The following is a 144179-nucleotide window of genomic DNA, read 5'->3' on the forward strand; positions in this document are numbered from 1 at the left end:
TAATTATTTTAATTTAATTAATTGGTATTTAAATTCAATTAATTCAATTTTGTATTCGTTCTCTTTGAATTTAACAATTTTTCATGCTGCATTAAGTAACACTTATTTTATAATTATTTCTGTATTTATTATATTTGTTTGCATTTTATAGGCTCCGAAACAATAGAACCGAACCGATTTGAAAAACTCTTTCACTGTTGAGAAGCTACATTATCTCCGGGTGACATAGGCTATATTTATTACTAGATTTTCTTGTAATTCAGCATTGATGAAGTCACGGCAACTACTAGTAAAATATATTATGAAAATTCTTGTGTATTCCAATTTGTTCCTTTGACCGCGTCCCGCAGGAATAAAATAAGTATTGAATCTTATTTGAATGCGTTGTGTATTCGAAGTATCAAAGGCGTCAAACAAAGCTTGTTTTTGCTACAAAACTAGTTTTTTTTTCTGATGTAATCATAAATTGTTGTGAAAAGTTTTTCATCCAGAAAAGTTGAGCTCTTAGTGTAAGTAAATGGCGGTTTTGTTAATACAGGTCCGTTTGTGATGGAGACAAGGAAATTAAAGTCTAAGAAGAAAAAATGGATGAAATGTTTAACGTAACTTTGGAAAGAGAGAAATTCTACGCGAGTCATAACTTTAAAGACCAGACTATGCAAAACGTTGAGGTAATCTTACTTCTTACTAATATTATAAATTAGAATGTTTAGATGTATGGATGGATCTTTGTTTGGAGGTGACGAGTGATCTCGGTGGAATTCGGCATAGATGTAGTACATAGTCTGGAAGAACACATAGGCTACTAATTAAGTTTTTTTTTAATCCGCGCGGACGAGTCTCGGGCAAAATCTTGTAAATTATATTTACCGTTACTTTCTAATTAGATTAAATTAAATTACTATTTGATAGGATTTAATAAAATTTTAACTTTGCATAAACTAATTTAATTTTTATATAATGTTATTGTTATTGTTGTTGTTATATAATATTATTGTTGTAATGATAATAATCCACGATATAAATGTTTTACTCGGAATTATTTTGTATCTGTCAATTGTTTGCATTCGATTGCTTTTTCTGTCATGTTAAATATTTGCCGACATTGTGAGGCTCCCTTTGCTTTTTACTTGTCAATTCCTCACTTAGTTTTCATCACGATAAGTTTTGATTATCACTGTAACGTAATTTGTCAAAAATATTCATATTATGTTCTTAAAACTACATTATATTTAGATTCATAAAGAAAATATTAAAGAAAATAAAAGTGTTTTCAATACTGTAGATTTCTAGTACTCGTATCCTCATTACTCGTAATATTTAATACTTTAGGTTGTGTACACATGGGAGATGGATTTCAATCGCAGCACGTTAGGGGCGTCCACAATACTCGTGCCCAAGCCTGTCGCGCCTACCCCGGCCTCCTCTGTCACGATGCCATTGTGGGCGCACAACTCATGGGTGTGTCTCTTCGCCGCTATGTTGGCTGTCGCTATCGGAGGAAATGCTATTGTTATCTGGATTGTTACAGGTAATGTTTGAATATCTTTGGTTTGTGAAGCTTGATTTTGAATTGAAAATTATCTTAAGTTGGTATATTTGTTGCTTTACTGGATTATTTTAATCATCATCTCCCTGACCTTTTCCCACTCATGTGAGGTCGGCACACAAGGTTATAAAACCTTAAAATTTTGGTTTAAGTTTTTACGGCCAGCCGCCTGCCTGTCACCAACCCTACTTGGGAGGAATATCTTTAACATTAAATATAATGTAAACTAAATAATTCAAAATTACTTCGAGAAATACAACAAAAATAGAAATTAGTAAAAAACATTATAAATAGGAAAACTTTAAGCTCTTGTCGCTAGTGGTTAGTGATCTGATCACCATATACTTCAGTGGTACTGTTATTCTTTACCATCTCTATATTCCTGATAATCACTTTGCATTGGTCTTTCAAAACTTTATTCACTGAGAGATATCAAACTTAACAAGTTAAAACGAATTTTAATGTCAAACAAAAATGAAAAGACATTGACTTTTTCAAAAAGTAGTAAAGTTAATCATTTCATTGCTGTCCTGATACTTTATAAATTTCCTAATTGCGTTTGTGCAACAGCTCATCGGAGAATGAGAACGGTCACGAACTACTTCCTGGTAAACCTGTCCTTTGCTGACTTGATGATGGCGTCGCTAAATTGTCTCTTCAATTTCATCTACATGTTACACAGGTAAGTTATTTTGTTTTAAAACGAAGACAATAAATATTTTAACGGCGTAATTAATCCCTTCTAAGGTGTAATGGGAATTTCAACTTGAAATTGATATTTCTTGTCGTTGAGTTATTTACAAGTTTAATTTAATTTAATACAGTTTTTATTACGATAAATCGTTTTATGATTAAAAACTTCAAAGAAATTTGCCATCGAACGTATAAATTAAAGAAAAAAAAAGTTATTTAAGAAGTCTGATCCGCTAATTGATCTAAGAACTTTCGTAGTTACAGGCTTGAGTTTTGAAACGTAAAGCGATCGAATTAACGAAATAAAGTCACCCATTGGTTCAGTATATAATGATTGTCGATCGTTAAATTTCTTGATAGACTTCATCCAAACTTTTAATGGCACGTAAATGTATTTTAATTGGTTAAAGGTTTTTACAGTATTTTAGTTTTGTTTTTTTTTTATATTATAAGGTGGCAAACGAGCAAGCGTCCACCTGAATTCGCCGAAATGGCGAAGCGACCACTGCCTATAGACGTCCGCAATTGCAGATGCGTTGCCTACCTTTTATCGACGGAGGAGTCGCATAGAAAGAAAATATTGCATCCTTCCTGTGCATCCCCTCCTCCATTAAATCCAGTTCCCCTTCCCATCCTTTCCTTATAAGAAAAGGGTGGGAAGGGAAAGAGTTTTCTTTCATACATATATATGTTGGAACAATATATGTATGGTCTCACTTGTACAACTTGTTTATCTAGCACTTCTAGTGGTCTAGAATTTTAATACGTAATTACGTTGGAAATGACACTTCGTTATTAATCTTTTTGTCATTTAGTTTATTACTAAAATTTTTATGTTTTTTATCTAAACAGATAATTTAAACAACAAAAGTTACTGTCACTTTCAATTAATGTCTTTTAAACTGTAGAATTTATTCGTCGAAACGGACCCTTCTTTGAATTAATCCATTTAGAACTTTCTCTTTTGGCTCCTTTTGTTTGGATTACTTTATAGGTATTATACTGAAAGCCATTGTAAGAGTGGGTTTCGACTAACGCCATATTTGTATCAACACACATTTTCATCACATATACCCTTTCTACAAAACCAAGACAGAATAGGTATTAACAAGTGTCACATAACGAAAATTTATCTGTAATAATTAACCAACAAGGATATCTGGCTAGGTGGGCATAAATCTAAATAAATTATAACAGCTCAACGACAAAAAACATCACAACATCCTTTTCGTACTATAATTGCTGTCAAGTTTTTTCTGCAAGAACTTACCGTAATAGCAGTGCGCCTCCATCGGCTGAGATATCCTTGTTTGAATATAATTATTTTGTTCAGTGACTGGGTGTTTGGAGTGCGGTATTGTCAGCTGAGTAACTTCATAGCCAATGTCACTGTCGCTGCCAGCGTATTTACATTGACGGGCATTTCTTTTGATAGGTAAGTCTATATTTTGCTTACAATAGCTTTAGCAACGTCTGAGGACGTGATGAGATATAAAATACATTTAATAATTATGTTAGCGTAATTGTGTAATATTAAAGTTTATAGTATAAAAAAACGTCTGAAATAAAATAATTTTATAAAGTTGTCCCCCTTGAAAGAAATAATTCATAGTTTAAAATCTATGCAGATATCAAGCTATCGTGAGGCCAATGCGACCCCGAATGTCAAAAACATGTTCCCTGGTCATGATCGCTGTGATATGGTTAAGCGGGATGCTTCTTGCAATACCCTGTTTATTATATTCAACAACCAAGGAATACCGGTAAGAAATTAACTAACCAAGATACCAAGAACTTAAGCCTACAACTCATTTGATCTATAAAAGAATTTTGAAAAAGTTATCGATAAAAAAATATGTCATGGTGACGTTATGGTATCAAGGTAACAAATAGATTGTTCTGGAAAAATCCATTGAAAACATCGAGAATATAAAAAGTCATCAAAAGTAAATCAGATTGTCGTTTATTTAGTAATGACGTCATTATGAGAGGAAAGCAACTCTTGCGGTCATTGATGGCTTTTAATGGACAATTACTAAATTACTAAACTAACCTAGGGTTCTAAATCATTTGGCGATGTAGGTTATAATTGTATCAAAATTTCGATCCGTAATGATTCGATATGACATAGGAACATGGGCGTCGCCAGCCGATCATCAAGATAATTCTAGGGGGGGTGGAGGGTTTAGCTGCTCCTCCCTACCCGAAATTTCAAGTACCCGAAAATATAGTAAGCTACTTTATTTCTTGTAGGTCGAAAGGAATTTTGAAAACCGCATGTTTACTGTCCTGGCCTGATGGATTACCTGATGTCTCTTATATGGATTTTATGTAAGTAATTTTATCACGTTTAAACATAAGCGTATAATCATGTCAAATTATATACGGACTTAAGGTTTACAGATACGAATAACAATAACTACAACGGTGGAATTCCTTATTCGTACTATGTATGTTTTACTAGTTCCTTCTTCGTTCTCTTTGACTAGAAAGAGACCAGAAGTGTCACGATTATGTAATTCTACGATCAGGGTATCATCTCATAAAACAAATGAGCGTTAATTCGACTCATAGTTACATCGCTACACCCTGTGGGAGTTTAGTTCGTAATTAATACAAATCGTAGCGTACGAATTTTGTTGTGATAAATTAAGCAGCGAATTTGGACATTGATTAATCGTCAAAGTCTATTTAATTACGTCGAAACACAAATATGTAAATAGGTTCTTACAAACAAAATCAACGATGTGTTTACTTTAGCGGCGTTACATTAAATTGAGTGAATCGAAAATGTTATGCAAAATGATAATAAATTGGTAATAAACGCCGCTATCATAATTCCCATATTTTATACGACGGACAACGATACTCAAATATTTATTATTTCAACAATTCTTTCTGTATCTAGGCGAATCATACCCGCGCGAGTCTCAGCTATTTTTATCCGACTTCAAAAAGAAGAAGGTTTCGACTGTATTTTTCCACCTATCTTTTTTATTACATTGAAAGTATTCTTAGTTTGCACACTACCTCTTAGGTAGCGTGCAAACTTCTCGTTTACTAAAGAGGTCGAATACATAAACCATTAACTTGCTGTCAGCAATAATCACGGTTATGTTTGTATAGATACCAAGTACTATTCTTCGTGGTGACATACGCGGTACCAATGCTGGGCATGACGTTCTTCTACTCGGCAATGGGCCGCGTGCTGTGGGGCTCGCGGTCCATTGGCGAACTCACACAACGACAGCTGGACTCAATACAGTCAAAACGGAAGGTACAAACTGTTTTTTACCGATAGTTTCTATTGCCGACACGCACTGCTTTTGTATAGAAGTTTCCAAAAAATGTAAATGTGTAAATAAAAACCTTAATATAGGAAACTAAAAAAAATAGTACTCTACTAAAGTTGCAGGCTTAACTTGTCGGGTCGAAGCTTTTATATAATTTTTCTCAGAGCTGCTTAGCTCTATAACAATTGTTTTTCTTCTTCTTGAAGTGCCACTCCGACTAGCGAAGGTACAATTGTTATTAATGTATAAAATTATAAAAAAACTTTCTTTTCCCAGGTTGTAAAAATGTTTATACTGGTGATCGTCATCTTCGGCATTTGCTGGCTGCCATACCACTCGTATTTCATCTACACTCACTTCGATCCTTCCATATTGTACATGAAGTACGTTCAGCACATGTACCTCGGCTTCTACTGGTTGGCGATGGCGAATGCGATGGTTAACCCCATCATCTATTACTGGATGAACGCTAAGTGAGTGTTTAGAAAGCTCGTTTTTTATTCGGTTCCTGAGTTTTGTAACAAAAGAACCGAAATCAGTTATCGTTCTCAAGTTTGTAAGCATAGTAAATGAATTAAATACGCTTCCCATAGAGGATCGAATATCGTTTGATGGTCAACATAAGAGCTACTATAATTAAACACGTATGCATGTTACTCCGACAAGTTTTCAATCTATTTGCATTATGACCGTTAAAGGACATTTTACAAAGAAAATAAACTTAGTGAACGTTTTGTCGAGATTTTTGCAGCCTATAACTAGGATGGTGGAGAGTTTGGGAGGAGAGGATTTGAAGGGGAATTATTTCCTTTCATTGCGTCCACTCTTCTGTCGAAATGTTGGCAATACATCTGCAATTGCGGATGTCTATAAGCGGTCGCCTCGCTATTTGAATGCCGCATGCTCGTTTGTCATCTTATAATATAAAAAAGAGATTATATATTTGAAAGATTGAGGTGTCACTAGATTCGTATTCCTCTGTAGACATCATAATATATACAATCAAGTATATGGTTTTTCATTATTATTGTGTAATTAGTTTTTTTTCCCCGCCAGGTTCAGATCATACTTCCGCACAGCAATTCTGTGCAGATGGCGTGACACATGCTTCCGACGCAAGCGGCCGCTGCCCGACTCCCCGCCGGACTGTATTTCGCAGTCGGGCAGTCGATCCCGATCAGGTTTTTACTCGTTAACGTAATTATTATTCAAAGTGATAAACGATATCATTCACATATTCATAAATATAATTAAGACAAAAATACAAAGGTTTATCTTACTAATGTTATAAATGTCAATGTTTGGATGGTCGAAAGTATGTTAATTACTGAATAACTTCAAAGCGACTGAACGAATCTAGATGAAATTTGGAAAAGTGATGGATTGCAGTCTGGAATAATGTTTCGACGAATTCAGATATTTTTTAATTCCACTCGGACGAAGTCACGGCCGACAGCTGTTTAATAAACTGCGTTTTAAAAAATTTTACGGCATTAGCGTAACTCAATTTAAGAAAATTGAAGATCGGGTCTTCTAAATTCCTATTTCAATGTGACTCCACATTAAGAGACGTTATCCTTGTACCCGAGGATCTTCTTGAATTACGGAACTACGACATAAGAGTAATAAATTGAGATTTGGTCCGTAAATCCAAAGCTATTCGAGTTTCCAAACAGACTTACTTAGGTTACAATTAATAATACAAAACGTACGACATTTATTTCGTTGGTTCGGGACTTTACGATCAAACTAACTATAAATATGGCATTGTATCTTGTAAAATTTGAGAGTAAAAACTAATTACTGTACGTGTAACTGTGATAGTTAACTCCTTTAACAACAATTGTTTGTGTCAAAGTGGATTGGAGATATTAAAATATGTTTTTGCTGTCTTTTGTTTTGTTCACTGTTTACACTCAAACCTGCTTGTACACATTATAACAAGTATAGTGTACATGTCTTTGTGAATTAATACAACTAAAACTGTCATTCCACCACACTACAAGTTTAAGCTTCAAGTAGCATCAACCTCTTCTCACGCTCAGTTTGTCAGAGTTAACAAAGACAAGCTAAGCGTCAACTGTACTAAGTCAACATGCAACTCCTGCTAACTTAATAATCCTTAAAGACTTGTCTAGGGTTAGTAAAGGAATTTGACGTAGTACTACGTGATTACGGTATACAAAAAAAGCGAATATACATTTTTTTTGGATTTCCCAAATGCTTTAAATTGATGCGCATCGCTTTAATGTCACTTGAGATTAAAGAGCTTGTTGCGCTAATTACTCATTTCACTATACCCTAACTTATCAAATTCATAATAGTTACACGTACACAATATTCACGTAGATACGATGTTCCTTTGACTTATTTTTAGTTACTTTATTAGATAAGTTATTAATTGTTGGATCAATTTTATAGATCACGTTTAACACTAGATCAAAATTTAACAACTCTACCTTGTAAGGGCGAGCATAAAATATTAATATTTTGAAGTTAGAACTGCACAATTAATTAACTTTTTTTTAATAACTAGAGGTCACCGGCAACTTTATCAACGCAGAATTAAGAAAAAACAAATGTGATCTATTAAATTGGCCCTGATGTAGGTGCACTTCTATAATGCCAATCATTTCATGTGATTGTTGGAAAATAATTATTGGCAAATAATTATTTCAGTTTAAGTACAACCGAAGTAATTCCCGTGAAGTTTTCGATTGTACAGGTATAGAGGAACACAACGATTCAAGAGGAAGTACAGCGGTCGTATGGCAGCGGTCGTGGTGTCGACCGCCGCTCGTCCAGCGCTCGCAGAGACCGAGTTCGCTTGCTAGTTGTCCCCCATGTCCCCGCTGCCCTCACCGGACATACTATGACGGTAAGACTACTATTTTTCTTCTTCTTCTTCTCAGCCACGTAACGCCCACTGCTGGGCATAGGCCTCCCCCAAAGATCGCCACGATGATCGGTCCTGTGCCACCCGCATCCATGATACTCCCGCAACCTTGACCAGATCATCGGTCCATCTTGCGGGAGGCCTGCCCACGCTGCGTCGACCTGTCCGTGGCCGCCATTCAAGTACTTTGCGGTAACATCGGCCGTCCGTACTACTATTAGAATACGAAATTCCAAATTAACTAATGCAGCTTGCTATACTAGACAGTAAGTTGGCTTGCTACAGCTGTAACTCGCCGCTGTCAAAACTACGAAATGTGCTGAAGGGAAATTGTGGTAGGGAAGAATTGAAACATAAAAGTTTGGGCCTTAACGAAATGTTAAATATGAAATTCTTGTCTGAATGTTCTTTGAGGTTTCCCATTTCGTTTTTATTTTTACAGGCATTTTACTTATGCTCTTTTGTTTACAGCCTACATTCACGGTCGGAAAGTGTAAATAGCATTACATGTTTTTAAACCCTAACGGATTATTCAATAATTCTTGTATATTATTAAGATTTTTAAAATTGATGCTCAGTTGTATATTATATACGTTAATATATGTAGTAAATAGGCTACACTAATTTAAAATTTATATATATTACATGACTATAAAATGATATATTAATATTTAATTTAACATGACATGTCATATTGTTAATAATATTTTATTGATGAAATTCAAATTAAGGTATAACATTTAAGTTCAATATTGAATAACGCATTAACCGTGGGTTTCTGAAACTAAAATCTTTGATTAAAACATATCATCCCTGTAAGTAAGTAATCTTTGACAAAACAGAGATAATGTGTTTTAAACGAGGATTTGGGGTTTGCAAAACCACGGTTAGTAAATTTGTATATACGTGTCAATTATTTCAATTAGTCTCTACATTGGATTTTCACTGCTACTTTTTTTGAAAAGTTTAGTCTGTGGAAATCGACGATTATCTTAAAAAAGATATCAAAAATAGATACATGTATTTCTAGTGCTCTAAGATATTTATAATTTAATTTATAATTGAATAATAAGCTTAATTTGCTCAAGGTCGATTTGCTTTTTACAATCGCGCTTACTATGACAAGATTGTTTTTTTTTTTAGTATTTTATAATTATAATTAAATATATAAAATTAAATACATTTTTATATTTTAATTAATGTGCATAATTATTAAATTGTTGTTAATTTTAATAATTACATTAATTAATATTATACGTAAAGCTAAATTTATAAAGTTTTGACTATCTTGTTTATAAAAATAATTATTTTGTGTAAAAAGTTTTTTGATTTTTCATTATATACAATTTAAAATAAAACTTTTAATGTAAATATATAAACTTAATTTTAATCAATTGTGAACACGTTTGATTCGTCGATTTATAACTACGAATATAATACAAGCTTTTGACCCTAATGTTTTCAACCCCTGCATGTCGTATTCAAATAAATCCGCATTATTCATAGGATATAATAAAAATTATTTTTATTTTAACAAATGATAAAATTTCATATACTATTTTTTACGCATTAATTGTTTTCTATAGAACAATTTTAATTTTAAAAATTTCGGAATGCTTGTTATATTGCTACCAGAGGTGGGGTAACCTAGAATTACCCTACCCATTTTATTTACTCTAGATATACCAGTTAATGGGGTAAATATAAAATTCATGTAAATATTATCGACGTTAATTTTAATGTAATATGTTAAGATTTAATGTTATTATTTTTGTAAAGTGTTGTATTTTTCGACCATTAAAATCCGAATTGGCAACAAATGTTGTTTTATTATTTAAAAAAGTTAAAACACTTACTCTTAAAAAGATTATTCTCAATTAAAAACATTATAGTGTTAATCAAGCCACTAAACAATAAGTAATAATAGATTCGTTTATATACAAAGCAAGATCCTAATATTGAAAACCAACAAATTATTATTGTTATTTTTATGTAATACTAGCTTTTACCCGCGACTCCGTCCGCGCGAAATAAAAAAAAATAATAGAAAACGGGGTAAAAATTATCCTATGTCCTATTCCTGGTTCTAAGCTATCTGCCCACCAATTTTCAGTCAAATCGATTCAGCCGTTCTTGAGTTATAATTGGTGTAACTAACACGACTTTCTTTTATATATATATAGGTAGATATAGATTTTATGAAAATGTAATGAAATTAAAATATATGAAACTATTGTGAAATACTTTGAATTAATTATTTTAGTTAATTCTCTGATTTTAATTAGTTTATAGGTATAAATGTTACATTAATAGATAGATATTTGGTTCAAATGATTTGTTGAATAATATTATCAGACAAAATATCAAATTTTCTATATAACCCTTTACTTTTATTTCCTTATTAGCTGACGTCCGCGACTCTGACCGCGCAGAATATGAAAAAAATAATAAAAATTTAATAAACAGCCTTTGTGTTCTTTCAGACTATGTTCTACATCTGTGGCGAATTTCATTAAGATCTGTTGAGCCGTTCTGGAGATACCTTCTAACAAACATCTATCCATCCATTCATTTATCCATATAGACTTTCGCATTTATAATACTAGTAATATTTTATATTATGTTCCCTTTTATCTATTGAACACATGTTGACTTTCTACTTTTTTATATTTATTACAAAACTTTCCTCATAGGAAATTTCCTTTGAAACTTGGACTATACTTTGCCACGTGTTCCGTTTTCAAAGACCATCGTGTTCAATGAAAATTTTCATCTGGAAGACATTTGTTGACAGGAAAAGCATGATATTGTTTCTTTATTTCATTCAATAAGATTGATATGACAAGAGTTTATTTCTGCAGTTTATGAATGTATTACGAACTAGGTGTCGCCCGTGACTCTGTCCGCGAGGATTTAAAACTTAATTCAGATTATGCTCTACATCTATGCTAAATTTCATCGAGATCCGTTAAGCCGTTTTAGAGATACCTTCAAACATCCATCCATCCATCCATCTAAACATTTGCATTTTATTCTTTTTACTTTAAATTTATTTTGGACCTTTTTATTTTCCCCCAGCAGACTTCGTGTGATGCGTGATATTTATAAGGTTGTTGAATTTAAAATCGTCTTCTAATAAAATAACTTTGACCTTGGGTCTACTGGACTGTTTTGAAATAAAAATGATATATAACTAAAACCAGAATTACCACCATAAACCACTTTTAATATTTTTATAATTTATATAGCATCTTGTAGTTAAACGTAGTAAGTACTAGGAGAGCACAGATTAAAAGCTTAAATCCCAACTTGACGTATCATATTCTAACTACCCATAATAAAACTACAAGGAAAGCAGAATTTACTAAGGTACTAAGGATAATTAGAAATCTAATCCCTCTTTGTCATCTAAATAGGTTGCTTGAGTTGCGAAGTACCAGGAAAGCATCAAAGACGTGGATATAACGTAGAAATTTCACTATATCGTGCAATACCGCATTGAGTTAATATTCTAAAAGTATACGTGGTTGCCCTTTGTAGCGAAGTAAATACCGTTGCCTACAAACCACAATATTGCTTGGACAAGATACATTTGCCCACAGCTATTTAGTTACACACCTAAATGCCGCCTACGTCAGTATACGCAGTTGAAGCTACAGTTTGACGTAAAGGGATCAACCTTATGTTAATGTTACTTCAACGAATCACTATCAAACTCCTATTTATATAAACACAAAGGCACACATTTGGGATAAATTAGCAATCTTACTAATATTATAAATGTTTAGATGGATGAATGGATGGATGTTTGTTTAAAGGTAAATAGCTTAACGGATCTTCATAAAATTTGGCACAGATGTAGAGCATAGTCTGGAAGAACACATAGGCTACTTATTACTTTTTTTAACTTTTTGTGATTTTGTGTAATAAATCTCGTGCTCTTTGTGTATGTAAAACCTTAGTACTTTTATATATGTAACAAACATTTGTTGGGAAAATATACATTTTTATGTTGTACTATTATGTATTATGTTTTGTGGTGTATTTAAAATATTAATTATTTAACATTAAACCGACAGTTGAAAGCTTTTACTTAATTAACGTCGACTGTTTTATTTTATATCAAAAGGATTATAACATCGTTTGTGATTCATATCATCGTAAGTCGTATTCATTTACAATTATTTGTAAGGTGAAATTAGTCCTCTTTGTTTTGTAAAATTGTCTGCGATGAAACTAAATTAATTTGACAGTATTCAAGCATGGATTGGTACTGTAGAATATATATTTAATTAATTTGAATATTAATTTATAAACACTACGCTACACTAAACACTCAGCGTATTATGTTTTTCTATTTAAGCAAACTAATAGTAAAATCAAAAGAGCATTTAGACAGAGCTTTGAGTTTTGAGTGTAGACAGACATCACAAACTTAAATCAAAGTAAACTGGACTTTAACAGTATTATATACCTATAATTATAGATTATTATTGAATTGTCTATTTATAATTCTTTAAATTACAACAAACGCTTGTATCATATTTATGTTGATATAATTTGTCACTACACTTATAAATAAAATAAACCGTTTTCCTTTTTAAAGTGTAATTGAATAAGCTGCCTGTGCACGACGAGCTTATACTTTTCATCGACACCCTTTTCGTTTTATGTTAAGTATTTTTCACGTCAATTTTGTTTTCGAACCCGCACTAAAGGTTTCTTCACTTGACTTCGTTTTGATATATTACATGTACTCTTTAACCCATCAACTTTTATGTATTATTTTTAAAAGTATGTTTCTAAGTTACGAGTATATGGAGTAGTTATCTTAAATAACGTAGAGTTGTTAAAAATCTATATTAGTTGATGTATTAAGAAGAAAATCTACTTTCTTTCTACAGGCGTTCAAGGCATCATAAGATTTACTTTTATATCTTTTACCGAGGGTTTCTGAGATCAAAATTTGTCTTTACACGCTATTAATTAAAAATGTATTAATTATAAGTTTTCTTTAGATAGTGTGAATTTTTTGTTAAAGAAATTGTAAAAATTAAAAGTTATTTGACATCTTTCCAATTTTAGTGTTACCTTAAGGGCCTTACTAAAATCACAAACACGAAAGGATCAAAGGATCTTAGCCTAGAAACACTTTAAATTATAACAACCAATTAATTGTTCGGAACTAATGACTTTGATGCTTTATTATCAATTTTCTCAAGTCTTATAAATTAAAAGTTATTAAGTTATAAGGTATTTTCGATCCCACAGTCAGTACAGTATCTACAGTATTTTAAATAGTTTTGTGGGACGTAGTTGTATTTCCAAGGTTAACACTGTATTATAAATAAATAAATAAACAAATAAATGTGGTCTTGATGGTGGGCAGAAATAAAAGATTTCTCTTCTTTTACTAATTTATTCACACGTTTTAAAATTAACATTAAACACTTGCCGTTCACGTCTTCGTCTTACTCAACTCACACTCCCGCGCACTCTCGCTCCCTTTCGCTCCCATATATCCATCTCGTTCTAATCAATCAATTGTTCATGCATCTCAATCTTATCGATCTATCATTCTTTACGTTCGGAAACCACAGACCTACATAAATAATAAAATAGTGAACTGGCCCTTGAATATTCACATTCCATTGCTATACTGATTTCCTTACTAACTTTTAAATGTCACGTATCTGAAAAGAAAACATTGAAATACCAAATATTACATAAACATTCAAAAGTATAAAGTAGAATAATCTTTATAACTAAGAAGTAAAATTTTATATGATTCAAACTTACTGTTATTTATATTGCTATAAACAGAATGTCCGAACCGCTTAGGCTTTGTAAAATAGCGCAAAAAGATTGGAAGCGATGGAGCTATTTCAAATGCCCTTTCATGTCGAGCGTTTTTATTTTACACCGACTTATTTAACCTGACAGCTTAGATAAAAATATTCGTACTTTTATTTATTTATAACTAGCTATCGCCCGCGAATACGTCCGCGCGGAATTATAAAAAAAAACTTAATAAGTAGCCTATGTGTTCCTTCAGACTATGTTCTACATCTGTGACAAATTTCATCAAGATCCATTGAGCCGATCTGGAGATACCTACAACAAACAAACATCCATCCATCCATCTAAACATTCCTATTTATAATATTAGTAAGATTTTAGAAATCGTCTATCAGTCTTAAAATTTAATTTTTTGGTCTTAGTATCATTTTTAAGTTTTAAGTCATTAAGAAAATGTATTAACAAAAAAAAATTACCATACCAAAATAAATCCCCTTTGAACAATCTACCACAATAACATAGATTGATTATTTACAGCGATCTATCAATATTTCTATACCATTTGTCACTGACATATTTGTTATTTTAAATCAATTAATTTTATTCCGAAATTGATGAGATTGGATTGAAAATGTAACATATTTTTTACACAATAAAAATTATGACGGTATTGTTTTTCCGCGAATCGATAATTGTGTGTAATAAATCTAGTTTATTGTTGTAAGTATTTTTTTATAAAGTGTACAAGCTGTTGTAATTTCCAATAATAGACGATAGCCGCATGTGAAGTGAAAAACGTATATTTTTCAAAAGAAAACATGAATGAAGCAAGTGCTTAAAGACATTTTGTGGCCAGCCACAAGATACAGCCATAAGATAAAGTTATTTTAGGTATAAGGGTTATGAAAATATTTCTATAATCCTCATTAATATTCGTCAGGCATGAAATTAGAAGAGACGGTGCTGTATGGAATATTTTTGTGAAAAGCTCGGCAAAGTACACAACTTAAAAGCCATTGAGTTACGTTCTCGTTAAGAACATATGACCGATTTCTAATAGCTAAAAAAATATGTTTTATTATTCTATTTTATTATGTAAACATCAGAGCATTAATAAATCTCATTTATTTGTATTATATATAATCAAATTAAGTATATAATAACTATATTAAAGATAATAATGTTAGTTAATTTTATATGTATTAGATTGTAGCTTGTTAGTGCCTGAGGAAATTATTAAACATCTCAACAAAGGAAAGTTACAAGATTAAGTAACTCTCCTCTGTCTAATAATTTTATTAATCTAACTCCATATTTTATGACTATACATATAGGTGCCTACCAGAAAATATGGCATCAGAAAATAATTTTTTTTATATGATTTACAGTGGGATTAGAACGAAGATGCGTTGTCGGCTTTTATCATTTCTTGAAGGACTCTAATTTTTAGAGATTTGAAAATACTACAATAGTAAAATACTTTTTATTTCTAACATTAAAAAGTTGAGGTTTAATAAAAATTACTCTACATAAAATGTTAAATATGCTAATACAAGCAAACGAAAATATTAATTTTTCCTCAATAACATTTTATCATTATTTGGTTACATTCCAACTTCCTTTTTTTTCCAAATTTTTCCTTGTTAAATTATTATTAGTCTAAAAGTCGAAGATTTTTTCTTTTACATGTACGGATCGTATTATAAAGGATGTTAGAGGATATTCCTATATATTTTTTGTGTAAAACGACGATGTTATTTGGACATTAGTAATTGGTTAACCTTTTATTCTACTTTTAAAAGGTAATGGAATGAAAGTTCTATGTTACCCGCTTCAAGTTATAATACATTTGACTTTAATTACAATGAACCGTTAATGGAATTTGTCTTAATTTATTATCAACAAATTATTCCCCCAATCAGAAGGAAACTTATTTAATTTATTAACTTTTTCTGGAAGAAAAAACACGATTTCCCAATTTTTTGCGATGGTGGTGCAATGTGCATTATATTTTATACAATTAAAATGAACTGAGAATTTATTCATTCGTCGTTAGTTTTTGAGACCTTTATAAAACATATCGTCATCCCTGTCATTATCTTTGACAAAACAGAGATAACAATATGTTTTAAACGGAGAAGTTGATGTCAGAAACCCATTGTAAATATTTGAAAAATTAATTAACATCTGTCATTAGATTTGGTGATGACATGATGACAGTTTTAATTATTATTTTTTTATCTAAACATTTCGCAAAGTTAATTAAATAGCACACAAAAGAGAGCGAGAACGGTAGGTAACGGCAGTAAAAAGTCAATATTTCGCAGAACTTTAGCTCGAAGTAGCAAATGGATCTTTGAGTTAATAGGAGGTTATTGTTATATTGACTTGTGGTTGCCTGCGAATTTGTCGGCGCAGAATTAAAATAAAAAGTATACTGTAATATTTCAATCATTCTTCGCACGAAACATATTTTTTTTCCGATATTAGATACACACACGCCAATTAATTATTAATTAAGTTAAGTAATTAATTAAGGAACATACAGTTAGTACTAAGCTTTAATTTCATCATCAGCTCACTATACGTCTCCACTGAGGGGCTCGGGGCCTACCCCTTTTCTTTACTATAGAGATACAAATTTTAGAGTGGTCAGTATAACATAATGAGTTTTCACGAAACTATGTTATAATCTCAGTCTAAATAAGCTTCCTATTGTTTTATAGAAAGCTTATTCCGTGTGGCTGCAGCATGCAGGCGGAGATTACAAACCATTATGTTAAATTATTCTTGTGTATGCAGTAATTTTGACTACGTGTACGTCCGACGGGGCTTTGCATTTTCACCAGTAGAAACGTGATTCAGTAATTTTTTATACTGCTGTTTTATTTTATACATATATTTAGTTATCTTTTAAATATTAGATTAACTTTCAAGAGACGTTTCAAGATAAGTGTAAAATATTTTTAAGCATTACTAAATTTTATTTCTATAAAAAAAAGCAATAAAACACAAAATTCGTGTTCTGTATAAATTATCAAATTCTTACTAACCACTAATAGCTTACAATAAGTAAGCCAGCAGTATTATGCGGCTATGTAGACGTGTTTTATTTCATTTAGTGCCCACCTGTTTATTGGTTTCGTAGCGGGGCTCTTCCAATTTTATTGCACAATATCTTATAACCAGTTTATACCTTTACGAATTGTTTTCAGTAATTAAAAGGCTTTTATACCACTAAAACTTTAGACGACTGGTAATTTAAGAAGGTATTATTATATTGAATTAATAAATAACGTTCATATTAAAATTTAAGGAAAAAACTTATCATCGGTCCGGGGTAGTCTCCATTCTGTACTTACTTACCATCTGATCGGAGAGTTTTTTTTTATAGTTTTATCGTCAGATTGTAAATTGATTGAGTAAATACGAAGATATGTACTTTAAGTTAATTCCACGGTTAGAAATATATGAAATTCTAAATTATAAGATGTAGTGAAAATGAACACTTTAAAATGTTGGCTGTGATTTTTAGTTCTTATCTGAAAGTAACGTTGCAAAGAGGTTTATGTGAGGAATATTAAAACTAGAATATCAACTAAAATGTGTGTAGACGTCCTTATGTTAAAGTGGAGTGGATTTTAAAATTTCCAGTTCTTATTATTTACAAAGATGTTCATATCCAGCGCAATCTTCAACACTTGAAATTGGTAGCTTTTGGTAGCAATCTACAATGTTTGTATAACATCTACCATGTTTGATAAACGTTTCTTAGAATTCAATGTTAAATATTAAATTTCATAAGTACTTTATATTTTATGATTACTTAAAGATGTTATCCATCGAATATCAAAATATACGGCCCAAAGATAAAACAAATGTGAAGAGTCAAAAGTTACCAATTGGCTACTTCTTAAAATCAAACGTAACGAAAACAAACGGCATGAATTCACAATCATTTTACAGTACATTCCAAACTTTATCACTGCATGTATTAAACATTTAATCCTTCATTTGACCTTTCATGGAAATTTGTATGTGTTTTTAAATTATACCGTGTTTTTATCAACAGAGCTTTATGAATATTGAAGTATCAGTTAAAACGGGATTTGTCCATCATACATTTTATTCGAAATATGTATATATATACATCAATATGCAAAACCCTTAGCTAATATTTCCGAACATTTTTTCAGGGTTGTAGATACATACAGACATACATTTACAAACGCGCGTGTTTTTACTTATTTAATAAATTAAATGATTTTATGACGTAGTAAATAATTATATACTTAAATACTTTTATACGAGTACTAAAGTTCTTCGATAAATTGAATTTCTTTGAAAATGTGAAATATTTAGTGCTGTGTTATTTCTAAATTATAAAATTGTATTGAAGCAAAAACACATCAATGATTAAGAATAATAATTATTAATAATAATAAATTAATTAATGTTTATTAATAGGACCATTGCTATTGAAATTAAAGTTCAAGTGTAATAGTAGAGATAGAAAAAGGAAAAATCAAGAATAATGAAGTATGGAAATTCTTTCAAATAATTAGCTATTGCATTTATGTATGTAATTGATTTAATTAATTTTAAATATAATAAATATAAAATATAATTAATTTCATTAACATGTAATGAAATTTAAATATGTGAAACTATTCTAAAATACTTTGAATTAATTATTTTAGTTAATTCTCTGATTTTAATTAGTTTATAAATGTTACATTAATAGATAGATATTTGGTTCAAATGAATTTGAATAATATTATCAGACGAAATATCAAATTTTCCACCCGAAATATTATTTTATGATTCATTATTAATTAAAGCAAAGTAAATATTTTAAGACTTGATATATGGCCTGTCTAGACGTTAACAGATAGCTATGGTACTCCACTACATGATACCTCCAATAATAAAGAATTAAGAGCAATTTAAACCTTAGAAATAAACTTGTGTTTAATATGCCTTTTTGTTAAAATGTTTAAACTTTTTTGAGACATTATTAGTGCTTACTAGGAATACTACCATATAAGCACTCGCCCTGAAGAGGGACCAACGACGGGTTCGACACTAGTTGGTGTCGTCACGGGTGTTTAGATCTACAAGTGTTTCATGCATAATTATTTTATGCGCTTTTATGTTGCTCACTTGTCCCCTTCTCTAAGAAAAAAAAAATGTTCCCTGTTTTTTCTTTTTTTATACATTTATAGTTGATGTCTGAGAGGGAGTAGTACTTTTATTAATCTCCTAGCTAATTAAATTCTTGTCTGTCGCGTTCTCGGAATCCATTAAGTAAACGAGTTTGAATAGGAGGATCCTTTAAAATTATTTATCTTTTAAATCTTTGAAGGATCATGTTTTTAAAAAAGCTTTTTTCTGACTGACCTTTCTGAGAATTTTTTTTGTAGTAATTTTTTAAATAATAAATTTTTTACTGTCTTAATACATATTTGAGGCAGTTTCGCATATTATGTAAATTAAATAGTATATTTATATGGTTTTTCTCTTAGTTGCACGAATAAAATTGTATTTCGTAGGTTGCTACTGGGTCATCGGAAGCGGTAATTGTTCAATTTCCATTGCTAATGCTCATTTAAGGCTACGAATATATTGAGAATTGGAAAGGGAACGATTTTTGTACACCTATTCATGTTTAGTTTTCTTCATTTTTAATACGATCTTTCGCTACTTCATTTGCTTATATAATTAACATTGAGTAAGCTAAAATACTTCTTAAACTGATCAGGTAAAAACGTGACACCATTTTTTAATACGTTTTCATTCCGTCTTTGACAACATAGAGACAGCAATATGGATTAATAGAAGCACCATAAGAGTGAAATCCTGTGGTAGTTTGTACTGTCAGGGAATCTGGCGGTATTCTACCACAAAACTAACAGTCGTTTTGACGTTTCGTAAACATTAAGACGACAACGCGGAAACTTGGAAATTCTTCTAAAGGTGGAACACCGCGAAGGGCCCTGCCTGTACATGCACAATACTCGCAGAATCAACTTGATACAAATTTAAACAGAAACGAACCGTGAATATTAAATACAGATACAATAGATGAAATTCATGTTATGAATTTCGATCGCGGTATGAGACATGACAGAATTCGATGTCAAAAATCCTATCTAAATTGAAGATTTGTACCGTATCAACTTTCCCTACCTAAAACATAAAGCCTGTATTCAGCATTGTAATTTCGAATATTTTTATTTACCTACGTTTTGTGGATAAATAAAAAGAGAATAAAATAAAGAAATTACAATTACAGATAGATACGTGTTGTAGAAATCGTTACTTATACACTTTTCTGTACACTATTCTACAAGACCAAAAGTAAAAAATTTAAACATAAATTGATTCAGTAACTCTGTACCTGATATATACATAGAATATGTGTAGTTCTTGAATCAATTATAATTTTGTTTAATTATTCACTGTCTGAATAAATTACGATTTAATTTCAATATTTAATTTTAATTTCAATATTTAAAACAAATTTCGTGTAAACCACATCTTTCTAAAACAAAAAATTACTAATCCTTTTTTTACTTTAAAACATTACAAGTTTTCGTTTCGTCCAGTACGTGTAACTTTTGTGATATTTTCGTTTTATTAAATATTTTTCAACATCGACAGTCCCAAGAGGACAATCTACAGTTGCTGAAAACTTTTCCTATTAACTTGCGGAATTGAACCGACACCTCACTCATCAGCGATTCACGTAACGTGTTTTGTTAATTTCTCATTTAAAATTTGTAAAATTATAAGAGATATTTTTAGCATATTTTTCCATAGCAACAAGGTAGGTTTTAACACTGGCTTTATTGTTTAGGCCCATTTTATCAAAACTGGCTGCCGCTCGACTCTCTTCACGAGGAGTTAAAAAAAAAATTAATAGCCTGTGTGAATGTCTAGATATGTTCAACATGTATGCCAAATTTCATCGAGATCCGTTGAGCCGTTGTGGAGATACCTTTTTAATATCAAAAGGTGGCAAACGAGCCAACGGCCACCTGAATTGACCGAAATAGCGAGGCGACCGTTGCCCATAGACATCCGCAAATGCAGACGCGTTGCCTACCTTTAACCAACGGAGAAGGAGACGCACAGAAAGAGAATATTTCCACATCTTTTACGTCCCCTATTCCGCCAAATCCACTTCCCCTTCCCATCCTTTCCTAATAAGAAAATGGTGGGAAGGGAATGAGGACTAAAATTAGGCCTCCGGGACCACATTCATCAGACGAAACGCGGAATTGCTTCCACTTGACGCCAGTCTTCTGTGTGGTCGTGGTATTGCACCGGTCGACCCGGCCCATTCGTACACCCAACAAATATAATTGTTGCGGGATCTACAACTGTTAAATCAAACATCCATCCATCTAAACTTTCGTATTTATAATATTATAGTAACATTTTTTCTTCAGTATCCAGACCATTTTTTATTACTAACAAAATTGCTGTAACTTATATTGCCAGTAAAGTAGGACTATTACAATTTTAATGCTAGATTCCTAGTGACATTGTTACTACCTGAAGTTAATGAGTAAGTGTATAAAAGCTTTCAAACGCACCACGTCTGTGACGTCATCTGGTTAGGCTATTCGATCCTCTGCTCCGTTAAATTGTATCGACATTTATAGATCGTAAACTTTAAGAGCGGTAAATACTCTTATTCTATTAATAATCTGGTGTTATTTTATTAACTATCTTACTATTATTATAAATGCGAATGTTTAGATGGATGGATGGTTGTTTGTTTGTAGGTATCTCCAGAAGGGCTCAACGGATCTTGATGAAATTTGGCACGGTTGTAGAACATAGTCTAGAAGAATACATAGGCTACTTATTAAGGCTTTTTTTAATGCCACGCGGACAAAATCGCGGGCGACAACTAGCATTAAATAATTAAGATATCCCATCTTGTTTCTTAATGCTTTAAATTATTTTGTAATCAATATGCGTATTTATGTAATACAGCAAGCACATAACTAATTTAAGCTTGAATAGTATTAAAAACTATCCTGACTAATCCTAGCCATTATATTAACCGTCTCCAAAGAAACTTTCTAGTCTAAATTTAAATCAACTTTACGTGACAAAGTAAAAACAAACATCAAGTATTTTATCTCCAATCTAATCGTGTAACGTAGGTCACTAAAATTACCTCAAACTACGGCCTTAAACCGCTTTGAAACCCTTACTAAAAATAACTTGATATTTTATAACATCAACGATATTTTTATCGCATACAAATTGTTTCAGCCGGTTAATAGATTCAATATTCTCGACCGGTTTACTTCAAACTTTATTTCACAATTTTATAGCAAAAAACTTCGAACGCTCAATTTTCCAAAAGTGTTAAAAGTTAACGGAGATAAAAATAACTAGAACAAGTGAAAGCTATTATTTTTTGAGGCACTTCATAGAACTAACTATGTAGAGTGTCTTAATTTTTACAAAAGCGTATTAGTTTATAATACGCCTTCGCCGTAGGAACGTCGGATAAATGTCCATATGTAAATCGAAAAACATATTGGTACATTGCGGAATCCGAATCTAGGATCTGCTGATTACAAGTCAAGTGCATAACCTCTGAGCCACCGATGCTCATCTTATTAATATTATATCGTACAAAAAAAAAAACATCCTTTTTACAATATTATGAACTAAATTATCACAATGTTTTATAAACATTTCGATTGAAATTAAATTATTTATTTAATTTTATTTACAGAGAACTTTTCCGCTCGAAGTAATAGACTTTAACGATGTCTCAATGTTTCCTTAATAATTAATTAGAGACCGCGCCCACGGCACTCTGCTAGTTGAAAACTGAATCGGTAACAATGTTAATATTAAACAACTGGAAATGTTTTCTTATCCCTAAATTACAAGAATATAGTACCTTAATTATCTTTTCAATATCTGTTTTGCCAACCAATAATTTGTCTATTGAATTATAGGGAGTGAAGTTTTTTTATGTTAATGTAAAAATAAACCACCCCGATTTCAGAAGATTTATATACATATATTTTTTTTAATTAAAAGGGATATGAAACCGACAGTTACATTTGAAAATGTAAATTATTTCTCACCTTTGTTCCAATTAGTTACATAAAATATGCAGAAGACATAATGTAAATTATAAACTCGAATTAAATAAAAACGTGATGTCAAAAAAATAGGGAAAGAAACAAAGAGTTATCTGCAATAAAAAGGGTCCCCTGTAAATGTTAATATAATAAAAGGAAAACGTGATCATAATAAATATATTAAGAGAGTTTTGTTTTCTACTGCTAATAAAAAGTACAACAACGCATCTCAACAAATGAATAGACTTTGTGATTAATATAAAAGACTAGCTTTTACCCGCGACTCTGTCCGCGCGGAATAAAAAATAGAAAACGGGGTAAAAATTATCCTATGTCCGTTTCCTAGTTCTAAGCTACCTCCCCATCAATTTTCAGTCAAATCGATTCAGCCGTTCTTGAGTTATAAATAGTGTAACTAACACGACTTTCTTTTATATATATAGATAACGTAAGGACCTAAGTAAATGTCACAGCTGTATGGCATTACCAAACTATTATGTATCAAACAATCACCAAGTTGTGTCGTCATTTGTTTATTTCATTCAATTATTGAGAAACATTGAAGCAACGGTCTATTGAAGACACATTGTGTGATGTTTACTTCAGTTACGTAATGTACAACATACTAAACATATATTAATAATTTCCCGCATGTTATCATAGGAAAATTAATTGAACCGTTAGCATGATTTAAATCTGGCAGCACGCCAACTGGCGAAACCTTCACGTCGCTCTACTTATCCGAGTTAAAGATATATTTACTCATATACATTTTATATTATTGTATGTTAATATGAAACATATTGAGTGAGATATTATTAAAATAACAAAAAGAGTAAGCTACAAAATAAAGAAAGTAATAAAATGAACATAGAATTTAATCAAAAAGGGTTTTTGCAAATATTTCATGTACCTTCGATACTAAGATTATTAATTCGTAACTTTCCTCTTTTGAAAAAATGGCTGCTTAATTGAGGTTTTTATAAGTTCTTGTTTGTATTGCTTTCCTCCATAGAAATTTAATAGAATCCAATCCAATAATTATGTTTTAAATCTTGACACAGGTACATGAAAGTGGACATTTAAGTGCTTACTATTTCTGTCTTTTATAAAATTGTTGTCATAATTTTTGCGATGCATTAACATAGACATCGAACGCCCATTCCGTAAGTAACACAAAACTTCTGGCCACACTTAGACAATAGGAAACGGACTAGGCTAAGAGCCACCGTTGTACTGAATACTTCTGCCATTTTTCGCAGGGAAGGTAAAGATTACAATTACAAGTGTACAAATCATGCTGATACTGACGTCTTTTAAAAAAAAATAGATACATAAAACCAGCATACAGGCAAGAATTTGGAACTTATTGTTTTTATTTAATAAAGGGATATGCGAGAACTTGTCAGGTCCTGTCAATCAAACGTCAAAGCTTCCGCACAATTTACGATTATGAATATTTTACGATGGCGAAAATTTTCGCCTTCCGTCGTAAACAAGCTGGAATACATTGTACCGCTTCTTTTATAAGCTAAGCCTTCTAGATGTTCAGGAGTGGTATTTTCTGTTTACCAACCTCATGCGTACTAAAATATTTTAACAAAGTCTGTATAGAGGTTATTATTTAACTTTTCTATGTGATAGTATTAATGTAAAACTTATAACTCTTATTGTACCATTGTATGTTAGTTACATATTGCGGCAGGTCATAAAGCGAATAGTTCCAAACTCGCCAATTTTAAATTAAAAATGTTTTCAACAAACCGCTCACTAAGCTCAGAGTTTTGCAAATTTTACGTTTTTGTTTTTAATTCCCGGTAAAATAGACGTAACAAAACAAATAGTAGTGAATAAATAAACATATAACGATGTCTACATTTAAAAGATCTCTGTGTAATTCGCATTGAGTTCCACAGAGATCCTGGATAGCATTTAACCTAAACACAAAATAGATTAAAAATACCTTCTAGTTTTAGATTGTAATAGTTCACTTTATATACGAACACAAGCAAAACTATGTATTTTGCAATCATTTTGATATTGAAATCAATTTACACCAGTAATAAATAAGTACTTCAAATGAAATGAGAAAACTTCAAAAAAATGGAAAGATTTCTTAAACAAAATAACTTATCCGAAAAAGAAATGGTTTAGTTAATCATGTGAGTTTTTAGTCTGACATTTGTTTAAAAGAGAAAAATGTTGCAACTCTTTTTTGACGTAGAGAGTTTTGTATAGTTCGTTACTAACAATAGCTCAGCAAATAACAAAGTACGCATTTCCTTTCTATTACATTGCAAATGTTAACTTTTGTATTTTGTACCATTCTTATGTACATTTTGGAACATATTTTATTTTCCTTTTATATCTATACACCCTTGCATAAAAACAAGTAGTTAACTGTCTTGTCCTCTTTGAAAAAATAGAGACGACATTATGTTTAATATATAGGTTTTGTGAGAGTTTTCATGAACAACACAAACTTACCAATAGCTTACTTGTGTCCATTTTCTGTCTTAGCAAAGGAATTATTCATATGTATCTATATGTATCTAATATCTATATCTATAATATCTAGTACTATTTCAGTCTAATTTAATCCTAAACTTTAACCGTTAACATTTTGATATAGAAGCTAGGAGTTGTTAATTAAATGTAACTCAATTTGGCATAAGTTCAAAACCGTGCCGTAGAGATGACAAACCGCATGTTATGAATTCATAAAACCTTCTGGATTTTATTTATCAAGTACATGTGTTATAAATCAAAATCTAACTAATTATATCTTTAAATCTATTCTTGTAAGAATAACGTGTGTGTAGTGAAAAAAGTAGCAATCACTATTTATATAATCGCATAGTGTAATATGTTATTGGTTGAATCACCTGTAAAATTTTAATAGCAATATTTACCTTAATATTTTTGCCATTGTTTTTACAAGGAAGTTAAACGACTGTGGACCTAAAGACCTTGTAATATTTTATTAAATGAATATCAACACTCCGAGCCTCTCAATCTAATCCATAGATCTTATATAGCTCGATACAAGACACAGATTATAAGAACAATATATATTGTAATAAAAAAAGAGTACCCAAGATTTGATAGGACTATTGCAGAGAAGATTTATGTTATTGACTGATTTATTTTCCTTGTTAACTGATTTATTAATGAATTAGTTAATCTAATTTCAAAATAAAGACAGTTTATTATTTACTGTATAAAATATATTGTAAAAAAATTTTACAATCACCTAAATCCGTCTTTAACAATTTGCGGCAATTGACGATATAAAATAAAATATCTAAAATTATGTGTAACCGTGTCCTATTTTTGATTAACATTAAAGCAAGGCGACAAATAAGTTACATGAATAACATCTAACATTGTTTCCCCATTCCCGTTTCCCTGTAATTGTACTAGGTGAGTAATTGGCCACGATATTTGAGTACTTCTGTAGTGGGTTAGGTAGTTCGAAAACAAGTTAGTTTAAACACATTGTACAAACAGGTCTCCTAATACTATAAAGGTAGTTTTTCAATTGATTTGAACGAAGTTCGTAACAATATAAAAGTCTGTTGCTTGCTGACTAAACTAAGTTATTATTTTATATTGTACAAAACCAAATTCTTATAAGAAAATTTTGTTCTTACTTTCCCCGTTAATTCCTGAGCTTAATAAAGGAATATAAGTCTGAATAAAAACTAAAAGAGGCCATGCCAACCTTATCCGTTACCAATACCAGCGCTAACAAAGTTCATTAAATCAAAACAAAACTCCTTTAAAACCTTATTGTGTATAAAAATATTGTTATGAGGGTTTCGAGAAAATTCAATATACCTAAACTATATTTTCATTAGAATATTTCAATGATTTTTCATAGTCACAATGGAATGGAAACACGCATAAGTATTTACTTGACACGAAAAAAATTACTACTCTCGATTGGACATCCAGTCCAAAAAGGAACTTATCGGTTTCATTTTTAGCCGACTTCAAAAAGAAGGAGGTTTATAATCTCCTTCTTCATTTATTCGACTGTATTTTTTTGTATGTTACCGCGTAGTTCAACCCCAGGTGCTCCGATATTGATAAATAAAAGTAATCGAAAATTTTGATTGCAGATGGGTCCCATTTTTTATTAATTTTTAAAATAACTAGAAGACTATTAGATTTTGAGTTTAACTGTAAAATGCTTTGCGAAAATTAAGGACTTTTTGATTTCATCGCTTACGTAGGCTAAACTATAGGATAGGTCCTTATGTAGGCATAAAAATGATGTATAGAAGAATTGTAGCTCTTTGAATGTGCTAAATAATAGTCCGTTTCTTACTTTAGAGGGTTTTCATGACATTATTTTCATACTTTTTAGTGCATTTTGTCTGAGATTGTTATTTATGAAGTCGGATTTTTTATAAAGATTTTCCAAATCAATATTACATAATAGGTAAGAGAAAAACATTTTACTAGACAGAACTTTTGTCTGACAAAGCTCGTGGAGAGAGCTCAACCGTTAAAATGCCATGTGTTTTTTGTGACGTAAACAAAATGTATGCAGCTATTCTCTAATTGTAACTTTAGTGAAAAAGGTTTGCGAACGCAATGTTTGTGTCAAAAGATAGAGCACAGTTTTCCTGACTTTGCACATTGTATTTTGTTTATTAATTCTCAAGAAAGTAATGAGATTCAAAGTAAATAGCTACAAGGGATGACGGGAGAAAGTATGGATAGATTGTGTGAAAAAGCATATGCGTAAGAAGGGAGTAAATTCAGGTAGATGGATGATGGAGATGTATGGAGAAGAAGTATACCAATTTCCATTTAATTGATTCCACGCAAGGAAAAGAGGTAGATTGATGGTGATTTATTTTATGATTCTTCGAGATACCAGTAATTGTGACGTTTCCGTTAATTTAAAATTTTAAAAGACAGCTGAATCAATAGATCTTATAAGAATTACCCATCATTTATCTCATCGGATATTGGTGACTAAAGGGAAAACATTTCATAAAAAAGTCACAAGTTCCAACAAGTTTTAACATCAAGCCCAAATACATAAACCACCTCATATCCATCAGGGTAAGGTCGAACGAGATTCTGATTCATTTGAACGTTCATTATCGAGTAGAGCTTTCTTTTGTAACTGAAATGCACCTTTAGTACCCTTCAATAAGATATACATTTGATAAGTTAATATAATTAACATTTTGAATTACGAAAATCGATTCAAAAGTTCAACCAACAAGGTTTAAAATAGCAAATCAAATATTGTTGTAATGTAAGTGGGGGTTAAGGAGGCTTCGGCGCGAGCGCAGCCAGTGTGACGCGGGCGGGCGGTGTGATTGGTCGTCTTCGGCTGTTTCGAAGCGGTTTTAACGGTTTAAAACTCGAACCGAAATAGAACTGCTTTTAACGAGTGAAAGTGCCAAGAGTATGAAATGCACGTGCAAAGTGATTAAGTAAACAAACGCTTTACATGGATCTTTTATGCTGTGGTATTCTGTGAACAGTGAAAACAAAAAGATCAATAGACACCACGGTAGGTCAAACGGTGATTCCGCATTTATAGTTATCAAGTTGTATACCCGCCTGCATTGTATTAAGTAAACAAGAATTTTTCACTTGTAATGAGCACTAATTGGTTGTATTGAGGCTGATAATAGAAAAAAACATGAATAAATTAATTCTTATATTTGAACAAAGAATTTGTTTGAAAAAGAACAGGCGACAATCTGACGCTATTTTGTAAATTAGTTTTTGATTCATGCTAATAATTGATTAAGGAAAATCATTCCTACGTCTGAGTCGGTATGAAACTATTCATTAATCAAATTTCAATGGAACCATTTAACAATTTAAATGGAAGAAACAACAATAATGCGGAAATATTGTGAAACAAAAGGTCACGGGTTTGCATTCGGATTATAATTTTCGATTTATATACTTATAAATTAAATGAAAATATTAATAAAATAAAAACCAACAATCATTTTGCTTTCCAAAATAATGATGATATATGATAATAAAAATTAGACAATTTGAATTAAATTTTAAAGAGATAATAAAAATCTATACGAATTGATCAGAATTAAAAATCAAAAAACAATTCTATCTTCTCTCGTGCCTGCGGCAAATCTGTCGTCGGGCGAAGGTAAAAATCATTATGTCCTCACCATACCTTTATCAAATGTCATATATAGTAAGCAAGGCTTAACAAAGTAATTGTTTTCGGTTTTGAATCCGAATGACAAAATTAAATGTCATAAACATTTTATTAAAGTTATTTAGTTAGCATGTAAGTGACAACATATTTTTCTCGTTTTTAAACCATTTATATTCAGTTATTATTTTAAATTAATTATACTAAAATGATTTTATGTTCCAAATTTAAAATGAACCGTGTTAAGCACAGCAACAAACTTTTTTTTAGTATTAGTATTTCTTGTACTATTCCAAGTTCTAGGATGTTCTAGGATATGATTTAAGACAACGTGACGTAGATTGATAATTGATACAGGATGTTTAACTTTCAAACAACTTTTTGGTTGTAACATTCAAACTTACGTAATTTATAGTTTGAAAGTGTTAGTACATTTCCGTCACGGATATTGAAGGTCAAGTTTTTTAACCAGTTCATAAAGGTACTTAGTAGGACATTTAACATTATACTAGGTTCCAAAAGTAGACGTAACGCTGAATTTTTGCATATAAACAACAGATATTGCACTATTTAAAATATTTTCAAGCAGGCAAAATTATTTAAGCCTAATTAAAGGTTAATCGGTAATAAAATTTAATGTCCGTTCAGAAACTGAGCTTCAGTAGTTTTATTTTCATTATTTACTCTTAATTATGTTTGTTATTTGCACTGTTAATTATTAATTAATTAACGTACGACGCGACGCTGTTAAATGGACACTTCGTTCCGTCAAAGGCCAAATGATTCCATTCACTACTGAGAAGTATTAATCGATACCGGATTCATGTTTTACTATGTTTAATGCCTATGTAAATAGACAATTTGTTTGTTTAATATTATTGAGAAATTATTGAAACTGGAACTTGTATTTATGTACCTATTTATGTATATATATGTATATGTAAATACACTGGAATATGTATTTTGAAAGCACATTCAGCTTTTCCATAATATATCTGTATATTTCGACTTTATGTAAAAAAAGTCATTATTTTGTATTATAGCTTGAGACGGCTTTCATCTCGCTGAGTACTTAAATCACCTCAATTTATACGTGCTCATTTTTCCTCGTGCGATGAATAGAAGTATTTACTTTCGTCGTTTCGCACAATTATGGTGTTGACTGACTTTATTATAATTGGATGTTAAAATGTTGTGTTTTTATATTTTACACTAAAATTATATAGATAAAGTAATGAACTAATCATTGGTTGCTGAATCCAAAATCTCTGTACAAAACTGTCAACCCTCTCAATGTCTGACAAAACAGAAATAGAAATATGTTTTATACAAATATTTTGATTTCAGAAACCTTGAATTTATCCCTTTGAATTCTAAGTATGGATTTTAATTAGTTAAGGGACCCTTATTAAAGTTATTTTATAGTAACTCCTACTTGAGTATTGTGAATTTATTTTAACATAAAAAAGAGATAATTATCCCGTTATCAATTTTTGTGGTCAATGACTTTCCATTGTTCGTGACTACCGAGAGTAAAAAAATCATCGAGACACTCGAATGATGAGGCTGCAAATCTTATAGCTTTTGTCATTGTTATAAATATGAAATTAACGTAAGAAATGAAACAAAACTGAATCGAAAATGAAATCCTATGTATATTGAAATTCTTTTGAAGAAAAAAAAAATACTAATCGATCAAAATTATGTTTTAACATCAAGAAGACAATAACACTCTAGTAACTCCTTACCCATAACTTCCTTGCTTGCTTGCTTGCTTGCTTGTAACAAGTAAGTATCTGTAATTTGTGTGCCAGAAACGTTTTTTACCAAGAGGATGGCATATAACGTTTCTAGTACACATTAGATAATATGAATGAGGTATATTACACATATGAAAGAGGGCAGATCCTCTTTCTGTGCGATCGCTACTCAGTCCATTAAATATAGGCAAGGCATCTGCAAATACGGATGTCTATGGGCAAAAGTCATTTCTCTATTTTGATGAATTTTAGTAGCCAGTTGCTCTTTTGTCACCTTTGCTATAAAAAAAGAACAAGACAATCACTTGCCTTATCGAAAAATTATTGTCAGTTCTATACATTTTCGAAGTTCATTATGGAATCTTTTCGGAGCGAAGGCACTTTGTTTACTTCTTGCCATAAACAACTACGAACCATCGCTTAACATGTGTTGTTAAAACCCCGTTAATTCTAATGATAAATACGAGTCATTGCCTTCAGAGGAAAGCAATACGTTGTGGCTAATTACAGTTTACTTGCTTGAACTTCTTTCGAATTACTTAACGACATTTGAATGGCTTCCTATTTACTCTATGACTGACGAGATATGTAAAATTAATTATAACTGACTAGCTTTCATCCGCAACTCCGTCCGCGCGGCATTTAAAAAAATTAATTTGTAGCTTATGTGTTCTTCCAGACTATGTTCTACATCTATTCATCAGCCGTTCTGGAGATACCTTGTAACAAATATCTATCCATCCATCTAAATATTTGTAATTTTATTACCATCAATAAATCTTTTTATAATTACATTAATAAAAATTACTGTTCAAAAAACAAGTAGCGTAGTACAGAAATGACATTAACGTGGAGTATTACAATTGAAAATTAAGTTTTGGAAAGTTTAACATAGAGAACAAAATTCTATCAGTTTGTTTTTAGACATAACTGTAATAAATGTCACAAGTACCAATACTGTTTGTTATAAAATCTCTCTGTTTACTGAATTTCAAATAAGATACATGTTGAAATATAACATGTTCTGGTTTAAGTTTAGTATTCCTAAGTAAACATACTAAGGTGCTTTATTTACCTTAACTTCCGACTGGTTCCGCATTAGTCGGAAACTTAAGAGCACTTCTGTTACACTAAAGCCCTTGTAATTAATGTAAATATGAATAAACCAATCCTATCAAGAAATTCAATAAGCTACAATTTAGTTTGAATCGCTGTATAAACAATTAATCTAAAGGGTATTTACTATTAACCGGAATAAGTTTGTGTGTCCGGTAGAAAACCAGTTGTAGTATACAGGGCGGAAGTAAAGGCATTTTTAACGTAAATATTTTTGGTTGTAATGCCATTTTGCGCCTCAATTTCCGATCCGGAAAACACGGTTACCATGTCTTCATTAATTTCTATAATCAAGGAAATGGTTCACATTCTAGGTTAATGTAATATAAGTTTTAATTTTATTTAATACAAGTGACAACAAATAATTATGCATTTAGTGTTTTTAACGTAAAAACTCGGACAAAAAATATACATGTACCTTTGTGCATGAAAAAACAGGTGTGAATTATTTCACATCAAATCAAAAAGTCGTCTTCTAACAAGCGTTCTTGAAATTTCTCTTGTAAAGACAAAATAAGTATGTGTACAGTCGCACACACAATGCATCGTCATTCCTAAAGACTAGTTATTTCGTTCATCAGTGATGCTATCAAACCCTTAAATAGCTGACAGGAAATACAATCGCAATGTCAAGTTAAGTTGTAACAAAATACAGCAGTTTCTCCAAACCTAAACAAATTTTGATATACAATATTACTTGTGAAGTTTAAACTTCGATGCCGTACATACGCAGTGTACTGTACACTAGAGTTTGGAATAGCAAGGTTTCCCTGATCGTCCATCTCGCGGCCACCCACCTGTTTACGCGGTTAGCCAAATGGAGGCACTTATGCGTGAACGGGGCACGACAGCTTGATAGATGACCCTTTGAAATTGTTAAATCCATTTTCCACTACGCGAGGAGGCGTGCGCGATCGTCATTTGAAAGAGACTCACGTGCCCTATTTTGAAATGCACAGGACAAAATGACATACGCATATTGCCAGCGGCAAACAGCTTCCCGCGTGGTGGAAAAAGAGCATGCGGTGTCTAACAACTTTTGGCTAAACGCGTCAAGTTTTAAATAATTTACAAATTGATATATCTTAAACATTTTTACCACACTTTTAACATTCATATCAACGACTTGTCTTACTTTTTCTAGTTATTCCATTGAAGTTTATTTCACGTCGAACGGGTTTATTGACGGTGAAAGTGAGTTCAAGTGAATTTAAGACGACATCAGAGCAGTTGAAATATTTAGGTGAACTTTTTACTTTACTACAGGTTATTTTACTATATTTTACGACGATTTGTTCTGAAGAGAGTGTTTATTCAGTTTAGGGATCCATGCTTCTTGATGTGACGATAACACTTACTAGAAATTCGGCTCTTATCCTAAACTAACAGAATTTTTTCACAATTTTTGTCAGAAAAGGGCCGCAAAAAAAGTTCATTTATTGTGAAATGATGGATTTAATTTATAAACATCTCTTTTTATAAATTGTTTCTGTTCATTGTTTTTACAAATTGTCAAATTCTACATTAAAAAATGTCATGTCATGAGTTTGACTTGAGTTTTTAAGGTATGCGAAGGGTTACGATTTCTACTTGTAGGTTCCGAATTAACTTCCTTATGAAAAATGTATTCTGAATACAAAAAATAACATGATTCTTCAATTTATTTTTAATTTTAAAGGTTGTCGACACAAAAATAACCGCGAATATTAAGACGTGACGTGACGTACTTAAATGTCAAAGTTTTACGTGACTGGCCTTGTGCAGGCACGAGTGACAATACCGCTATGGTTCCGTAGCCAACTTGAAATATATAATTTTACTATAATTACAAAATAAATTTACTTGTAAACATCGTTACTTAATGCCGGTTTCCACTACCAAAATACGTATACTTAAACATGATATTCTCTTTGTTTTATGAAATATATTATTGTATGTACCATTTCCACTAGCGAACCGAACATCTATATAGAAATAACTGGAAACATGCATCACATCGTGGTTCCTTACGTAAATAATATCAAACCGATTGCTGATTTCAACAATTTGAATTCTACACCATTTTTGTGTGTGCATGTGTGTATATGTATTAAACTCACATAAAGAAAAAAATGTGTTTTTTTTCCATATTCCAAAAGCTTTAACGGAACCAAAGTATGGAACCAACTTACCTTTATTATAACTTTTTTATTACGCTTTACTCTTTTATTTTTCACGTGTTTAACAAAAAGTCATTTTGATTTAGGCGTAGTATTTCTACTGAAAAAAAAAAACATGGAAATCTCATCTGCAATTTAAAATAATCCTACACAAATAAAATTCGTAGTTTGAGGAAATTTCCAGACCGTTTATTGTGTTCAATTTCATTGCATTTAACATATTTAACCAAACACTCAAAGTTGAATTAACTTAGTAACTTCAAGATTCTTCCTTCAATTTTGAACGTAAACAAAGTTTTAATTGCATTGTTCCGAGTACTCTATGCAATGCTTCCATTACAGTTAAGTACATTTCAACGTTTTTTTTTTTAAATAGTTAATAATAATAAGTTTTGTTATTGTAACTAACCAACAAGAGTTAGGCAGGAACTTTATGTTCTTAAATTTTCAACCAACAGTATTGAATGTTCTATTTGTTTATGATTATTTGTATTTAGTAGTAGGAGATGAGAATAGATATAGGAAAATTATTTTGACAATAATTCTAAAATTTATTTATCCCCTTACCTAAATAGTTTAGCAACTCACTGTTAGATTATAATTAAATAGTTGTCGCCCGCGAGCCAGTCCTTATTAGTCCTAATCCTTATTAGTAGCCTACTTGTTCTTCCAGATAATTCTCTATAACTATGCCAAATTTCATCAAAATCTGTTGAGCCGTTCTGGAGATACCTCCAAACATCAATGTATCCATCTATCCAAGCATTCGCATTTATAATATTTGTAAGATTTAAAATTATCCACAGCATGACGTACACGCCTACACTAAAATACGTAATAAATCATAAATTATACATAATAAATATAAGCAAATGACCACAAGGTCATTACACCCTTGAACCTCATGGATGCACCTACGCTTCTACGTTCCAATGACTGATTCATACTTCTTCACCACTCTAACATATGTCAACAGATGAGATGGATATAGCTTAGAATAGAGTTAAAACGCTCTTACACTAACGTTTAATGCATCAAAGAATTAACTAGATTTAAAATATTTTATACATATAGGATTTATATAAGTTGCCTTTAAGTGACTTGACTTGAAGTAAAAATCACACTAATAAACAAGGCTTATTGTTAGGTGTAGGTCATCCTTATATCCACAAGAAATGTAATCAAAATTACTAAACTCTTACAAATCCTGTGCCAACTTTTGCTTGCAAGATGTCATATCTTATAACTAAAGTAGCATGTACTTTTTATCTTAATTTAGGCAAATTTGGAGTTTGTTTCGGCGAATTATAAACAGATAATTATGTTTTACTTTCCTTGTAATTTAAAAAAAAAGAAAAACTACTTTAGAGCGTATCTGATTGGTATTGGATAAACTGTTAGAAACATTTTTTTTATTTTTTATTTAGCCTTTTTATTCCAATATTTGGACCCCTTTCTGAGTATAGGCCTCCTCCAACCTTTTCCACCTGTCCCTATCTCTTCCCTGTTTGATCCAATCTCTTCCCACCTCTTGTACTATATCGTCTTCCCAACGTTGTTTTGGTTTGCCGACTTTTCTTGCACCTGATGGACCTTTCCATTTGGTGGTTTCAACTGTCCACCTTCTGTCTTTGCATCTTGTTAGAAACATTAGTCACAATCAAAACACTGATCCACAGTAACACCAAACACAAGAGCCAACACGTTGAGTCACTTGACTTTACACTGTCGTAATATGTATAAAAAATATTTTAGTACCTTTGTTCATATCAAAAGGAATGAAGGTACAGTTGGATTTATTTAATTTATTAATCTATGCAAAAATTAATCTATGGTAATTTTTTCTTCTTCTTTATTGAAGTGTGTGAACTGACATATGCCTCCATGCTGAATTATACATAAAAGGATAATATCTATATATATAAAAGAAAGTGGTGTTAGTTACACTATTTATAACTCAAGAACGGCTGAATCGATTTGACTGAAAATTGGTGGGCAGGTAGCTTAGAACCAGGAAACGGACATAGGATAATTTTTACCCCGTTTTCTATTTTTTTATTCCGCACGGACGGAGTCGCGGGTAAAAGCTAGTATTTAAATAATTTAAAATCTTCAACTGTTTTAATTTTATACCATAACTTCCTTTAGGGACAACAATTTTATTTTATTTATATCAGGAAAATAAATTAGATGATAGTATAGAAAATATGATAGAGTTTATAACCTTAAAAACTTATTTGTAACTATTAGGTCCTTACATATGAAATTGGCGTTTTTCGTACTGGCCACTTTAATCACGAATTTCTCCTCTTTGGTAAGGAATTCCAAATTAAAATTTGTACAGCTATAGACTCATGTATTTGTGGTTCGATGACCGTCATTCATTTGTTTTTTTTCTTCTGTTTTTTTCTGTTTGCGTCACTCATTTTACAAAATGGAAAACTTAAAATATCGCATTATTTACGAGTACGAGTTCCGCCGTGGCCTAGTGCTGCGGAAACGACTCGAAGGGTGAATGATGTGTATGGCGGTCGTGTTGCAAAAGAAAACACAGTTCGTTTTTGGTTCCAACGTTTTCGTTCTGGAAATTTCGATCTGCAGAACAAGCCCCGTGGACGGCCTGAGACTCAAGTTGATAATGAAGAGTTGAAGGCTATTGTGGAAGCGGAACCATCGCAAACCACGTCCGAGTTAGCTGCAGGCTGCGATGTTAGTGATAAAACTGTTTTAATTCACTTGAAGCAAATTGGGAAGATTAAAAAGCTTGAAAGGTGGGTACCTCACGAATTGACTGAAGCAAACCGGCAAACGCGCGTCGACTGTTGCGTTACATTACTAAACCGGCACAATAATGAAGGTATTTTAAACCGAATCATTACCTGTGATGAAAAATGGGTTCTTTACGATAATCGGAAGCGCTCAGCGCAATGGTTGGATCCTGGCCAGCCAGCCAAATCCTGCCCCAAGCGAAAATTAACCCCAAAAAAGTTACTTGTAAGCGTTTGGTGGACTAGTGCCGGTATTGTTCATTACAGTTTTCTCAAATCTGGCCAGACTATTACGGCTGATGTCTATTGTCAGCAATTGCAAACTATGATGGAAAAGCTAGCGGCTAAACAACCTAGGCTGGTCAATCGCTCCACGCCACTGCTGCTTCACGACAACGCTAGACCACACACTGCGCAACAGACGGCTACTAAATTAGAAGAGCTTCAATTGGAAAGTCTAAGACATCCTCCGTACTCCCCGGACCTTTCTCCAACAGATTACCATTTTTTTCGAAATTTGGATAACTTCTTGCAAGGGAAAAAATTCAACTCCAATGGGGTAGTCCAAATCGCCTTCAAAGATTTTATTGATTCCCGTCCGACTGGTTTTTATAGTAAAGGGATCAATGAACTACCTATGAGATGGCAAAAGTGCATAGAAAATAATGGTTCATACTTTGATTAATTAAATATATTATATTAAAAAATATTCGACTTTTTGTTCCTCCCATACAAAACGCCAATTTCATATGTAAGGACCTATTATCTAACCAAGCATTGATAAAATCTTCTTTCGTTCTAATACTTTATTTAGCAACTTTACTCAATTGATAGAGCTTCCATATTTTCCGATACAATGCTGGCTTTGAAGCTTAGTAGTTTGCGACACTGTTTGCTTATAGAATATTAAACATTGCCTTTGTCAGTATGAATGTCGAGTCAAATAATGTCCGTGCAAAAATTGACGGCAATCCAAAGCAAATCCTTATAGGTATGGCGCAATCGATCTAGAAAGGTCCGTATTCTTCATTCTGTAGGATGATATTTTATTAGACGACTTCAAAAAGAGGTTATCAATTCGACTGTATTTTTTTATCGTCTGTTAACAGTATTAAGTTAGTATATATATTTTAAATATTTTTATAGTCTATACTCGTAGATAAAATTATTAAATTTTTATTAAGACAGTTAACTTTGGGATAGAATAATTTTAATAAGTAGTAAAAAGTGAGTCATGTAACATGAATTCTCAGTAACGTGATTTCATGGAACTTGACCTTTTAATAACTATCGACTTACGAGTATTGAGACGTGTAAGTTTAAGGTTATATTTTTTTATGATTTCTTATTTCAGTAGCCGGTGGACAGAAATGACTAATTTCCATTTATTTAGTATTTTTCACATCTTAAGTCTTTAACTAATGAAGTAGACATAATCCATTTATATCTTAATTCCAATACCCATATGTCGTAATTATGAGCAATATTATTATAAAAAAGCTAACCTTTCTTAAGCGTAGTATTGAATATTTTAAGAACAGTTAAATACATTCGTAAATACACAATCTTGTTTTCTCTTTCCTTAAAACATAACGAGTCACGAATTCGTGACCGCGTCACTAGATAAAAGTACAGAAGAATCCAATATCACGCTGAGTTTCACTTGCTAAGACACAAGCGTAAATTCTTTCCTAGAAAAAATCTGGTTGTTAACTTCGAAAGTATTTTAAACTAGCTTTTACCCGCGACTCCGTCCGCGCGGAATAAGAAATAGAAAACGGGGTGAAATTTATCCTATGTCCGTTTCCTGGTTCTAAGCTACCTGCCCACCAATTTTCAGTCAAATCGATTCAGCCGTTCTTGAGTTATAAACAGTGTAACTAACACGACTTTCTTTTATATATATAGACTAGCTGTCGCCCGCGACTCCGTCCGCGCGGAATAAAAAATAGAAAACGGGGTAAAAGTTATCCTATGTCCGTTTCCTGATTCTAAGCTACCTGCCCACCAATTTTCAGTCAAATCGATTCAGCCGTTCTTGAGTTATAAATAGTGTAACTAACACGACTTTCTTTTATATATATAGATTAGATCGCGTCGATAAAAATTATTGCTCTTCTACAGCGTGTCCGCCGGAAGAGTTTATACTTTGGATTTCGGTTTCGCCGAGTGGGAAGGCGGTGGAGCGGGGAGAGGGGTATCGTTCGACGCGGCATTGTTGCGGGTTGTTTAGTAGCCATGAGTCAGTGGACAGTAGCGCATCGCGCCTTTGCGGTCGAGGCGTATTTCGCAAACAATAATTCCGTCAATGTGGCTAGACGTAAGTTTTGTTCTCACTTCGATATCCGACGATTAAACGATGGCCCATCGAACCAATTGATTTGGGCGTGGGTAAAGAAGTTTCGAAAAACTGGATCAGTGCAAAATAAGCCTCGAGCTGGACCTTCAACGTCTGTTACTAGTCCTGAAAACGCAGAACTTGTAAGAAGGGAAATTTTGCAGAACCCGCGTAAGTCTATTCGGAAGATTGCAGCATCAACGGGTGTGAAAAAGACTTCAGTTCATAAAATTATTCGTAAACAATTAAAATTCCATCCATACAAGCTTCAAGTTACCCAGCAGTTGAAAGAAGATGATTTCATTAAAAGGAAGAATTATGCTGAAGTCATTCTGGAACGATTTTCCACTCCTACTCGATTATGTAACATCTTTTTTAGCGATGAGGCGCACTTTCATATTGGTGGGTACGTAAATAAGCAGAATATGCGATATTGGAGCGCATACAATCCTAAAGAGATCCATGAAAGGCCCCTTCACTGCCCAAAGACTACAGTTTGGTGCGCCATTTCTGGTAATGGGATTATTGGGCCTTATTTTTTCGGTAGAGGTGAAACTGTCAACGCTGAACGTTACTGCGCGATGTTGGACAACTTTTTTATACCGGAGCTGCATCAACATGTCAGTTACAATAATAGGACTCATTTTCAGCAGGATGGGGCTACCGCACACACCGCTAGGGTCACAATGACTAAGGTGAAAGAGCTTTTTCCCGGAAAATTAATTAGTCGATTTGGTGACATACCCTGGCCCCCTAGATCTCCCGATCTCAGTCCTTGCGACTTTTTTTTGTGGGGATATTTAAAATCTCGCGTATACAGTGATTCGCCATCAACAATACAGGCCCTACAAGCCAATATCGAACGCGAGATTGCGGCTATCAGTCCAGAACTTTGCAAGCGAGTTTTCACCAACATGAAGGAAAGATTGCAAGAGTGTGCGCAGCGAGAAGGACGTCATTTAAGTGGAGTTATCTTTAAAAAAATAAAATCCGCGTTATTCTTCTGTAATATGATCAATAAATAACTTTGATAGTTCTCATGGTTTATTTTATTTTCATTCTTTAAGTATAAAATCTGCCGGCGGACACCCTGTATATTATATTGACTTACTTTACCATTTATGTACTGTTTACATTAAACTGATCTACATCTGGTAATCATTATTAATCTTGTAAACTGACTTTCACAATAATTTCGATTTATAATATGTTCATCGATAGCTCTTGTTTTTTTGGATCGAAGTTCCTTATCGCGCGTTGTGAAAGGGGGCTAGACGGAAAAAAATTCTTACGAAGAGTTGTCACGACACTTTTTGCTATAGTATGTTAACGACGAATGAGCGCTACTTCACCATGGCAACGACGTGACAATATATAACGAAAATTCATAGAAATAAAATGTACTTCTTATGAAGACTTAAGTTTTTTATTCATAGAATAAACATTGGTTCCTTCACTAATTAATAGAAAGGAACTTCGTTCCATTCGGGTGTCCCTTGACACCTCTCAAGTTTTTTTAAATTGCTTCGGTTGTAAATTATTGGACATTATGACTGAACTAGCTGTTACCCGCGACTCCGTCCGCGCGGAATTCAAAAATACATAATAGTAGCCTATGTGTTCTTCCAGACTATGTTTAACATTTGTGCCAAATTTCATCAAGATCCGTTGAGCCGTTCCGAAGATACTTTCAAATAAACATCCATACATCTAAACATTCGCATTTATAATATTAGTTAGATTATAAATGTTTGTAATTATAACCTAATCATATCTATTTTAGGATAGCCTCAAGCCCCACGGTGGGATAATTGAATGTAGGTTTGCGATAAACTTTGTTTGAACTCGTCTAGTCCCTTTGGGTTATTTTATTTATAATACAAAGCAAGACGTCTTCAGATTCTCCTTTATTATGTTTGAAATATAATTTGATATTTTTGTTATTTGAACAACGCATTTCAAAAAGAGAATCTACCTTTTACTTTCTTTGAAGTATTGTCACGTTCTTATCTATAGAAATGTATTTGAAAAAATGAATTTATGAATGATTTTATTGTTTAAGATTTTTTACAAGTATTAGATATTCAAAAAGCATTGCTACCGTTGCTAACCGCTAGATTTTAATCGCTCAACATTTAAAATCTAGCCGTTGAACATTTATTTTTTCATAAAAACGCAAAAAAATTAACAATTCAACCTATAAAATATTTCTTATAACTATGTTATAAATAATTAAGAAATGAATTTGTTTTTCGTTTTATATACGCACATATCTAAGAAGAAATTCAAAAATATAAGAAGTCAACTATCCCGCACTTGGCCAGTATGGTTGGCTACGGCCTAGTTACCCCTAACTTATCGTAGGCTCAAGCTCCTTAATGAAATTGAAACTTATAGGAAAATAGTATACAAAGTGCTTTTTCCCACAAGAGCACCTTATCATTTGATTATACCAATTTTAATTTGCAATATATTACGCTACATATTATCTTTCTTACGCTCTGTTTCTATCTGTTTCTTTGAACTAAACTTAAACTACTTTCAGGAGTGCGACCTCTTAGTTACCACAGAGAACGTCCTCATGCATTGTTCATGCACATTTATAACCGGCCGTCAGGACGTTGCTCATTCGATGTCAATCCGATCATGATAATGCTTCAGCTATCCCGCAATCCGTTACCAATATAGCTTATAAAATAACTCTACTATTTATAAGCAACGGTATTTTAGTCTCGTTTTCAACTAAACGTAATTGAACTAATACGATATTCACTTGCTTATTTCTAATTTATTTACGTAATTTATCTTAATGGAATAAAATTTATATTTACTAGTTTGGCGTTGTAATAAAGAGAGTCCCTGCTCAGAACATCCCTAACCAATAACCATGTTGTGTGATTCTGTGATGTTTTAATAAAATCTCCATCAAAATTTGATAACTTGGTTAAGAAGCATCTTTATGTTTATTACAGTTTAAATGATCAACATTACTTCAAAGCCGTAGATTTACACGCAAAAAACTTCGAACGAAACTCACTTATTATTTTAATCGCACGTTAAAAGCGACGTTGTAATACTTTCTCTTATTAACGGATTTAAACATATAAATGTGTGCCGTCGTTACTATTGATAATTTTAATACGTGTTAAAGCAATAGAATCTCTTTAAAACGCCGACATCGATTTATTACTGATTCAAAGTAAGACATAAAGGCAATTTAGTTAATAAAAATCTCATGGCTTGCTTTAAAAACGATGCTTGGTACTTTAAATAACGTGTTTTATTTTTTCAAGGTTTATTTTTTCACCTCTGATGTAGATGTTAGAAGTTCTTGGTTAGGCTCTTGATCGTTACTACGAGTAGTTATTCTTTAACTAGAAAGTGGTAATTTTAATATTTGTTCACTAACAGTTTCAGTAACAGTGGTTAAGCTCCGGCAAAAGATACTACTTGAAGATATGTTTTTTTTAAATAAGGTGGTAAATAAGCAATCAGCCACTTAAATTTTCAAAAGTTGCGAAGCGACCGCTTCCCATAGACATCCGCAACTGCAGACGCGTTACCTAACTTTAATCGAAGGAAGAGGGAACGCACAGAAAGTGAATATTTCCCTTTTCTATGAGTCTACTCCTCCATCCAACCCATTTATATTATCACCCTTTTCTTATAGGGAAAGGACGGTGGGAAGGGAAAGAGAACTAAAATTAAGCCTCCGGCACGCACAATTGTCAGGGGAAAGGCGGAATCACTCCCACTTCATGCTTGTCTTCTATCTGATCGTAGTATTTCACGGGTAGAGACGGTTCATTGGTGCAATAGATGTTTTTGTTGCTGGCATCTACCACTGTTTAAACTACAGGAAAATACATAGCCTGGAAAATAAATTCATATTCCTATTTAGGTTAGTCCCTAGACTTGGACTTGTGGCTTATTACAAAATCATTCGGGTCTTACAAACATCCTTGATATCTTAATATATATAAATCTGGTGTCACAATGTTTATCCTCAATGGACTCCTAAACCACTTAACCGATTATAATAAAATTCGCACACCATGTGCAGTTCGATCCAACTTGTGAGATAGGATAGTTTAAATCCCAAATTATAGTCGCAATTTTAATTTATTGCTAATTATTTGTTTGTTATTATTTGACAGTCACAATTATCTGTTAACTCCAAATGATTCTAACAGATGTCGATACCTTTCGATTGGGTTGAGTAAATAATCAATAGATGGCGCTGCTATGGTAAATCTACGAACGTGGCATATAAGCTTATTAACTGCGCGCGGACGGAGTCGCGGGCGACAGCTAGTTTATTATATTTTGTTTGTCATCTATTGTTTGTCATTGTGTACAAAACAGATCCCTATAAACATTAGACATCTGGCCATTGTTTAGGGCTTCCTTACTTTTTGTTGTGTCATTTCTTACATGCCTCCATATTCTTAGGTCAACGACTTGCGTAACGACCACGTCATGACATCGGCACGCGTCGCCTTTCCTTAATCAATTCACTAATATCTCATTTATATTCTTAACTAATGTCTCGTTTCTATTCGACAGTCATTTGATTTTTACATAAATATTTTATTGACTGCTCTTTGATATAGTAGTTAGATGGCTTCAACTCGTTTAACTTAAATTCTAAATGCTTGAAGAACTATAAGATTTAAAAAAGTTGCTAACTTTTTAGGACCTCAAAAAGATTTCGTTTAGAATAACACAAAGCGATTTATTGCTTTTTCCAAATGTTCGTCTGGAAAGTGGAAGATAAAGATTTAGACTTTAAAAATGTACTTTTTTTTCCTAACCTTTTCGATAAACGTGTTACCGACGTCCCTTGGGAAATGTATTCTTTGTTTCGAATTTGTCATAGCCATTTTGTTCATGATTTGATACGGTTACAGAAATGCTGTAGCAAAATCATTCTTTTTTTTCTATCTATTGCTTTATTTCTTGTTTGTTTTTATGTTGTAAATTTTAATTTTTTGTTAATATTGTAGCTTATAAAGTGTGCTTATAGAGTGAATGATTCTTAGAATAAGCTATACCATCTGTTTATAACTTTAATATTCAAATTCTGTAGAAATTTTTCTCTCGATAATGAGAAAGCCAATATAGTATGTTTGACGGTTCAATAGCTTTTATTATTAAAATATAATCCAATCAATGTTAATAATAAATTTTCACTCCTTCGCTTATAGTAATTTTATTCTAGAAAATTCCATTTTAGTATTGTTATAGCATGACTCATGTTCTCTAAAGCACTATCGTAAATAGTAAAAATGATTTTTAACAGTTAATAAATTTATGTTGTATACACGTTCGCATTTCAACCAATTAGTATGCGGCAATTTGAGTGCCGTGTCACGATTGTCACCAAACAATCTTAGAGTACCTGTGTTTTCCCCAATACGAGAACAACCTGCTAATTCGGTTGATGAAACATCGAATGTGTAATGCAATTTATACCTTAATAGTACAGCATAAAGTTGTTAATCAATTAATAGTTTAACTTTAGTGGTGGGAACTTGTAACAGAGTTGCGCGCGCGCTGTCAGTCGCTGTCACAAGCTCTAGATTGTCGGTGGTTCTGTCGCCATTTTGATTCAAAATTACGAATTGTCTGTTGTACAACGAATTTCAACTGTGAAAAATCATAGACCAGTGAAATCGTAAACTGTGAAGTGTTACAAAAACATTGTGAAATCTTTTCTTAACTCTTTGGATACGCTCTGAACTTATTGTTCTGTAATGAGTGAATTGAATGAGCGAAATTTATGGATTAAGTGAAAGTAAGTATTGGATTTAGTTATGTTTACTACTGAACTCAGCGGTTAGTTAGGTCTACTACATTTTTTAAATAACCGAAGTTCGAATCATAATTGAAATTTGTATTTAAAAAACAAATAAAATCTTGTTATGATTTTAAATCTACGCAATTTACCACAATAGTGAATGGCTGTTAAATTTATTGAAAGACAGGATTACACAGATTAAAAGCAAAAATAATTGAATTAAATCTCTAAATTCATCAAAGTTCAAAGACAGGATCATATACGATCGGTCAAGTGTAACTATCGATAAACTTTCTACAGTGTTTTATTGCTTAATGAATGAATGTTTGACGTGAATTAAATGTCTGCGTATACCGCTTTCTGCATATACTTTCTCTAACGCACGTTGTGTAATAGTCGGCGCCGGCGTTTCTGACGCAGCCGGTATTATCATATTAACCGACAACCTCATTACTACACTCATTACCAGACAGACAATATTATTACCCCTTTGTTTATAATTATCCTATTTTTAGCTACAGTACCTTAAAAAATATTTCACCTTATGAATCTCGAATTTAAACTTTCTGTTTCTCCCTTTTCGATAATCTTGTATTTTAATGGAATGGTAGACTTTAACAGCATAAATTCCTAATTGAAGAACGATAACAAACGACCAAGTATGAAATTAAGGTAAAATATATATGATTCTGTTCCACTTCATGCGATCCTGATTACCGGTACCTAAGAATTGCAACAAAATGCCAAAATATTATAAATACTTTTGACCTTTATTACTGTGATTAGATGTCGCCCGCGACTTAGCCTGCGCGAAATTAAAAGATAAAGTAACAAGTTGCCTATGTTTTTTATGTTTTCTTCCAGACTATGATCTACATCTATGCCAAATTTCATCAAGATCCGATGAACCGTTCTAGAGATACCTTCGAACAAACATCCATCCATCCAAACATTCGCATTTGTAATATTAGTAAGATTGTTACGATATAACATTTTCTCTATGATGTTATACATTTATATAGAAACTGTTTAGTTTATTATAGTCACGTTTATATTTGTTCTTCATGTCTAAAGTACAATCTCATCGGTTCCCTATGTCGTGTTGTAATAGGCGTACGCTAAGGAATGCAGTGTCATAGATGCGGGTCCCACATGCGTTATGCACACCGCTTCTGGCTAAAGTTCGTATTTGTGACAATGATTTAACTATTGCATTCCAAACCGCTATTTACTACTGATATTGTTTAAAAATATTTAAATAAAAAAAGTGAGTAAGACTGACTAAAAGAAAAATCTTAAATTGCAATGTTATTGTAAAAAATTCCAAGTTCAAGATAAAAAATCCAGTACTAAACACGGGCAAAAGTCAGTTTTATATAAAATTATAATAAAATATATCTAACGTAAAAGCTTAATGCGAAAATAAAAGTTGTTTTTAACTTGATTACCTGTTTCTTAATTCTCTAAAGTCCGGTGTAAAAGGCAAAGACGGAATTTCCCTGCAGCCGCTTACATAATGTTACGCCGTTCACAAAATTGTGCAATACTTATGAGAACTGTGTTGTTTATGAACCTTTTATTTTATTAATTTTTTTATATTATAAATGTGTCGAATATTGGATTTGTGTATACTTTAATTATTCAAATATAGTTAAAATATAAAACCCAATAACATATTTTAACTGCTTATGTAATGTATTCGTGCCTATATTTAAAGGAAAGAAATTGTGTAATGTTGCAGAAATTATAGAAAAAATCAATTAAATTGAGATCAAAATAACCGGTTTAAGAGTATTCCTTCAAAAGTCTTACTTAAGTACTTCTATACTTCCATTCAACTATCTCAAAAAACACAGTTTTTTTCATCACACTTGAACACACCAGTAATTTAATATCAAAGTAAGAAATAGAAATCGTATACAAGCAAACTAATTGTTTTTTTTCACATCGGTGTCTTTTGAAGAATGACTTTAGAAAATGGAATGTTGAAAATATACAAACAAGTAATTAAATCTCTTCTACACCGTAATGAAGAGGCGGCGTGCAAGTGGTTACTAGAACGTGAACGAAGAAATACCGATAGCACGTCGAGAGATACATATATACCTACCGGTTTATATGTGTGCCCATTTCAGTACAAATTAACGTTTAATTAATAAACCGAGTTAAATTCTAAAGATTGTGAATTCAGTCTGCTAGAATAATTGATTCTTATATGCTTACGAAATTACTGTTCAGCTAATCTATAGGTTTTTCTTTTTTGTTATCTTTAATACCTTTAAAAGTGAACAGAACAGAAGAACAGTGCATTTAAATTTATTATTTCGTAACAGCGACGCAAAAAAAATTCGGAAAAAAGGACCGCATTTTTATAACTATTATAATTAAATGCATAATTGGTTGATGTAATAAATTGTCGATATGAAAAATAATAATAAAATAGGAAACATGAGAAACATCACTAGCATAAAAGATTAAGCAAGAAACGCTCATTACATTTTTTGTCGTGATCACGCACAGACGTCAATGTAAATAAAAGGAGTTTATCAGATGTGTAACTATAGATGATATAATTACAAAGCATTCAATATTGTGTTATAACACAAGCGAACACAGTTATTACGTTGTAAAAATGTTTCTTTATGTTCAACAACGAAGCTCAGCGTAAAATAGAATTAATTTTTACCATCAAGATTTCATTTGTTTGAGTACACAAAGGAATTACTGAACTGAATATAGCATTTTCAATGCACAAAGTTCAATCTTCTAAGCCCAGGGAATCCACTAATTGGACTAGTCTACAATATTCTTACTAATGTTACAAATGAGAAAGTTTATATGGATGGACAGATGGATGGATGTTTGTTAGAAGGTATTAACGGATCTTGATAAAATTTGGACAGGTGTAGAACATAGTCTGGAAGAACACATTGGCTACTTATTAATTTTTTTTATTAATTATGCGCACGGAGTCGCGGGTGATAGCTATACGTTTTATATAAAAGTTCCGCAAACATATTCTAAAAGACCTATTTTAATTATTTTGATACCTCCTAACAATATGAATTTTCCGTCCTTTTAAACATATACGCAAAGAAATCTTATGTATAACCTTTTTACTATAAAATTATCATGTTAAAATTTCACTATACAGAATATTTTAGTCTATGGTCCGTCACGGCGGAGAAAGGCGCAAAGCGTAGACATTACGCGGTCTACCGAGACGTGGTCAAGTGGACCGCGCTTACTTAAGTTGTATTCACACCGAGATCTTTTTCACAATTACAACAGAGACAGAGGCCACTAGTTTTTTCAACTGCAATTGGCCTCTACTGTGAAGGAAGATGTTTGTAGAGTTAATTTAAATGTAATGCTTGACTGGAAAAGAGTAATTATTTTCCCGGCTATGCATAGAACATAACAAGGTGTACACCCATGTAGGCATGTCTCTTTGTAATTACCTTTATGGCTTGATCGCTTTTAAAAGGACTGGTCAGTAAGTTGGAACTGTCGGTTTTTAAATTAATTACTAGTCAATTTATGGATGAATGGTTTTTTATTTCTTCTTTGTCTATGTGAAATGTAAACCATTTATTAGATTTTACTTTTAGGGAACTTTTGAAACATTACTTTTCTTCGAAGAGTTAAAATTGATAGTAAAACTCAACGGTTATCTTAATTAGAAGTAAATGTTTACGTAACAATTTAATTCCCTTTCTTAATTTAATAACAGTAGCTTTTAATCTAAAAACAGAAGCGTTAATGAGGAAATTGGTTAATTATTCTAAAGCAGCGGTTAACGGCTCGAATGAAAAGTTTTGTTAACTATTGAAAATAACCGGGATGATGTATACTTAACATATTGTTCTTATTGTTTATTTAATACGCGTTCATATATTCAAGTAATATAATACTTCCTATTAATATGTTAATAATAGAGACAATGATCTTTTTTATATTATATAGCTGTTATATATATACTAGATGTTGCCTGCAACTACGTCCGCACGGACTTAAAAAAACTTCATAAGCTTATGTTATCTTCTAGACTATGTTCTACATTTGCGTCAATTTAATCACTATCCATTGAGCCGCTCCGGAGATACCTTCTAACAAACTTCCATCCATCCATACAAATTCGCATATAGTATTAGTAAGATTGTAAATTATTTAATTATTATGTACCGATACCAAAAAAATGTTGGAAAAGTTAGGAAAAAAATAAAATGTAATAGTTATAAATTGTGTTCTTTGTATTTAAAATGTATATTACTTTATTTGTCCGCCATCTTGCGTTTGTACATACATGGTGATAATTTTTGATTCAAGCTAAAATGTACTCTGTACATTTCTATTATTTATATAACGTCACATTAAGTGTTACTTAAGAAAACAAATAAGTGATATTTATTACATGGTCTTTTTTATGTTATTAAAATTCACTTAGTTTATACTTGAGTTAAATACATAATGTTACTTAACTGATGTTATTTATTATATCAGACAGTGATTTGTGCACGCAATAAACTTTCCATTAAACTTTTTGCGCGGTACAGTTTTATGCGCGTAAGTAATAAATTGTTTTTACATGAAACCATTCAAGTTAACTGTGCAATAATCAAGTTTCCCTCAACTTATTCAGAACTTTGTCGGTTGCAACGTTAATGAACTACCTTACCCAGGGCCGTTTAATATTATACTTACTAACACAAACTCTCTTAATGATTACTTAAATAATCGATCAGTGTTTGTTTCGTATACTACTACTTAGTGACCAATTAACCTCTCTGAGTATGAAGGAACAACATCCAACAATATTAAAACTAACTGCAACAGAGTCTATTAATGGTTAAACAATCACTAAGTGCAGATTTCTCGTACAAAGGGACAAGTATGTTGCAATTTTATATTTATTTATAGCTTTTCTTTTATGTTGTTTACTGTGCTCATATTTTAGGGTTCATTGAAAATCGGCGCTGCGGTACCCGCCGCAGCACATGTCGAATGAACACCTTTTCATTTGAATAAATGTATTTCCTTTCTTTTAATTTTAACAACTTTATGGGGCATTTAGTGAATTTAAGTACTAATGGATTAAACCTTTTACGCTATTATGAAATTGCCAAAAGACTGATGAATGTAAGCAAAACAGATTTTCGAATCAATCGTTCATAATACTTATGAGGTTACAATTTTTTTTTTTGTTTCTATATTGCCTCATAAATTTCTTTCTATCGATTAATATCCAATTAATAATCATAGTTATTGAAATAATATTAAATTAAAAAATTAAAGTAAAGATATTCCGTGAGTATGTCAAGAATTTATTTTTCGAAATACTTTTATTGGCATTAACTTTTTTCACTAAAATACCTGTTCTTTTTATAGTAATGCCTTATACTTGTTCAAAATTCCGAAATGCTTTAAAAGAATTCTTCTACGCAATTTAAAAAAAACTTGCAATACCCAAAATACCCAGTGAAAATGAGGTGAATTTAAACGTAAACTTCGACATACATCGACAACTAGCTCGTACAAATTCTTTACAGACATTCTTCGAACGGAAATGCTGAGTATTATCTCGCGAATTAACGTCCGATGTAACGCAGAAGTTAACGTTAGCGTTAGAGCGTGGACGGTTTGCGGTAAACCTCTAACTTTCACGGACCGTCGCCGTCTTGAAGTATATGCTATTGAACCATCCATACCGAGGTCGTTATAAACTGGGACTTGGGAGAAAGTGGAAGCAATAATCTGATGATTTATATTGTAACTACAATTCTAAAACTATAATTCAACTATGATTCGTACTAACTTAAAACCTAGTGTTTGTAAACAAAGTCATTATTTTACTTCTTACTAATATTATAAACTAGCTTTTACCCGCGACTCCGTCCGCGCGAAATAAAAAATAGAAAACGGGCTAAAAATTATCCTATGTCCGTTTCCTGGTTCTAAGCTACCTGCCCACCAATTTTCAGTCAAATCGATTAAGCCATTCTTGAGTTATAAATAGTGTAACTAACACGACTTTCTTTTATATAGAAGATGCGAATGTTTAGTTGAATGGAGGAATGGAACGGCGCAAAGTATCTTGATGCAGTTCTGCATAGATTTAGAACATAGTCTGGAAGAACACTTAGGCTACTTATTAGTTTTTTTTTAATTCTGCGCGGTCGGAGTCGCGGGCTACAGATAGTCTACACTATTTTAGACTTTTATTAAAATTTGTGAAATAAAGTAAATTGAATTTATACAATCGGGGTAGTATTTTGTTATAAAGATAAAAATAGTTTGCATTAAAATTTTTGTTTTAAATACTTTAATTTTTTTACCATTTTCTTTTATTTTGGATTGAGATGATGCATAGTTGCTATGTAATTAGAAAGAATCTTTGGCTACTCTGTTCGTGTTACTTGTTTGTGTTTTATGTTACATGTTATACAGCCATAAAAGTTTTTTTCTGAAAATAACAAGTTTAAAGTTTGAGATATAATATCATGTTTCAAATAAAAAAAAAATATTATGGCCACTTACTGATATAACCATAACATAAAACATTTTTATTAATAATTAGACACGCTCGTTAACTTTTTTGTGTGTCCGTTCATTGTTCTACATAATCGAAAACCGTTCTAGATATTTTATTACGATCTAAGACATTCGTAGTTTTGTGGTCTAGTTTGAATTTTTGCCGATATAACCTTTGTGTTGTAAATAGTCTGACTAGACGAAGACATAGGTTACTTATTAAGTCTTTTTTTTTTAATTTCCGCGCGGAATGAGTCGCGGGCGACAGCTACTCGTACTACTCGTTTAAAAAGATATCAACGCGTTGTTGTAATAATTTAGTTATACAAGAACATTGTACTTTGTCAAAATTGTATTAAAACTTACTTGGAAAAAGTAAATTTTGAAGCTTAAATATTTTATTTTTCGATTTCTAGGATTATTTATTTACTATTCCGAAAAAAAAAAAAAAACACGACGCCACAAGTCTAGTCGCGAATCGTCTAGTAATCAATACAACCTACATTGTGGAATTTAATGAATGTAGAAAACTAGGTTTTAACTCGACACGAACAATTCTTTGCTTAAATGTTCTCGTTCCACGTTGTCCCACGAAATATATTGCCTGTTATATATTTACTTTATAAAAAAGTGTATTCGATACGTTAAAGAAAGAACACAATCGAATTGTTCGAATTTTATTAACCTTTTATGGAAATTGACATTCTTGATAAAAGATAGAATATTCTTGTTTGTTCAATTTGTTGAGAAACTTATCTAATTAATATATTTTTTTTGTTACAGATTTCAACAAATTTCCCGCCCAAAAGTGATAGTGTTGTGAATCTAGTGTATATTAAACGAATGCGAAAAAGATATAGCTGATAGTGTATCGCCACCTTTACAAATGAAGCGACGCAGAGAGGACGACGTCTCAACTCTGAGAGTAACACAGTGTGACACAGTGCAGTAAGCCACGCACAATGTTGCCGGTTATCGTGGTACTGTTCTTAGGATACGTCAGCTATGGTGAGTAAAAGATAATCTATGTGTAAGTCTTGAATAATTTTCCACTGCGAAAATATCTGCATTAAAACACGTTTAATAATAAAAATCTACACCTTGAATAAGTTTTGCTTCTCATTCTCTCACTGTGTGTCCAAACCTCATTTACGAAGTTCGCTAACTCTCTTCGGGACAAAAATTTTGTTATAAAGGTTATTTTACACTTACTTCATAAAATATGATTACAAAAGTTACGGTTGTGATTAAAACTTATATCTTAAAAATATGACGTAATAGGAAGCAAACGAGAACCAGATTTCTCGTTCAGAAGTTGTTTGTTGTTTGACAGCTAGTTGACCTTAGTGGTTCGATGATCGTCAAATTTATTTCTAAAAAAAACTTAGTTTCGTCGAAGCTTTTTTTGCTTGTTTGTTTGTAAGTTCTTGATAACCTTTATTTAATTTACTTTTAAAATACTTGTAAATACTCAAACTGCATTCATAATGACTACTTTATCTTAGCAGTTTATATTAGAATATATTGTAACAACAGTAAAAAGGTTTCATATTTTATATATATTTTTTAACTCTACTAGAAATCAGCTTCAACATAGAAAATATAGTTCTACTAATTGACGCCAGCGACTCGTAACGTAGCCTATTCTTCCAGACTATGTTTTACATTAAGGCCAAATTTCAGCGTGATCAGTTAATCCGGTCTGAAGACAGAACATCCATCCATCCATCCGTCTAAACATTCGCATGTAGAAATAATACACTTAAAATAAGCTTAATTCGAACTTGGTTCTATACATTGCAAGAACAAAGCGCGACAAGAAGGGCAATTACGATTCCTTCGTATACTTGCATATTCAAGTACACTTGTCAGCTGCTTTGCGTTCCGTAGAAACGCAAGAAAATGAGAATTTCCTTTCATTTCACGCGTTTCTTGACTTCAATAGCAACGAACCTTGATTTTGTACACAAGTTTCGAAGTCAATGTTTTCATGGTACAACTATTCTTAATACAACTTGTAATTAAATGAAAACTCTTAGTTTTTTCCTAATAATATTTTCAATTTCTTGTGATACATGTCGCTCCTTGCGGAAAAGTTGAAACACTAAAGTACATTTCATTACTTTAGGTTAAAAATTTAATTTTACTTACAGAAAGAAGCAAAGATCTTTTAATCTTACAGCCACAAGCATAGTTTCAATCATTATTGACTAACTCCAAAAAATGTTGTTCAAGTTATAGGTTTTATTTCACACTACAAATTAGATTCAATACAAAAAAATTGTACATATTACGAGAAACTTGATGTTCATTGCTTGTTTATTAAAAACATCGCTTGAATAATCGCTAAGTAGAAAGTATTCTGGTGTTCAAGTATAATAAACAAAGACAACAATAGCCGGAATAAAAGAAAAGATATCTCTTCTATTGTTTTATTACTTTATCTATTCAGAGGACCTAGCACGAAGAATTTCGTGAAAGTAACATCATTGACGAAATTACATTTGTAAAGTACAGCGACAATCTCATACTTTGATATAATTATTCGATGACATTACGAAAATGCATATCGCAAATATTCGTGATAGACTCTCAGTTTGTTCATTTAATAAAGCACCTGAATGAAAACTTGTGATTTATAGCATTAAAGATATTGTGGATAAAACAGAAATTTTTGTACTGGTTTTTAACAGTCGACATTATACTTTGTGCCATTGGTATAAGGTTGATATTTTATATTATGTTATATACAAAAGAATTTCTTTTCGAAGAGTTTTTGAATGAATTACTTATTAGTGAGTTGCTAACATTTATGAATAGGTGCCGTTGTTTTCAATAACGATGTTGATATCTTGAACCTTACTTATATTATAAGGTTATGCGATTGTTTAGATGTATGAATGTTTGTTTGAAGGTATCTCTGGAACAGCTCAGCGGATTTTCATGAAATTTGGCACAGATAAAGAACATAGTATGGAAGAACACACAATAAGTTTTCTCAATGCCGCGCGGACAGAGTCGCGGGCGACAGCTAGTATTATCTATTTGTTAAGTTCATTTATGTTCCATTGAATAGATAATAGTTACGTAGTTAGGCTGAATGCATAAGCTGTTTATTATCATTAACTAGCTTTTACCCGCAACTCCGTCCGCGCGGAATAAAAAATAGAAACCGGGGTAAAAATTATCCTATGTCTGTTTCCTGGTTCTAAGCTACCTGCCCACCAATTTTCAGTCAAATCGATTCAGCAGTTCTTGAGTTATAAATAGTGTAACTAACACGACTTTCTTTTATAGATGTAGATTCACAAACAAAAGCTGCTTAGAATTTGTACTTCAATTGATTGCAAGTAAAATGCCTATGTATTTAAACCTTGTATCTATTCTATTTGTTTGCAATCTTTTTCCGCAAATATCTTCTCTCAGACACCGACGTCATTACATAGAGAATTATTTTCGAAGCTCTAACAGACGTTCTACATACCAAGTTAAACTAAAATGTATATGTAAAATGCATTTGATATAATAACTATTTAATACAGTTTTATAGTTTATTAGTTCGCTTTTAAATAATTTAAATTACAGTACAAATCATATTTTGAAGATAGTGTGAGGGATTACTAAAAATATTTACTTTTTCAAAAATTATTCTAATTTATCTAAATTTAACCATAAGTAGTTTTTCGTTTAATTTAGTGGAATATTGAATTAGAAACAGAAACTATGGTTTACAAAATTTTATTTTCTCTGGTAATTCATTATTTCAAAACTTGTTTTAAAAAATTTTGAGGATTTTCATTAAAATCTAATTTGGAAGTTAAAATAAATTTAGAAAATGTAAATAAAATATATAAATATTAATCAGGTTTTTTAATGTAACAAATTCTTGAAACTAGCTTGATAGCATTTAAGGAAGTGCCATGGGACCTGTGACTGATTTCTAATCCGACCTAGCAACTTAGATACCTCAAGACTCAACCTCTCTCATTTGTGTTAGAAATTCTTCACAGCATTAGACGTTCTTAGAAAGTACTAGGACATAAGAACTGAGCAGCGAGTCTAGGCCGGCGTTGCCCTGTGTGGCACGTATCCAGAAACTTGTATGTGTGTAATCCACGTTTTTGTGATCCCTACGCCTGGTTCACTCTAACCTATCGATATACGTAGTATTGAAACGAGACAGCTGCTCATATCTATGAGCTAGTATTGACGCATGTTTATAGACTGACTGCTTGTGAAAAACTAGGTATTCTATGCCCCTGTCCGGCATGTGTTGACGTGTGTGTAACAAGGGAGACCTACGTATATATAAAATTCGATACAGACGGACATGAAGTACTAAGGTAACAACAATGCAAGGAAGCGTTCTAAACAAAAGTCACTGAATAGAAATAATCACTTATGTTCACTTAAACACTAGTTTATTTCCCTTTGTAATGAATAGTACAATATTAAAATATTATTTTATTTTATAAATAACTATCTGTCGCCCGCGACTCCGTCCGCGCGGAATGAAAAAAAAATGTAATAATTAGCTTGTGTTCTTCCAGACTATGTTCAACATCTGTGCCAAATTGGATCAAGATCCGTTTAGCCGTTCCGGAGATACCATCAAACAAACATTCATTCATTCAACCATTAATAAATCCATCCATCCATCTAAACATTCGCGTTTATAATATTAGGAAAAAGGGATAGAATTTATCCTCGGGCCATTTTAATGATTTTTTGCTTTTTTCAAATTAAATTTTTTGCTTCTGCAATATTAACCCCCAATGATAGATAGTGCTCTTTCCCAAAATATACATCTTCGCGTTCTTTCGACTCGACGTCAGCTCGTGTTTGTGAAACGAAGAGCTCAGTACCTATCCAAATTAAGGATGACTAGGATATAGTCAACACAGTACATGGCGGGAATAGAACCTGGATCGATTTCGATTCGGTCTAGTCGAGCGCTTAACAATTACGCCATCGGCGTTCTTACCACATCTTTGCTTAAAACTTTTTGGAACGAAATTCCTTATCGCGCGTTGTGAAAGGGGGCTAGACGGAAAAAATTCTTACGAAAAGTTGTCACGAAACTTTTTGCTATAATAAGTATGTTAACGACGAATGAGCGCTACTTCACCATGGCAACGACGTGACAATATATAACGAAAATTCATAGAAATAAAATGTACTTCTTGTTAAGACTTAAGTTTTTTATTCATAGAATAAACATTGGTTCCTCCACTAATTAATCGAAAGGAACTTCGTTCCATCCGGGTGTCCTTTGACACCTCTCAAGTTTTTTTTAATCAACATCTGCAATCGCAGATTCATTGCCTACCTGATACAATATCGCCTTTATGTACTTTACATAAAGCCATATGTTATTTACATAGTTCTAGTAAGAGACGTTGCTTATTAGAAACGCTAGGGTATGTGATCGGATTGTAATTTATAAATAAATGCAAAACTTTGAGAAATATCTTTATTAATAAAGTTTAACAATACTTGATATTTGAAATGAAACGATACAGTAAATATAAAGCTTACAATAGTTAAATAGGATTGTTTATTGGAGTAACCTCAACTTTGTATACAATCTTTGAATTCGAATGGGAAAACTTTACGAGTAAACAAAACTTAGTTATAAAGTTTAGAACTACTTTAAAATATAAATATGAACTAGTTATACAATTTTTTTTATAAAACAACAAATTATATCACGACATAAGTTGACGTGGAAAAGACTTAAGAAATTGAGGGAAAAATCTAAGTTGTGTGTGTGGATGAATGGAGAGAAGATCTTTACATTTTACTACTATTTTGGTAGACGCCAGAAACAATATCTGTTGCACGAATGGGCCGGTTCTTTTGGTGCAATACCATAAGCACATAAGACAGACGTCAAGTGGAAGAAATTCCTTAGGTATACAGTCTAATGAATGTGCGTGCCGGAGGCCCAATTTTAGTCTCCTTTCCCTTCCCACCTTCTTGAAGCGGGTTTGAAGGAGAAAGGGAGACATAGGAAGAGGATATATTTTTCTATGCATCTTCTCCTTCGTCGATTAAAGGTAGGCACTACGTATCTGAAATTACTATAGGCAACGGTCGCACTGCTATTTCGGAGCAAAGCCTTGCTTATATTTAGTTTAAAATCTTGATAAATAGCGGTATAAAATATACGAGTACACACCTGATACTAATTTTATAGCGCCTTTACAATTTATTAACGTTTTATATAAAAAGCGAAGCTGACCGAAGTAGTATTTTTGCATCTCGTAACTTTATCGATAATTTTATTGAGAATTATTTAAATTTTCTTTAGAATTGAAGAATATAAAAAATATTAAAAAAAAACTAAAAATTTTACACAACGAGATATCCATTATAAATTCCATTCCAGATGATCCAGTACAGATTAATATTAATTTTTATTTGTTTTAACTTTAGTTTTTTAATGTTAATTATTTATAGCTGTATTCAGAATATTCAAGTCAGAATAACAAATCTGAGCTAAGCAGTCGTTTAAGTAATCATTAAACAAGTAGTGTTTGTTATATTTCCAATTTAGTATTTGATTTTGTTTTTTTATTAAATATCTTGATTTTTAATGTTTCCATCAATAAGTTTCCTTGCATTTATAATACCACATCAAATATCCAAATTAATGTTTTAATTAGTTTTGCATTTCTTTAGAAGTGATAAGAAACTTTGAACCCGGACCTTAGAGCTGTGAGTTGTTCATTATTCGAGACATGCAGGTGACGCGAGACTGTTCCCAAATCACCTCGTTGTCAATCGCAACACGCGCAAAATGTTGCACGTAACTATTGAGAAAGAAATGGATATTTACTAATTCGCTTTAGAATTCAGATTATTGAAAATTTATAATTAAAACTCTTATTTCCATCCAAAATAATATTTTGGAAAAAATACATATAACTCTTTTCAAATATATTTGCGATTTAAGGTCATTGGCGCGCTGCGTAGTGTAAGTTAAGAGCCGTCAAGGCAGTTATCTGAAAACATTTACGACAGATTTAAACTTAGTGACATGGATAAGGTGACAATTATATGCAGAATGATACGATCATGATCTTTACGCACTAATGAAATAAAATTAACCCATACTGATCACACTATGGATAAGTACAATAAGTGTACAAATAAAATAAATAACAAAAATCGAAGTAAGAATATGTAAACAAGTTAAAATTAAATAAAACTTAACGATAAATTTAACAGCGTTAACTAAAGCGATGACGACTTAGTTTTACATTTTCAATTTGATTCTTAAACGTCCACTTAAGTACTAGTTTAGAGACTAGTAAACTGTGCGTAAACTGATCTCTTGGGATTTCTGTCGCCCTAGTACTCTTGAAGGTACACACGTCGCACGTTTCGATGTGACTCCAGTCTTCATATATCAAGGTCAGTCACATACAGTCCGCTCACATGCAGCTGTTTTTCCCATCTCTGTCACACATGCTACCTTACCATACGTGTGACAAGGTTGTCTATATTTACCTACGTACTTACTTTATGATGACTAGAGTATGTGAACTTTCGCGGACACAGTACTGGGAACTTGTGATAAGTAATAAAACACGGTTTCTTTACGATGGTCCACTGCAATGGGGCTATTCGTTTATTGCTAATACAAATTTATGGGCGCTGCAGTGCTTTCCTGGAACGATAATTTCTTCTGTTGTCTATTATATTTGTGTTATTCTGTATCATAAAAGGTTATGTTTTCCTGTGACATTGCAACCATAGACATTAGTAGTATCCAGATGATAACAGACAGCAATTCTTTTTTGCAGTAACCGTCTATATAAAATTAGAACATATACGGCATGATTATGTTGAAATACAAACAATTTGTAAGTCGTTAGTATCCGGATAGGGTTACGTCCTAAGCTAATAGCCTAATAATAATAATGAAATAATATTCGTGGTCGTCCTGAGATAATAATGTTCGTGGGGTTGATAATTGTTATTTAAATAGAAAAGGTCATAGAGAAGTTCGCATTTTTGTATTTTATATTCTACGTAAAATGATAACCGTGTCAAATTTGTAAGAAAAAACAACAAAACAGAGACCGATTCACACGCCGGTAACGGTCGATGTAATTACTGCGAAGTCGATAGTCGCGCTTAAATACTCTATCGTGTTTCATTTTAATCAATTGGGAAAGTAATTGTTACAAATTGGTACAAAAAAGCTCTCACGTAACCAAAAGCTTAACAACGTAAATACAGACTATTTTATTGATAAACTGTTTTGGTACATTCTGTTAGTTGTTATCTCGTAATAACAAAAAGGTAACCACAGATCATAGTTGCACTTACTCACTTAAAACGTGACTAAAATTAAATTCGAAAATTAACTAGAGCAGAGTTTATTCAACCAAGAAAAAAATACTCTAACACATAACTGTAGAGTTTATTTTTCACTGCATCTGTAACGCTTATTTAATTGTTGTTAAATATTAGCAAGCATTATGATGAAGAGATACGAAGTGTTCTTTTGGATTTCCTCGTAGTTTCATGAGTTTGGTTGTGTTTGAATCCCCCTACCTTCTTCTAAAGATTGTTTCGTTATTCATTTGTTCAGCAAAATAGTACTACCTACTAGGAGCACATAACATAGGAGATATAATTTTACCAAATTTTATTCATAAAATATTTGAATGGTTTCTTACAGCCGGTATGGAATAAATGCACATAAATAAAGTCTATTCAATAATATTGTTTTCTGGGGGCAATGCCTCGTTTTGGATGTTTTGGTATAACATTATATCTCTCATAATATTACCATAATGATACATACTCCTTTGCTCTGACGAAGATATTAAAATGTAATAGTTTGCTTTAATAAGTAATGCTTTTGTTAGTTTTACTTTGAAATTAATTCCGAGGTTTTTTTTAAACTTGCTCTAAATCCAAATGTTTCAAACCTTTGATACTGACCATAAATTTAATTAAGTTCAATTAATTATACGTTTTTTTCTTAATGTCATTGAAACTGATTTCGAATAACTTAACCGAATTGTTGTAATTTTTAATAACCATTTAAATACTTTATTATTCAGTATGAATAATTTGTATCATCGAAGGGCTCTGTGGGCTGTTATTAACATGTAGATGGAGGTCGTCTAGTTTGGAACACGTTTGGAACACGTCACCTTGTTTCTGTTCCAAGGTCGTTTGGATGTTATTCCAAGATGTCGGTTTTACTTTTGACTTGTTATCCGATAAAGCCCCAGCAGACTTATTTGTTAACCAAAGAATCCTTTGTCTATATTTATTTAACATTTGGTTTTCGCATCTATATACTAAGCTAGTCGTAGTTTACAAGTAATAGAGTTTAACACTTTAATTAGAAAAATTTCAACACTGTTTGAACAAGATCCACTTTTAATTGAGGAAGTTATTGTAAAAAAGTTATTATTAAATGATTAATCGTTTATTTAATTTTTATCTCTAGTCAATTCATAATATCCCACAGTCCCACAAAACAGTAATGACCGAACGTAAAATGTGCTTTACATTTACGGTCTATTACTTGCACGAATTCATCGTGATGTAATTCCATAAAGTCAACTTGAATGACATTAAATTGCTTTGCTTAACGCTTATGTTCTCCTAGTGATCAAAATTATGAGATAAGTAATAATAATGTTGTTGTTCTTTGGTTAATTCAATTAAAACAACGTAAACGGAAAAAGATTAGGAGTTCCAAAGTTAAACATTTAAATCTTCATTTAGCACTTTTACTCGTAATGTAGCCCTTTTCATGTGTTCCTATTAACCTAACCTAATCTAGCGTGTGTGCGTCAAACTTCTTCGTTTGTATCCCATATTATTTATGTTCTCCTGGTACGTCAAAACTAAATTTAATGAATACTTTTTAAATTAAAACTTATTTTATTTAATTTGAATCTTCGAAAATCTTTCTTATTTAAATTAAATCCTATATTAAAAATAAAAAAATCTTTACATTGATTTAATTTTATTCTTTAAAAAAATACTCAATAAACTGTAAACGCGTTTTATCGCATTCTGTGAACATATTTTAATTTTACTCTTGTATAAATTTTTCTTCGGCAATCTTTTTATTTTATTCTCTATTTCATTAGATGCAGCGACAGCCAAATTAAGAATAGTTGAACACCAGCATATAACACTGGCTAGGAACGTTGGTTAAATAAACATATTGCAATTTTCATTTCCATTTGTCTGTATACTTTGTAGGTATATTATGTAAAGATAATGTAGTCGAAGAACGTCAATGCGCACTTCGATGTTAAAATACGTCGTATACATACGGGATTCCTAACGGACCCTCGCGGATGTTAGAAATGTTTTTGAGTTTTACCACGTTCACCGCGAACCATTGTCACGTAAATTTTATTAGGAACGTAAATGTTCAAAGACCATTAGCTTATGTAGATTTCTATCGTAGATTTACTATTCTATTATTTTTAATATGCTTACTTATCTTTCTTTTATACTTACTGTTTTCTTTTAAGATATTAAAATTTCAAATGGGTATTAACTAAATTTAGAATAAAAATAGCCTGATAAAATACGGTGGCAGATATTCGTACAATGTTAATATCGTTGTTGATTCTTCACAAGGTACGCCTTTATAAAACGATATCAATTTATGTCTTTAACATTTCAAATTTATTTACTTTCAACACTCAACTTTTATACAATGAACGGCAATACTTATGTTCTTTCTTTGAAGAATGATGGGTATCTTTTAAAAATAAAACACGTAATATTTTTTTCAAGTTCGCCGATTAAATAATAGAAATATGTATTTACTTACTTTGTTAAACAAGGTTGCACTAGCAGTGTTACTTTTTTTGTGACTGAGTAGTCACTGTTTGCCTTGGAGAGGCTTTACAGTTTCACCGGGCTTGAGGTGGCCGGGCGCAGATGGCACTTAGCCTAAACCTCATTTAAGAGTAACTAGGCTCGAGGCTCCTTCAGGAGCCTCGAGCCTAGTTACTCTTAAGTCGGGCTGTTAGTTCATTATTATTACAGGATCGGGAGGTCACCGAGCTCTTAGATCGCTTCGGTGGACGCTCCATGGAGTAACTGGGCTCAAAATTTTTGATAAAAAAAAAGAAAATATTGTCTGTTAAAAACGTTAATTTTACTGATAACTCCTCTCACCACTAGCGACTTAAATAGTATTTATAAATTAGTCTCCATTTCTTTATTAGAAATCATTGTTTTTTTTTTTTTAAATAAGAAATAATACGAACAAATAATACCTAAATCACATTGAAGCGTTGAAGATCTTAATATCGTAAAGGCGGGCGTCATATGACATGGCAAAATTACGTAGTCGTCGTAATCCAAGGTTGCCGAGTGAAAGTGCGGCCCGGGCCACTTTCACCACGGATCAACGCTGCTTCGTACCAAACGTAAATAAATTGTCTATTAGAACTTCGTTTTACATATGCTGTGTACGAGGTTTTTTATACGTCACTACAATGTTGGTTGTCGCATTAAGCAAAATGGGATGATAACTCCAAAAGATGGTATATGTTCCAAAAGGAAAAATGCTTCAGTAGATTTTACTTACTACATAAGTTTTTGTATGTGTGTTTGGATAGTTGAAATAAACAGTAAGAAAACATAATTATCAATTTACACCTTCAGCTACATTTTTAACCTATTAAATCTATCTAAAATGATTACATATCTTATGAAAATATATTTTAAACTAGCTGTAGCCCTCGATTCCGTCCGCGCGGATTAAAAAAAATAGTAGCCCATATTCTTCTCGACTGTGCTCTACATCTATGCAAAATTTCATCGAGATCCGTTGAGGTGTTTTGGAGATACCTTCTAACAAACATCCATCCATCTAAACATTCGTATTTATAATAATAGTCACATGGTAAGTTTTAGATAGGTGGCTATTTGTTTATCTAAAACGGTTAAAATTATTGTCTTAATTAAAATTCAACCCAAATTTAGTTAAGACAATAATTGTAGATAGGATAGAATGTCTGATATCTGGGGATAGATTTGATTTTATTTATAACTGATTCGGGAAAATAATGAGTAGGTGTATTATATAAAGAAAGAAATCTAGGAAAAATGTTCCACCTTGTAAACACCTGTTGATCATTTTTATATGACGTAACCGACTTTATATAAGTAAATATATTACCGACAATGAAAACATGCCTAGAATAATTCCATTGATTTCAGACACACTTGGGACCATGATGATACAATTCTGCCTAGATAGTTCTAGTTCTACTTTAGAAAAGTTAATTAGAAAAGTTTAATATGGAAAACTTATGTGAGCAATTTAAGTTACAGGCGTCTTACTTCAGTGATTTGGTGTCAGAAAGTATCAATTCATTAACTTGCATTTTGCATTCTACGTCGAAGTGAAAAACTATTCGTTTAATCTTGATTTCAATTTCTTGCAATTCCTTTAAATGTATTTACTTCTATCTTATTTCCTCTTGGTAATGGATTTCCGTCAAAGTTAAGTCTAAATATAGTTCCGACTTCTTTTTAAAAGTATTTCATTTTTGTACCTTTAAATCTTTCTTAATTTGCGATAGAATTTTTTGAAAAGTTTGTCTATCTTTTGGAAGTAATGACGTAACTTTTTCCTTTACGATGTAATTTATAGTCACACTCAACATTTCCAAAAGGTCACATCTGAACAACATTAATTAAAGATTTTAATTAGATTAAGATGATAAAGGTTAAGATTATGTAATCGAAATTCTATAATCTGATAAAATTAAAAATTCCCTATTATTTTTTAATTAAGATAATTTGATGCTATTTCATTTTTCGCTAATGGCTCTTGCGTTAACAATTATACGTCACTTGATCAATCTTTTCAAATTTCGCCTCTAGTTGAAAAATATCACGGTGCGGAAAATTCCCACCGGACAGTAACGGAGACGGCCGTAAAATAAATTTCATTGTAACCAAGGAAGCGTTTGCACGGAACATTAAATTTTTAATGATCCTTTGCCCTTGCAAAAATCTTGAACTTTGTTTCTCATTTACGGGACCATGTTTTATCATAAATACTATTTTGGGTTAATGTATCTTAAATTCTAATAGCGACAGCGAAAAATAAATCTAAATGTAAAAAAAGAAACTTGAGTCAAAATTATTATAATGTCAATATGAAATAACAGAGTTATTTTTGTTGGTTTTCGTTGAATTCTTACTTACACACTTTTATGGGCTCAGCAATGGTTCGTCAGGAGTCTCATAATTAAAGTTTCTTCTCATTTTTAGGCTATTGTCTAGTAGTCCCTGTCTACAAAAATTGCCCTGAGTCTAGGATCTCAGAACATAAGTTTAACTTGAGATTCGGTATTTCCAGGATCGTCGCTACAACTGCCGGGGATCATGCACGTGGATCGCAACTGGTTCGTGACGTCACGCGACCCGGTTGGCACTGTGGTGACGCGCGTGCAGCCGGAGAGTGCGGGTGGCGCGCGGGTGCGCTATGGTCTAGAGACCAGCGGGCCTCCTGCGCCCTTTACAATTGACTCTGAGACAGGCATCGTCACTGTCAACGATACTCTCATTGATAAGGTCTGTGCTATCCCGATTTAAATTAGTAGTTAAAAAAGTCAATCTTCAACAGTTGATGTTTTCTTATCTTTTTAGGAAAATCAATCCTATTCATTATGGGTAACAGCTGATGATGGATCTATTCCCCAAAGACTAGAAGTTCTCGCGATGGTAACCGACAGATCAGGTCAGAGACCGAAGCTACCTCGCCCACCATTCGACCTACCGAACTACCCAAACATACCCGACCTATCGAGTCTGCATCAGCTAACTAAGTTCACTAGAACAACTCAAAGAACAACCAAAGCAACGAGTGAATCAAATGAAGAGATAACAGTACCTGAAACGACACCTTTTACTACCAAAAAACCTGATGATAAAATAGAAAAAACTACAGACAAAGTAGAAAAACTAGGACAAGAAGAAAATAAAAACAACACTAAAATACAAGAGACGCCTATCGGAAGTGATGTATCACTAACAATTATACCACTTATTGCGATTGGTGGTTTGGTTGTCATTGTGGCTGCCGTCATTATATTCGTCTGCAAAAAGAACGGTTCTAAAGGATCTAAGAGTAAAAAGGACGACATGGTGAGTAACAGTAAATTTCAAGTCTTAAATTCTATGAATAATGATGGTATTTGCATGAATAATGATACATTGTTTGTACTAGTTATAACAAATTTAAGTTATTGCAAATAAATTTGATAGGATCGTTTATTATATTGCAAACGTCTGGCATAACGAAGAGTTACCGCATGGATTGAATATGTTACTAGATCATCGTAACTTTAACATCTCTTTATAGAAGTTAACGAATTTATAACTGAAGAAAACATATTACTTAATTACTTACACAAAAATGAAAATAGACATTTTTTAACCGACTTCAAAAAGAAGGAGGTTATCAATTCGACTGTATTTTTTTATGTGTGTTACCGCGAAAGTTCGCCCCTAGTGGTCCGATTTTGATAAAAATTATTTTAATCGAAAGGAAGTGCTTGGAAGAAGGGTCCCATTTTTTTGATTTTTTTTAAAACAACTAGAAGACTAGTAGATTTTGAATTTAGTTTCAAAATTTGTTGCGAAAATTAGGGACATTTTTGCTTTCAGCGCTTAAAAAACCTATTCATTATTATAAAATCATTATCTTTATAACAATAATCAAGAAAATATCCTTAAAATCTTTCTATTTCATTATCATTTTAAACACAAACGATATCAAATTTGTATATTCACCAACCATCAATTGAAATGTGTCCTCGCTCGCCGTTCTCTCATTAAGATATCACAATCATTTAAATCCATATTAGTTTAAAGAAAGCCATGTTATCCACAGAGCAAAGACTCGAGTGGCATCGTGCTACAAGACGCGTCAATCAACATGTGGGATCGACCGCGCGCTTACTCTAACAGATACGAGTCCTGGGATAACGGCCATTTACAGGTCAGTTTATTGACCTTCATTTCCTTTTGCTTCTATCTACAAATGTACCACAATATTACAGCCAAATTCAATACACAACTAGTCTAATCCAGTAATATTGGTCCAATAAATAAGGCAAATAGCGAGTACACAATTCATTACAAACTAATCGTGTAGGTGAATTTTAGTAACATTTACTAAAAAAATTTAAAAATAAAAAAAAATCTTCTTACTAGTATTATAAATGCGAAAGTTTGGATAGATGGATGTGTGTTACTGTGTATCTCCAAAACGGCTTATGGATAGATGTAGAACATAATCTGGAAAAACACGTAGGCTACTTATTAAGTTTTTTTAATTCCCCGCGCACGAAGTAGCGCGCCAAAGCTAGCCTAGTAATAAATATAGCCTATGTCACCCGGGAATAATAGCTTTCTAGTGAAAGATTTTTTCAAATCGGTTCAGTAGTTTCGGAGCCTATTAAACAAACAAGAAAACTATGAAATATTTCCTTTTTATTAAGTAAAGATAAAAATATTCGTATCATAGAAGTTAAACAAATTAACCAAATTGTTTTAGTTAGATGTTTATTCGGAATAATTATTACCATTATATGGTATTCTTCTCTTAACATCGTGACAAAAATTATTTAGGTTTACAAAGCATAAAAAACATTAAATATCCTTGCGCAAATTGTCTCAAATTACAACCCTCGGCTATTTATGTTTCTTGGTAGTCACAATTTTGGCGGATACATGACATAAATTTTTATAGTTCAAAATTATAGCCCTTTGTATGGTGATCTTTAATGGAATTTTTGCTCGACCGTTTCATACATACATAATGTAAAATGTTAAACGAACTTTCACTATTAATATTAGTGTGTATAATAATAATAATAATCTCTTTTAAATGCTATGAAGCATATAAAGACCATAAAGAAAGACAAAATACTATTTACTACTCTATTAATAAAGTACAAGTACAGTTTTTTTTTTTATTTTTTTTTTATTAAAAAATAAATAAAAATAAAGTACAAATAAAATAATGTACAAATACACATTATGCCTTCCTAACTTTTTTCTTTTGAATATGTATTTTTTTATAATCTACCTTTTTGTAGCTCTCTGAGGAAACGACGATTAGCAAAGAAGATCCGCCCGACGAATGGGAGTTTCCGAGACATCGACTAAAAATATTTAATATATTAGGAGAAGGTGCTTTCGGACAAGTCTGGCGAGCACAAGCAATCGATATTGATGGTGAGACAGATATTTTTGTACTTGTAACTAAACAATAGATAAAATACTTAATAACTAAATGTTGTATGCCGACATTAAGTTATCTTTTTGCGTTAATTTTGTATCAGAAATCCATACTAAGGATCTCTCCTTACCATGGTGGATCACCACCTTACCAATTATTAAAGGTTAAGTAAATTTAAATAAGAAATAAAAAAATAGATTTATTATACCAAATACTTAAATATTAACTGTATTGAAAAGAAGAGTTCATTGGCACTATGTGGCGTATTTTTAAAGCAGACGTCTTTTGTTTCCATGAAAAATAGGCAATAGTTTTTCAAGCACCGACTCTAGATTTTAAAATTGTTTGATCAATTTTTTATTTTGTTTGAAAACAATACAAACGATTGTTTTATTCGCACTGACGGCTTCGGTATTTGTTCAATTTATATTGTAGACAGCGACCATTAATTTTATAATATTTTCCTTTTTCTATTTTCATACGAGTAGTTAATCACAAATATAATTAAGCTTTTATTTCTCTAACTAACTGTAGTCCGCGACGCCGTCCACGCGAAATTAAAAAAAACTTAATAAGCCCATGTGTACTCCCAGACTATGTTCTACATCTGTGTTGAATTTCATCAAGATCCGTTCAGCAGTTACGGATATACCTTCAAACAAACCTCCATCCATACATCCTTCTAAACTTTCGCATTTATAATATTAGTAAGATAGCAACGCTTCGTAGCAACGCTACGTAGCAACGTCTTTGTCTAATCTAATGCCAATGTCTTCGTTTGTCTTTTGTCTCGTTTCGTTGCTTTTCTTTAAGCAATCATTGTAGATTTAAATTATAACTTTCAGGACAAAAAGGAGAACAAACCGTAGCCGTGAAAACACTCAAAGAAAACGCTTCAGAAAAGGAGAAAAGTGATTTGCTGCAAGAGCTTATTGTGATGAAGAATTTAGGCACACATCCTAACGTGGTGCGGCTGATTGGGTGCTGCACTGAGAAGGTAAAAATTAATTATAACTTTAAAAAATCAAGTAGACCAAAATCGTGAACTTAGTCTACACAATGAACATCATGTTTCAAGACAGTCTGGCTTTTTGCCATAACACATTGTCTCCTAGTGTGTGAAGCAATTTATTACCGACTGCTGCTGAATTTATTGCTGCTCTCCTACCCAATAAATGTAACAAAACATTTAGTAGTTGCAGTTTCCAAATAATTTTAGTACAATAGCAAATAAATTTCTGCAGTGAGAAAAGAAAGGTAAATAGATGCAAATAAAAATGAGAAAGGGTTCTTTACGAGTACATCGTTCTTGGGTGTTTTCAAACACTAATGCGAAAGTTTTTGTTATAATTTATTCCTAACTGATTCAAATATATTCTAGGAGCCAACGCTGGTAATAATGGAGTACGTAAGCCTGGGCAAGCTGCAGCAGTTCCTTCGAGAGTCGCGCGCCGGCCGACACTACGGCAACACGCACGCCGGCAGTCTCTTTCTCACTTCACGCGATCTCACGCATTTCGCGTTCCAGGTCGCACGCGGCATGGACTTCCTCAGCTGCAAAGGGGTAAGTTACCAGACCTCATTGCACCTTATCAAATTATGAGAGTGATTCACTTCGCGTATGACAATGACTTCACGGCACCTCACGAACTTCAATTGACTTTGTGCGAATTGGGATATGGGTTTTTATGCATTACCTAGAAAACATGTCTCTATTTGTAACATGTTCAAGGTACAGTTGCTCTTTATATCGCCTTTATTTAGTACTTCCAATTGATACTTCTTTCTTCTGAATCCGGATTTCTTAAAATAAAGATGTTACTTAATTTCAAAAGACTAAGCTAAAAGGTACTTTTATTTCTATATATTGTAAACACCTTTGAATAGAACTCGGATGGTAACTTTACAGTCAACTTTTATGAACGGTAAACATAGAAAAGTTATCTCACGCTAATATCGTAATATCCAAACTTTATAGCCTATTTCGAAACCTTGATTTAATCAAGGTGACCCCTTTATAGCACATGTAGTTGAAAATAGAATCGTGACCAAAATTACTTGCTAATTATAGAAGTAGTACCAGATTCTTTTTTTTTAATTAGGTAGTATTGCCTTCGTTTAAAATTTTTGATGGACAAGATTATGATTTTGTAATTGTAAACTAAACAGTAGACCCTTAATCTTCAGTATTTGTATCTTGTTAAGTTTTAATTTGACGATACGAATGTTTCGAAAAGAGATTATCTTTCTAACCCTTTAGTCATCCATTTCACTGATTTATCTTACACACATATGTCTTTGTTCCAGATAATCCACCGAGACTTGGCGGCACGGAATGTCCTTATCACTGAGGAGAGGACGTGCAAGGTCGCTGACTTTGGTCTAGCGCGGGACGTCGCCGGTACCCATGTGTATGAGAGGAAGAGCGACGGCCGGTTGCCTATCAGGTAGTGTGAGCCAAATTTAATCTCCAGATAGCTTTCGTTTATTCATTTTTAGACAAGAAAAAAATGTAATATTTATGCTCGTAAAAATTTGGTAATCACAAAAATACATTCTTAGAAATGTAGGTTTCTTCAAAATCACATTATTAATGTCACGTAGTTTTTTGTTGGGTATTATTATAATAGGCGATAAAGTGATATAATTTGTGAACAGATGGATGGCGCCGGAGTCCCTATACGATGATATATTCAGCGTGAAATCAGATATCTGGAGTTTCGGGGTGCTGCTCTGGGAGATAGTGACGCTCGGCTCCACGCCTTACCCCGGCCTATCAGCGGGCGACGTCATGCGAAAGGTGAGATATACTAATAAGGTATATTTTCTTAGTTTTGTCAATTATAATTCCGTGGTTGTTGTATTACTTTGTCTATAAAATTGTTCGGCTTAAAGAATTTCTTTTTGCTTTAAATCTTAATATATTTGCTATCACAATTTATAATTTCGTAGATTATCGAACATAAAATACAAAATATTAGAAAAATCAAAACCACCGATTTATACGGAGAGGACAGTTACAAATTAGCTTTTTATCTCTTCTTGAGAAGAAACATTAAACCAGTCCACTTTATGTTAACTGGCAAGTGACAACTAATAACTAAAACAATTTACGAAGACTTCATGAATGTAGGATTTAATATTTTCCATAAATAATAGGTCCTTGTATATTATTCTATTTATAGGTCCGTGACGGACATCGTCTGGAGAAACCTGAGCATTGTCGTCGTGAGCTCTACAATATAATGTACTACTGCTGGGAAGCAGAGCCCACCTCGAGACCTGACTTCAAAGAAGTAGTTGCCATGTTGGAACGATTGCTTTGTACTGAAATGGACTATATCGAACTGGAAAGGTTCCCGGACCATTCGTATTATAATGTACAGAATTTAGAAGGCGAGAAAGTGTGATGTGCAATTTAATTATGGCTAGAATTAAAATCATAGTTGGTATTTATTTAATGAATCGTAAAGTGCTTTTATAATGTTACAGAACTGTTTATCTAATTGTTTCAAATTAATCTCTTATTTAAATTAGGTTCGAGATTTTTCGATGGGTGAATGTGCTGATAAAATTCAAATAAAGATTTTAACTTAAGTAAATTGTGAAAAATTAAAGACATCGAAAAATTAAAGCTAATGAGATTATGATAATGATTTTAATTATTTATTTTCGTTTGCGAAAACTTTTGTAATTCGGGCATTAAATTGTATTCGTTAATTATTAATATGAACTACGTGAGATCTATTTTTGATACTCTAATATTTAATAAAATCATGTTAATACAATTATGTGCTGATTTTTCATCGAACGAGCAGAGAAGTAATTACAAGTTTAATTAAACGAATCCATTTTTGGTGATGAGATTATGCAACAACATTTTAAAAACTAGAATAAGGAAATTTTGTTTATATATAGCGACTAGTCCTTAGTAATACTTATATAATAAAATTAATACGATCTGTACAGAAAATTAATGTGTAATTTTTAGTAATAAGGATGTCCAATCCAATAAAATGTTTTGTTCCGACAACAACGTCTTTTATTTCTTAGCAGCATCAATTTAATCTTAATTGCATAAGCTTATCGTAATGTGAATGAATCATTACAAAGTGTCGAAATATATACCACGTCACTTTGTGAATAAATTCGTTTGATATGTAATTTTGCTGACTACACAAGCATCATCATCAGCTCACTATACGTCCCCACTGAGGGGTTCGGAGCTTACCCTACGTTAGGGGTGACTAGGACTAGGCCATAGTCAACCACGCTGGCCAAGTGCGGGTTGGTTGATTTCACACATAATATCTTTGAATTGTTGTTTTTTTAATCTTCCAAATACGTACATATGTAAGTCGAAAACCACATTGGTACATTGGTTTCGAACCTAGGATCTGCAGATTTCAAGTCACGGCTTAACTCCTCAGCCACCGATGCTTTTCTACACAAATAGTCTGGGCAAATTACGAACAGGCCATGATCAGAATCGATCGGTGACATGTGTATCATATTAAAATGTAATTAAAACAGTCCTTTAAAAGTAGGGTAGGTAACATTATACAACAGTAATAAAATTACTGTAATGTAGAGGTAATAATGAATTTCATTACATACGAAATCTTGTTTAATTCATTCATTTTAATTATTAAATATGTATTAAATATTCGTTTTAGACAGATGTGATACATCTTAAGCAATCTAATTACATTTCTAGACTTTTAATATTACTCCTACTACTAACTAGTACACCTAATTATTTTTTTTTAATTGAAAATATGGATACGACAGACAAAAGTCGATACTAAAATCAATTCGTCTTTTAAAGACTTTATCATTACCTCTAAGGTCTCAATAATGTTAATTACAAATAATATGAGGTTACCTAAGAGTGTTATTAACGCCTGATTACCTCATTAGATTTACATTATATCTTAGAACAAAGGAACTATGTACTTATCATCATGGGTGAAGGTGCAAATTACGAATCCCGTCTTGCAATTAGTCAGACATTGTCATATATCAAACTTAATGAGCATCATTGTAAAGTATACACAAATTGTACGGTTTAATTCAATTCTAAGGAATGTATATGTAATAGATAATAATAACAATTGAAAGTTATGTTATAAATCGTGGATAAGAAATGTTAAATTGAAAGACTCTGAAGACTCCTTGTAGTAGAAAGTAGATTGATGTTTTCATTCATTCATTGACATTCATTCTCTCTATGGGATCAATCACTCTGAATGAACTTCGCGAACCCTTAATAAGTTACAAATAAAAAAATATTTTCCGAAAAAAGCACTAGAATGATTTCAGTGACACATTTATTCTAAAATAGTTCGTAGGAATTTTTTTTAATAACACTTATGTTAATAGTCATACATTCCATGTCTATTGAATACAGTTGTATTTATTCCTTTCTTACAAAACTGAATACCAGGAAAATATTGAATGGTATTGTAGTTAAAGAAGTTAATACGACAAATTTTAATCACGCGCACAAGATCACGTATGATTTAGAATAACCTTTATTCATTTTTGAAGCAAAAAATTGATTATAAAAAAAAATTATATAGCGAATTGATTTTAACTTCATGAATTTTGTTATTTTATTATTATTGTTTAGAAATTTATTTCAAAAAGTAATGTCTGTATTATTCATAGAAATTCTGTTTATTTATTTTGTTATTTTAAATGGAGTAATTAATCAAGAAACCATTGGCCATCAATATAAAAGTAAAGTATATATTTGTATTATTAAGAATGTTTCTAATATTAATAAATTTAATTTTGCAAGTCTAGAATATGTATAAATATGGATTTAAGAGGTATATTAAACAATAAGCCGTAGGCAATCTCCATTTCATTCGCGTAAACGTATAGGTTTAAGAAAAGCAATATCTCCAAGGACTGAGCATAAATAAATCAAGCCAGGTATCTTTCGTAATAGCAGTAAAATTTTAATGTTACCAAGAATTCCTTGGTTTTATCGTTCTTTTACACAACGCGTAAAAAATAATAACTTAAATTTAATAAACCGTCTTATTGTAAAATAGAAAATAACGGATTTTACGATAGTGGTGTGACGTCATGACTATCCATTCGTGAAATTGCACCGACATGAGAGTCGGTTCATTTCACGCGGCAACATTTCCTCGCGTATGTTATATAAGACTAGCTGTCGCCCGCGACTCCGTCCGCAGGAATTTAAAAAAAAAACTTAACAAGTAACCTATGTGTTCTTCCAAACTATGTTTTACATCTGTGTCAAATTTCATCAAGATCCTTTCAGCCGTTCCGGAGATACATTCAAACAAACATACATCCATCCATTCATCTAAACATTTGCATTTATAATATTAGTAAGATTGTTATTGATAAGTCTCAAGACGGTTGTCTGTGAACAACTGTATAAATTATATTGTTATCTGTTTGTTAATACCGGTAATTATGCCGATTATTAATATTATGACAGTTTGTCTAATAATTCTAAAATAATAAAAAAGTAGGGTTAAATTTTCGGAGTATTAAAATATGTAATTAAAAAATATTAATTTCGAAGGTTACTCTCAAGATAACATCACTTCTCATCGCAACACACTTTTTGAAGACGCAGATGATTTGCAACCTCAACTCGACAATGAAGTCAGAGAGAGGCTCCTGCACACCGGTGTAAGTAACAATATCTCCAATAGTATGAATAATAAATCCCCTGTTAAAAGTTGTTACCAGACTGGAAAATACTGGTAAAATCAAAATAAGTATTTCTGTACTCGAAAATTTCTTGAGACTTTAGTATTTTTTGAATTTCTTATTAATTATGACTGTTTATTTTCAGAAATTAAATAACAAGCCCGGAGTAGCGTTCCGCCAATGGTTGTCAAGGCGACCTTTTATAACACCAATAATGTATCCTTAAATAGTTTAAAATAATATACATATTTAATCCATAATTTAAATTATTTTATTACGTATTCTTTACCGAGTACTGATTGCGTTTTATTTTGTAAAAAGTGTTGAATTATAAAAAAATAATAAGGTATATTATAACGATAAAATTTATAAATACTTATAAAAGATATACGAAAGGTTTTCCTTTCATGTAACACAGTTTCAAAGTGTAATTTGAATAAGTAAGTCGTATCTTGAACATGAGGTCCTAATGGAACCAGAGTAGTCTGGATAGAAGTAAGAAAACATCAAAATATGATCTTGTACATATTTAATGAAATAAGAATATTTTCCTATCATTAAGCGGCTGTGTTAAACGTACGGCGAAGCTCTGCGTATCTCCGTAGGGGCTCTTCAATTTCTGTGCGGCGGTTATTGCTTCCTGTAATGTAGAAAAAATTATCAACAGCAGAACAAATTTCTTAATCATCTATACTGCCTGAATGTTCATGTCTTTAAACCTAGCAAAGACAGCAACGCGCAATCGGAAAATAGAAATCGATTATCTACGCTACAGGTATCCCAAAAATCAACGTCAAAAAAATAATTACGCCAGATATGCGATCAAGTTATTGTAAAAAGTAAACTAACTAAAATTGTTTTAGTAAACAGGGAAATTGGATACAATTTTTACTAAACAACATTAACAAGATCAATTCACCAGATCTCCTCGTACTTTTATACATATAGCTTAAGATACGTTTAGTTGCTTACCCTCTGAACTGGTAAACTTCTTGCTCGTACCAACCAAAGTACTGACTCGGTGCACGGTGGCGAGGTCAATGACCCCTGGTAACTCGCATAGTCTTTGAAACGCGGCACAAAATAGCTCAACGGATGAACGGTGGCAGAAACATTGAAAGTGCTTTGTCTTCTTAGGACTCTTAATACTTCCCGTAGGCCTTTTTGAGTGTGATCTCCAAACTAGATAAATGTAGTTTACTATACTCTATCTTACAGCTTGAAAATTTCAAACTAAATTGTAACTGATTTTAAACAAGAAGGAAAAATTTGACGGAGTAATATATTTAAACAAAATGTTATCAATTAAACTTAAAAATTGCAACTTATTCCATTAGAGGATAAAACCAGAGAGTCAAGAAGATATTTCAAAAGTTATGTTTTTAACTGATAAGTCCATTAAAATGAAATATAATATTAACGATAATCTATTAAGAGGAAGTTAAAATATAAAATTCTCTTAATTGAAACGTCAATTTGGTAAAAGTTGTGACAACGACAAGCTTCAAGACTCCTCGAAAGTGATTAAAAGTTTAATTAGTAACCTAATGATCGTAACAGCTTGTTTTCTTTATTTGTAGGAAGTTTGTTAAATACACCTGCCACCACTAATTTTTTGAGTTTTTCACAAAGGAGTTAGTCAAAAAGTATTGCTTTCACCTTGTATATATTTACGATACCAAGAAACGCCTGAGGATCGCTTGGTGCTGCATCCAAAGCTTCCTTCATAGACCCGTATTCTGCTGATATATGCAATGCTTGACTCTCCATAGGGAACTGTAGACCTCCTATCGTGTGCTCTGAAGGCCACATAAAGCTCAACGAATGGAAAATATACCGTCGACTGTGTGCAGCGCCGCCGTACACGAGCGGCATACGGTTACGATCCCAGTGACCGAAGAGGACAACTGAAAACGTTACATATTGGTCATTTAAAATTCCAAGAAAATAAATTTACAAATTTATAATCGTCATAGAAATTTTCAATCTCCGTGTATTGATAATTTATTGTTACTTTGTAAAATCTTATGTAGTAACAATAAACTTTATTGTTCCGATCTATTAAATTTAGTTAAGCTAACAATACCATGAAGTTTACACATCAAATTAATTTAAGCACGCACTCTTCGTTGCTAAAACTAGGCCACCATCTGTTGTTTCTTTATAAAATTATTTAACACCAATGTCAAAAATGGACTTTTTAGTTTGTGTTTTCTACTGAATAAAGTAAAACATGTCGGCAATCAGTTGTTCCTTTGTGTGACAAGTCGTTGTCACAATGCAGTTGAAATGCTTACGTAATCAAAGCTTTGTATCCTAACATTGCAGTTGCATCTGAGTTAGAAATGTAGAGGAATGAAAATTGTTGATTTGAGCTAAATATTTTAGTATCTTCAGCTGATTTATGGTAGTTTTTTGTCTTCCAATAACTAAGGGGACTGGTATCTCAGGATTAACATTTGTAAAGTCATTTTTTCCTTACCTCTTTTTCCATCATTCTTAACAGTTATTTTTTTCGGGTAAAGGTTATAATTGGTAAACAGGAGACGTCGACCGCCTTTAGCTTTGACGAAACCTTGCAGTGGCAGGTCAACCGGCGATTGAGACCGGCCTCCACATTCAGGGAATGTCTTACCCCAATCATTTTGATCTGTTGAAACGTGCATGAAAGAAAACTTGCGTTATGGATCTCAATTACAATCCTTGTGTAAAGACTTACTCAGATGACTATTTGATGTTGTTATATATAAATAATTCTGTGCTTTAGAAGTTGTGAAATGTGAATTTTAAAAAATCAACGTCTTTAAAGACTTACTTTTGTAATCCCATTCAAAGGAGACGTCAACTGAAACAAATATTGTGTAAGAAAAAGTTTCGCATTAAAGAATATAAATTAGGTACATACTTACACAGGGAGACAAATTTAATTAATAATGAAACTTTTAGTACGCAAATTATAAGACACCTATTGTTTTATTTTTACTATAGATAAATGCAACTGTCATTTAGTCACTTTAAAGTTTTACTATGTTAAGTCATCAATTGAAATAAAACAATCAAAATTCATATAAGTCACAGATAAATAATTCAGCAATTAAAATTTCAGCCAACTGTAAAAACACGAAAATATTATTATGTTACTTACCAGGTTCCGCCTTTGTATTATTCTTACATGTTGATTTATTATGATGAATCTATTAACAAGAGGATATTTCTAATTTAAACATCCGAAGAAAAATTTGCAATATAATCTTTTTTTCTAAACATTATTGTCGCCAATCTCTCTTCTCTATCTCTCGTATCACCCAACGTATTTGAATTCACTCCCATCTTACGCATATCCTCTTTCACATAATCCATCCATACTTTTTTTGGTCTTCTTCTACCATTGTAGCCAACCACATTCAATATTATTACGTTCTTATTTATATGATTATTATGCAACACAAAATCGATTTCATTAAATAAGTACGTTGTTTTACAAAACTTACAGCGCTCCTCGGTCGTCGCGTCGTCACTAAATATGTGATATCTGGGAACGGTGTGGGCAAATGGAACACCCAGATTGTCTTAGGCTGTAAATTAACATGAAAAATAAAACTATCTAAAATACTTCTAACAGCAGCAGTTACCGCAGCAATGTTTGACAATTATTGGTGAAATACAACGTCCGGAAAAGATAGGCGTGAAGTAAAAAAGATTGTGCGTTCCATCCGATAAGTTTTGAAGGCCTTATTTTAGTCCTAATCCCTCTTAGAACCTTTTCCATTAAAGGAGCTCTAAAGAAAAATATCCTTTTCGAAATGTTTTTTCCTGCTTATCGTTTGTCTATTAAAAATCCCAGGTCCATAATCCGTTTCGCCCATTTTAAATCTGTGAGCAAGCAACTGTGGAAACCCATGACTACTTATTGTGTGGATATAAAACCTAACATCTTATTATCTTTATAAATTATACTGGCTACGTTTTTAATTTAAATAAGACTCACTTTCCCTACTTTTAATTTATCTCTTGCTTCATTATCGAGCTGCTTCTGCAGATCGTCTGCATCGTCGTATAACGTATTGGGTCGTGAAGTTGTCTGATCTTTTGCATCTTCTTGTATATATTTCACTAGATAAGTATCTGTATGTAAATAATAATCACGTGTCAGAAACAAATTTCTTAAAAAGAATAAAAGAATTTGCGTTAAAGACCGACGATAACTTTAGAACTAGGAGCCAACCCTAATTTAGGAGTGACTAGGCAATGGTCAACCACGCTGGGTTAGTGCGGGTTGGTTGACTTCACACATATCTTTGAATTTCTTCTCAGATATGTGCAGATTGCATAACGATGTTTTCCTTCACCGTTAGAACGTAATATAAATGTATATATGTAAATCGAAAATCACCTCCTCGAAAGTCACCCTAGACCTGCAGATTACAAGTCAAGCGCTGAACACCTGAGCCATCGACGCCTTATTCAGCTATTACTTGTATATAATATACAAGTATATATATTTTTACTTAATATACATAGCATAATAATATGTCCAAAAAACATATCAAACAAAGAAACAAAGCTAAAGAACAAAGTTATCATAACGCATGTAACTTTCAACGAACCTTTTATTTTGTCTGCATATGTTTCACTTGCTTGAATTAACAATAATATCCACATAACCTTGCATAACACAACCTCATTAAACACCATAACATAGCAATATCACGTTGAACAGTAAAGTAACGCATAAAACATATACATTCCATAAAATTAATAAATTCAAAATGCTTCAAGTTGTTTGAGTATAAACGAAAACTCCTTAAATAATAATCCACAACAATTATTTTATAACCTATTATTTGATTTGACGCAATGTCAGTATTATTTTTTTCTTTTTTTTGTATTTAATAACACAGTTTGTTTTGAGGTTGCCATTTTTCTGTAAAGGTTTTATTTCATTTCAATGTGTACTTGTCAAACAAGGAGATCTGGCCCGATGAGAAAGGCGCTGTAATCGCGGTTAGTTAACTAGCTGTCGCTGGGGGCTCCGTCCGCGCGGATTTAAAAAAAAAGTATTATGTAGCCTGTGTGTTCTTCCAGACTATGTTCTACATCCATCCATCTAAACATTCGCATTTATAATATTAGTAAAATTATTAAAAAAAATATTTTAAGATCTCGAATACAAGGAAATATGTTGACGCATTTTAAATAGTTTTCGAAGTACACGCATAGTAAGTACAACATAGAAAATAATTTGGTATTAGATCGATAACGAAACGTTTTCGTCAAATATTATCTTAAGTTGTTGATAAATCTAAATTGTTTAGATAATTTGCTCGTTTGCAAGAACATAAATTTGAACAAATGTAGTGGTTATTTTATTTTATTATCTTTTTTTATACTAAAATCCTATTTTAGGGGCGACTGCACCAGTCGCTGTTGTACCATTGGAAAAACGGTCATGCAGAAATTTGATCTCAGTATTGGCAAAAGGGACTTATGAAAAGCAACTCAACCTACCGAGATTATATATACAAAGGTATACGTAAAGGTGTGTCAGAACTGGGCCATGACATCTGTAAACTTACGAATGAGTTCAGGAAGTAAACGCTTATTTGTTTTCAGCAAATAATCCATTGCTTCTGTTTTTTGAATATCTTATGTCATCAAAATGATTGATCCATTGAAAAGCGTTGAATATTCAGATAAGAAAGGTTTTCACGGTGCTTGATAGTATGAACTAGGTAACAGTGTTGTGTATGGTTGGCCAAGTCCGTGAACTCCGGCAGAACTGCGCCGTATCTTGAACTTCGAGTACCTAAGTACTGTCAGGGTGTTTCGCGGTGTTCAACAGAAAAATGCTTTGGTTTTCGAACCAAAGTAACCAAATAGGTAGTAGTGAGTGTGGCAAACGATGACAGAATAGTAGCAATTACCACTGACAGACCTTTTTTTCGTATAGACATATTTAAAAAGCTCCTGTTGGTTAGTTCCGCGTCGTTGTTTCTAAGCGTACAAAACGTTCAAATAACTGTCATTTTCAAGTGGATCGCCAGATTCCCCGAATGTTGAATAGTCTGCAGTGCGTTGCTGCTCGTGGTTATTTGTAGTCCGCAGAAAGATACACCGTAGAAACCTGCCTTAACAGTAGTTAGGCGCATGTGGACGCTTATCTAATCAACAGTACACAAGCTAGCGTCAGCTTATCATAGTGTGACACAATAATCCCGTAGGATAAAAATGATAGATCAATTCTACTAGACTAATTCCTATTATGCAACAAAAAATGGACATTTATATTTAATATTTTTAATTTGACTTGACGTAAAACAAAGTTTATTCGTAAATAAGCTCTTTATCCTTTTATAAAGACTTAAGTCTTCCAATAAATGAGATGACCTTAACTTTAACGAGTACAATAAATGTTAAAAAAAATAACAGAGAATATAATAATTTCAAAACAATTTTTTAGAGATTACATTTCGTGATAGAAAAAAAAAATTATTAGCATTGCATGTGTTTAATTTTTTGCTTAAATTTGTATTTTTTTTAACTATTCGCGTAATGAAGCATTTACATATACATTATAGAGAATTAGTTACAAAAGAATGTAATGCGTAATCAATTTTCCTAAGCCAATCGTAATTTTTATGATAAAACGACAATATATCTAATCTTGTTGATTATACTTTAGACTTCGAAACAAATGTTTTCTTATAGAATTCCAAATTGTAACGTATCTTGTGTTACGTAAAGTGAAAAAAAAAATACAAAAAAATGGTCAATAAAATTATCAAGTTGTATTTACCAACTATAAATGTGACGTCATCAAAAACAGTATCAGAGGGTAAGTTATCTCAAAATACTGAATTTAGTAATAATGATCAATAACCTAGATATATTCTAGACGTTGTACGCACGTACTATATTGTATTAAATTTTACAGATTGTTTATTGTTTATTAATTAAGGATAAATGCTGTTAAATTACATGTAAAATAGTGTTTAAAAATTAACTATTTCTATTTTCTAGCATCTGTCATAATTTAATTGGTAAAACAAGAATAATTTTCTTTTTTTTGCACTTCTATTGATGACTTGGTGTCGGAAATAAAGTGGCTTTTCTTTTAAACTTCATTGACATACTATTTTAAAATTAATTTGGTGAAAGTAATTTTAATTAAAGCAAAATAACTGAATAATAAGGAATAAGGCGAATCGAATTTAATTTTTCACATATTATTACTAACGATTAACGATTTCTTCACAAGGTTGAAGACGTAATAATATTTTGAATTTATTTGCAAATCTTAATAACGTATAAACTATAAGTTTATTCAATTAATTTTATTAAACTTTCTTGGGACGTTTTTATTAAACTAAATGTAAACGTCTGGTAATAAGTGCCGACACGTGATAAACTATTTTTAGTTTAAATGAATAATTTTTTTTCGATGATTACAATCTTATTAGTTTATAAAATAAATTGTCCTTACACAAAAAATAGTAAAACGGAGATGAATTAATGTCAGCCAAAAATGTTTGAACTGAAATATAGATAGATTAAAGGTTTCAGCACTGCTGGAAAAAAAAGAAATATTGTTAGTAGCGAGAACCGTAAATTTCTTTTATCTTGAGTCCCAGTTAATCGTCAGTCAATTTGTAAAATGTTTCAAGGCAAAAGATTACTTTTAAAAAATTGTCCTAGATTTTTTTAGTTGATTAAAATAAAAAATTCGATGTTAATTTTACGTTACGTTACGTTACAAGTACAGCGCCAACTGGTAGTTATTACTTGCCAATTTGATAAAAGGTGTATAATTACGATACTAGTATAGAAATGTTTAGAAATAAATAATTTCTAAACCTATATCCAAAGTTACTATTCAAAAAATGTATAGACAATTGCTAGGGTAACAATAAAAATTAGATCGCATAGTTTTTTCATACAGCTGTTAACAACACGTGTTGAATATTGTCAATATTTATTTTAATATTTTATGGTAACATTTTTGTATTCTGCTTACATTGAAGAATGAGCATTTTGAAATTTAATGTTTTTCTTCCATACTCATAGTCGTTATAATTCGAACTTACAGAATATAACGAAATTCGGAACAGAGATAGATTACAACCTGGAATAGCACATAGACTACTACATAATTATTTTTTTTATTAATTCCAAGCGGTTGGTGTTGCCAGATACATTTATTTTATTATCAAAACTGTACATTAAATAAATTCAACCGTTCACCTTCAAATTTTCAACTTAACCAAATTCAAACAATTAATACAGTCACTGTTCATCATTAAATTTCACCATTAGTAACAAGATAACATCGTTTTTCGGTTACATAAATTAGTTAATGATTTTTATGATACATCTTTATCTTATCAAGGTTTTGTGAGGTCTTCTGAATAATGAACGGGTATTTCCCAGAACTCATACATAGATACAAATAAACTGAGTACTTTAATATTTTTTATATTATAATATTTGAAAATATTATTTTAATTTGCAGCTGAACAGATATCTAAATTGCGAGCATCGCAGTCCCCAATAGCAATTTCTGTGCAACGATGCCCGACTTGGTCTTCGTTAGATCCTTTGCAGTTTCGAGGATACTGGGACAACTCCGCCAATGGCACTTTACTTAATACAGGACAGACAGGTTGAGTATTATTGGAATAAATACCTATTTTTAATTTTTACTTGACATCTACAATATTATTGTTGAAGTTGTTAAGCTACGATAGGTATTTGCAAGGCTCTATTGTCATTACTCTTTAAAATGACATAGGAGTCAATATAGAACTGACGTAAATATCTTTCGGGCATTTAAATTTAAAATTAATTTTCATTTTATAGCATATTTCACATTTGAGTCGTCAGCGCGGCCACGGTTGAGCGGCGGGCCACTCATAGGGGAGTACATCTTTGAGCAGATGCACTTCCATTGGTCGGTGGACGACTTCACCGGCTGCGAGCACGTACTGGATGGACATGGGTTAGTGTGTGAAAACTTACTCCTTGTGGCACACTGAACTCTGACTGATGCACTGAATCTGCGCAATGCACCCCCCATCCCGTTTACACTCAGCTACACTTAAAAGTGTGCACTGCGCAGCGACTCGTGTGATGACCCGAGTCACCAAGATATTTGAAAACCTCAATACATTACAATGAAAGTTATTCAATATGAACATACTATTACGTAATTATTTAATTCAAATAACAATATTTAATTTCTTAAAAACAAAGCTAAATTTTGCCTCGTACACTATAAAAGATTGTTTGTTGTTAAGTGATAAGGAATAATTAAATTATATTTTTTTGATATATACGATGATAGCGTGATTTAATTTTTTGATAGGAAATAAAATACGCACAACATCAGATATACGAATCGTATTCTAGACAATTAAGCTACGATTTTCGTATGAGGTACTTAATTAAAGTGCGACAACACTTAAATGAGATAACGAAAACTATAGATATCAAGAAGAAGAAAAATAGTTAACGAAATGCTTTTAACTACGACATTCGTATTTAAAATCAGAAAGACACAAACTGTTGCAGAACTGCTAAAGAAGTTAAGGGTAGGAGTAATTATTGTAGCAAACAAAAAATTAAAATCTCAATTTTTAATTATTACTAATTGTAATTATTGTATGTCTCATTCTTAGATATGCAGCTGAGTGTCACTTAGTGCATTACAACACTAAATACCAATCCTTGGAAGCGGCAGTAGCACATCCCGACGGGCTGGCAGTCGTAGGTTTCCTATTGGAAGTGGTCGACGCTCCCAATCCCAGTTTTGATGAATTCGTCGAGGGCTTAGAGAAGATCAAGAAACGCGACCAAACGTGCGAAGTCTCTTCAGGTATAGAACAATTAATAAAAAAGCAACTCAATTATCGTGATCTTTAACATATATGTTGACAGATTAGTCTACTCATTGTCTATTTGTTTATTTTATTACTGGTTTTGTGACTTTATTACGTGTCGAACAGAATCACTTGCTTGGATGGACCGAGAGGATCTGAGCAACGGCAACTATGTGACGTACAAAGGATCACTTACAACGCCTCCGTACACCGAATGTGTTACCTGGATTATATACGAGAAGCCAGTACATATTGGTAGCGAACAGGTCTGTGTAATTTCAAGTATTCTTTCATAAATATTAAATAAATGCTTTAGTATAATCCCAAAGATGGAATGAAAAGTGAAATAGTGATTATTACTTTCTCTATCCAAATCGGATGATATAACTTTGTTAGCATCCTCGCACATTAGTCAGATCGGTTCACTATGAATACAGAGTAAACACTTCCTTGCGTGCTAATGCAATCTGAAGATTTTAACAAACTTCTTGTTTTAGTAACAACAATAACGCATGCGAGGAAGCCGTTATGGTCATGTTATTGTGCATGCGTAATAGTAGGTGGTAATATTATAGAAAGATTAGCAGTAGCCCGCGACTCCGTCCGAGCGAATTTAAAAAAAAAAACTTAATAAGTAGTCTATATGTTCTTCCAGACTATGTTCTAAATCTGTAGCAAATTTCCATCCATCCATATAAACATTCGCATTTTTAATATTAGTAAGATGAGTTCCCATTATTGACATCTTTCCAATAAAATAGTAGCTATTCTTTGTAACAAAATAAAATAAAGGCAAATAATCCAAACTGAATTGAATTAGATTCTATGAACATCGGCACTTCATGAATTATCTATTTACCCTTATGAGCCTTGTTTTACAGCTGGGCCTACTACGGCAATTGGAGGGTCCGGACAGCATCCCAATAGAAAGAAATGTCCGGCCCACGCAGAGGCATCCTCCCGGACATTCCGTCATCTATGTGAAACAAGTGAAAGCTAAACTATAAAATTAATAGTGAATTTTATTGACAAGACTACATAAAGTGATTCAATTCAAATAACTATAAAACTATACAACTAGTGATTAGTATTGCAGTGTTTTATTTAACAGTGTATATATTTTGATAAGAGTGCTTGCTATTTAAATAATTAAAATGTTTAAAATAAGTTCTATTCTATATTTTTTTCACATCTTAATTGACTTAATGTTCTATGTCTCCGTAGTGAGGCAGATCCACAGTGCATCGCCAGCTCGTTCTATCTTGGGCTCTGCGTTTGGTCCCGAGCCATGTCAGCCCGACTGTATTCATGTCGGCTGCCACTGAGCGCCGCCAAGTTTGTTTAGGACGACCACGTCTTTTTGTTCCTAGCGGGATCCACTCCAGGGCCTCCCTGGGAATATGACTGGGATCCCGACGAAGCGTGTGTCCAATTCGTAACCACGTCTAAATTACTTATGTATATTTATGCTAACAAAGAAATCACTAAAAGAGTAATGGTCAAACCATTAAAACGTAGAAAGTGTTTCAATTACATTTTAATTTTAGCTTAAATTATGTCAACTCTTTTATCCTATGTAGATTGTAGACATTAGACAGTGATCCACCACCTGAATTCACCGAAATAGCGAAGCGATCGCTGCTCATAGACATCCGTAATTGCAGTTACGTTTCCTGCCTCTAACGACGGAGGAGGGAATGGACAGATAGAGAATACTTCCACTTACTATGCATCCTCTCCTCCATCAAATCCACTTCACCTTCCCATCCTTTCTATGTATGAACTTATAAAACATTGTAAGGAAAGAAGTTTTGAATTTCATTATAAGTAGAAGGATACAAATTGATACTTTTTTCTTTCACTATGAGATTTTAACGATGAGGAAAATATAATTCACATTTACTGGAATAACAGAATGCAGTAACTGGAAATCATCCATGCGATTATTTTGTCCTTTGTTATTCATTAAATAAATTAACCACAAAACAGACTGGCTCTTTTGTTGAGGTACGGTACGGTGTTCGTTGTTCCATTTTGAATTGCATAAAAGTGGGTTCAAATTAAACATTTCTTTATTTTTATTTTCAAAATGAATAAAAATCACTACTGACAGAAATCGAAAGGAATCCATCGGTTTAAGTCCAAGCTCCTCACCACACCAGCACAATACTCTACAGCCATTCCAACGTGGTCGCGCATGCGAATGTAGAATATCATACGTTCCAACAATTTATTATCAGAATCTTCTTCTACTTCAGTATCATTGCCGTCACTATTGAGATTTAGATCTGCGTATACCTGGTCAAACTTGTCAGCCAACCTTGACAGAATAAGTTTAACTGCAGAGTGTTTTAGGGCCAGAAGACTTTCGTCCTCCTTCCAAGGTTTGAGTAATATATTTAGTGATTGTTTTAACATTCCAAAGTGTTGCATTCTTTCAACAAAGTCTTTCTTCATCATTGCCTTTCTCCATGAGGCGATAGATAAATCCCAAACTTCGCCTGGCTTCATTTGCGAATAAGATTCCTTCAATTTCATAACTTCGCTTTGATGGTAGAAACATACCGGATTTTTCATAAGGAATATTTCAGACTCCAAGAGGAATTTTTGATATGGGTATATTTGCGGTTCCACACTAGTTACTTTATTGAAAACATAGTTTAAAAGACCTCTAATAAGCTTTCGAATAGCTTTTCTGTTGAGTCTTACCTTCAGTATATCTACTTTCCTACGAATTTTCTCGGTGTCCTCTATAGTGTCTGCTTGCAAGTTAATTACAAATTTTTGGGTTAAATTTTCAAAAAATGAAACATTGCAAAAACTTAGCTCCCATAATTCTCTATAGAGACCTATATCACAAGAAACAAACGTAAAATACACTTCTCTAGTTTGCCCAGGGGATAATATGTCTTCATTTTTGTTAAAGAAAAAAACTTGACTCGTTACTTCCTCCTGGATGAAGGGCGTCTGTTGTCTTATTTTTTTCCAGCAATATCTTAACGTTACTGTTCCTAAATTTTGAAGAAAGAGTTTAGCTCTTCCCACTCGACTTTTCGGTACGTTAAAGTAATACGACCAAGATGTGCAAGATTCATGCCACTTTTCCTCTTGCATGTTGTGTAACTCGGACATAAGATGTTGCTCGGCGGATTCTTTAACGAATACTGTATTATTAATTCTCACAGCATGTACTGTGAACGTTTCTTCATATTCGTCCACTGTTGATATCTTAATCTCTGGTAAGGGTGGCAATGGTTTAGAAGGTGGTTTCGGTCTATTGCCTTTAACAAATAATTCACTGATATCTGACCTGCAAATACATATTTTAACATGAAATGTGCCTTCAACATCGTCAATTAGAAGTATTAGAAAAGAAGATATAACCAATTTTTACCTATATGGATCCATTTTCTTTATTTTTTCTTTATATTGATCTTCTCGTTTTTGCTTATACTTCTGGTATTCCTTGTTTAATCGCACACATTTATCGCGTTCTGAAATACCATGAACATTTTTTTCGTTTTCTAAAATGAATCGTGGTACTCCGATATGTTCGATGATACGGGGACGTCCAATGTCTTCAGGTTTTCGATGTGCTTCATACACAGGTTCGCAGTAACATCTTTGTTTGAGCCTAACTGGTTGTTCCCAGGGCTCGCCTCTAACTGTTGCTCTCTCTTTTACCTGCGCATCTTGTAACATAGATTTCATTTCTTTGTCTTCGCGAACTTTTTCATGTAAATTCATAACCATGTCAATAGGTGGTCGCTGTATTCTTTGGCCAATCGTCAAAATTTCTTCTTCTCTCACCTTTACCCATTTTTCCCAGTTGAGTAGATCTCTATCAGGTTGAATATATTTCTTTGCAAATTGATCCATGATTTTATAACTATTCGTACATTCAATATTATGTATATTTTTTTCAATATCTATTATTTACATCAATTAGAAAAATGACTATAATTGATTTTCGTAAATATAAAAGAAATTTGACGTAAGTCAAATATTTTTTGAGTCAATAATTTTATTTCCATAAATTAAAAGATATGTCAGACAACTCCTGTAAGATTTAAACCTTCTCACAATATTCTAATAATATCACACAAAATGATGCCATTTTTTGCTATCAGATATCGTAAATGTGAAATTTTAAATTAAATAATAAATAAAAACCTCACTGAATCTTGACATTGTCTATTCAAATATTATACATAGACAAGAACATATGACAACTTACATGTTTTGATAGTTTTGTTTGAAAATCTGAAATGTTTGAAAATTTTAAGTAAAGAAATGCCTATTGTGGTGCCTATACCAGAACCTGAAGGTACATTAACTATGAAATAATTCAAATTTAATACTTGATCCCTGACAATGCAAATGAACCATAAGATGTCAAACCAATGGTATCCTAAGAAATAATTTTAAAGGAAATTTATAATTTATTTGCAGTTCCAAATGTACTAGAAGAATATGAAGAGAAAGTCCCTCCAATCGGAACACTTGATTATATTTATTACTTTAGCAAAGTCGAGGGTCATCTGCCAACACCTATTGAAGTATCAATCACAGGCTCTATTCCTTACAAATGTCCAGAATTGAAATGGTACAATTTCTATATATATCCACATAAAATAAAGATAACAAACACTGGGTATACAGGTAAGATAAATAATAAGCAAGCTAATGATATGAATTATTAGCTGTTGCCCGCGACACCGCCCGCACGGTATTAAAAAAAAGCTTAATGACGAGTAGCCTATGTGTTCTTCCAGACTACGCTCTACATCTGTGGCAAATCTCATCATGATTCGTTGAGCCGTTTCTGAGATATCTTCAAACAAATATCCATCCATCCATCTAAACATTCGCATTTATAATGTTAGTTAGTAAAATGATTTGAACTTTTTATTTCTGTACATATAGAAAAGAATTTAATAGCGACTTAGGTTCTTTAATTCGGTAAAAGATTGAAATCGTTGTCTTTCTTCCAACGAACTCACTGTTTTTGTCAAATATCATCCATCATATCTATCAACCATTATCCAACAATACTGATTTTAGAAAACATGAATAACATTGCTTTCTATTGTACCGCTACGAACCAGTTGGTACTTGACAAGATTACAAATTATTCCTTTTCACAACAACGTTTTCACTTAAAAAATAAATGCTTGTCATAAATGGAGGATAACATTTGAATCTTATAGTAAAGTATTTTGTTGTTATAAATATTAAAGTAATGATAAACGGAGTACGGAAAACAAATTCAGTACTGTTTACAGAAAAAAGCCGACGACACGACGTACACAACAAAAACGTAAAAAACAAAAGTACGGTCAGCATTGTTTCTACTAAAATCAACTGTAAACATGTCAACTTTATTTCCAGTATTACTAGGAGCTAAATGGAGGACCGAGAGGCCATATCTTGAAGGCGGCCCTCTTTTGGAGAAACATGTCCTTTCTCAAATACATTTTCATTGGGGACCTAATTTCATGAAAGGAAGTGAACATTCTGTTGATAAAAGATTACATCCTGGGGAAATGCAGGTGAACATTTGAAACCAGACCTATGTATTAACTTAAACTAAATTGAAACATTTATTTACGAATAGTAATGTATAAGGCATATTATAAGGTTCTTAATTCGTCGCCTAATATAATATGTTTAAGTTGGAATAAAAAATAAGTGCCGACGTCTTAACGAGGTTTTACCTCTGACTAACCCATAATATTAATAAGTTGCAAGTTTCTTATCGTACTGAAATGTAAGTAGCAAAGTAAACTCCAAGCTGTAAATTTTCTCAAGGTTTTACAATGTTTAGACGTTCAAATGTACAGTAATTTTCAAATATCTTGGCGGCTTCGCGTGGGTCGCTGCGCATATCACAATTTTTGGTGTAGCGGGATGCGGGGGCGGGCACTGCGCATCGCGCCGATGATCTTGGGCCGCCAAGATATTTGAAAAGGACTATACATAATTATTATTACTCTTAATAAGTATGCAAAGAAACGACCAATTACGTTAATTTTAAAACCTAAATACCTTGCTAAATATAAAAACGAATTTCATCGCTTGGGGAAACTTATTTAATTAATTAGATAAGCCCGTTATTATGTAGTTGAGTGAACAAATTGGTGGCAAGGGATTTAAGGCTATTGTCTCTGGTTTTGTAAAGTAAAAGCATAATGTTATAACGCTTTGGTATACTTAAAAGCAGAGTTCACAATCATTTTCTGAATAAATTTTAATATCAAACTGTCGAGTTGAGACAATGACAATAGGTTTTATGCTTTCTCCTGTTAAGCGAAAGTCAAAGACAAAACTACATATCCTATTCCATAGATAATATACAATATATTCTATCGAATTTTGTTGTAAAGTTAGTCGGGTGTTAAAATATTGGACGTGTAATCTATGAACTGTGAGGATGCATAGGAAATAGACACAAGAGTCTTTTTTATATCTGTTTAATTTTCTTTTAAATAGACATTTGATTATGTTTGCAGGCAACATTTTTCAGATCGGAATACATGACGCAAGAAGAAGCCTTGAAACATCCAGACGGCGTAGTAATGATCTGTTATATTATTAAAGTAAGTAGTATAATCTATGATTGAGATAAAAAAAAAATAAAAAAAATGGGACCCATCTGCAAGCACTTCCTTTCGATTAAAATAATTTTTATCAAAATCGGACCACCAGGGGCGGAGATTCGCGGTAACACACATAAAAAAAAATCAGTCGAATTGATAACCTCCTTCTTTTTGAAGTCGGCTAAAAAATAAAATTAAACAATCAAACGTTACGTACTAAAAAGTTTTTAAAACTAGCAAGTATTTAAATAAAACCTTCTTTAATAAATGAAATATTTTTCAGTACGGAGTTAAAGCTGACGAACGTCTGGAATGTGTGATAGAGGGATTTCCCAGGATTAAAGAGGCTAAGACGAACACGCGAATCGGACCTTATCCTATGTCACGCATCATGCCCATGTTCTACGAAGATTATTTCCTCTATTGGGGAACTCTGACGACGGTCAAAGGAGAGAACCATGTAATACGGTGGATCGTGCCTAGAGTTATATTGTATGCTTCTACTGATCAGGTCATGCTTAATAAAATATTTAATATACTAATGGAAATAAAATATATATCTAATTAGAAAAAACTTAGAAACCTCTACGAGGCGATATAATTCATATAAACAAAAATTTATATATGTGATTTCTATTTTTTTATTGTTAATTTGTATCCTTAAAATTAATTAGTTTGAAAGCCTTTAATATAGCATTGTAAAGTAATTTTATATATAGAGTATTACACGCAGATTTCAACTCCTTAAATTATTTAACCGAATCGTTACAGATGGAACAGTTCCGTAAGCTTTGGGATCCATGGGATAATCCTAACATGGGAAACTTCCGTCCATTACAAGATGTAGCCGACAGGCATGTGTTCTTTATAAACGCTCATTGGAATCAATACAACTCCCTGTTACCCATACCTAGGCTGCCGGAAAAATCAATATCTGTCCTCTCCCCTGCATATCAAGCTAATCCATGGATGCTGCCGCCACAGAACAGAGTTTCTATTCCCAACGAAGCTGCAGAAAATAATAAAGATAATAACAATAATAAGGAGAATAAAGAAAATAAGGGCAATAAATGAATTCTAACAAATAGATGAAAAGTATTTCAAGCAAAGACTGAAAGATAATAAGAAAAAATTAAAATAACAGTTTTTAGAATTTTAAAACCACTGTTTTGGTAAAGTTAAAGGAAATGATCAATTAAAACATTTTGTAGAAACTTGAATATGGTGATGCAATTCAATGCATCTTTTATAAGGTTAGGTTTCATTGTTAATTCGTAAATCTTGTGACGTAAACAATCTAGTAAAAGTTGGATTTTTTCAGAACGCGAGGCAAAGTGAATCTGCGTTGTTTTTTTATATTTTATAGAAAAATGTTGATCTAATCATTTTGTCGTTTAAGAAAACTAAATGAATTGTCGCTAATAAAAAAAAAGTTGCGTACAGACCTATGTGGATTTACTGAAGGTCGTTGCTCCATCTTTTCTATGGATGCTAATATATCTTCCTTTCAAATCGTTTTTCCCATTCAAGTAACTCTATAGTATCGGTTAATGGCCAAGGGACTCGCAATACGGTTGTATTTGATCAATATACAGACGTAGAAAAGGGACAGTTTATTTTCGGCTTTCTGCAATAAATGATACTCATTCATTACTCGCATTCATTATTTTCTTGATTTCAAAATGTAAGTGAAACTACATTTTATTTGTAGATACCAAGTTTTCATCTTTCTGCTATATTTGTATTATGTGATATCTATCAAATTGTCTAAAAAAATGCAAAAAAAGATAACACACATTCTTTTGACTACAAATTCAAAAAAATAGAAAAATGTAAGTTGTATCTGTTTTAGAACCTGTAAAATACGACATCAAAAATATCTCGACCTAAAAATGATAAAAGCTCAAAATTTATTTATATCGTACTGGAGAAAAAAAATTCTAATATAATAAAAATTTCAAGAAAATAAAATATTTTCGCCAATAGTTAATCTTTTTTCTACCATTTCTATATGCATATTTTTAATGAAATAACGTTGAAACTGTTTTTATGAACGTTAATTCAACTGTCTCACGTCAACGTCATCGGCGTAGTTGACAGTTGTCAGTGTCGCTTTCTGTCAGTCTAATGTAACCTCTGAAAGTTTTGCAAAATCTTTAAAGTTTTCATAAAATGATAAGGAACATCTTTCGTACCAGCCGTTGGCTGGTACTAAGGCAGATCAATAATTTTACCCCTATTGTATTAAATCAATGTGTTCCACTAAATAACTGCAAAACTAGCTCTTGTCTTCCGAATAGAACATTTTTGAGAAATTCGTCAAATAGTTCACAAATTTCAGAATTAGTGGATCCAGTAGTTTATGAAGAGATCTGTAACGAAACCCTAGAATCTTTGTGTGATTATTTTGAAGAAATTGTGGACCAATCGTCCAATTTAAAAGGCGCGGACGTAACATACAGTGTAAGTAAAGTACCATTATAAAATAATGCATTATTTATATAAAACTTTTATACGTTGCGAGTATGTTAGTCTTCTAAAAACATGAAAATAGTACATTAACTAAAATTATATTAACCATAGAATAAAATGGTTGTAAATAAAATCTATTCAAAAATTTATGACCTTTTCAATCATGTTGCAAAATTGTAGTAAATAAAAAAGCTAATGTAAAATGTTAATAATTAACAATTATGAACATCGAATGAGAATCCAAACAATTTTTTTCCTCATTTAGTGATTAAAAATAATTTTGTTACAGGATGGAGTATTAACAGTAGCACTTGGTCCAGAATATGGTACTTATGTAATAAACAGACAAAGTCCAAACAAACAAATCTGGCTTAGCTCTCCCGTATCTGGACCTAAACGTTATGACCTTATATTAAAAGATGGAGGATATTGGATGTACAAGCATGACGGTGTAACTTTACATAAGCTGTTACAAGATGAAATATCAAAAATTGTTGTTACTAAAGTAGATTTTGGAAGTTGTAGTCACGCTTTTATTTAAATTGTTATGTTATTTTTTGTTAAATATTAAATAGCTATTATTTTTTATTTTCGTTGTTTTTTTGTTGTCAAAATGGAAGTTATAGAAGATGGAAATATTATGGATAGGATTCCTATTCTATTGCAAAGAGATTTTCAGTATTACCAGGTATGTATTTTAAAAACCTTAATTCTATTATATATATATTTTATTTTATCATATTAAACTGGATTTTCTACATTTTCAGGAAAAACAAACTGTCTTATCTGAAAAAATATGTCAAGGTGTGGTCGGTGGGAGATTGGATTTTCCAAGGAATGCTTCATTTGCTGCAGTCAAAATTGTTTTGTGGTTAGAAGAGGAATTTCAAATTGCATTCAAGTAGGTTGAGGAATTGTTTACATTAAAACATCTGTACAAAAAAAAAATGTTATATATTTATTTGTCTTGGTGAAATCAAGCATAGATGTATAACATAATTTGGAAGAACACAAAGGCTACTAATAACTATAGTCAAAACCGTTTATAGCGACATCGTTTAGAACAACATACCGGTTAAATTGACCAAAATCAAAGGTCCTGGCTGAATGTTATATACATATCTTTCCTATTAATACCTGTCACCGGTTGTTACAACTATCGGTTTTTACGACTCAATATGAGTAGTCCCTTCGATGTCGTTATAACAGATTTTGACTGTAATTGTTTTTTTTTTCAATTCCACATAGTAAAATTAAAATGATATAAACAACAATTATGTTCCTTTCATTGTAATTTCTTGATTATACATGGGTTTTGGTAATCCATCCGTGCGACAACCAGGAAACGGACATAGGATAATTTTTACCCCGTATTCTATTTTTTATTCCGCGCGGACGGAGTCGCGGGTAAAAGCTAGTTTATAATATTAGTAAGATTTTCATCTCTGTTTTGTGAAAATAACAGGGATGACAAAATATTTTATAAAAAGATTTTGGTTTCGGAAACCAACGGTTAGAACAGTGTGGTTTTGTTAAATTTGTATTCTCTTCCAACTTGTCATACTACTGTTTTTTTTTTTTTAATTAACTTATAAATGTTTTTCAGTCAAGGATCTGGAATGTTTGTTAAAATAGATGGTGAGAATCGTATTGGTGGTGTAGTCAAGACCTCGGATCCGGAAAAATTCGTGCAACTGGCTGTAAAAGCTGGTGACTTTTTACTTGGTTAGTAAATGAACTAAATTGAATCTTTTTTTAAGGCTTTTTCATGTAATTAAATGATGTGATTAGGTCAATATAGACATTTCTAAGGAAAGTATACTAAGCAGACGAAAATCATCATTCATAATTAGCCCGTATCTTGGTGTGCGTGAAATTAAAAAAAAAATCTACTAATAAGTATATGTCACCAGGGGATAGTTTAGCTTTCCAACAGTGAAAGAATTTTTCAAATCAGTTTTGTAGTTTCGGAGTCTATTCAATGCAAATATGTACCAATGTCCTTGTTTCGTATTTCAGAACATCTTCATACTCTCGCGCAAGAAGCACTCGACCACGCAGATCTTCCAGTGTTAACAGCCACACTGGGAGCTGCCGCGTTACTTAAAAACACTTTCTATTACTATGTCCAACATGTAGAAGAAAGTGGCAACACTGAAAGGCATTCGAGATTACAGGTATTTGCTACTACAGTCAAAACCGTTTATAGCGACATCGTTTAGAACAACATACCGGTTAAATTGACCAAAATCAAAGGTCCTGGCTGAATGTTATTACATATCTTTCCTATTAATACCTGTCACCGGTTGTTACAACTATCGGTTTTTACGACTCAATATGAGTAGTCCCTTCGATGTCGTTATAACAGATTTTGACTGTATTTGTAACAATATTTTTAAGATAAAATGTCATTGATTGATTTATATTAGGTCCTTACATATGAAATTGGCGTTTTTCGTACTGGCCACTTTAATCACGAATTTCTCCTCTTTGGTAAGGAATTCCAAATTCAAATTTGTACAGCTATAGACTCATGTATTTGTGGTTCGATGACCGTCATTCATTTGTTTTTTTTCTTCTGTTTTTTTCTGTTTGCGTCACTCATTTTACAAAATGGAAAACTTAAAATATCGCATTATTTACGAGTACGAGTTCCGCCGTGGCACTAGTGCTGCGGAAACGACTCGAAGGGTGAATGATGTGTATGGCGGTCGTGTTGCAAAAGAAAACACAGTTCGTTTTTGGTTCCAACGTTTTCGTTCTGGAAATTTCGATCTGCAGAACAAGCCCCGTGGACGGCCTGAGACTCAAGTTGATAATGAAGAGTTGAAGGCTATTGTGGAAGCGGATCCATCGCAAACCACGTCCGAGTTAGCTGCAGGCTGCGATGTTAGTGATAAAACTGTTTTAATTTACTTGAAGCAAATTGGGAAGATTAAAAAGCTTGAAAGGTGGGTACCTCACGAATTGACTGAAGCAAACCGGCAAACGCGCGTCGACTGTTGCGTTACATTACTAAACCGGCACAATAATGAAGGTATTTTAAACCGAATCATTACCTGTGATGAAAAATGGGTTCTTTGCGATAATCGGAAGCGCTCAGCGCAATGGTTGGATCCTGGCCAGCCAGCCAAATCCTGCCCCAAGCGAAAATTAACCCCAAAAAAGTTACTTGTAAGCGTTTGGTGGACTAGTGCCGGTATTGTTCATTACAGTTTTCTCAAATCTGGCCAGACTATTACGGCTGATGTCTATTGTCAGCAATTGCAAACCATGATGGAAAAGCTAGCGGCTAAACAACCTAGGCTGGTCAATCGCTCCACGCCACTGCTGCTTCACGACAACGCTAGACCACACACTGCGCAACAGACGGCTACTAAATTAGAAGAGCTTCAATTGGAAAGTCTAAGACATCCTCCGTACTCCCCGGACCTTGCTCCAACAGATTACCATTTTTTTCGAAATTTGGATAACTTCTTGCAAGGGAAAAAATTCAACTCCGATGGGGCAGTCCAAATCGCCTTCAAAGATTTTATTGATTCCCGTCCGACTGTTTTTTTTAGTAAAGGGATCAATGAATTACCTATGAGATGGCAAAAGTGCATAGAAAATAATGGTTCATACTTTGATTAATTAAATATATTATATTAAAAAATATTCGACTTTTTGTTCCTCCCATACAAAACGCCAATTTCATATGTAAGGACCTAATATGTTAACTTCAAATTTTTATATCACTCAAGAACAAATCATTTATAAGAGAAGCATTGTTATTTTTATTTATATAACTAGCTGTCGCCAGCGACTCCGTCCGCGCGTAGTTAAAAAAAAAATTAAAGGGGGGGAGGTATTTCTGAAAAATAGATGTTGGCCGATTCTCAGACCTACTGAATATGCTCACAAAATTTCATGAGAATCGGTCAAGCCGTTTCGGAGGAGTTCAAGTTTGAACCCCGTGACACGAGAATTTTATATATTAGATAAAGCAATCAATTAGTCGGGTAACTAATAATTACAGTACTTCTTTTTATACAATAAAAAAAATATATAATTGAAGGACCAAAAAAGAAAACGCTTATTTTTTATATCCTTTTTAGGCATGTTACAAGAGATACGTGACAATGTCGGAAGCTGTAGGCGAGAGAGTGTTAGATTTGCACAACCGAGTCCTGTCTCTGTACATTCTGCAAGACGCTGGAGGCCGGCCTATAGAGGACCAGCGTCCTGTCGCTACAGGCACGCCCTCTGTGCAAGGATGGTGGCTCTATATGAACGGTAATTTGATTAGTATTGTGGTGATTTGCTTTGAAAAATATTTGTTTGTTGCCCGACTGCCAGTAGGGTAATGTTTTTTTAGTGGGTGTACATTTGTGATTAAGTTTGTATTTTCAACAAGCGACACGCTAAAGTATGGTGACTTAATTCTAGGAAAAAAAGTAAAGTGAATTAGACTTTTTGTTTTTAAATGAATGGAAATAACTAGTGAATAGTTTTATTTCAGGTATTCGAAAAGATTTGTGGGACACTGTACCTCCCAGAATGGCACAAAGAATATTTGCTGGAATGCTCAATGAAACATTAACTATACTCACAGTGAGATATTGTCAGGTTCGTATACATAATTATGAATAGTTATTGACGTAATAGACACATTTAAAGTACAAATTATAAAATTATTTCGGTACAAAAGAGAAGAAAATAAGAGAGATTTTTAACTGTTAAGTGACTTGCTTTTTATAATCAATCTATAGAACCCTAGATTATAAAAAAACCATAAATCCCTTATTTAATGTTCTTAATTATTTATTTAAATTATGCAATAGACTAACAGTGAAATATCTCAATTGTACAGACGAATACCTCAGATTCAACAACACCATTATTGTTAAACGATATTCTAAACATATTGCTCTGCGTGGCTCAACTGTTGCCGTGTATTGGGGGGTGTGGCGCGCACGTGGCGGGGCTGGGGGCGGGGCCGGGGGCGGGGGCGGGGCTGGGGGCGGGGCCGGGGGCGGGGCCGGGGGCGGGGCAGCGTGACGTACGTGATCTGCACGCAAAGTGCAACGAACTCTTCAAATGTATGATATATAGGGGAGCTGAGTTGCATTTTTTATATCAAGTAAGTATACAGGTTCCAAAATAACATTTTGTAATTTATTTTTTTTAATATTTTCAAAAACTAACTTTTTTCCGCTATACCATATGGTCTATATTAGTTTGTTAACTTGTTTAGTTCACTTCATTGCAATCCAAGTTTTTCACAAAGTTATATTTCAAAGGAAAATAATGAAAGAATGTCTTCAAATAGATGTTTTTTTATTATTCCTTCGATCATTTATTCATTATTTGACATTTTTATAGTCATTATATGTTTTTTACATTTTAGGTATTCAAAGAAAGAGATGAAGACATTAGAGTAGAGGATTGTCCTTATCCGTGGTATACATTTGTTAGTCCGAATTTATTCGACAACTTCGAAAACTTCAACATAAAGCACACAAAAGATTTACAGGACAAAACTGCGATTTCATTAGAGCTTCTTGTATTATTAGCACAGCCGCAGCCATCTTGGACTTTATTAGTAAAAGTAATCTATACAAATTATACTAATGTTATAAATGCGATTTTTTAGATGGATGGATGGATGTTTGTTTGAAGGTATCTCCGAAACGGCTCAACGGATCTTTATGAAATTTGGCACAGATGTAGAACACAGTCTGGAAGAACATATAGGCTACTTATTACGTTTTTTTATTTCGCGCGTACGGAGTCGCGGGCAACTTCTATGCTTAATAAATATTTACGTTCTTTTAAATAGAATTAACACTTTCTTATCTATTTTTATCATTTATCATTAATACATATGCCTTAATCACTACGAAATTCAATTAAGTTAATTTTTTAGGCTATTGAGAGAGTTTCCTTTTATACACTAGTTGTCGCCCGCGACTCCGTCCGCGCGGAATTAAAAAATCCTTAATAAGTAGCCTATGTATTCTTCCAGACTACGTTCTACATCTGTGCCTAATTTCATCAAGATTCGTTGAGCCGTTCCGGAGATACCTTCAAACAAACATCTATCCATCCATCCATCCATCCATCCATCCATCCATCCATCCATCTATCCATCCATCCATCCATCTATTTATCCATCCATCCATCCATCCATCCACCTATCCATCCATCCTTCCATCCATCCACCTATCCATCCATCCATACATCCATCCATCAATCCATCCATCCATCTATAAGATTTTTATGTACTAAAGTGGACTCATCAAGTGTTATTGAATGTATTAAATGAATTATTTAATTTAAATGCTAGGTATTAATGATGCGTGAGTGTCGTATAGCACGATTATTGTTACACCATGGAGTACGTAATATGTCTGTTGAGAATGCGCGCTGGCCCGCAAATGGTCTCTGGTACAATACTGAAGAGAGAAAGAAATGTGATGGGTTTCTGTGTACCGCTGATGGTTTTTGTACATATAGAAGTGATGGTGCTGGTTAGTTATACCTAATTATATAGATTTGGGAAAAAATTAAAAAAATCTGGAAAGATTTAGATTTTTTTACGAAAAACGAGATAACTAGATTTATTGAAAATCTTAATTCATATGCGGCTTAAACGATAGATACTGAACCCCACTAAATTTTTGATCCATACATTAAGAAGTACCTGTATATATACTTACATATTTTTTAACTTTTCAAACTTATTATTTGAAATTAAACTTAAAAAAGTAATTTTTCTTAAAGTACGTCATATGTAGTAACATCAGGAAGATATTTGGGTACCAAAAATATGTTTTTCAGTGGACGTGGAATACGCTCGTAGCGTGGGCGCACTGACCAACATATTGGCCACAGTGGGCAGTAGAGCTGAGCTCAAGTCCACTCTATGTTACGCTTTGGAACTCTCTGGTCGGGACTGGGCCTCGTGTTTGGATAAACGTCAAGTATGTTTTCAATCTTTTATACTAAAACAATAGCGCCCCTTAAAAGAACATTTTTTTTGTCCAATAATATACATATGTTTGTCAAAATCTTGTATAAATCTAATGATAAATCATTTTAATTTATTAATTTAACTTAGTGTCTGTATTTTTTTTATTTCAAGCGCTTTAAAAATAAATAGATAGGATATTTTATCTGTACGACGGGATAGTGTCATATTTAGAAGAGTTCTATGTTATTGTGGTCGTATAGTACAGAGAAGCTATATTTGTATTAGGTATGGTGTGACCGACGTCCGCCATGGCTGGCCGGTATACTGGCCATCGTAGGCACTGCGCTGCAGTTCTTGCCTCCAATCTTAGTGAATGCCATACAAAGTGGAGCCTCAATGTATCAGGTTGAGATTTACGTAATTTTTAAATGTCTTGTATTCTCCTTTGTTCGTCATTATTTCTGCAGTAAACATATACGAGGTATAGTTGCTTTTGTAAGTTTAAAAATGCAATTCTGACTGGTATGAAAAATTCTAGTCTAGAATCAACTTTGGACATTCACACCCATATTAAATTGGTCATCTACACTCCGTATTTGAAACGTTAAATACCAATTTCTTAGCCTAAAAGCTAATTTTTTTAAAAAGGTATTATTTGGAGGAAAAAAAATATTTTCAGACGATGTCTCTGTGTTTGAGTTGCATATCGAGGTCTTTAGACTGCATACCGCGGTGCTTTACGAACGCTGCTGATGTCATAGAGGGTACATTACCATCCAACGTGAACCCTGTTGGCGGCTCAGTGATGCTGCAGATGTTGATCACCATCACATATGAGGAACTACAGAAGTGGGCAAAGAAAGAAGTCATTAAAGAAAAAACTGGTGACTATATTTCAATATTACGTTAACTATTAAAGCTCTGATTGTCATTTTCTCTTGTAATTTAGTGTTTTGATGAGATTTCAATGATGTAAAATAGCGCCATCTATGGAAAAAAATATGTTTCAGTTGGAAACGGCGAAGCGCATAATTTAAACGCAAAACAAAATAGAGCTAAAGTCAAACATGTCAGGATACGGACTCTCGCCACTTCAAGTAAACATTTCATTATATTTATAAACTCTTTTAACTGAATTCATACATTGGTCACTTTGAGACCCTTAGTGTAGACAACGCTTGCTTAAAAGAGACCATTTGACTTCAAACAAATGGACTAAAAATGGCTGTCAATCATATCTCTTACCACTCATAGACTATCAATAGTTTTCGTTACAACCAAACCGGTTTAAACCGGATCAAGTCAGATTTAAACCATCGAAATTACCGGTTTTATCCAGATCCATCCAGTTCAGTGAGTTTCGACGCGGCTCATAGTACTCCGTCATCGATAGCACTCGCTATAGCAGAAGCGCTTTGCTCCATTGATGAAGATGATAAACATACGCAAGAGATACAGACTCTAGTTGCACAAACTAAACAAACGTTTAAGTTATCTGATCAGTTTGGATTAGAAGATTTTCCTGAGTTTGCTGAATTTTTTGAAGAGGTAAGGTTTCAATTGTAGCAAAACATATAATGACAAATGTATCTGTTAAATAAAAATAAAAAATATGTACCTAATTACACTCAGGAAGAACTAAAGGAAACCCCACTCCTTATAATCAATTCAGCTATTTTGACTGCAAACGGTCACTATGAAAGTGGAATAAATACAAACAAATTCACATAAAAAGCGTTACCTTTCTGAATTAGTTGGGTTAAAATATTATAATATAACAAATTGCACAATTTTAGTATACTAGAGCAGTATTCTTATTTGAATCCAGGGTAGCGTACCAGCTAGTAACGCGGAGAGAGATAGCGATGCCGCCATCTTGACTAACCAAATATTGATGACGTCATCAGGACGAGATAGTCTAAGAGTATGTATAAATTAATCATTACAAGTTTTACAAACACTTTGTTACAAAACTAAAGCCCTAACGATATATCAAAGCACATTTAATGTAAGGATAGTGGAATAGTAATTCTATAAACATTTATATTGCCTTTATCTGATATTTTTAAGCGAAATTTTACTTTTTAAATGTTATTTCTAGGTAATGTATGATCATCTTCAGCTGCATTCAGAATGGATATACAAAGAGTTGGGTGTCCAAGAGACTTGTGACGTAGACATACCATTGAACAAAGCGCCTCTGTTGTACATCATGTTTCACATTGGACGAAGACCATTTGATCAGGTTGATACTGAATAGGGAAATGTTGTTAGTTTAATAAGAAATACGTTAAATGTGTTATTGACTATGCACTAAGACTAAGCAAGGATGATAGGTTTCTAGGTCTATAATTTTTTAATTATCTCTTTTTAGTTTGGAATATTTACCGTTAATTTTTTTAATCAAAATCCAAGATTAAAACATGTTGTTATCTCTGTGTTGTCAAAGTTAAACCAACAAGTCGGTTTATAAAGTCTATGTTCAGTTTCTCAGAGGTGAGTGGGCGATGCCGTGGAGCAAGTTAGTGCGTGTGGCGGCCGCTTGGTCCGGAGTAGAGGGCGCTAGAGTGCACATCAACAGACGTTCCGATGTACGCAACGTGAAGACGCACGGCAAATGTAACAAGCAGCTATTGGAATTGTACAGCATATTTAAAGTACCACATGAAGGTCTTCTATGAAAAATACTCCAAGGAAGAAAAATAAAACATTACGGGAAAATAGTTATGTGCATCTAAACTAGATGGCGTTAATTCTAATAAAGAAAATTTTGCTTTTTTTTTCATGATGTATCAAGAGTTTTATGTAGTTTGTTAATGAGATGTAATGCTTGAATAAATTATTGAATGTAATTTGTTGTTTTTCTTACATACAGCATTGAAAATATCTTTTGTCTTATTGGAACGAAGTTCCTTATCGCGCGTTGTGAAAGGGGGCTAGACGGAAAAAAATATTACGAAAAGTTGTCACGACACTTTTTGCTATAGTAAGTATGTTAACGACGAATGAGCGCTACTTCACCATGGCAACGACGTGACAATGTATAACGAAAATTCATAGAAAACATTGGTTCCTTCACTAATTAATCGAAAGGAACTTCGTTCCATCCGGGTGTCCCTTGACACCTCTCAAGTTTTTTTATATTGAAAAATTTAAGATACCACTCATGTAATTTTAAAAATATATTAGCTGTGACTGCATTTAAACTTTGCAGAATACAATGATAACACTTGCATTTGCGTTTATCGCTGGTTGCGAGCAAGCGCGATGTAAGCCGAATAAATTTTGGACAAATCCCAAAAATAGCAAGGGTTTTGAAAGAATCTAGGATCTGTAAACGATTTGAAGTAACATTTCTATCTAAAGTGTAGTATTTTGACTGTGGATTTCGACTTTCGAAGTCAGAAATCATATTCTCATCCTTCTTATCTTTGAAAATGACAGAGACAACATGTGTCAACACAACTTTTACAGGAGACAAATTTCATGGTCAGAAATTTATGCTAAAATTTCGTTTAAGGAGAACTTATCATGAAAGTTATACCTTTATTAGAACATAATTGTTATTTCTTTTTCTTTTAAAGATCACTCGTGATACTGTTTTTGAGGTGTTACAACGGTGTAAACTTACTGTTTACATTGCTCAAGTTTCGTCATTATCTTGATTGTGCAATCGTATAGCAATTCGCCAAAATGTCGCGGGCTTAGAACAGAACACGTTACCATTTGCTTAATACTTCAAATGTCACTATTCAATTAACATGTTACATTTGATTTTCAAATCTATTGCTAATGTACATAAGGTTTATTTTCCTTTGCCTTGTTGTAAGTTGTGTAGCCGTATTTTGCGAGGTACACACGGTATCAAGTGTATCCTGAATACAAAGCTTAGCTCTCTGCCAACTTGTCCAGCTTCCGATAAAGGCAATGGAGGATTGCTGTCACCGTGACACAGATTAAAATTTTCAGATGTACAGTTAGGCATAAAGTATTATTTTCATTTACTTCAATAATAGTTCTTTTTTATTTACTAGTGAACTAAAATTATTTTCAAGCGCCTGATTCGGCATCATTAGGTTATGAGACTCCATTCATAAGTAGCCTTCTCGCTGTTATTGCTTATTATTGTACTTCTTAATCTAGAGTTTTTATTTATCTTATTCTTTTTCTTCTACATATACAATGTTTTATTAATATTATGTACAATATTTTATTTTTACTTATTTATTTCTAATATATTACTGTATTACATAATATTGTATTAGTAAAATAGTATCTTCAATTCATATCTGCCCTGCACATAATTATACTTTCCTCTCATATACCGGATGACTGTTAGAGAATGCCTTTAGGCATTAAGTCCTCATTGTACTTATAAAAGTGCTAAAGATTAAATAAATAAATAAAAATAAAACTGATACAAAGCGCAAGGACTCAGGTTTGCCAACATTTGTATGTGTGTTTATAAAGAAAAGTCAGAAACAGCTGTGTCTACTTACCAATGAATTTATTAGTAACTAAATTTAACAAGAGATTACGTCTATTCATCGGATATCATAATATAACATTCACCTAATTTGACTCCGTATCTAACTGATGTTAAGTTGAAATGTTTTAAATACTTGACCTTTCTGTGTATCCGTTAATCTTTGGTCCGTGTGAATTTATTTGTATGGAATTAACGAGACCGTTAGAATCGGTTCGTTTGGTTTAACGGTAGTGCTTATAGGGTCTATTGATAACCTGCTTTGATTGGTAATCCTGATAACTGTCTCTAAGACACTTATAACTTGTAATTACTATTTCGTTCATGAACAAGAAATAAATAAAGCTTTGTTCTATTTTGAAAAAATAAATAACGTTTAATGAGACATACTTTTACACAAATGCAGATAATTAATGGTGAACATTTTACTTCATTAATAAAAAAATAAAAAAAAAATAAAAAAAAAATTTACTTCATAATTTTTTGCCATTAAAAGTCTTGCTTCTTTAAAAAAAACTAATTTAAATTCGTACGCTGTATTTTTCCTAACGTATTTTTTTCCTTCGTACGGTAATCTAATCTTAACCTAGATTTTTTTTCCGTTGCCTTTAAGAATATAATAATAAAAATAGTGAACGAAATCCGCACGTTTCCATCTGCATAGTGAAGTAAACGATGCAAATTCCTTGCAGCACTTAATTACATCTCCGATGTTAATTCCGCGTCGTGCCTAACTTAATGCTTAGATTGTGTTAAGTAGTTGCACTTAGAATGAGACGTGATTGTGGAGCGGCGGCAATTTGTTTGAACAATAAAATTTAAATGAACACTGCATTTGTAAATACTGTAGACACAGTTTGATACCGGTTATGGTGAACCGTACTAATAATAATATCGGTTATTGTAATATCGGTTAGGAAACGAATCGGTAATTAGAACGAAAAATTGCTATTTTGTTCGATTTTATCAGCTGAAACATTTTTAATTATAGTTAACAAGCATATTAATAGTCATTTTTTGTATTTTTTTCGGATGAAGTTAAGGAAAATTGATAGTAAATGTATAAAATTTAATTTAATCTCACTTAATAAGTGATTTTCGCCTGTGACATATCCACTACTAGCACTTAGTGTGGGTAGTTTGTAATAAGGAAAAAGTATCTTGTAAATAGAATATAATTTAACTTAACTTCTTGATCTAACATCAATCTATCCCCAATCACCCACGACTTTATCGGTAGTTCTATAAAAAAGATGCATAGGCGTCGCCAGGGGAAGCGGGGCAAAAGGGGCATACCTCCCCCTAGGGAATCTATAAAATATAAAACATATATATAAACTACTTCGAAATACTAAGATGCCTATAATTCTAATGGATCCACATAGATAATTCCAAAACAATAGACGCACCCTTGTAAGAATTTTTATTTTTGTACGACCAAAAGTCGTGGAAGGCATCGTCTGAACAGTCATAGTCATTTAAACTCTACGTTACTAGTGGAGAAACTATTTCAATATTCTCAACAGAAACAAAACAATATTTCTTACCTGGAAATGTTTTACAAAAGATCATAAATTTATACGACCGGGGAAGTTGCTTTGAGGGAGAATTAAAGGAAGGTGTGACGCGAGTTACTCGGAGTTTTGACTTCGTGTCTATTCTTACAAACAAGTTTAGGCAAGTTGTGGCTGCAGTGCTCAGAGGACGTTACGAGTATAACTTACTTTATAAAGTTCACAGTTAACTTTGAGCTCGTATAAATATAATATGTCTCAGTGAAGGTATCGTTTAAATAATAAAAGTCATACAAGGTTCTACAACATCAAACGGTTAGTTAAAATTGATATTATTTAATTTAATTTTGACAATAAAGATTCGTCTTGATATTGTTTTTATTGATTTATTTTCATATGTATGCAAATGATGCTTTTACAATACTATACCAAAACTATTGTTGGGAAGTTTTCCCCAGCATTATTTCTTTTTATAACAAATCAGAAAACAAGAAGCATAGCGAATTCGGTATAACATGCATATTACCTTGTTATGAATTCATTTGTACCGTGCCTCCCCGGAGACTTATTTAGCTCTGTTGAAAAATTTCATTACGCCGCCGAGGGGAGAAATAACAAAACGAGATTAATTTATCTTTCTTTCACTTAAACGAAAAAATACTGATGATTGTGATTTAAAAAAAATATTAAACGGCTCATTTATCACTTCACAATTTGTTTTTTTAACTGAATAAAATTATTGTTATTTAAAAATAAATCAGTATTTTCGATTAAAAATACATACTTTTTGTAGTGTATTGACTAAATTGTCGGTAGTCTCATCATGCGCCTACCGCATACGTCACGTGTCAGTCGTATTTCGGCAGTCGAGCGGTAACGTTGTGTGCGTTTTGTGATGTCGGTAAGCTGTAAAATATATCAATGACTAGTACGTTACATATTGGAAAGGAAAAATTATTGGAGGTAAATTTTATAATTCGTCGACTGTAAGTTGACTGTATGTCTGATGACTAAACACATAATGCAAATTGAACTTAAAATATGTCTTAGTTATGAAACAAACAAGACGGCTTTACCTGTTCGGAGTAAGTGCGTAGTACGGTATAAAACACAACTCAAAGTCTTATAAGATTTAGGTGCCGTGACTGCCGCACATTAATTGTACTTTAAGGCAGTTTGTATCATATGTGCACAACTTTGTAAGCCTACGCTCCGAGATGTTGTGTTGGATATTGTTACAAGAGTGAATTTACTGTACCCAAGTGCTCGGATGATTAACTTTTAATTATTTTAATTTCTTTTTGTTAAATAAGAGACCGAAGAAAGTATGGGTGAGTTCTTTGAAAGGATCTTCAAAAGGTGGCATGGTGAGTGTCTTGCCAACTAACTTTAGATACGACAGTTGATAGAGATGTAAGAAGATTAGAACAAACGAGTAGATAAAAGACTACGTCAGCGCAGAATTTAAAAAAAAAAGCAGCCTATAATATACACGCGTGCATCAGCTACCTTCCCGTCAAAGTCCCGTTAAAATTTGACAAGCCGTTCCGGAGATTACTCGAAACAAAAGTTGATTTACGGACAGACAGAGAAAAATTTATTTTTCCTTTATTCGTTGTCAGCTACACAAATATATCATGTGTACGAAATATAACTTTTTTCTCGACATTACATACAGACATACAAATTTTACTAATAAGTATAGATAAACAACCATTGTTAGGTTTGTTTTGTCTGTGAAGGAGTGAGAATACACTTTTAGAAGAAAACAAAAGCGCACTTGTGTAGACATAGCCTTAAATATTTAAATTTAATACTTTAACGTGTTTCTATTTATTTGTAATTGATTAGAGTTTAAAATATACATCTGTATAAGTTAATCATCTCAAACTCCTTGAAAATCTGCCCAAACTGAAGTTTTATTTGTTCTAGGAAATTAGTTAGAGAGTTGATCAGTTAATTAGATAACGTGTGATCTTCGCCGCCCCGGGCAAACTGACTCCGGCGTCGGCACAACTATTTGATTATCCACAAACATGCTCACAGAGAATTAGTTAATATAACATGTAACCATTATTATAATTCTCTACGAGTTTGTATATTGTAAGCGAAACTATGGTCGTTTCATCATTGACTCTTCGTATGTACTCTCTTCATATAAAATGCATTCGTTAGTTTTGTATTGTTATTTATATAAATATTTTATTAGTTACTTGATTTTACATGTCATAAAAATAGTGTTTTAAATCACATGTATATACGTGTACAGAAGTAAACGACTTAAGTACATTCTGCTTTAGAAAAAAACCTTTATTATCCCGCTTAATTGCAAGGAAGATTTGAAGAGCAATCGGTATAACGTCCATAAATATCCTCTTTATTATAAAGAACTAGGTATTATCTATTCAATAATAGTTAAAGATATGTATTGACCTACCTCAATGTACGAACCAATACTGACTTTACTCTCCTTTATAAAACGAAGCATCCTCCAATTAATGAGGATATTGAGTTCCCGCTATATTTCCTGTAAGCAATTGAATAATACCGCATTCTGTAGGTACCTCTACAAAAGAAGAAAACCCTCGCATCGACTACATGGAAAAGCTTTTTGAAATATTGGAATTTTACTGTTTGATTATTTTCCAGTAGTCTAAGTCTATACAATTTGATGATAGTAGCAATTTTTAGGTGACAAGTACACTTTACCATGGGCTTAATATATAAACTACTTCAAAATACTAAGATAGATAAGTCAAAGACTACTTGTCAGTTTTTCCCAATGCCTAGCTAAAAACATTACTTTTAGAATAAAAAAAATTCTTACTACCTTACTTCTAGCTAGGCTAGGCTTCTAGCTACCCTAGGTCATCGGCGTGCAACTATTTTGCACTCTACAATAATAATTGTGAAGGCTTTACTGCCTGTTACTTTAAATCAATATTAGAATCGCTTTAAGATTTTTTTAAAAACTTCTATCTATTTTTCTAATAATAAAGCCGATAGTGCATTGACCACAATTAAATCTTACTAATAAGTGCGAAAGTTTAGATGGATGGAAGGATGGATGGATGTTTGTTAGAAGGTATGTCCAAAACAGCTAAGGGGAACTCCCAGAAATTTTAAATATTTATAAAAAATAGTATAGTTATTTTTTTTTATTTTTCGTGGACTGAGTCGCGGGCGACAGTTAGTTTAAAAATAAAACTTAAAAGACCCATTGTTGAACATATTAGACATGTTAGACAAAAGCTTATAAACTTATCTCACAAGTAGTGCTACAGAAGGACAAAGACACGGCCAAAGTTGACTAAAGTTTACACTCGATGTCACAATTCTAACAAATAAAATAAGTAAAGTTTTGCTTTCAATGTACGTAGACAATGAGACTTCTAGAGATTAGCTCGTGAAAGAGAATTTAAAAGAAAACATGTTGAGAGCATCGAACTATTCATTTTTTTTATTCAAAACGTGATAAGTAATTGAAATTAACACATTAAATCTATATATATAAAAGAAAGTCGTGTTAGTTACACTATTTATAACTCAAGAACGGCTGAATCGATTTGACTGAAAATTGGTGGGCAGGTAGCTTAGAACCAGGAAACGGACATAGGATAATTTTTACCCCGTTTTCTATTGTTTATTCCGCGCGGACGGAGTCGCAGGTAAAAGCTTGTATCTATATATATAAAAGAAAGTTGTGTTAGTTACACTATTTATAACTCAAGAACGGCTGAATCGATTTGACTGAAAATTGGTGGGCAGGTAGCTTAGAACCAGGAATAGGACATAGGATAATTTTTACCCCGTTTTCTATTTTTTTTCCGCGCGGATGGAGTTGCGGGTAAAAGCTAGTCTCTTAATAATTTACAACAAGTTATTGATTTAAAACACCAATAAGTCCGCCAAATAATATAACAATGCGGGAAAGAATCTCACGTACGAATAGAATGACTTCAAAATTGATGAATTTGACCATAAGGGTTCGTTCACACAGACAGGGCGGAGCGCTAAGCAGATTTTTATCACAAATTAAATTAAGCTTTATAAGATTGAAATAATGTTTCATTTTACTTTTCACGTCGTTTTTACGCTTGCTTCTAATAAGAAAAAACGCACAATGTTAAATTAAACCTTGTTACAACCGTATAAAGCTCAATTTCTATTTGCGATAACAAAATTTACTCTGCTCTCTGCCATGGTCTGTCTGAACGAATGCAAAGTGTGTCATAATGATAAAACTTGACATTAACACAAAAAGTATTGGTAAATTTAATTTTTTTTTTTTTTAGTTGTATCGTGAATTCAGTAAGTTAAATATTGAAATTAACGTGTGTGCTTAATCAAATACGGTAAGGCTTTAAGGGGGTATGCGGGACGTGCAGGGGACGGACGGGACACGTGTGGGGGGCGTAGGCAATTAACAAGAGAAGCCGCACGCTGTTGCTGTATGTGCTCAGCTCTGTCGGAGGTAAAACGCAGTTTACTTAATTTATCGCCTTAATTGAAAGCTCCCTCAACGTGTGCACAAATTAACTTACTATCCGTTTAATTTTTAATTTTATTCTAAAGGTAACTAGTGAAATATTATGTTAATAAAGTGCTGAAAAAATATCTAGACCGGGCATAGACAATATAGAGATACAAATTTAACATTCAACGTTATTCTTTGATTTTATAATTGAACACGTTTTTTATTCTATTGAAAAGAATATAAGCATATTTAAAGTAAGTTGAGTAATGTTGAAATGTATGAGAAAGTCAGGTTTTCGTGTTTTTACACTACGAAAAATCCTACAAATACTCACACTATATATTTAAAAAATCTGTAAGCAAAATATGTATTTGCACTAGTGTTTCGATAGTGAAAACTTATTAAACTGACATAAAAATCACACTACTAAAAAAACGGAAAATTTGTCTAGTAATTTTGACTTTTCATATTTGACTTTTCGTAACGCAACAAAAACACTTTTTTTGTATAAAAGAACATGTGCTATGTGGAACTTTAATAAATCGTACATTCCAAACATTTATCGTTCCAGGTGACCCCAACGGTATTATTAATTAGGCATCCGCCAACGACGCGGACTGAATACCGAAGTGAGAGTGGAATTAAGCTCCCTTAATACAGTTACGTGAATACCTGAATAACTTTGAAAATAAAAATGAAATCAGCTTTCATGTAATGCACAATGTAATTTTATTAAAATTGATTCGTGTAAAAATAATCATTGGATATTCTTTCTCGTATGCTTATCTTAATGTGATTGGGAATTCATCAAAGGTAAACAATAAATATATGGACTACCATAGTCACTACTGAACTCAAATCCTTCAACTCTTTGGCTATATTGACAAATTTTAAAATAAGAGTTAATAACATTTTTAGACGAGAGTAACAACATCTGTTACATGGGCCGGCTCGCCCGGTACAATACTACGATCACAAAGACACGACAATTGGAAGTAGTACCGGGTTTGTCTGATGAATGCATCGCATCCTTCTCATAAGAAAAGGATAGGAAGGTGTAGTGGATTTGGACAGCGGAAGGGTGGCATATGCAATTGAGGATGTCTGTGGGTATTTATTCGCTATTTCGGCGAATCAGGTGGCCACTTGCTCCTGTGTCACTTAACATAAAAAAACAGTTGTAGTTGGAAGGATTCAATAGGTTTTTTTTTTATATTAGTTTAAACGGCATAGGAAAATATATAATTGCACAGAGTACGGGCTCTATTATTAATGCTGCGAAACATGAAGCATATTATGCAAATTTTAATGAAGGGGGTACAAGTTAAGCGATAGAACATAAATTGGGTTTTCCGCCTGCCTGAGCCCCAAATTTCGCTTTGTGTACGCGATTAATTTTACACGTATTCCGCTAAAGAGTAACGCTTCATCAAGCATCAACAATGGTTCGTTAAAACTTTACTCTGCATTCGACTCAAATGTTTTTAAATTTACATCGTATAACCGTTGGTTTCTTAGACTAAAATCTATGTTTGAAACATGTCATCCCTGTCATAATCTTTGGCATACCAGAGATAACAATATGTTTTAAACGGAGATGTTGGTCTCAGAAGCCCACGGTTAATGCCACACTTGGCAGTTAATCGTTCGATAACTCTTAATATGTAACATCTTGGCCAACACACATAAGAAAATAGTATAAAATGAATTTGACCGTTGTCTACATTTTTTGCAATTAAAAAATGGATTATTCATCCTATGTTTGCAATATTTAATGAATTACTTTAATTTTTAGTACGACGAAACTAATTAAACTTCGCCCCGTCTTTTGTTAAAAGGTTTATTAGCGAAAAGCGTGATCCAATTTATTTCAGTATCAACCATCAATCTGCTCTTTTCCTTAAGGAGGGTCGCCACAGTCTGTACTAGTCTTCCATAAATATCTATCAAGCGTCATATCTGAATTTATTCCTTTCAACCCTTCTTAGATATATCCTCTTCCACACAATCCATCTATACATTCGGTTTTCCAATTCATTTAACTTACAAAAACAATTGTGTTCCATATCAAAACCTAGTGATTATTATTTTTAGCCGACTTCAAAAAGGATGAGTAATGAATGAGGTTATCAATTCGACTGTTTTTTTTACAATAACGTAACAAAAAAGTCAAAAAGTGTATTTTTCGTGGAATTTCAATTCAATATAAGTAACCGTCCAAAGTCTGAAAGATAATATCAATTGATATAAAATAGAAGGCTATGAATGGAACTGGGAAACCAATAAAATGTAACACGGCTAAGAGAAGGGTCAGTGTCGTTTGTACGTGAAAGCAATTAATTTAATTTGCCAATGGAGCTTTCTTTCGGAATAATGGCGTGTAACTACTTCCCCCACGTCGCTTGCAATACAATCCAATATACGTGATTTATAGAACAATAGATTTGCCAATATAAAAAGAAATATTGTTCCTTTTGTTTCCATCTTTTAACTTTTAAAAGTCTACACCTAATTGATTATCTTTCTAGTATGAAATTTAGCTTGAAACATTGCACTTTAAGAAAATATGCTCCTATTATTTTCCTTTTATCGATTTAATAGATTTACCGTGAGTTTCTAAGACCAAAAATCCCCGTTTATAACATATTGTTATCTCTGTTTTGTCTGAGATAATGACAAGGATGACGATATGTTTAACACAGAGATTTTGATCTCGGAAACCAATAGTTAATTTTACTAATTTGAATGGTTGAATGTTTGTTTGGTTTCTCGGGTACGGCTGTATAGATCTTGCTGAAATTTGGTATAAATATAAAACATAGTCTGGAAGAACACATATAGACTACCTATCATGGAAATATGTACGGTTCCCGTGGGATACGTTTGATTTACGTATTAACGTGATAGCTCTACAACGGTTCAACACATCTTATTGAATAGAAAATAGTCTTGAATAACATGTGCGATACTTTTCGACAGTTTAGTAAAAGCTAGTTCACTATAAATAAATGAAGAAATGTATACATAGTTACATATCTTCCATACATTTCTTCATGGTTTTCCTACTTTATTTTTATCCACAAATGAATTCCCATGCCAATCTATGAACTGTTAGACAAAGGGTCCACCTCCGGCCTAATTCAGACGCGGGAAATTTCATTAGATAGCATTGCGAAGTGAACTCTGAATAAAATATTTTTTATTAGCTAAATGTAGTGCCGGCGAGGATTTGTGTTGTTACACTTTTATTATTTTATTTACGACTAGGATTTAATACTTGTTTTGTAATTTTATGTGCCATTTAAAAGTGCTATGACCATTTTGACACTGAAAGAAAAAAGAAGTTAGCAGAAAACCAGGTTACAGTTCGTAAATAAACCATTTAAATTTAGTCAAGTGATGTTTTGATTGATTTTTTTTAAAGATTTTGTTTTAGAAAGATCAGCATATTTTCAGCTCAACATTGATGTTATATTAGTTAGTTAAATTTCGACTATTTTCATATAACTTTAATTAATATAAAAGCGATAAGAAATATAGTTTAATTTCAATTTACTCAAAAGAGAATTCCTCGGAATCATTTAACTTTGAATCGCTAGCACTGGCGAGAAGCCAAACGCGACAATTCTCAGCAAATCAAAAGATTTATGAAAATACAACTTCATTAGTATTTCAAAGAAGCTGATTTGATTAGTATCAAAATTATAGTAGCAACAAGGAATTGTATTTAAGATTATTTTTTATAAAATGTGAAATAACATTATATAAGTTGCATAAATACTTGCTTGCTTATTAATTACTTTTTTATATTACAAAGTGGCAAACGAGCAAGCGGCCATATGAATTCGCCGAAATGGCGAAGTGATCGCTGTCCATAGACATTCGCAATGGCAGATACGTTGCCTACCCTCAATCGATGAAGGATAAAAAGAGAATATTTAACCTTCTTATGCATCTCCTCCATCAAATCTGGAACTGGTTAAATGCAGGTTAAAAATTCTTAAAAAAATAAACAATGAAACCCAAGCATTTCTTTGTTAATTTAAGCGTTTTAATTTGCAATAAGTTTGCGCCCGATCGACAAGCTGCGACCATTTATTGTTGAAAAAGTAATTTAGAAAGGATTATAACTTTTCCCTTCATCTGCTAATCTTCGCAGATTACTCGACGGTTGATTAAAATTTTTGAATATCTTTGACAATTGATATATAAAAATGGAAAGACAATTATTTAAACATCTTGAATGTTATATCTTCTTTTTATTACTGAAAATATTGGTGATAAATTTTGTGACAATCACAATGGTGTAGGATTTCGAGACTATTTATTATGCAGTCCCTTAAATGCAATTAATTATAATTAAATGCAAAGTTATATATCGTAAATGATATCACACTTTGGACAATTTTAACTCAAGTTCACAAAAAAAGTTATGTGTTACAAAATTTTAAGTAACACTGTCGAAGTTACTGTAGTTAATCCGACATTTTTCCTTAACAAGATAATTGAGATTGTGCTTGAATAAAGATGTTCATTTTCATTTAATTTTTGATTTAAAATGAATACAGCAATATAATGTGACAGACTCAGATAGACTTATTGTATAACTCTGTGTGTTCCAAAGAAAGTCCCACTAACAGAAAATTTATCTCATTTTATCAATTTGTAACAGTAACTTAAAGCGTAACTCACAATGATGGTACTGGGAATCTGTAATAATCTATTACAGGACACAAAAGCCTTTTGAACGCGTCAAAAGCCAGATTTTAGGAGATAAACGTTATCCATTATTACTGACCAGGGAAAATGATGGCGCCTGCTATAGGATAGCTTAGTATGTTATGAGATTTTTAGTAATATATTGTGAATTATAACATTTATTATGTGTTCCGTTTGACGTCCGAAGTCCATTATAAGAGAGTTCATATTACTCCATATTCTTCAATGATATTATAGTTCATTATTTTTTCATTTGATATTGTCATTTTTGTTGAAATATCACTATGAGCTTGTTTCACAATATTCAAGTAAGTCCTGTTAAAACTATTTTGAAATAATTTGTCAAATAAAGTTGTCGCAGCAGTTTCACAGTTTCCAAATAAGCTGTGAAAAGCAGACTATTTTGACAGGAAGTATTATGTGTCAGTTAATGTATTTGTTACTTAGTAATTCAACACTTTATTTGGTATTATATACAGTATACACACGCACGGCAAGTGTATACACTAGTACACTTAAGTTTAAAAAGATTTACTAAATAACTTGGGCCATTATCCTCATCCTCACATTTTGAAGGTAGTATGTTGTCCTATCTAAGGACTCTTGTTATCCTTCGTAATAATAAACTGTTAGAAAGTGTAGGCTTTGAAATATGATAAAACTTTAAAGCCCTTTAGCAGTGTACATCGGGCCTTTTAGAATATATGTATGTATATTTATTTATTATTAAAGTAAGCTTATTGTAACCACTGTTTAACTTTAAGGTTTTGTTGTTTGCAACTTATAACATTATCAAAGGATAAAAAACATGTTGCTCCAGGTGAGGCTCGAACTCACAACCCCGGCATAGCTTACAGCGACTGTCTTATAAGTACCGTGCGCTAACCGATTGCGCCACTGGAGCGAGTACTTGCCAATATAAAATATATTCACCAATACAACAAATCATATACTTACTAGCTGTCGCCCGCGACTCCGACCACGCGGAATTAAAATAGTAACTTAATTTGTAGCCTATGTGTTCTTCCAAACTATGTTTTGTATTTAAACCTTTCAGTGATGTTTCCGTTCTGGAGATACCTTCTAACAAACATCCATCCATCCATCCAGTAGTTCGTATTTATAATATTAGTAAGTGGCACAAATACCATATTATGTTAATTCTACAATAATAGTCAAAAGTAACAATGAATTGCAGTTTAATTGGAAATACAACTTAATCCGCTCGGCGTGTGACTTCGTTTCTAATTAAGCAGTTAATATCATGCGCTTCGCGTGCCGAGGCTGACTGCGGGCTTGGCACGTGCCGCTAAACTCGCATTCAATATTACTAGGATTTATAATTTTAGATTAAATCTAAATAAGAGAAAAAGAGAGTAAACGGAAAGAGCTGACGCTGTTACGGAGGGATAGTTGTCACCTTTTACGTTCTGAATGGTTGTATCTCAAGACAAACGCATTTCTAAACGGTTTTTTCTATTCTCTTCTGTTTTCCTTTTCTTTCTTTTTTACTTTTTCATTCCTAATGCTACACTAGTGCTATGTATATGTTATGTTACGAGAGATATGTCATACATATTGTATTATGTAAAAGAGATGTAAATTTTGAAAATGTTATCTTTATTTAATAACATATATAAATCAAATTCGAGTTGAAACAGTTCTGAATACAAAACAATCCTATCACGTTTCCGACGCTTAAAATAAACAGAGCCGAGCTTACTGCACTACGAGACCCCTACCATTGATTCTCGAAACAAACTCGAATTACATCGATATCTTGTGAGTCGATTAAAGAGCGTAAAGTATGAAATAAATATTTTATTCTTAATAGCTTTTCATTAATTTACTCAAATAAAACTTTAATGTTCTTTGCCTTTGGATTGTTTTTACGATATTTTAAAATATGAAGTTGAATCTCCTTGTAAATGATAATATTTTTTTTTGTAATTCCTAGACAAGAATATAGCCAATTAAATAAAATAATATTAAATTAACACAAACATTTTAATATTATCGTCTTCGAGGCTTAAATAGAAAAAAAATTAAAACATTTTATAATCCTCTAAAATAAAGAAAACAATTAATACAACCTCAGAATTATTTTCGAGAAATAATTCATTAGAGAAAATCGATCGAGTTGTAATAGTAATGTCTACTTCCTTTGCATACACAAGTTAGATCGACTGTGTCTAAATACATGTTATATTGTTAGAACAACTGCTTGCATACACTGTTTATATTTAACAAGGAGCGGTCATGTATTCAGTACAAATGCTGCAAATGGTATTGTCTTAATATAAGGCATTGTTTCATATATTCCACTATATATGAAAGTCACTTGCTTATGTTTTGTTCTTTTAAATACAATATTTTACAGTGGTAGATCCTGCTTCAACAATATTTGTTGGGTGCACGAATGGGCTGGGTCGCCCGGTGCAATACCACGACCACACAGAAGACAGGTGTGAAGTGGAAGCAATTCCGCGTTTCTTCTGATGAGTGTGGTGCTGGAGGCCTAATTTTAGTCTTCGTTCCCACACTTTTCTTATACGGAAAGGATGGGAAAGGGAAAGTGGATTTGACGGAGGAGGGGACGCATAGGAAGAGGATATCTGGAGAAGGATTTTTCTGTGCGTCCTCTTCTTTGTTGATTAAGGGTAGGCAACGCTGAAGCGTTGCATTGCTGAAGCAATTGCGGATGTCTATGGTCAAAGGTCGCTTCCCTATTTAGGCGGATTCAAGTGACCGCTTGCTCGTTTTCCACATTATGATATAAAAAAATCTACCCATTGTGTAATAGAGCAATCAAATGGGACGTATCGAACCTCCTTAAGTCCGCTTTCGCCGACTAATAAAATGCAACCAAATGAAAATGGTTATGGGCAGCGGTCACTTCGCTATTTCGCTGATTTACTTGGTCTCTTACACGTTTGCCACCATATAATTAAAAAGTATTAATATCATTAAAGCAAATACTGTGTTGATATTAAATGAACATGTTTGATTTAAATTATTTAGTGTATAGATGTATTTTATTCGATATGAGAGGTCTACCATCTCATAATTTATTTTCCTTTGTAATAAACATGGCAACCAATTTGTAAATATTCTAAGCAATGATTGATGTTGTTTTAATTATATGCTTTGATGATGTTCTTAATAATTAAATAAATTTCTTCAATTAAAATACGATTCTAATAAATTGGTTAAGAAACATCTGAAATAAGGTAAAAGGTTGTAACTTGTCTAATTAAAGAAAGGGCGCCTTTGCATAAATTGCGAGCAATTAATTATATTGGTACGTCAAATAAAACCCGCCCCAAGATAATTTTAATAAAATAGTGACTTTAGTGTACTAACTAATTAATTAGAAATCTTGGTTTTCTTAAAGTTATTTCAATAAACCAAAGTAACAGCTAAAAGTAAGTAAATTTCAAGAATATCAATACTTTTTCCAAATGTAAATAACCTATTAATAACTCAGAAATGAAATTAAAAAAAAACATTATAAATACCCTATGTATTCTTCCAGACTATGTTCTACGACCGTGCCAAATTTCATCAAGATCCGTTTAACCGTTCTGGAGATACCTTCAAACAAACATCCTTCTATCTTAACATTCGCATTTATAATATTAGTAAGATAACAGAAATCAAAACATAATTCAAAACAATCGCAGCAAAATACAGATAATATCCCACCGTAATTTACCGTCCGTCCGTATCCGTGGCAATTACCAAAGTTAACTGCGATCAAGATTCGACTAACTAACGCCGACGTCTGGCACCTTGTGTACTAAATCAGCTTAGTTATGTATTGAATAAATAACTAAACAACACTTTGGACTTTGCACTTTGGACTTTGGACTCATGCCGGAATACTGAAACGTTACTTAAATATCTCGTTTCGTAAGCATTGCTTACAATTTAACAGACGTCAAAATTTAAGTGGAATACACAAACACAAATCAAGACATGTAAGCGCGTGATTCCGTAAGTAGACGTATTATTTTTACGTCATGGCAACATCCTTTGTTTTCGGTCAAAGAGTGTATAAAAAATACTTGTTCTCGATTACGTTTTCTTAAAATTCACTTTACGTATCCGTTTCACGCAGCATGGCTTGGACAACCTATAGTTGTAAGACGTGTTCATTCCCAAATAGTAAAGAAAATTAAAATAAAAATACTAAATAATCAAAAATCAAAGAAGGTTGTAAAAAAATATCCTTTCTGTTTAAAGTATTTTTAAATAAAAAAAATTAAAAACTTTGACAATACTTTTGTAGAATGGAAAGCATCTGGCGTTATGTTTTGACAAGTTTAAATTAATAAAATTTTAATAAATCATAATATCATCAAGACACTTTTTAAGCAGTTTAAGCGGGCGCAGACAGATGTCGCTACAAACCTATTTGCTATTTCGATATATTCTCGTTCAGTCGGCATTTTTATATAAATACTAGCTGTCGCCCGACTCCGTTCGACGACTCCGTTCGCGCGCAGTTAAAAAAAACTTTATAGGGGTATGGCTTTATAGGGTTATGGGGGATTTTGGCCGATTCTCAAACCTACTCAATATGCTCACAAAATTTTATGAGAATCGGTCAAGCCATTTCGGAGGAGTACGGGAACGAACATTGTGACATGAGAATTTTATTTGTCCGAATGCGATGATAATGATGAAGCAGACATGTTAACACCTTAGATTTTCACTTTTAAGATAGCTCGCGACCACTCTTAAATTGTTGGCGTACTTAAGTCGACATGACAGTTCTTTTGACAGCAAAATGTCGTTGAGTGACGATCCAGTATAAGAAATGTGATATTGAGTGGCCTTTAAGCATGGTACGACTTGATTGGCATCAAAGTTGAGATGCGTCTTTAACTGACTTACGAAAATTGCATATTGGAGTTTTTAAGCGTGGTCTTATAATTTAAGACGCTCTTACATATTTAAGTGACGTTTCAGTATTCGGGCATAAGATATACAAACTTCAACAATTATTTTTTCCTCACAAAGATTTACCTATTTGTAAATGTCAACTTTCTAGTTGAAGATATGAAATAGTAAATCTGTAACTAATAGAGAAATGGAAAGTTTTCGAAAAATCGTGCAGGATTAAATGTACAGTATAAAATTAATTTTATCTGAAGGGGTAAAGGGAAAGTCAGTCCCATATCATTCAGACTAAGACAATCAGACCATTAGATAATCTTATCTTACTAATTTTATAAATGCGAATGTTTAGAGTTTGGATGGATGGATGTTTGTTTGAAGGTATCTCCGGAACGGTTGAACAGATCTTGATGAAATTTGGCACAAATATAGAACATAGACTGGAAGAACACATAGGCTACTAATTATTATTTTTAATTACCCTCAGACGGAATCGCGGGCGACAGCTAGTTTTTAGATAAATGCATGTAATTTCAATGTAAATATAAACAACGAAAACAATGATTTCCACTGCAATACAATTACCAACAATAAAGGAATCGTGAGATGAATACTAAACAAGAGTAAAAGAAAATATTCGAACAATATAAGGTTTTATAGACGAAACGCTTCAATAGTCCAGATCTTTTGTTATAGAGGTCGTAAATTGACTTGTTCTATGCAAGTCCACGAGTCCGAATGTAAAGGCAGTCGGTATCGAGTAGAACCGTATTGTTCGGATCCTAACCACCGAGAGATGGGATATATAGGTACGGAGCTTACTACTGATGCAAGTGGAAATAAACTTATGCAAAGTAACGTAGGAAATTGTGTTTTACATTTTTAACAGTTAACAGTCATATATTTTTTTTTAATTTAATTAAATATTTTGGTAACCAAGGCTTTCAAGTGTGGTTGGTGACAGGCACACGGCCGTAAAAACTTAAGCCAAAACTTTAAAGTTTAAAAAACCTAATGTGTCGACCCGACTTTAAAACAATTTACATACATATAATTCATATAATGTATTTGATGTATATCATTAGGGACATAAGTACCTAAAAGTTTATATCAAACAATTTTTTTCATTAGATCAAAGTAATTAACTTGAAACTAAAATATAGTCGATTTGTCGATCTTAATTTTTCATAATTAATAAAATTGGGAAGACGATTAATAGAAAATTAACATTAGATGTCTATGTATTTTTCTACTATGTATTTTAGGTTGTTGAAAATAACGTACGAGGACACAGAAGATATTCTTAAAATGATGTATTGAGTTTATTACTATTTATTTAGTATTACCGATTTAACTTTACTTTTAAGACAAATGGCACTTTTGGTTTTCTTGAGTTAATTTGTGGCCGTCTAACAAATCTTTGATAAAACAAGCAGGATCCTCGCGATTTAGACTACGCCTAGTGCGAGGGTACTGATCAACACTTATAAAAGCAACCCTTTTGTATTCATAAAGTTTTTTAGCTTAACCGTTCAATGTAAACTTAAAGTTAATTTTTGGATTGCAATAAATTATTTTCATTTTTCATTTTCAAATATATTACAATTTGCTGTTTTTTTCCTATAATGTTAAATTTCTTTGGGTGCGTGAAAAGACAGTAAAATAAATTACAAATTACAAAAAAATTTACTTACTAGAATAAATACATATCTTTATTTACTGCCTAACTTTATGATACTTTTACATCATATTTGCAGATACAGAAAATTCTCTGGTTATATAATATATAACACGACTATATTATAATTGTGAAATAAGCAACGTCTGTTTAAATATTTGATAAATTAAAGTAAATACGAGTACTATAGTCACATCAAGTTAGTTCTAAGAAAGTTTGAAGTAAGGTCAAGTTAGTTAGAAGTTGAAATGCAAGTTTTCAAGAGAAGTTTACCAAGTTTACCGAAACAGATATTGACATCTCAGCAGTTGCTTTAGATTTTAGATTGCATATACTTTACAGAATGTGGTCATCAACTACGATCTAACAACTGGGTTATAAGTTTTTTTTATAGATACTTGATGCAAAATATTTTATAATACTAAATACTAACATTAGTTAATCTAATTTTAAAACTCTTGTTTAATATCCCTTTAAAAATTTTTGAGAACCTTTTTAAGACAGAATTCTAAAGTGTACGGTTAATATTGAAAATAACGTAGCGAGTTCTTAAAAATATTGAACAGTAATGTTAAATTTAAGTTATTTACCACTTCAGATCTTTTACTTAAAATGGATTTCTGAGACCAAAATCTCTGTATAAAAGATATCGTCATCTATTTACTAAGTTTTTTTTGCACTCTACCGCCCGGACAAAGTCGCGAGGACGAGTTACTGATTTGACAATGTTACAAGTTACAAGCTCGGCCTTTATGTCATAAGATAGACATTACTGCTTGTATCTTCCTCTATCATATTATATACCTATTTAAATAAATAAACATATATTTTTAAACTATATATCTCATTCTTACCAACATGTTAATTTACAATCGATGTAATTTTGTGATTTCTATATTAAACGTATTTTAACGTTCACAATTAATTTTGTTGCGGTTTGCTGCAAATATTACTGCGGTTCATTTCCCGCAAATGTTTTGATGACAAACAATGAAAGTACATATTTTTTTAACGTAAAGTTTACACTTTATTATGGGAATATCATTTTAACACCCTGTTGTACTTTTTTTTTGTAAGTCCATGATAGTGCACAATAAATACTTTTTTGTATTTGTATTTATATACTTGATACAAAGAAAGTATTTAGATTAGTGTAATTTGACTGTGATGTGTATAAGATAAAATTTTGACATATTTTAAAATAGACCTACATCTCTGACACTTGAACTCTTGATTAATATGATGGCTTATGAATTAACGCGTCGCACAGCAGACGATAAAGATATATATGTTCTCATAAAGCTGTGTTTTCCTAAACATAGAATCCGGGAACAAGAACTTCAAGACATACTCAAAGTAGACGACATAGTTCACAGAGTACGACTTAGGGTCCTTCAAGAAGCGAGCATATCTCTTTCTTAAAGGCCGGCAACGCATCTGCAATTCTCCTAGTGTTGCGGATTTCCATGGGCGAGATGATCACTTTGGTGTTCCCGCCGCTCGTTTGCCACCTTCTCTTATAAAAAAAGTAAATGGGCCGAGGATTGTTGAGTTAGTGATAATATTCACATTATCAAAGTTATTTAAAAGCTATGAATATCTTAGTTATATATACTCTATATTTTTATTTAAATTGTTGAGTATAATTGCAAAAACAATGCATACAATATAAAAGTAACTGTCTATAATCCTTACAGATAATTATTTAAATTATTCTCTTCTAACAATTTTTTTTTTTAATTTTACAACATTTCACGCTTTTTCCGTTAAACATATTTGTTCATGTCGAGAGTGCGCTTATAATTTCATTTTTCATGCAAACTAGAAATGTACATTTCATGATAAAGCTTAAAAAAGCTTTCAAACATGTTATTAATATTTATTAGTACATTTTAACCAATTAAAAAAGTACACGTAGTTTTGTGATTTCACTTATAAAAAAAAAAATTGTATCTTTTTGAAAATGTGGACGACATAAAGTATACTAGCTGTCGCCCGCGACTCCGTCCGCGCGCAGTTAAAAATAAACTAAATGGGGGGGGGGGGTTATAAAAAATAGATGTTGGCCGATTCTGAGACCAATTGAATATGCTCATAAAATTTTATGAGAATCGGTCAAGCCGTTTCGGAGGAGTTCAAGTTCGAACCCCGTAACACGAGAATTTTATATATTAGATGGACAGATATTTTGTTAATGTAAACTCTCGATAGAACAGACTCATAATAATGTGTCTGAGGAAACCTGAGTTGCTGTTACAGGTTGACATCGAATTTTTTCGATGGTAGAAACATATTTTATTAAATTCTATACTGTTTACATGTTTCACAGCACTAATAGTGTTTAGTTGCAAGGGCTAGATTTTAGATTTGAAAGTTTAGTAATTTTTAAACCAATCATAAACAAACATAAAATCTTTTTATATCATATCACTGGCTATTTTTTACAAATGTAGAACGAACAAATGTTTTTACTGTACAGTGGGCCTAGCAATTGTGACAATCGCCTTTATATCGTCATTGCCAATTATATTAAAATTAGTATGAGATTTATGGTGTACTTAACGTCCGATAGACAAATTTATTTAATTTTCTCGATGACGATACGATGGTAATTATCACAAATATTCGTGATAGGCCCACAGTTGTTACATGCATATTACCTTGTTATGAATTCATTTGTACCGCACCTCCCCGGAGACTTGTATAGCTCTGTTGAAAAATTTCATTTGTGCTCCGACAAGAATAAGAATGTTTTGTTTTGTTCTTTAAAAATATTTTAATACTAAAAACGTGTCTAATACTCGAATGATTTATTTTAAAAGTTTAAGTTTTTTTAATTATAATACAATTGTTATTTTGATTAAAATACGATTTAAATTAAAATATTTATTATGTTAACTATTCTTGTACTTAGTTTAAAAGTTTACAAAATGTGTAAATGACACGATGAATATAAACTTGATATATGAATTGGAATCACAACTTAATCTTCATTTAACTTAACTTCTGCTTAATTAAGCAGTTAAAATGCACTTTGCGTGATCGAGTCGCACGCCATCTAACTTTGAAACGTGACCGCAAACATGCTAAAATACTATGTTATGGGCACCATTTCACCTTTTTGATAGTTATAAAAAGGTTGCAAATGTGAAAGCGGCCACTCGATTTCGCCGAAATGGCGAAGCGACGGCTGCCCATCTACATCTGCAATTGCAGACTCCTGCCTACCTTTGATCGAAGAAGGAGGAGACTCAAGGAGACTTATTACTCATGAAGAATTTTTTCAGAATAGATTTTTATAAATGTGGTTTCAATCAACTAGTATGAGTTATTTAGCTCTATACCCTAAAAAAATCTTGATTTTTCCCATAATTGATTCAATTAGAATCTCATGTTTCGTACAATTGTTTCGGCGATGGAAACTGACAGATGAACGACAAAATAATTAATCGCAATGGTGAAAAATTCGTTTGGGACAACTGGCTATTAAGTGTTCGTTACGTTAACCACAATGTTTGCGACTGACAACGCAAGTGATTCATAAAATTTTTAATTAAAATTAAAAAAATACAGAATACGGAGGAAATATAATACAACTATACTAAAAAACATTCTATTATTAAGTATACGACATCTGTTGCAGTTTACAGTCAAGATTTGTCGATTTTATTACGTTGAGACTGTTTCCAAAATTCATTAAGGTTATTTAACACTAGGACATAAGAGTAAACCAGAGCAGTAGACAATGCAGTACTGCTATTGTTTGAAAGCTCACTCATAGTGCGTCAAGCTAATCTGAGATCTTAATCCCACATACGCGTTGAACATTACACAATATTAAAAAAACTGCTACAGTACAAAAAATTTATGACAATTATTTGACATGTCCTCCTGACATGTTCCTTTACGTGACAAGGGGCGCTGGTCAGCTATCATAATTAACGTTTACTTGTGCCAACCGAGTCACATAACTTTGTCGTTATGTACAGACAATTCTCTTACGGCATTTTTTCTTAAAACAACAGCAGTAAACTGCAGTAAATAAATAGTAGTACTGCACTGTCTACTGCTCTGCCTCACTCTGCTTGTCCACTTGTGAAACTATAATAAGGCTGTGCTTTATATACCTAGTAGTAAGAAGTGGAAAGCATTGGCAAGGCGCCCGGGAAGACAATTTGCAGCGAGCAGCGAAATGCAATAAAACACTTATTTAATAAATCAGCATTTAATAATTTCACAACACAATAGCAATTCCATTCTTTGTCTAAAGGTGTCCTATTGTCGGCTATTCATATTTTATTTCTCTTACTAACACACTTTGAGTGGTTGTCACTAAGAAATCCTCTGAGTGTAGATTTAGTTTGTGAAAACTGCAATATGAAACTATCCCTACTGATAACCTACCTAAAATGTTTGTTATAATACAATAACGGTCCCCCGAGACTTCTTCGGCACAGAATTAAAAAAAGTAACCTATAATATGCCCTCGTGAATCAGCTACTTTCCCTTCAAAACCAGTCAAATACGGTGCACCCGTTCCGGAGATTATCCGGAACAAACGCAGCCTTGCAAACAGACGACCAAATTTTTTTTTTTTGTTTTCAGTACACAGTCCAATTTTATTAATATGTATGATAAGTTTAGTAAGTACAATGGAATGATTTTAGTTAAGATCATTCATTTCTATTCGCATAATATATAATGTTATTCCTTTATACATATTGTCAATAGCAGCATTTGATTGCAGAACTCGCTATAATTCATTAAAATCATGAGAATAATGATTGATGAAAAATAATTTTTCAACGTATTGAATAATAGTCGAACTCGATTCCAATCAAGGACGTTAAGGCTACACGTTCAATAGATAACCCGCTTTAGAAAATCTCTGGTAGTCTATTAAAGGACACAAAAGCTCTGCGAACTACAAAGACCAGATTTAAGGAGATAAATTTTACCTTAATGCACTCATGATGAAAAAAACGTCTTCATAAGGCAGGGTAAGAGTCGTTTCGACAATTTTACTCTTACTTTATAATACTAAAAATCCCAAAGATCAAAATTAATTTCCATTTCTATTTGAAATAACACATTTCTTATGAATAAATTCGTCATTCAATTCATTTGTAATGTTATATCCAACATTTTACTATTAATTCTGTGTCATTAGAATATAATTTTGATTCGAAACGGCTTGTTAACGATTCATCGGTGACATTATTTTGATTAAATTGTGAGATTATTACAGACTTCTATAACTTTAACGATATTTGCATAATTCTAGTTGTAATAAAGTAGCCATTAATTATTACCATATTAATTATCACCAGATTAATTATTACCAGAATAATTATAAGCCATGATAGAGAACGCCTTAGTTTAGTGTCGAATCAATTGAATACACTTGATGTTATTAGTAAATTGTACAAAATGATTAAGTCTCTAGATATTTAAATATCTGAAATCCTGGCATAGTTTGCCGTGAAATATTACTGTCACTGACAAATTCTTATTATTTTTTTTTTTTTTTTTCAAGAGGAATGCGTAGGACGTTATTTTTTTACAAAAGTCTTGAAAATCTAGTTACAGGTATATCTTTTAATCCTCGTAAGTTAACCTGGGTCTGACCGATTACTAAGTCTGAAGAAACTTATTAAATTATTATAAAAGAGTCCTAAGAAATAATTTTAGCTATACAAAGTTCGACGAAACGTCGACTCTTTAACATTCGATAATAAGGAAACGAAAAAACTAGAATGTATAATTATGTAACTTTAATATTTTTGACCATAAATTATATTAAAAATACTACATTATAAATAAATCCGAAAACACAGATGTGGAAATTACTTAAATCAAAATTTTCAAATTGTTTGCAGAAAAATTAAATAATAAGTAGAATACTGTAATCACTACGGTGACTAGACATCCATAGTATATTACATTTACTTAAAAACAATAAAGTACATGAGAAAATTTACAACTAACAAAACAACAATCATTCAAACCTCATAATTATTTTTGTGAATGCGTTCAAAACGTGGTAGTTTTGAACCGAAAGCTTAAAAACAAGTTTTAATTGGCAAGCTACCGTCGTAGCATTTACTATGTACTCTCCACATGTCGATGCGAAGCGCAACTTCCGTAAACTTCATTATTTAACTCGTAAAGTCATAACTTATGCTAACTTATGCATATTGAGAATCAGGTAACATAAGTTATATTTGTAATGAACATTATTGCTGTAAACATTTTGCAAATTAGATATTACCTTTGATACTTAGAATACTTACCAATACTTATTTATTGTAATATTTAATATTTACTAACCTACCCGAAACTTAAATAAAAGATGTTTTAATTAGTAATTTTTCGAATATCTTTCAAACTCTAACGTAAATGGTCATTCAAATTATAAAATACCTTGGTCTTCATCACATATTGGTTAAATTTATATATTACTAGCTGTCGCCCGCGACTCAGTACGCACGCAGTTAAAAAATAGGGGGGGGGGGTGTTATGAAAAATAGATGTTGGCCGATTCTCAGACCTACTGAATATGCTCACAAAATTTCATGAGAATCGGTCAAGCCGTTTCGGAGGAGTACGGTGATAAAAACTGTGACACGAGAATTTTATATATTAGATATATAGATATAGGAGTATATCATGTCATACTAATTTTATAAATGTGAATGTTTAGGATGGATGGATGAATCGATGGATCGGTGGATCGATGGATGGATGTTTGTTTGAAGGTATCGCTGGAACGGCTCAACGGATCTTGATGTAATTTGGCATAGATGATGATAACATAGTCTAGAAGAACACAAAAGCTCGTTTTTTCAGATATACTTTTAAACAAATGTTCAATGAAGTAAGTATATTTTCATTGAAATTATAAGGACAAAAGTCGTTTGGCTAACTTACCAACTGAAGTATGTATAGAGTCGTCGGAATAGTCTAGGCCCAAACAATACACAGCCTGCTCGATACCCTGCGCTTTGCTCTGTACGTAGAAAGCCAATTTACGACCTCCATTACAAAAGATTTGCCATTTTCTGACATTTATTTTCACAAGATCTAGGCTTTTGTGCACAAATTTGTTCGTTTTTTTATTCTATTTTTGCTTTAGAAAGTAAGTACTTAGATGAACAAGACTTTGACTTACTTTATTGGATTGTTAATTTATTGTATTTCTTCACAGAATCCTATCAATCGAAATAGTTTCTGGATGGTAGATTTTCATACCGAAATAGCTATTCAAAAGAAAATTGTTATCTTTGAAATAAAATCCACATTAATTAATATAACATTATCAATTTGAGTTCTACTCATTCTATTCTATTCTTTCATTATACGTAATTACAGACGCGTTGCCTACCTTTAATCGACGGACGAGGGGACGCACAGAAAGAGAATATTTTCCTTTCGTAAGTGTCCCGTCCTCCGTCGAATCTACTTCCTCTTCCTATACTATGCTTATAAGAAAAGGGTGGGAAGAGAAACAGGATTAAAATTAGGCCTCCGTCACCACACGCATCAGTCAAAACGCGAATTTCTTCCACTGCATGCCTGTATTATGTGTGGTCGTGTTATTGCACCGGGTGAGTCAGCCCATTCGTGCTACCGATGATGTTGTTGCTAGCGTCCATTTGAGTGCGTTGTAAGTACTTCTTATTACAATAAAGAACAGAAATAGCAATATAAAAGCTTCTAATGTCATCAAAATATTATTTTCTCTCTATAAAGTGGTTGGATCTTAACAAATAGTTATTTCCTTAAGAACCGAGACGACATGGTTCCTATCGACTTACACAGGTTTATACATTACGAAATCGTTACGCCGTCTCAAGCGTCTCAAATCGAAACTTGATTTATTCCATTCTTGTGTTTTTTCCATTGCATTAAATTTGCTATACAGATCCGAATTGCAAGACATAGCCACATATTACACTCGAACCTGGATAAGCGAGAGTCTAAAGAACTGCGATATTCTTCTCGCTTATAGAGGTTTCTCTCTAATCCGAGTTTGTAGCTTATGGAGGTCGTTCACCTGGTCCGGATAATGACTCTCGCTTTTAGACGTTTCTCGCTTATCCAGGTAACGTATTTGATTTATTATTTATATGTTTATTAAAATGCATTGGTATTTTTAGGGTTGATACATTGTTTTACAAAACAATATAAATAAACCTAAAATTAACAAAGTACATATTTTTACGCTATTTAACATATGAACATCGTTCTAAATAACGTTAAAAATACTTATGATCATAACTTCCCTGTATTTCGAAAGGTATAAAAGATTTTGGATGACCATATTATTTAGTCGTTCAGAAGGAAACTGTTTAAAGAATTCAATGACGTTTAGGAACTTCTTTAGACATAATTTGCATTGCAAATTCCCATCTCTGCAGACCGTACTTTGTCAAAGCAAAGGCAAGTTAACAAAATATGCAATATACGCAATACACTTTCGGTACTAAGTAATGGAAAAAGTGGTCGTATCTATCAGTTGCATAAAAGATTTTGTTTTTCAGAAAAAAAAAATCGTGCTTTTATAAAAAAAAACTTGTGAGATGTTATCTATAATTAAGCAATTTTGTTTTTTTTTTAATTCAAAATTACTGTTTCATTCGTTTAATTACATTAACATTATACATAAATGAATAAAATGTCTTTTGTGGTCACTTACCTTATGAAAATAATCGATAATCTAAGTGAATTCTTGTAAGATATGTAATTTTCAAATTAAGTCAGTAGAGAAGCGAACTTCCAAGCTAAAGTAAGTCAGACGGCTTTGACAAACTCTTTCTCTTGTTACAGGAACTTAAAACAAGGTTTAAATACTTAAAGATAAACAATTACTTTATTAATATTTACATGAAAATAATCGATCATTTTTATTTAATTATACATAAAATTATATTACAATACCTATATAAATTACACTACTGAATTTAGGAACCAAGACAAAAGAAAATTAACAATTAATAACATTAAACTTAATATAAGTATTTAAAGCGAACAATATTATTTAAATTGAGTGAAATAAATAACACCAATTGATCTAACGCTATTGATTGTAATAACTTTATTGTATATACTATTAATATTATACTTGTATATATTTTAATTTAATACTAAATAAAAAGTGTCAACAAACACTTAAGGTAACATTATTCAAAAAGAGATTCGAGAAAGAATGGATATTCCATTTTAATCAACAAATTGTCCCTCTCAATGCCGTACATCGACATCGTTTAACTCACAGCGGATGTTTTCACTAAAGAAGTCAATTTTACTTTACCGTTCTAAAGCTCGGTTCTTAGACTTACAAAATTTAAAATTTAAGTAACCCACCGGGGACGTTTCTCAGGATTACCCTTTATTTCCTTCGAGGGAATAACAAATCCGGGAATAGAACTTAGCATTATTTCTTGTAAAGCTATCGACTTCATTGTTATGAAGGAATTAAAACGACAATAGTTTTAGTATTTTTATACTACGATTTTTACCGTTACTTACATATGTAGGCTGGACGTAAACATTTAAAACTAATTTAACTACAGAATTTTTCTTTCAATATTTTAATATTAGCTTTTGCCCACGACACCGTCCACGCGGAATTAAAAATAAAAACTTTATAAGTAGCCTATGTATTCTTACAGACTATGTTCTACATCTGTGCCAAATTCTGTGAGATCCACTGAGCCGTTCCGGAGATACCTTCAAACAAATATCTATCCATCCATATAAACATTCGCATTTATAATATTAGTAAGATGTATTAATATTAGTAAATATCTATAGCAAAAAATCATTGTACATATATTTCAATTATGTATAAGAAATCATATATTCTCACCTGTTTACAGCAACGCTGGCAACAAAAGCGAAATATATTTAATTCAGTATTAACTTCGCAGTGTTACCTAATGAAAATTCGCAAGTCTGAATTAAACACGAAACCCTTTGTCTAACTTGGCACAGTTTGGCGCAATAACTCATACACACGAAGGTAACAAAAGAATAAAAAATAGTATTAAGCATACTAAATACTTAAAATGATTAATGTGCAATTATAAAATTTTAATTTTTTATGAAAAATATTTAATGGTTTTAATAAAAATGTCTATTTTATTTCCTAGCCAGTTATCTTTCGATGTTTACATTGTGTTTGTAAGTTTTATAAAACTTGATTATTTATATTACAACTATTTTCAAATCATGTTTATAGACGTGATGTTTAAACGACAGAAAATTACTATTTAAATCGAAGTCTCAAGTTAAGCATAATAAAATAAAATATTCATCGAACTCAAAGACAAAGCAAATATAGTTAAAGTTTCTAGTTATTTTAATGGTTTATATACCTGTCAAATAACGTCTTAAGAACAAATATTTACACAACTTACTAACTCTACGACAGGAATAAATTAATAACCATCTCAACAATTATACTCTATACATATAATTTGTTAAAGAACGAAATAAAGTCATTTATATAATAAATAGTAAACATATAACTTGGCTAAGTACAGCTAATATATCATACAGTAAATAAATCAAATTTCGATTTGAAATACCGCGGCTACATAACGATCCCGTCAAGTACACGCCGCTATGGATAAACAATACCCGTTTTACTGAGGCTTACCAGACCCCAACTATTTGCATCTGTAGCTATTCCTACAATTTAGAAAAATTTACTCGAAGCTCCAAGCTCGTAGCTTGTAGCTCGTAGCGCGCACACGTGACGTCACGTAAACGTAGTCAAGAATTTGATATAGGCGTAGACGTAGCAGTGAAAGTATATTTTTTGATGTACAAATTTGATCGAGTTTCTTATAAATGTTGTTCGAGTTCCATTAGTATAATTTAATGCTTCATACTCAGTTTACGTTAAACACGTCTAACGTGGTATAAATGCTAATAGAATTGCAGCTGTCTCGTTCGTAGTGTTACGAGTAGTTGTATAACGTCGTTCCAGTGGCGCAATCGGTTAGCGCACGGTACTTATAAGACAGTATGCTAAGCTATGCCGGGGTTGTGAGTTCGAGCCTCACCTGGAACAACATATTGTTTTATTTTTTCATAATGTTACAAGTTGCAAACAACAAACTATACTTATGTATAAATTCTTAACGATTATTATTTCTGGTTACTACTGCTTAGGCATATTAACTCACGTCAACTTCAAGTGTGAGGTAGAGGAGTCCCATCCTCTGTTCCTTTCTTATCTTATTATTCTTCCATTCTCTGCTCTTCGTGGAGCTAAGTCTATGTTGCAGAAGTCAACAAACTCTAATAAAAATCGTATTCTATTGTGTAAAACAATACTGACTAGAACTATTCTATGGAATCATGTGATTTGCACAAAACTGTCTTGTCTGGAATCTTGCCAAGGATTTGAAATTAAACGTTTTCCGGGAAATCGCCTTCTGAACAAATTAAATTTACCTCGCACATTTTGCTTTACCACTTTCCCTTTATAAATCACAACTTGATTTTAGTATTTTGTATTGTTGCTTAAAATTTAGTATTTTAGAAAAAATAATTAAGTAAATATGTTAACCGCGTATTTTTAAAACGACTATCGTTGGTTTCTGAGACCAATATTCCTTTATAAAATATTGTTATCTTTTTTTGTTAAAGACGACAGGGATGACGATATGTTTTATTCAGGGAGTTTGGTCTCAGAAACCAACGGTAAAGAAGCTAGTAGTAGCATAATCCAGCTCAAGGGACCAAAAAGGTTCTTAATATTACTACTACTCTAATATAAAATAATACTTAAGATGAATACTAGAATTTTAGTACTAGCAGTTGTTAATAAAAAATTGTAATTCTCATATGAATATTGTTTACTGTACATTGAGATAAGAGAGACAGTCTTAAAGCAAACTGTTTGTTCTGTAGCTAAAGTTAGTTTACTTTAGCGAACGTTATGTGTTTCTAATTAACTAATTAAGTTGCTAACTAATTAGCTTCATCAAATAAAACTTAGCTATACGTTTAGTTTAATTTGTCTTTCTCTCTTCGGTTTAGAATAATACTTTATGCAGACAGTTGCTCAGTATTTGAAATATTACTAAGCACTATTAAAACTGTCTCTTAAATAATGAAACCCTATACTATTGTTTTTATTTTAAAAGTAGCTGTCTTTCGCGTAGAATTAAAAAAAAACTCAACAAGTATCTTGTGTGTTCTTTCATATACTGTTTTTCATCTGTGCTAAATTTCACCGAGATCGGTTAAGCCGTTCTGGCGATACCCTCTAACAAAGATCCATCCATCTAAACTGTTACTATTAAATAATAAATAGTAATATTATTACTAGCTGTCGCCCACGTCTCCGTTCGCGTAGAATTAAAAAAAACTTAGTAGCCTAAATGTTCTTCCAGACTCAGTTCTATATTTGTGCCAAATATCAAATCCATTGAGCCGTTCCTGAGATAACTTCAAATATCCATCTAAACAATCGCATTTATAATTTTAGTAAGAAGTAAAATTACGATCAAAAAGTGTACTTACGAAAGGATTATTATTATGTATGCTGAAATGAAGAACACTGCTGCTTAAAAAAATAAAATAACAATCCATAACAAAAACCTTAGAAAAAAATCCATAAAGTCATTTCGTATGCAAAAAATAAACTAGCTCAATTATAGCTCTCGGCGTAAACGAGGAAACTGATTTTATTGCTGAAGTAAAAAATTTGCTCAAACGCATAAACGCTGGTTCTGTAGTACGGAAAATATTTACTCCGGATGGAAGGAAGAATACGAAAATTAATAATTTCATCTTTTCTTTTTCTTAATGAAATTATGAATGCATTTTTAAAAAATCAAATTGAATTCGTTTGAGTTCTTGGTTTTTGTTCAATTTATCATAAGCTTTGCAGGAAAAGAGATAGTTAAGAAACTATATTAAGATCTTAATAATTTTATAAAAAATATATGCGAAATAGAAGGTATCTCCAGAATACCTAAAGAGATTTCGCTGAAATTTGGCATAGATAAAGCAAATGTTCTGGAAGAACACATAGGCTACAATTTTTAATTAATTAATTAATAATTAAATTATCTTTTTTTAAACATTATTTTACATTAAAGATTAATTCTTAAAGAGTCTCGGGTGACAGTATTAAATAATTTCGAATAGTATTAATGATAGCATTATTTTTGCGGTATTAACTAATGAAATGTTAAAGTTCGACAATTAAAAAAATCGGAATTATTTCTTTTATTTGGATTTTTTTGTAAGAAATTGTACTTGTAGTCTTAGGCTTATAACGTATTCTGAGCTCACTTGTTGAAATTTTTCAAAGTAAGGCTTAACAAGTCTTTTGGAAGGTAAGATACAAATTAACTCATGAAAACTTAATTCCATGTAGCAACGTAACGCTCGGCTAGAGTACGATTTATATCGTAAAGGAAAATAAGCAACGAAAATGTTCTTGATATGTATATATTTACTCTGAACAGTTTAAGTACATATAACTTCTGTATTATATACCTACTAAAAAAAAGATAAAAAAAACAATAATTCAGAATGTTGATTTGTTTATGCAATTGGTTAGTCGTAATTAAATTAATACATTTAGTTCCAACAACTACATGTAGGTTAATTTATTTTTTTATTTAAAATTCTTAGTGGCATTGAACGTGTTAACTTTTTTCATTATATCAAAAATAGTGTGTTCAAAGTTAGCGGTGCAGGGGTTACTTAGTAAATTAAATCTTGGTATCTTTTTCAATACCATAATATGGAAGGCTTGTATTTTTATTAAATTCAAATGCAATAATGGAAATGTAAACAGTAAATTTAAAAGATATTAAGAAAACAGCAACGAAACAATTACAGAGAAGTAATATTAAAAAGCTAATTTCCTTAAGAGCCGCGCTGCACTAAAACAAAACAGAAAAATAAAAGCTCTAATGTTTCGCGGGATATATTTTCTTCGAAAGAATTCCTTTGAGCGAACTTTGTTTTCTAACACTCTTTCTAACGCTTATTGATCATTTAATTAATTAAAATAATAGTCAAGTCTAATTAAAAAAAATGAAAATCAATATTAAGACAAAAGAGAATATTGTAAATGAGAAATTTTATAAAGCTTAGCTAGTTCCTCACATAACTAAACATTCACAGTTCATGGGAATGGTTAGTAATGTGAGGCCTAATTTTAGTCCTCTTTTCCTTCCCATCATTTTCTTAATAGGGAAGGATGGGAAGGGGACGTGGATTTGGCGGAAGAGGGGACGCATAGGAAGGAGAAATATCCTCTTTCTGTGTCCCCCCTTCTCCGTTAATCAAAGGTAGGCAACGCATCTGCATTTGCAGATGTCCATGGGCAACGGTCGCCTCGCTTTTGCGGCGAATCCAGGTGGCCGTTTGCTCGTCTGCTACTTTGTGATATAAAAAAAAAAATTAAATGTGGATTGGTATTATGGATTCTAATCTGGAACTCATTCGTTAAATTACTATGAGTTTCTGAAACAGTCAAAGTCTGAATCGTTTTGTTATCTTTGTTTTGTCAAAGATAATAGAAGACATTAAATGTTAGGATGACGATGTGTTTTATATAAAGATGGTCTCAGAAACCCACGGTTATTTATTCATTTTAAAAGTAATAAATATATTTGAAGTAAAATTAAGTATAATCAAAAAACCTTTAAATGTAAAATGAATAAATAATACCTTTATGGAAAGACTAAGGCTCAGAACATTAGCTCGCCCATAATATAATGACGAACAAAGACTCGGGATTTCAAAGAATATAAAAAAGTTTTATACTTGAAATAGAATTAATGTTATGTCTCCTTTGTAGGTGCTTCATTTCTCTTGAGAAAATATCGGATAATCCTGGAAATGTCTTCTTTCAGTTGGCTATTTAAATTTCAAATTTTTGTCCGGACACCGCGGCTCATAGCGTTAAGGTTCGGTTGCCCGTTTAATTTTGGAAGAAACGTAAACGTATTTAACCATCTTATTTTTGTAAGAAAATAGGCTTTTTGTTGGACTTGAAAAAATTGGGTATCTGTTAAAATTGCCTTTTATTTTTTTATTTTTTATTCTAAGGCTACATTAAGAATTTGCAAGGAAATATGTTATATTATATAGCTATTATTTTAAAGGAATTATAGTTTTTATTTTTAAAGGTACTAGTACTAGTACTAAAATTTTAACGGTATGATTGTTTGTTCTAGGATTCGTGCAGTTGCCAACCGATTATAAAATTTGTTTTAACAATAGAAATGAATCACAATGCTATCCTATGCTATATTTTTCCAGGTTTGAAAGGTCGAAAATTATCTAATTTGTTACTCGAGACTATGTTCTCTTTCTGTGTAAAATTTCAACAAGATGAGTTGAACCGTTGCGTAATTATCTAGGCAATATGTAGATCAATCGTATACCAACGTAACTGTACACATTTCCACATAGGTAGTCTATGTTTTCTTCCAGTCTGTGTTCTACATCAAGACCTATACAGTCGTTGTCATCGTTGTCGATACCAAACATTCGAACGAAGCCAGGGTGGTTTGCTAGTTATTATATAAAAAGGATCTATAACTTTCTGGGCCATAACCAACTATATGGCCATAGATATTACAAGCCAATCTCGCCAACAAACCACATGAAAGCACTTATCTGTTGGAAGTGTGCCAGAAAGTTCGGTCCCACAATGAAAAATATGTCCCGTAAGCAAAAACAAAATACGATGTTCATTTCTATAGACATTAATTGATATTTTTTATTTTAATATTTCATTATTTAAAAAAGTTAAAACGTTCTAGCTTATAACTGGAACCGAAACTAACCAGCATATAAAGCAGCCGCGTCGCGAATTTGGTTCGTAACTGACGTAATTTGTGAAACAATTTTAATGAAGCTTGTATTCATAGTGGTAATGGTACCTTAATTTGTTAATTCACTTACACTAGATATAGATTTTATTTGATCAAATTTTTACGTTGGAGTTAAAAATAATTTTTCCCGTTCCTTTATGTTATCCACAACATGTTCATTGAGTATGACATACGGAAAATTAGTTCTTATTAAAAATTTATTTGTCGTAGTGAGCTCCTACTGAATAAATAAATCAAGCTCTCAGATTATGTGAACCGTCCTCAATGTATCTATTATTTATTACACGGCCTATATTAATAATTTATTCACAACTGTCTGAGGAGCTTAAAATATTTAGAAGTAATTAATTAATTTAATTCCAATATCTCACGTGAATTTACTCGTACATAAATTCATTCATAATTTGAGACAGACGTTGACGCTTCATGCACAGTGTCTTACTTTAATATTATAAATGCGAATGTTTAGATGGATGGATATTTGTTTGAAGGTATCTCCAGAGCGGCTCAACAGATCTTGATGAAATTTGGCACATGTAGAACATAGTTTTGAAGAACACATAGGCTACTTATAAAGTTTTTTTCTTTCGCGCGGACATAGTTTCGGGCTACAGCTAGTAATAAAATAAAAAAATCCCATAATATTACCATCAGAAAAGAAGATAATGGTTGTAAAAAGAAACGATTATTCTCGTTGAAAAATAGTAATAACATAAGGTTTTATATAAAGACAGTGGAAACTAAAGAATAGAACTAATAAATTCTACATCGCTTAGATCAACTAATCTCGAAGTTTCTAGAACAATAAATCACACTCGAATAGAAAACGTAAATAGTGTCGAACAATGAAGTAAACCGTCGATCATTTAGATGCGGTTTTAGATAGGAATCTAATTAATTGCTCTCACATGCCGAGTATACTTCAATGAATGCTGAGCTGAATTGATGACTTCAGAATACGCCCTTCGCTGGAATGATGGCTTTTAATCATTAATGAACTCAGCTTGACTGAACGTTCTATTCAATACACGTTGAGCAAAGTACAAATATTTCTTAATGTATGGTAGTTTTCAATTTCCAATGCGTAATCTAAGATCATTTTGTACAGTCAAGTACAAATTTTTTTATTAGTGATCTACACAAAAGTACACAATGGTAGGTTTATACTGCTCAAGTTTTCTTCGTTCAGTTCAATTTCTGCTCTGATTCTACTATATTTTGGATCGGCACAATAAGTTCATTCAAATCAGTTGGTAATTTCAGTCGTGATAAAATAATCATGTCATCTGTATAATTTAGATATTTTATGGTTGTGCTAGTTTTTATTATTGTACTCTATCGCCATTAAGATACCAGAAACTTACACATTAAAGTAGCTAATTGATGAAATATCCACCATTAGTAAGAAACATCCTTGAGAGAAATGTGTGCGTAATTACGAGGAGAGCCCGTATGTTGGAGCAAAATTCACTGCTTTGTCTGGTGTGACACGTTCGGCCTAATTTATTGCTTCAATTGAAAGCCATTCCTGTTAGAAATATGAGCTCCTCGGCGGAGTGAAGTTCACCAAATTCAATAAATCATAAGGTAACGATGGAGTGATTGGTATTCATTACTTATTGGTATAAATTTCTCAGACCTTGGATCCATTAAGGAAAGTGCGCATCGTTAACTTTTATGGTATAAGCTCTAACAACTTTTTAGCCAAATGAGGTTTGCCAAAGGTAGAGGGCTTATCCATGTAGGTAGTAGACATTTATAATATTGAGATTTAATTTTCGGCTGATGAGTAAAATACCGTGGTCTCTTACTCAAGTTTATTCGTTTATCTTTTCTTTCATCTTTTTGTCATTTTTTAATACAAAGAGCCTATGAACCGTTACATCATGTCTGCTATTCTAACTTCGAAACATCAATTGCTACCAAGGCCAAAGTTACTTTAGGACATGGAGTTAATAATAAGTACGGTTTCGAACGTCTTTTCCATACCCCTTTATAGGGATATAAGTCATATGCAATAATTTTTCTAATCAGGGCTATGTCGCATATAATTAGACATTTATACAAGTACTGTGTGATCCTGTTTCAAAAACGCATTGAGATCCTTTTCATTTTTTTTTCGAAAATAATGAGATAACAATAATATGTTTTTGTAAAGAAATTCAGGGATCAAATCTATTGTAGTAGATTTAAATGTCGTTGTGTAGAACCTTAACATTCATTGTTTGTTTTATTGAGAGCCTGTTAGGTTGAAAAGCAATAAAGAAGGCAAAAACAATCTGAATAATGTGAATAATTTAGTTAAGAGATGTAAGGTTTCAAAATTGAAATAGAGCACTAAAATACATTTCCCTTGTTTATTTTTGGTTAACATTAAAAATGAATATGTGAAAAATACTATAAAATGTCGGCTTTTGAAAGCAGCGAAGCGTTATGACGCTGATAGCTAGCATTAAAATGTTGCACTAAAATTCAAATATAATTGACACAGTTTTCACGAATGAACACATTTAGAACCTACATACAACTAATTAATGAATAATTTTATAGCTCCAGATATGATATAACGCATGACCATCATGAGTAAACAAGACTTTCCTCTTCTTACATTAGATATATGGCTTACTAGTTGATCTTTCAGGTCACATTCATCATGAACTCAACGACAATATTTGTTGCTTGCAGGAATGGGCTGGGTCGACAGGAGTAAAGTTATAGGAAGCAATTCCGTGTTTCGTATGATGAGTGTGGTCCTGGAGGTCTTATTTTAGTCCCCTTTCTCTTCCCGCAAGGAAAGGATGGGAAGGACAGTGGATTTGACGGAATACTGGACGCATAGGAAAGGAAGATATTCTCTTTCTAGGCATCCCATCCACCGTCAATTAAAGGTAGGCAACGCATCTGCAATCTCAAGTGTCTATGGGTAGCGGTCGCTATTTCGTGAATCAGGTGGCTGCTTGCTCGTTTGCGATCTTATAATATAAAAATGCATTAATATATATTCTTACTTAATATTTCGTTCATGAAGATGTTTTGTTACTTGTTCTAAACCATTCTGAAGAATGAAGATTGTTGAATAAATATCTATTATACAGTTATGACACTTGTACTTTTATACGAAACGTTGGAGCAAACAATTCCAATCACGAAGTCGGAGTTGAGGTATGGTTATTATTTGTGGCAACAGTTCGTGCCAGAAGTCACCGCCGCATTGTGCTCAGGCGACCGGCGACGGGCGAGCAGAATGAAAATTGTTATTTATTGTTTATGTGTTTTGATTGCTAAGCAACGTCTCTTACTTCTGGCTGTTATGCAAATTATGACTATGGATTCAGATTTGTAAAGATGAAAATAATACACGAAATCTTTACAATCTTTAGAATAACTAATTATTTATTTTCATTTAGATACTTGTTCAGCCATATCTATGTACCAGTAAATTAAACATTTATGCTTTGTATGTAGTAAAATATTATTGTATAGATAAATAATAATAATAAGTTAGTATAAGCTCTCGTTTCTTTTAAAGTGTACCCCGAGAATAAAAATTACAACTATTTTGGAGCCCTATAAGGCTACCGCTAAAAAGGCGATAGGCGTATTCAAAACTACGATGTTTTACAGGCCACACAAATGTTCGTTACGTAATCTCTTTGATGAAGAGAAATGTTTCATGAGAAAGACGAAATATCTGAAAGTGGTTCTGTAGCGCTTTATATGTTAGACGACATTGACTTTATGTTCTTAGTTCGTCGCTTGTCTGGCGCCGGCTTTACACTCAATAAAACAACGAAGCACTAGAAGTAATTCATGCTTTGTAGTATTTCATTTTCTTAAGCTTATTAAGTGATTTCAATATATAGGGCCAATTTTCGAATAAGCCTTAATTAAAGTGACATGATTCGATGTTATTTTTAATGAAATGTTTATTTTTGTAACTGAGGAAGATTACGGACGACGGACGGATAAAAATATATAGACCGACAAGGATATTTGACCCGATGGGTATAAGTCAAACTAAATTATGACAGCTCACAAGCGCCCTCCTATCAAATTTAAAAAAGTTCCTTTTCTTTGCTAATTTTACATATTTTCTAACAGAATTAACCGCGATAGTGGCGCCTCTCTCACCGGGTCAGATATCCTTGTTTGTACCTGCAAACAGAATGGTTGATTTGACGTCTCAAAATATTAACTTTACGAAACGCTCTCCTTTAAGATATCTTTCTATTTGAACATAATGAAGTTCAAAAACTATTTTCTAAAGTAAATAAGAAATTGTTCAAAGCAGACGAAGTAGTAACAACAAGACTAAAGCCATTCTGTATGATTGACTGTAACTAATGGTTCAGAGATTAGCGTGCTCGCTCGCAACTTCATTTACGTGTCTACTTGCCTAGAAGTCTTGTAGTAACATTAATTAAACTGTTTAAAAAGTAACTTATTAGCTTGGAAACTAATTATAATCAAAACGTAGTTTGGATTTAATAGTTTTAAGAAAAAAGTAAATTAAATTGTCTCTTCTTATTCCTAGTAGTAGGTTGCAATTAAATACATTTTTATCTTATAATTTCATAAATTCACAATAATGTTAAAAAAAGATTTATCGTTATAAATTTAAATCATATATTAACTTTGATGTATTGTTGATGGAACTTTGACTGCGTACTTCGAACACATCAAAGTATAAATCTGTAACTGAAGTGGTGATTTTTTTTCACAATATCAGCAAATGGACAATTAAATAAAAAAGTTATATTTGTATCTCCAGTTTCCTTCGGTAAAGTAAAAAGCGTAGTCGCGGTTTGAAACAAATTGTCTTGCGAAATTCACTTTATTCAGTTATTTTTGTTTAGCTACCAAAATAGGTGACTATTCTGTTAATATTTGTAGCTTTACAAATAAAACGCATATACTTGTTTCTACTTCATTAAGTTATTTAGATGTTGGGGCAATACAAATATTTAAATTAAAGATAACTAATGGCGATATGCAAAAAAGGTATACTGAAAATTCAAAATTATATGACTTATGAAGAAAATGCAGATAAGTATCGTTTAATAAGTTTAGTATCTAATAAAGTTTTTCAGATATCTTGAATCAGAACCAGTTTCAACTGAAATCAAAACACAAACAGACATAAAACTTGTGCAGCTTGGCCGACGCATCGGATATCGGCTTACGGGAAATTTTGAACTGTCATTCCGCAACGGAATTTATACTGCGTATACTGAATCAGCACGAATTGACATTTTAGTTTTTTTATTTCGTATGAATAGTAAATTTGAATATAATTTCCTATGAATTTTATTCATAATGATCTGTTATTTGATTACTCGGCTAATATTATCATCGCAGTGTACATTTTTTAAATTACTTCTTGATGTGAACTACTTCTTGTCTTTGCTTTCTCTGGCACTTTTCTATATTTTTTTATCATTAAACATTTTGTTTCTACAGTTTTTTTTTTAGTTTCATCTCTCCCAATGTTTTTTTTCAACATTTGCAAATTATAGTTGATCTCTTTCCCGGTTGCCGATTGAGCTGTAATTTAACATACAAAATTTTTACAAGTTTAAAAAAAAACTTTTTCTTTTTAATACTTTAGTAACTTGGTCTTTTGTATGTGAAATACTGCTTGTTCTTTTTTATGATAATTGAATAAGAATAG

General features: G+C 32.2%; 9 protein-coding genes and 2 non-coding genes across 14 annotated transcripts; 8 read left to right on the plus strand and 3 right to left on the minus strand.

The window, feature by feature from the left end:
* The first annotated feature begins 552 nt into the window (after positions 1–552).
* On the plus strand, positions 553–8949 carry LOC106720238 (tachykinin-like peptides receptor 86C). The gene is made up of 11 exons (XM_014514833.2): positions 553–671; positions 1333–1531; positions 2120–2231; positions 3576–3677; positions 3871–4005; positions 4496–4573; positions 5369–5519; positions 5812–6008; positions 6592–6716; positions 8261–8413; positions 8903–8949. The coding sequence occupies exons 1-11, from the start codon at positions 585–587 to the stop codon at positions 8926–8928; spliced, it is 1365 nt and encodes a 454-aa protein (XP_014370319.2). The 5' UTR covers positions 553–584; the 3' UTR covers positions 8929–8949.
* A 19733-nt stretch (positions 8950–28682) lies between these two features.
* Positions 28683–71721, plus strand: LOC106720097 (tyrosine kinase receptor Cad96Ca). 3 transcript variants are annotated; one of them, XM_045679166.1, is made up of 11 exons: positions 28683–28891; positions 52768–52992; positions 65363–65577; positions 65653–66150; positions 66899–67006; positions 68109–68247; positions 69097–69248; positions 69633–69815; positions 70559–70698; positions 70910–71051; positions 71437–71721. In XM_045679166.1, the coding sequence occupies exons 2-11, from the start codon at positions 52947–52949 to the stop codon at positions 71659–71661; spliced, it is 1848 nt and encodes a 615-aa protein (XP_045535122.1). In that variant the 5' UTR covers positions 28683–28891; positions 52768–52946; the 3' UTR covers positions 71662–71721. The 3 variants fall into 3 exon arrangements, with proteins under 3 accessions (XP_045535122.1, XP_045535121.1, XP_045535123.1); XM_045679165.1 differs by lacking the exon at positions 28683–28891 and adding an exon at positions 45251–45450; XM_045679167.1 differs by lacking the exons at positions 28683–28891; positions 66899–67006 and adding an exon at positions 45251–45450.
* LOC123721203 (histone-lysine N-methyltransferase SETMAR) lies at positions 39554–40678 on the plus strand. The gene has a single exon (XM_045679089.1). It carries the CDS (start codon positions 39554–39556, stop codon positions 40676–40678), a length of 1125 nt encoding a protein of 374 aa, XP_045535045.1.
* A 3753-nt stretch (positions 71722–75474) lies between the features above and the next one.
* LOC106720096 (carbonic anhydrase 1) lies at positions 75475–79685 on the minus strand. The gene is made up of 9 exons (XM_045679014.1): positions 79558–79685; positions 78939–79075; positions 78442–78525; positions 78096–78144; positions 77766–77795; positions 77433–77600; positions 76610–76857; positions 75923–76132; positions 75475–75590 (listed from the first exon to the last, which is right to left on the minus strand). Exons 1-9 carry the CDS (start codon positions 79643–79645, stop codon positions 75480–75482), a joined length of 1125 nt encoding a protein of 374 aa, XP_045534970.1. The 5' UTR covers positions 79646–79685; the 3' UTR covers positions 75475–75479.
* A 1988-nt stretch (positions 79686–81673) lies between these two features.
* On the plus strand, positions 81674–85953 carry LOC106720239 (carbonic anhydrase 1). The gene is made up of 6 exons (XM_014514834.2): positions 81674–81785; positions 83460–83609; positions 83807–83945; positions 84625–84821; positions 84952–85091; positions 85707–85953. Exons 1-6 carry the CDS (start codon positions 81716–81718, stop codon positions 85830–85832), a joined length of 822 nt encoding a protein of 273 aa, XP_014370320.1. The 5' UTR covers positions 81674–81715; the 3' UTR covers positions 85833–85953.
* A 975-nt stretch (positions 85954–86928) lies between these two features.
* On the minus strand, positions 86929–88716 carry LOC106720095 (MYCBP-associated protein). The gene is made up of 2 exons (XM_014514676.2): positions 88220–88716; positions 86929–88135 (listed from the first exon to the last, which is right to left on the minus strand). The coding sequence occupies exons 1-2, from the start codon at positions 88702–88704 to the stop codon at positions 86929–86931; spliced, it is 1692 nt and encodes a 563-aa protein (XP_014370162.2). The 5' UTR covers positions 88705–88716.
* A 353-nt stretch (positions 88717–89069) lies between these two features.
* Positions 89070–92498, plus strand: LOC106720093 (carbonic anhydrase 3-like). Its single transcript, XM_045679090.1, has 6 exons — positions 89070–89152; positions 89278–89487; positions 90217–90377; positions 91338–91424; positions 91708–91935; positions 92196–92498. The coding sequence occupies exons 1-6, from the start codon at positions 89119–89121 to the stop codon at positions 92496–92498; spliced, it is 1023 nt and encodes a 340-aa protein (XP_045535046.1). The 5' UTR covers positions 89070–89118.
* A 1043-nt stretch (positions 92499–93541) lies between these two features.
* On the plus strand, positions 93542–94467 carry LOC106720241 (frataxin homolog, mitochondrial). Its single transcript, XM_014514836.2, has 2 exons — positions 93542–93887; positions 94186–94467. Exons 1-2 carry the CDS (start codon positions 93597–93599, stop codon positions 94435–94437), a joined length of 543 nt encoding a protein of 180 aa, XP_014370322.2. The 5' UTR covers positions 93542–93596; the 3' UTR covers positions 94438–94467.
* On the plus strand, positions 94444–103621 carry LOC106720092. 2 transcript variants are annotated; one of them, XM_045678874.1, is made up of 17 exons: positions 94444–94584; positions 94664–94797; positions 95503–95621; positions 95916–96073; positions 97994–98171; positions 98398–98504; positions 98749–99018; positions 99286–99486; positions 100225–100408; positions 100719–100861; positions 101137–101256; positions 101531–101735; positions 101862–101948; positions 102191–102399; positions 102680–102775; positions 102953–103096; positions 103338–103619. In XM_045678874.1, exons 1-17 carry the CDS (start codon positions 94510–94512, stop codon positions 103530–103532), a joined length of 2625 nt encoding a protein of 874 aa, XP_045534830.1. In that variant the 5' UTR covers positions 94444–94509; the 3' UTR covers positions 103533–103619. The 2 variants fall into 2 exon arrangements, with proteins under 2 accessions (XP_045534830.1, XP_045534831.1); XM_045678875.1 differs by lacking the exon at positions 101862–101948 and having other exon boundaries at positions 103338–103621.
* Positions 103622–116859: 13238 nt separating this feature from the next.
* On the minus strand, positions 116860–116951 carry Trnai-uau. Its single transcript is given in 2 exon segments — positions 116860–116895; positions 116914–116951. It is a non-coding gene; the product is annotated as a tRNA-Ile (tRNA).
* Positions 116952–133616: 16665 nt separating this feature from the next.
* Trnai-uau lies at positions 133617–133707 on the plus strand. Its single transcript is given in 2 exon segments — positions 133617–133654; positions 133672–133707. It is a non-coding gene; the product is annotated as a tRNA-Ile (tRNA).
* The last annotated feature ends 10472 nt before the right edge of the window (positions 133708–144179 follow it).

This window comes from Papilio machaon, chromosome 8 (genome assembly GCF_912999745.1).
Source record: "Papilio machaon chromosome 8, ilPapMach1.1, whole genome shotgun sequence".
Classification (NCBI taxonomy): domain Eukaryota; kingdom Metazoa; phylum Arthropoda; class Insecta; order Lepidoptera; family Papilionidae; genus Papilio; species Papilio machaon.

What these genes read in the sequence shown, in the direction of transcription:
- LOC106720095 (XM_014514676.2), bottom strand. Translation starts at nt 88,704, where the DNA reads ATGGATCAATTTGCAAAGAAATATATTCAACCTGATAGAGATCTACTC. An exon ending in AAGAAAATGGATCCATATAG is followed by an intron (nt 88,136 to 88,219) that starts GTAAAAATTGGT and finishes ATGTATTTGCAG; the next exon opens with GTCAGATATCAGTGAATTAT.
- LOC106720097 (XM_045679166.1), top strand. Translation starts at nt 52,947, where the DNA reads ATGTTGCCGGTTATCGTGGTACTGTTCTTAGGATACGTCAGCTATG. An exon ending in GGGATAACGGCCATTTACAG is followed by an intron (nt 67,007 to 68,108) that starts GTCAGTTTATTG and finishes ACCTTTTTGTAG; the next exon opens with CTCTCTGAGGAAACGACGAT. An exon ending in GACGGCCGGTTGCCTATCAG is followed by an intron (nt 70,699 to 70,909) that starts GTAGTGTGAGCC and finishes ATTTGTGAACAG; the next exon opens with ATGGATGGCGCCGGAGTCCC.
- LOC106720092 (XM_045678874.1), top strand. Translation starts at nt 94,510, where the DNA reads ATGGAAGTTATAGAAGATGGAAATATTATGGATAGGATTCCTATTCTA. An exon ending in ACGGACTCTCGCCACTTCAA is followed by an intron (nt 101,949 to 102,190) that starts GTAAACATTTCA and finishes GGTTTTATCCAG; the next exon opens with ATCCATCCAGTTCAGTGAGT. An exon ending in TTGCTGAATTTTTTGAAGAG is followed by an intron (nt 102,400 to 102,679) that starts GTAAGGTTTCAA and finishes ATTTGAATCCAG; the next exon opens with GGTAGCGTACCAGCTAGTAA.
- LOC123721203 (XM_045679089.1), top strand. Translation starts at nt 39,554, where the DNA reads ATGAGTCAGTGGACAGTAGCGCATCGCGCCTTTGCGGTCGAGGCGTAT.
- LOC106720096 (XM_045679014.1), bottom strand. Translation starts at nt 79,645, where the DNA reads ATGGTGTTTAATGAGGTTGTGTTATGCAAGGTTATGTGGATATTATTG. An exon ending in ATAAATTAAAAGTAGGGAAA is followed by an intron (nt 78,526 to 78,938) that starts GTGAGTCTTATT and finishes GTTAATTTACAG; the next exon opens with CCTAAGACAATCTGGGTGTT. An exon ending in CGCGACGACCGAGGAGCGCT is followed by an intron (nt 78,145 to 78,441) that starts GTAAGTTTTGTA and finishes TCTTGTTAATAG; the next exon opens with ATTCATCATAATAAATCAAC.
- LOC106720238 (XM_014514833.2), top strand. Translation starts at nt 585, where the DNA reads ATGGATGAAATGTTTAACGTAACTTTGGAAAGAGAGAAATTCTACGCG. An exon ending in AGACTATGCAAAACGTTGAG is followed by an intron (nt 672 to 1,332) that starts GTAATCTTACTT and finishes TTAATACTTTAG; the next exon opens with GTTGTGTACACATGGGAGAT. An exon ending in CAATACAGTCAAAACGGAAG is followed by an intron (nt 5,520 to 5,811) that starts GTACAAACTGTT and finishes TTCTTTTCCCAG; the next exon opens with GTTGTAAAAATGTTTATACT.
- LOC106720239 (XM_014514834.2), top strand. Translation starts at nt 81,716, where the DNA reads ATGGTCAATAAAATTATCAAGTTGTATTTACCAACTATAAATGTGACG. An exon ending in CACGTACTGGATGGACATGG is followed by an intron (nt 83,946 to 84,624) that starts GTTAGTGTGTGA and finishes TCTCATTCTTAG; the next exon opens with ATATGCAGCTGAGTGTCACT. An exon ending in TACATATTGGTAGCGAACAG is followed by an intron (nt 85,092 to 85,706) that starts GTCTGTGTAATT and finishes CTTGTTTTACAG; the next exon opens with CTGGGCCTACTACGGCAATT.
- LOC106720093 (XM_045679090.1), top strand. Translation starts at nt 89,119, where the DNA reads ATGCCTATTGTGGTGCCTATACCAGAACCTGAAG. An exon ending in GCCTATACCAGAACCTGAAG is followed by an intron (nt 89,153 to 89,277) that starts GTACATTAACTA and finishes ATTTATTTGCAG; the next exon opens with TTCCAAATGTACTAGAAGAA. An exon ending in AACAAACACTGGGTATACAG is followed by an intron (nt 89,488 to 90,216) that starts GTAAGATAAATA and finishes CTTTATTTCCAG; the next exon opens with TATTACTAGGAGCTAAATGG.
- LOC106720241 (XM_014514836.2), top strand. Translation starts at nt 93,597, where the DNA reads ATGATAAGGAACATCTTTCGTACCAGCCGTTGGCTGGTACTAAGGCAG. An exon ending in GCGCGGACGTAACATACAGT is followed by an intron (nt 93,888 to 94,185) that starts GTAAGTAAAGTA and finishes ATTTTGTTACAG; the next exon opens with GATGGAGTATTAACAGTAGC.